At 41.6% G+C, this 121,896-nt stretch overlaps 1 protein-coding gene across 5 annotated transcripts; it reads left to right on the forward strand.

The window, feature by feature from the left end:
* Nucleotides 1-12,905: 12,905 nt before the first annotated feature.
* TRAF3 (TNF receptor associated factor 3) lies at nucleotides 12,906-104,539 on the forward strand. 5 transcript variants are annotated; one of them, XM_090034066.1, is made up of 13 exons: nucleotides 12,906-13,094; nucleotides 13,433-13,487; nucleotides 30,781-30,928; nucleotides 63,330-63,589; nucleotides 66,480-66,531; nucleotides 69,124-69,228; nucleotides 70,240-70,407; nucleotides 77,573-77,653; nucleotides 80,934-81,008; nucleotides 82,908-83,000; nucleotides 87,498-87,638; nucleotides 94,323-94,497; nucleotides 96,671-104,539. In XM_090034066.1, exons 4-13 carry the CDS (start codon nucleotides 63,348-63,350, stop codon nucleotides 97,240-97,242), a joined length of 1,704 nt encoding a protein of 567 aa, XP_089890192.1. In that variant the 5' UTR covers nucleotides 12,906-13,094; nucleotides 13,433-13,487; nucleotides 30,781-30,928; nucleotides 63,330-63,347; the 3' UTR covers nucleotides 97,243-104,539. The 5 variants fall into 5 exon arrangements, with proteins under 5 accessions (XP_089890192.1, XP_089890195.1, XP_089890197.1 ...); XM_090034069.1 differs by having other exon boundaries at nucleotides 30,784-30,928; XM_090034067.1 differs by lacking the exon at nucleotides 12,906-13,094 and having other exon boundaries at nucleotides 13,251-13,487.
* Nucleotides 104,540-121,896: the final 17,357 nt, after the last annotated feature.

Raw genomic sequence — 121,896 nt, forward strand, 5'->3', positions numbered from 1 at the left:
AGCTATCCCACAAAGGCTAAAGGTCTGATCTGCCCTGAGTTGGATGCCTGGGCTTCATATACAATTCCTGGGAACAGAAAGGCCTCTCTAAATGGGTTAACAAATGCCAATACAAGGAGTGAACAGCTACTAGTAGGAATGTTTGAGGGCAAAGGACTCGGGCACCCTGCTCTGGGTTACAAGGAGGAGCCTCCCTTCCCTTAGGCTTCACAGCCTGGAATGGTCTCCGGAGCTACTGACAGACATTCAAAAAGCCTGAGCCTAAATTGATTCAGTCTTTGCAGGTCAGTCTAGGCTGAACTGGTTTGAAATTGGACAGACATTCTCTCTGGACTGAGGAAATACAGGCACATGTCTGCAGTGGCTCAGGCTAGAAGCTGGGGGGTGCTAGTCTACAGTGCTGAGCTGAGGGGTGTGTGGCCAGGCCCTTGCAGGACTCTCTTATTTGGGATGTCTGCCTGCACTGTCCCAGGCTTTTCCATGCTGGCTACACAAGGGGTGGGAGTGTTGCCAGCCCCAGCCCCAGGCTTGTGCTCTGAGACAAGGGAATGTGTGCAGTGCATGCATCTGTTGATGATACGGAGCTTTTCAATCTCCCTCCCTGCTTCGTCATATTGTCTGTAGCAAACTGACAGGCAAGCAAGCCAGCTGGGAGCTGATAGTGATAACAGTCTTTATCACCAGATTAGCAAAACAATTGCCTTTCTCCACATTACTTCAAACTTTTTAAACAGCTTACCAGCTGACCTGTTGATAAGCTCCAAAAGCCCTAAGCGGTCACAGTTCTGTCTGCCTATCCCAGTGAAACTGGAGAGAGAGATGCACACAGACACCTCTTGGCATTAGCTAGCATACCACATGCTGGCTACAGTCCATGCTGTGGCAGAGAGGAAGAAGGGATCTCTGCTTAAGCAGTGAGTAGTGAGATGTGGGGAGAGGGGCACACGGGGAAGCCAGCAGACCCTGCTGTGCTTGCAAGTCTGTGCCGAGCTCTAGCCAGGGAGCAGTGGGGAGGGTCCAGCCATGCTCTGGAGCAGAGAGCCCTGCCCAGCTCAGAGAGCATGCTGGGATGCTGGGGGACTCTGATTTAACTTTAAACCAGCAAGTGGTTTGGGACAGACATTGCATAAATGGGTTTGGGCCAAATCAGTTAAGTCTGGAACTACATGCAACCAGGTTTATTTCAAACCGGTTTCAGCCATTTTCAAACTGGTTTATGTGCACTGAACATCTGTTCTGTTAGCAATTTAAACCAGTTTCTAATCACTTAAACCAGTTTATGTGTAATGTCTGTCCCTAGCCCAGGAGTCAAGTGCCCAAAGTTTTTTTTCTTTACCCCCCACCCCCCAAAAAAAACACCCAGGGGCATTTCAGTCTTCTTCCACCTCCTCTCACAGCTGCTGATGGCAATGGTTTAAGCACTTGCCCAGGAAGTGGGAGACCTGGGCTCATTCCCTCTTCTACCTGAGAATATTCAAATGTATGCCTCTCAACAACCCCAGGCTATATGTTATTCAAGAGTGAGGGCACTCTTAGTCCTACCAGTTGAACCTGCCACTTTCCATGGAATAATTGAAGCATGGAGCCACAGAGCAAATGTAAATGGAGCCTAGTAGTTAAAACACTTGTGGGAGGGAAGAATCCTGGATTCCAGTCCCTGCCGTATTTCCTAGTCTGAAGAGTTACGCTCATCTTTTGTCTTTCTTCGGCCCAGTGAATTTTTAAATATTCCATGAAAAGTGGAAGGATTTTAACACGTTTCTCTGAAATGGGGGAAAGTGACACAAGACCAAGACAAAAATCAGCTTTACTAAGCTTGTTCCAGGTTATTATTACTGGAAGACATCAATTGTGAAAGAGTTTGATACTAATATATTAAATACATTATTGCCATTTCTTTGAAAGGCATCAATGCACAGCATATTTATTCAGAATCATCCAAAGGCAGATGTGTACATCTTTAATGCTTCAGGGGGAAAAAAATCAGATCTGCTTTTCACTTGCTGAACTGCAAATGGATGAATTTTAGAACTCCATGCTGGCTGAGGACATTTTCCTCAACGTGATTGTGACCTCAGATATGTTTCAAGAGACACCATAAGTGATTTTTGCTTAATGTTTTAATGATGGAAGTAGAATTAACCTCCTGATAGCTGCATGCATAATTCAACTTTAACTACTCCATTTTCAACTTCCAGTGTTCTGATACATATCCTGAACAAGTCTTCCTTTCCTATTTATTTTAATTTAACTATGCAGTTATATAATCATGCTGTGTTTTGCTTGTCAAGGGACCGCAACCTTAAGAATACATGAAATGTGGAAGTTACCACTTAGTAAAGGCAGGAGAAAGGCTGTCAAACATGCTGAGCTCCTTCAGCTGTCTTCAGGAGAATTTGGGGAAAGGGGTAGCATTACAATGCTTATTTCTTGATTCTGCCTTAAGAAGGGTTTTTGGAGGAGCTCAGGATGGCCTCTAATGTCTATGCTTACTTATTTGTTCTAAATCATAAGGCTCCAGACTGCATGAAATTTGAATTGAATGACAGTCACACGTGCTAGCCCTTCTATCCAGGTATTTTTAATGGCGTTTCAGTACTTTACACTACATGTATCCTGGCACCAGAAGATGTCAAATATAGTTAATTAAATCCCACAATATTTTAATGAGGTATTAGAAGCCATATAGCAACCTGTCTTTCACATAACCTCATTTTGCCCCCTTTTCTTTTTGTCTCTGGTCACGCTGTGAATCAGTGACACACTATGGAATAGAAACCAAGAATCACATGCTTTGTCTCCTAGATACTGCACCAAATACCTGTACTTATCAATGTACCCATCAAGTTAAAATTTTGTTAATGGGATACTATGACTGAGATTTTAAATTAAAATGTTAATTAATTCAAAGTTATTGTTCCCTTAGCAACTGCCAGACGGCCAAGTTATACAAGTTTGTGAAGGCGTAAAATAAGGGTGAGACTAAGTGTTTGGGTTAACATTTTCCCTGCTGTCTGTCCCAGGTTGATTTTCCTTTTTTTTTCTGGAAAGTTTCAGCAAAATGGTTCAACCATTTCTGAGAACAAGGTCAGGGGAAAAAAAATCCCATTATGTTGTGATGTTCAAAATCATTTGGGTGACCCTTTCTTTGAGATGCTTTACTGATCTCATGCTGTAAAGGACAGATTTCATATCTGGGAGAGATGAGGCTTTATGTCAGGAATCTGTCATGTGCTGTCCTTGAGCAAGTCCACCCAAATTTGGCCCAGCTATAAGCCTTTGAAAAATCTCAGCTCACTCCTGTTGGGTAGCAACTCATTTGTGTTTACTAGCTAAAACCTCCAAACACTGGATAGACTCTATTCTCCACTTTGCTCACAACCTCTAGTGTTGGTTGGATTGTACATTTGCCATCCCAGCAGTGACTAAATATGTTCTGGGCTGCTCTGGGTGGATCTGGGCTCTGGAAATTAGAGCATAGAGCATATCTTTCCTGTGCTGTCCAGTAATCCCATACCGATACCCCACATAATAGTGGCTGTAGTCTGTGAGGTGAATCAGAAAATTCCTACCATGTTGATAAACCATGCGGATGGCAGTCTGGTGCCATATGATGAAATCTACATTTTGTTTCAGCTTCCCTTTTTAAAAAAGCATGGAAAATTTACACATGTGCTATTTTATACACCCCCCCAGTCATTCTTTCCCCAACATATGTGCACACACACTCCCCCCTTCCTCTCCTCCAAACTTAAAAGTAAATTAAGGTTGCAAAATGAAGCATTCACAAATGTGACAGTGTTGGGATTGAAGTGGTTGGTGCTTTATGGTACAGTCTTATCATGGAATCATAGGTCTGGAAGGGACTTTAATGGTCATTTATTCCAACTCCCTCTAACTACATGAGTACATGCAATTTTTTTCCAAGGGATCCTTGCCTCATTCAGTGCAGAGGATGGACAGAGCTCAAGTAATGAGCAGCTACTTATAATGTTATTCACATTATTCCATATGTGTTTCCATGCCTTATTTCTTGAACAGTATTGTTTATTGAAACCCTTTTATGAAGACATGTGATGAATTTTCCTAAATGAGAAATCGAACCATGGAGAGATTAAGGCTGAAAGTGTCCACTAATTTTGGGTACCTAATTGGAGAGGTGTAGACCTCCTTTTCCAGAGCATTTAGCTTTAGAAAAGCAGTTTGTGGTTAGGGACAGACATTCAAAAAGTCTGAGCCTGAATTGATTCAACCTTTGCAGGTTAGTCTAACATGCCTAGATTGAACCAATTTGCAACTGTACAGACATTCCCTCTGGATCGAGAAAATGCAGGCACATGCCTGTAGTGGCTCAAGCTAGAAGCTGGGGGGGTAAAGCAGTCCTTCCTTCCCTTCCATAGTGCTGAGCTGAAGTAGGACATGTCTAACAGGATGCTCCAACTAAGGCAGGTTTAAACCCCCACCCTGTCTGCACAGTCCCAGGCTTTTCCCCACTTGCTGTTCAAGGGGCGGGAATATTGCCAGACCTCAGCCCCTGGCTAGCACCCTGAGGCAAAGGTGGGGTGTGCAGTACATGCATCTGATGATGATACTTGGCTTTTCAATTTCTCTCTCCCTGCTTTTTCATATTGTCTGCAAACCTGACAGGTGAGGGAGCCAGCAGGGAGCTGATGACACATTTAGCAGCCCATCGAGAAAACAAAAGCCTCTCTCATTAGTTCAAGCTGTTCTTAAACTACTTTTTCCAAGGAAGAAATGGAGGGACATTACCACCTGACCTGTTGATTAGCTCCAAAAGGCCCTAAGCAGACACTGTCCTGTCTGCCTTTGTCCTGTCCCAGTTAAACTGGAGACACACACATACAGACACCTCTCAGCATTAGCTAGCATACCACATGCCTAGGGTCTGTGGAGCTGGGGTCCATGCTGTGGGAGATGATATGGAGGGAGGTGGGGGGATCCCTCGAGCAACGAGTGGCAAGGGAGAGTGGGGCAGGTGGAAGCCAGGCTGACCCTGCTGTACCTGCAGTCTCCGCTGGGACTCTGGCTAGGGAGTGGAAGGGCGGGGCCAGCTCTGTTCTCTGAAGCAGACAGCTCAGTCCAGGGTTGCAAAGCATCTGAGATGCTGAGGGATTCTGGTTTAACTTAAACCAGGAAGGGGTCTGGGGCAGACATTGCTTAAACTGTTTTGACCCACATCAGTTAAGTCTGATACTACATTCAACCAGCTTTATCTTAAGCCAGTTTCAGCCATTTTGAAACTGGTTTATGTGCACTGAATGTCTGTTCTGTTATAGGTTTAAACCAGCTTCTGATCATTTAAACTGGTTTATGTGTAATGTCTGTCCCCAGCCTGTATGTTCAAAGCACAGCTCTCCTTAATTTCAGTTTCATGGGCATATGCTTAGCTCAATGGCTCCAAATTCTCAATGTCTCATGTCAGGAACCCAGAAAATGAGGAACATGCAGTTAGTAACAAACCTTGGAAAACTGCGATGTAAATGACCAGGTTAGCAAGTATCTCAATACAGTACAGAACTGGACAATATAGACATAATATACTGTCTGTAGCAGGAGGGCAGTGATAGAATCTATCACTATACACATGACAGACCTCTGCTCTGACATGTGCTAATTAATCAAGTCTGCTAATTAGCACACTTGAGCAGCTTCTGCATCGTGTATTCAGCATCCCTGTGTTTCAAAATGGTGGCGGAGGTGCTTCAACTAAAGCTCGTCACATTCAGCCTGATGGACATGTATACATTCAGCTTTTCTAAATAGTCCTTAATCTCTTCGTTTACCACTGTTGGCTCCTCTCCTCCTCCCCAAACTGTGCTGCCAGGTGCAGTAGTCTGGGAGCAGACCTTGCCTGTGAAGACTGAGGTGAAAAAGTCATTGAATACTTCAGCCTTTTCCACATCATCTATAGGTTGCCTCCCCCATTCAGTAAGGGACCCACACTTTCCCTGGTTTTCCTTTTGTTGCTGACATACTTGTAGAAACCCTTCTCATTTTCCTTCATGTCCTTTGCTAGTTGCAACTCCAAATCTGCATTGGCCTTCCTGATTTCATCCCGGCATGCCTGAGCAATACTCTTATACTCCTCCCTAGTCATTTCTCCAAGTTTCCATTTCAATAAAATAAATTAGATAAAATAATATACATGCCAAATCATTCATTTACTGGTATAAACCCATCCAGATTCATGTTTGTACAAATCTGGGGGTTTTGTTATTCAAAAATAGTTACTTGCCAACTTACCCTAACATGGTGCTTTCCAGATTAAATATAAAACACAGTCCTTGCTGCTACATTTTGTTACAGCATTATTTTTCTCAGATTCCATAGTTTGATTTGTATTTAAAAGATGCTAGATTGTGAAATGGAGGGACAAAGTTGCTCCATCAACTAGATAAATAGTTCTTTCCAGAGTATATCCACCACGGAAGTCAGCAGTCTATTGATCTGAGTGGTTTACTCTGGGTTTACTATTGTGTAGCAGAGAACAGAATGTGGCCCTGTGGAGACTAAAAAAGTTTTACATTACAGAAATAAATCCCACCTATTTCAAGCTTCATTAATTTCTTCTTTTTTTGTTGTCCTTCAGTTTTTATATTTGTCACACTGGGTCTTGGCAGGGATGAAAAGTATGATTTCCTAATAGTCTTGACTGCATTTTAGAAAGTCAGTTAACAGCAAATGATATTTTATATCAGCCAAGAGGGTACAGTAGATGTAGTTGTTTTTAGTGAGCTGACTTTTGGCTTTAATTTTTTACTGTGCTAAAGAGCCTCATCCAAGAGGAAAGATAATCTATACAGTGTTGTCAATCCAGAGCACTTAAAAATCATGAGTCAGGCCTCAAAACTTCATGAAATTGGCTTAAAATCAAAAGGTTTAGAACATAATATATGCTGATTTCTTTTTTCCTTGTCTTCTGATTCTGAGCCTTCAAGGCATGCTTGGGTCAGATTTGCAAGCATTTTTCTTCAACTATGATGGTGAGAGAGAGACTGATTTTTATTTTTCTTTCATTAAAAAGGGGAGCTTCTCACATAATCATATCAGTCTAGAAGGTGGGACTTCGAGGAAAAACATCAAATATTGCAAATCTCATAAGAAAATCGTGAGAATTGGCAACTTGCTCTATCTGTAGCTAAAGGTGTTCCAATCTTTAGATCTTTCCTTCTTGTTTCTTGAAAAAAATTCTTGAGGTATTAGAAAGGCGTTATTATTCCATTACAGTAACACTGGAAATTTTTTTATTCAGAAAAAACCTAAATGACTGTCATCTCTCTGCTATGATGAGAAGCCCAGCTAAAGGGAACAGCTAAAGGATCTCAGTGGTGATGTTGATTTCTTATTACCACCATATAAATTGGGAGTAACTCCATGAAAGTCACTGAAGCCACTACAACTTTCTTCTACTAGGTAACTGGGATGAGAATCTCAGAAGCCTCAGGGAGAGACTAGGGACACTGTTGTTGCTCTAGTGCTGTTTGCTCTCTCTTACAGGCTCGTCTAGTTTCAGGGTTCTAATTCTGCTCTTGAGTAAACTGGTTTAAATCTGGAGTGACCTCACCAAAGTCAGTGGACATGGCTGATTTCAAAACTAACTCTGGATAAATACTGGGAGAAAAAGCAGATTTTGTTTTGTGTGATGATGTGCTGGGTTCTGGTTGTTCAGCCTTCACAACTATTTGCAGGGCAGACCTGGTATCAGTGAAGGTATAATAATGGTGGCAGTGTTGTTGTGCTAGTGTCACAGGTGGTGCAATCTGACCTGCAGAATGTTTGTTACTGGTGATGAGGCATGAAAAGGAAGGAAGCTGGCCCGGCTCAGCCCCAAGGTTCAATTCGAAAGCCTGACAGATTTAAAAAAAATGCATCTTGCTTCTTGCAATCCGAGTGCATTTGACATAGCATTGAAACTAAATAAGGAATAATTATTAACCTGTAGCCCTGCTTCTCTGAAGACATCATTTGGCTGGATTCCTATTCTTAGGCCTGAGCTCCCTAATAAGGAACAGGCAAAAACTTTAGCTCGCTATAGTCTTTAGCCCTTAGAAACAGGGCGGCCACCAGGTTTGTTCTGAAACCAACTGTTAGTGCTCTCGAGAATACTGTTTCAGTTTCTCACTGTGCAGGAAGCTCCACAGACTCTGTCACAAAACATCTATATGGTAGGACGAAACTGTCCAAAAATATCAGTCAATGTAAATATTAACCTCCTTTTCCTGCAGTTGCTAAGGAAAAATAGCTGGGTTAGAACTCAGATAAAAGGTGTCTTCAGAGAAACTGAGTTACACCTGAGAAACGTAAACCTCCGTTGAAACATCTATGTGGTTGGGTGACTAAAAAACTCAAGTAATGTCTCTGCAAGAGACATGGATTCAATTTATAAAGCTGTCCAAGGCTCTCTTGAGAAGAACTGTGGAGCTTTCTGAATTGCAACCCACAGCAGGAAGTTACTGGGCATGCACAAACCCTGAAAAAGTAGTGAGCAGTTGGAGACAGGTGCCCCATAGTCCCCAAAAAGACAAAATAAGATTTATATTAATAAGCAGAGGTACAGAAGGAAATTTATTCCTTTGTATTAGCACAGATGGAAGTTTAGAATGAGATGCTGCAAAATGGCCCAGTGTGTGATGACTAGACATAGTAAAAGTTGTTAGGGTAAAGCTAGTTTTAATAAAGAGGCCTGAGACTAGTTTCTCTGCAAAACTAACCTAAAACCAGAAGGTCAAACCACAGGATGATAACCTCTAGATCAAGTTCTGTGCAATTCACAGGGGCAGTGTAGGTTTCACTGTGAAAAACATTCTGTCACTCTCAGGTCATTACACTGAGAAGAAAAGAGGAGCAGACAACTTTCATCCTGGCTATCTAGGAAAAACTCTTCCATGGAGGAGCATTGATAACAATGCTCTCAGTGCTGCATGCATACCCAGGTAGAACCACTTGTCTTTTTGTCTTTCTTCAGGGAAGAGTTGATAAAGCCTTGTCATTCCTGATTGACAGAAAATCTAAGGATTTGTTTTGGAATGGTTATTATCCATACAGTGAAGAAATTAGAATTAAGAGGACTATTAGATTCAGTCCAGCTTTTATCTCTTGCCACCTATTTACTTTAATAGTCATTGCAGTTGTTAGTTACACACTAGCATAACTACAGACAACATGTTACAGCTAGGGAGAGCTTTTGGACCAGATCCTGGTTCTTAATGAGGTTGTTTTGTGCTGGTTCAGTGACACAAAGCTGTCTTAATATTACCTTTATCAGGTACATACAGATTCAACTGCCAGTGGGAAATCTCCAGATGGCAGAAATTTGGTGTGGCTGGTTCTACATGTCTCAACCCAGTTTAGGAGATTGCTGAGAGACGGGAGGTATGTGGGGCTGGAGCATTGCTGTGGAATCCCTTGGTAGGGAACTGCATCATAAGGTTGCTGCATCATTTAACTCAGACTTGAGCTTCTTCCTGGGCCTGATCCAAAATCCATTGGAATAAGCTGAAATATGTCCTTTCACTTCAAAGGGCCTTGGATCAGATACTAACTTATGCTGGTAGCTGACCCGAGCCTGTCCACCCAGCTGACTGGGAGAGCTGGGGAGCTGACCAATTCTCTGTCACATAAGTCTCTTTCTTACTCAATACTCAATATTATTGCTTTAAGCAATTCAGGGGCTGAAGATGGCTGAGGTAGTCTCAATGTGCATTGTTTGCATCTTTGCAGGCTGGCAACTGTTATTCACAAAGGAGAACTATAAGGTTAATTCTGGAGTTAAGAATTAACTTCAAATAAGAGAAATCCTTATGTAATATACCCCTCCAGCTACTTAAATAACTCACCTCCAGAAAACTATAGGAATGTTTCGTTTCCAATACTCTTGCCACCTAAAAAGCCATCACTTGCAAAGAATTCAAACCAGAATACACTGAAGTGTGGGAGATCTTTCTTTCACCTAGAAACCAGAGTATTATATAACAGGTAAATGAACCTGTATTTCCTATCTACAGAGAGAGGGGGTACACATAGGAAGCCCTTTATCATCCCTGGAATGCAATAAATGAATGCACGTACATTCCCAGTGCATAGGGAAGCAGTTCCTCCCAGGCTCTCTCTCATTAAGGAATATAAGCTGCAACTTTGTAAGAGCTCAAAGAATATGGTGTTTACAGTGGGAGTCGTTCCTCAGAAAAAATATCAGGGAGGTGAAATAGAAAGTTATGAGGCTCCTAAAGTTGACTGCCTCAGAAACAATACTGCACTTCTGCCACAACCTTAGAAAAGAAGGTTTGTAGACACCATCTTCAATCAAAAATTATCCAGCTGGAGGGAAATGTACAATCCCTTAGTGTCAATTAGCATGAGGGACCCTGAGAGCAAGACAAGCCTTAAGTCTTTGTAGTAAGAAAAATGCAGGAACTGGATTGTCAGTTCCCTATCCAGATACCCAATAGGTAATAGGAATATAAACTTACACATTTTATTTGAGAGTATGTGCGAGAAACTGTGGAACAAGCATACTGAGTTCACTGAAACTATAATGGTTCTAGTAGCCTTGTATATAGAAGCAGGGCAGGAGTTCACCCACTACAGCAGGAATAGCCTGAACCTAGTGCCTTGCTTGATGTTGCAACAGTGAGCTGAACTGCTGTAAAGTGCAACAATTCAATTTGTATGGGAGATGAGGTTTCCCTGCCTCTCTCTCACACGCTGCAGCCTACTGGGAACTTCTGAAAGCAGAATCATGTATTGTTGTTGCACTTGTACAGTGTTGTCTTGTGTTGATAAAGGGTAATTTCAGGCCTAGCAAGGGATGAGATACTAATGAAAGCCGTGCTTGCTGTTTTAACAGTAAAAGTTGGTTTTAGGTTTATTGCCAAGTTCTTGCTAGCTTCTTTCCATCGTAACAACCACCATTCATTTTTTCTAAAGCCTTTACAAATGACAGAGAAAAAGGAAAAACATTTAAAGCATGTGAAATACTATATTGTTTATGTGTATTGTATTGTTTGGCTTTCATTTCAACAGTATCTTTTTCCCCTTTTCCTTTGACAGGCTTTCAGGCAGCATTACATGGGGGATTAGCTGTCCTTCTGAGGGCAAAGAGAAAAAGTTAGTGGGCTAAAGTTGGTGCGACTGGAACCCAATCCTGTTTTCTTTAAGACAAAACAAAGTATCCTACATGCAAAAGGAAAGGGAGAAGAGCAGATGGGATATAAAAAAAAAAAAAAAAAAAAAAGGCAGGCTCTGCCTCTGGTGCTGGGTTACTTGCAACCTTGCTGCTGAAGAAACCCTGGCCCCAGCCATGTTTTACCAGTCATTCCCAAACTTGGCAATCTTGTGCTAGTGTTGGGGCTGTGTAAGGTGCTGCTTTCAGCTTGCTTTTCTTAACACAGGCTTGCAGCAGTATTGCAAATGTATAGTTGTCTTGGCAGCTAAGCCAGACTCCTTCCTATCAGGCAGAAGTAAAAGGAGAAAGAAAAGAGGAGGAATGACATGGAAGGCAAATAAAAAGGAAGCTACAACAGGAACCAAGCTTCACATGTCAGGTGGCTATTAGGATTTAGCAGAAGGCAGAGGAGGGGGTGATGCCATATATTTCCGTCTCTAGCTTTGCCTGTGGAGACAAGATGTCTCTCAGGATCTGGATGGTTAAGACCCAAGCCTGTTATGGTGGATTTCAAGGTCCCAGGAAATGGTTTAAGAGGCTGCCATGGTGGTAAAACTTGCATGTTCTGCCTACCTGCTCTGTTGTTTCCATCTAAGGATCCCAAAGGGTGTCCAAGAAGGGGACATACCTTATGTCAATGAAATTAAACAAGCCCTACATCTTTTAGGGATTCAAATATAAAAACTTTCTCCTAGTTGTACATTCTCTCAGCTCACTCTCATGCTGATCCTTACTTTTACCTCAAAGGCCTCATAGCCCCCAAACCATCCAGGTTGTGCCAGTTTGTTTCCCCACTTTCATTGATCTCTGTCAACACTTCTATGGAACTGGCTGAATGGGATTGCAGTTGCCTTGGACAAAGTACAAATTACAGTTCACGGCATAACAGCTGCCCCTCCAATTAGTGGAGATAGACAGCTGGCATTTTTACCTCTGGATCACCTAACCAAAGCTGAAGAGGCAGAACTGCCGGTGGCTGGTCTGCACCAGGATGCCCTTTGGAGCTGCTGCTAGCAAAGCAGCAAGGAAGCTCTCGCAGAGCCTGGGGTCACCTCAGGCCACACGCAACCTCCTTTCGCTTCTTCCCATACGTGATACGGCAGACTCGACCCAGGTAAAGAGGGAGTGCAAGAGCGATGTAGCTGGGATGCCTCGTTGAGGCGAGGACGTTTTGGGTGGTCTCTCCTATCAGACCGACTACGCAGTTGGGAGAAAAGTCAGACACGCGAGATGCTCTTCCTCGGGTGTCTGAACACGGGAAGCAGAGCAGGGGAACTGAAGCGCGGCGGAGGGGAGAGGCCGAGACGCTCTCGGCGGTAGCAGGCGGCTAGCTGTAAGATCCTGTCGCAAGGGGGGCTGCGGGAAACCTCAGGCAGCTGCCAAGAGAAAGGAGAAGGGGGCTTGAACACCATGCACGTATTTCTCCTCCGCGAGCAGTGACAGGTGCCTTGAATCCCGCCACGCTCTCGCTGCCATCTTCCCCCTGGCTCCCGCGTCCCCGCGCCCGAGGACAAAGCCCCCCACCCCCCCAGCCTTCCCCCGCCGCGCGGCTCCGCGTTGCTCCCTGTGGAGAGTCGGCCCCAGACATTTCCAAGGGGCTTCAAGGGGGCAGGGAGAGGGGGAGGGGCATGGCGGCGGCTCCCGCAGCCCGGCCGTGAGGGGGAGCCGCTGCCACAGAGACCCGGCGCGGGGCTGGGCCGGGCTCGGGGGCAGCCGCCCGCTGCGGCCTGCGCTGCCGGGCCGGGCCCGCCCCTGCGTGTGCGAGGAGGAGCCGCGGCCACGCCGGGGATTTCCAGGCTGGGCGGGCGGGAGAGGAAGTGCTGGGGGCCGGGCCGGGCCGGGCCGGGCCGGGCGCAGCGGCAGGGACTTTCCAGGCGGGCGGGAGGCGGCGGAGGCGCCGGGGCTGCAGGTAGGGCGGGGGGAGGCGAGGCGAGGCCCGGCCGGGTGGGCAGGGGCGATGCGATGGCGGCGCCGGTGGATGCGGACAGCTCGGTGCGGGCGGGGGGTGGGCGGGCCGCAGCCTTTAAAGGGGCCGCGCGGGGCGCCTCCGCGCTCCATCGCGCCTCCCCGCCGGGCCGAGCGCCGCGCAACGGGCAGCGGGCCGGGCGGGCGGAGCGGGCACCATGGCGCGGGGACGCGCCGGGCCGGGGGGCGGCGGCGGCGCATCCCTGGCCGCGGGGGGAGCGGGGCCCCGGCAGCCGCGCGCCGCCCGCGGTTAAAAGTTGATCCTGAGTCATTCCTCTGCAGATGAACCCGCCACTGACTCATCCGCTGCCAGCCGCGGGGCCCGGCCACAGGCAAGGTAAGGGGTCCCCCCGCCCGGCCCCGCTCCGGGGAGCCGGGGGTCGAGGGGCTGGATGTGCCCCGCGGCTCCCCTCGCTTCCGTCGCCATCCTCGCGCCGCCGTGCTCCGACCCGGGGGAGGCGGGGGAGCCCGTGCCTGCTCTCGCCTGTCAAGATTTATCCGCATCCTGCCTTGTTTTGAAGCCACTCGGGCTGAGCACAGACAGCGAGCGAAGCCGGGCACGGTTGTCGGGTTTATTGTTTTTGTGTGTGTGTGTTTCTGGTCCCTTCAGCCTGAGCAGGCGCCGCTCTTGATTCATTCACGGTGCCGCGGACCAGACAGAGGAGCCCGCATGTGTCCCTTGGTTTGTTGTCGCCCAGGCTGGGATTGCACATTCGCAGCCTCCAGCTACATCTAGGGTTGGCAGCAGGCTGTCCCGTGTGCCACTGGGGGCTTTTGCTGGCCCTTGGGCAGGTGGCTAAGGTTTTGGAGCGATGCGCGCAATCTTGTTTTGTTGAAACGAGCCATTTTAAGTCGACAGGAGGCTGAACATGTCCAAAAGTGGCCGTTCATGTACCATGCTGTTTACTGCCGGTAATGCAGAAAAACGACAGCGTCTGCAAGCTAGAGATCGGGAGCGCGTTGAGAGAAACGGGTTTCTAGCTAGAGACCAAATGTGCCAGGTTTCAGGTTGAATTGGGATTTTTACGATTGGGTTAGGAAACCCCTGATAATACAGGTCTGTTGTGGAAATGTTGATATAGCAGGAGCTCAGATGCTGCACCCAGACATAGCCTGATGTTACAATAGGTACCTTGCTCAGATATTAAAATACAGGGTTTGCTACTTGAAAACGGGTTGCTGCTTGATGGGGAGCTTCAGATGGAACTGGATCTAGAACGTAGAATAGCAGCCGTGTGTGCAACAGCAAAGCAAATGAATCCTTATCAAAAGTGAATGCTGAAGGACCCTGTTCTTATGCTTCTCTGAAGCCCTCCTGAAATTGCTATTTAAACCAGTCTGAGAGAGCAAGCCTTCCAGAGCATCTAGACAGTGGAATAGCTCAACAGTTTGAATTGTCTTCTGAACATCTTTGCTAATGATCTCTTGGAATAATATAAACCTATTGAGTTCTTTTCACTGATGCTAAATTCTTTTTGAAATCTCACTAGCCCATGCTAATTAAAATAATTTCTTTGACTTTCCAAATAGCTTTTAAATCCTGCTGCATTATCTTTTCTCTTATTGGTGACTGTAGTCAGAAAGTTTCAGTCAGGGAAGAGGGACATTTTAGACACTGAAGTCACCAGACAATACAAAAAAAAATGACCGTAGTTGATTGTGATTAAATTGCTGAAGCAGTGGAACATGCTGAAGCTGATCCTTTGTCCTTAACTGGTTCTGTTCTGAATAGCTATTGCAGGGTAGCAGGATGTTGTGATCTCTTACCTCTTGTGTGATGCAATAACTGAATTTCTCTGGTTTTGTTGATTTACTCAAGCTGTTCAGCTGTATGATATCTGAAGACTGCTCAGTACACATCAGTTTCAGATGCCAGCATTCCTCTGCACACTTCTTTTTAAGGATCGCATTTTTTTTTGATGCCTGTAGGTGGGTACTTCTTGAGCTTGGTACCCATACTTGTAACATTCCAGCAATTGTGGCCTGTGACCATGGTCCAAAAACTGGGGCAGATGGAAACTGGAAATATCAAGAGGTGAGAAGCAAGGAGATGGAAGTAAGAATATGTCTGCACAGAAGAATGATAGAGGGATTGTAGCATGGGAAAACTTATCCACTGTTAGGGTAAAGCTAGCACAGCTTTAATTGGTGTTGAAGTTGTGGTGGCATGGTCTAGCAACCACAGGATGTGCCCGTGGGTCTTTGTGAGCTTATACTTATGCCCTTGCCACACTGTGTTAGCTGCTATTGTTATCTGTGCTAGCTACTTCTGTGTTGCAATTCATCCTTTATTTTGCTATGTAGACAAAGCCCGAGAAAAAGCAAAGAAAGAAATGGGAATAGTGTGAACCGGAAAGGGAGCAACCATCAAAAATGAAGGTTGGGGGAGACTGTGAAATGTGAAGAGGGTCTTGTGCTGACCTGCAGGACAGAGGAAAAAAGAAAATTAATGAAAATCATGGGGAATGCATCTAGAAAAGAAAGAAGGGATAGAGAGTCCCCAAAGAGAGAGTGTAGGGCAGAGAATGATACTAAAGAAGGCTTTAGTCTTGAAAACTGATTTTTTCCCCTCCCTTAAATTTCCTACGTTCCTCCATATATTTTTCTATTCCCCTTTTCCTTTATACCTTTGAGGTTGAACACTGGTGGCAGAATATCTGTTGTGACTTGTGTTGAATTGCTGCTTACTAGTGGATTTGTAACTAGGTTAACGGGGCAAAAATCTTTTAAAATTATATACTGCAACTATAGGTCACTAATCCTCTCCACCCCCCAAAATGTTAAGCCTTTGATTTCCATGCTGTTGCTGTTCCCTGCTGCTCTTTTCTGTGTATGTGGAATAAAAGTATAATATGACTAGAATCCTATGCTCTGAAGCAGAAGGATGGAAGGGAATGCAGCAAGAGGCAGCAAAGGAATGGCAAAATGTTTAATACAGTGGTGGATCTGGAAATCCTGTATGGAAGGCAGATAGGTAATGTCCTCCTTCCACTTGCATTGTGATGCCCTAAGACATCTTGGGCTATGTTCTCAAGCTTTTGTGACTGGTTACTCTAGCATTTGAGGTGCAGTTGAAGGTCTTCAAGTTAAAATTTTAACTCCAGTGTTTTAAAAATTTCAGTATTAATATTAGATGATTGTTCAACAAACAGGTGTTTCTGCTGCATTAGGGTAGGAGATTCTCTAGGCTATGTGCAACAAGAACAAAACTTCGATTACAATTTTGTCACATGAACTCTGAATGGATGAGTCCATTGACGCAGAATCTGTATATCAAATGATCCAGACCAGACAGTTAAGAAAGAAACTCTGAAACCTCCATTTACATGCTATAGCATGGCCTGTGCTGATAATGCTGGCACAGCTGTACAAGTTCAGCATTCAAATACTGAACTGTGTCTTTTTAGAGTTTATTTTTTAATCTAAAAATCAGGGTGTAAATATTATAAGTAGAACATGCCTGACTGCTGTATAGGCATTCCAAGATTATCACTCGTGTCAATGGCATTTATGCATTTACTAAACTTATTTGCCTTTTTTGGTTCTGTCTAGATCAGAATTTGGAAGACATCGACACACAGCCTCTTCCATGTTGCCACCTCATGCCTGCAGCAGATTGTAAAATGAACACACGCAAAGTGCCTTGATATGCATCATGAGAGGAAAGATGGTCCGTTTATAGTCCTCTCTTAGGCTTAAAAACTGGGAGACGTAGATCCAGTTCCATGCTCTGTCAGACTTCCTATTTGATTTTGAACAAGCCACTTAGTCCCCTATCCTCAAAGGGACTTAGGTGCTATCGTTCAGTGCCAGGGTGCCTATCTTTTAGTCTCCTGAGTAGGATTCAGTCCTGAGTTAGGCAGCTAAGTGATACACAGGGAAGGTTAGGAACCTGGGAATGGGAGCCACAAAATCAGCATGCTGAGTGAGAAGCTGCATAAGGTATTTGACAGGGTTGTGTTTTAGATGCCATCTGTTTCTAGGTCTTGGGCACCTTACTCGGCAGGTGCCTCTGTACTCTGAATATTCAGAGTCCAGGATCTTTCCTATGTTCTCCACCCCCCCCTCCCCCCCCCCCCCCAAAAAAAAAAAAAAAAGGAGGGGGAAGTTCATTCTATCTTTTGAAACTTGGCCAAAGGAAGAGGTGTTGCTGGTTGGTGGCACTTTTTATCCAGAAGCACGGTGGTTAAAGTAGTGTCCCAGTGTGTGGACAATCAGTTTAGTATCTCATAACTCGTGTTTTCTGCTTATTGTTAGTCTCTTGTTGAGGGCACTTTTTGCATTGTCTAACCTAAGTTTAATTGGAATGAGGGAGCAAGAGTGAGTTGATTTCTTTAGTTAAGTGGTTAGCGTAGGCCCATGAAAGGGGGAACACTTGTGCTTCAGTCCCACACCTCCAGTGACTGTTTATGCATTGTGTGGTGGATCTTAAGAGGGACGATTGGCTTTGGCATTGAGAGAGACTGAGATACTCCTGGACATGTGGAATTTTGGTGACTGGAAAAACGTAATGTTAAAAACTTGGGTCCTTTAGGGTTGGTTACCAGTTTAGTGGGAGTTTTACGGATCATAGCTTTGGATTTGGTTGCATAAATCCTGCCTAAGTTCTTTTGTAGGTCTTGACCTTGGTCTTCCTGTATCCTATTTCCTGTGTTGTAGGCAAGCTGAAGACATAAAAAAACTGTGAGATGCTCCGATACTATGGGGGCTGTGTATATGCCTACCACAGAGGGAGCTTCTCTCTAATTCAGTTCATTCATAGAGACAGCCTGCCACTTTTTGTAATGGTACTATACCAGTCTGCCTCTGAATTGTAAACCCTTTGGGACAGGAAACCTGATCTGTGCTTCGCACCTCTTTCATTGTTCATGGCGTGCTATGGAATGTTTAACTGTTTGTGTAATACCATTTGCCAAAATGCTAGCTGTTTTGGTTCTTAAATTGCAGATCTTGACTCTTTGGGGGGAGAATGTTCTAGAGCCAGAACACATTTTCATTTCCTATTATGAAACATTCTGAAAATGCATAATAAAGTTTGGTCATTGTGCATGCGCATCCATTTGCATGAGGACTTGAGGTAGTTAAAATGCAATTATGTTATAATAGATTTTTTTAAACTTTAGCTTTTTAGATCATTTTCTGTCCCTTTGCCACTGAAGGAATTCCTGTAGGTTCTCTTGCATGATGGGACTTCTGAGCCTTCACCTCCTGTTCTGCAACCCTACGGTTAAGACTCGCTTTTAAGCCTATGTTTTAGTTAAAGGCTAATGAAATATTATTATTAGTTTTAATCCCTTTGAATGTAAAGGCATATCCCAGAATGTTGCCTAATTTCCAAACAAAGAAGATATGGCAGAAATTAAAGCATGCTGAGGACAACAAGATATGAGAACAAGATCAAAAGAAGACTGGATGCACACCTTTCTGGGGTTATTTGACCCCCCCCCAGTCTTTCCTGCCTAGAGCAGGGGGGCTGGACCTGATAGTCTCACAAGGTGCCTTCCAGCCTAAAACTTCTGTGGATCTGTGAACTATTCTAAATAACGTCTCTTGAGCTCTTCAGATACAGTAGTATTCTACAAGTAGCTCCCTTATCTCACTCTCCTCCCTTAAATTTTAATTTGGTCAAACAATATAAATGCTGTTAACTTCCATCTTGGTTCCTACAGCTGTTTAAACAGCTTTTGCTACTTTTCTCAGAATTGCCTATAATCAATCAACCTCTCTTTTGGTTTTAACTGCTGAATGTAGCAATCTTGGAATGCCCTTATTTCTGCTGTCTAAAAAAGCGACTTACTTTCTAGAAAATGACTTTTTTGCATTGTTGCCTTGCTGTGTTAACTGTTTATATATAGCACCAATTGCTTGCTGTCTGTTGTCATTTCTGTACGCTGTTTGTTTCTGTATGTTGGGTTATTTTTCTCCAGATACATATTTACTTTTTTTCTGCTGAGATCTCTAACCTTTAGGCCCTTTTTCCTCTGGTATTCTCTCTGTCTGTCTGTTGGGTGTCATTTTCAAAGTTAATTAATATGGTCCTAACTTCTTTAGATCATTAAAGATGTAAATACAGTCTGATCCAAATCAGGTCCTGCTCATCCATTGGTCCTCTCTCTCTAAACACACAATTCACTGTTTTTCCTATGCTTTCTTACCTGTCTTTTATCTTCCCTCCAAGCCCCCCCACTCTTTCTACATTTATTCCAAGGAGCAATATGTTTTTTGCTAATACTGGTGCTACATCTGCTTTGACTGAAACTAATTACAGTTACAAATCTTGGGAGTCTGTACACAAACTGGGAGCAGACTTGATTAATTGAGTCTGCTGAAGTGTGATAATTACTAGGGGTGTGTGAAGCGGGCTGTATTAGATTTGGATGCAGCCCGATTTGGGGGGACAGTGATTTGATTATTTGATTTGGATCACTGTTCGATTCGATGTGGCTGGTGCCGAATCTGAAGATTTGATGCTGATTCGGAGAATCATCATTTTGGACATAGCAAAAACATTTAAAGCTGTGTCTACGTACCTCAAGGTATCAGGTGTGGCTTGTGAGCGCTGAGATGATGGGGAGGATGGAGCGTTCCACAGGAATACTTCCGGGTCTACTGCTGAGCGTGTGGGAGCCTTCTCCCCCCCCCCCCCGGCTCGGCAATTGACTGTGGGGGACCCTGGGTGCCCACCCAACCCCAGGAGGCACAGTGTCAAGACACTTTTTGAAGGTTGGCAGGCTGGGTGACTGTACCGCTTTTGGGGAAAACTTTTCCAAGCCCTCAGTATTCAACTTGTAGAGTTTTTCCTTATGTCTAATCTGAAGTGATCTTCAGTTAGTTTGTGCCCATTGTTTCTTGTCTTCCCCTTGGGTGCCTTGGTGAACAGATGCTCCCTTGGGCCGTGAGGTATGCCCCTAATATACTTACAGGCTGCCACCGAGTCCTCTCTGAGTCTTCTCCAGGCTGAATAATCCCAAGTCTTTCAGCCTTTCCTCATATGACCTGCTCTCCAGACCTTTAATCTTGCATGTGGCCCTCGTTTGGACTCTCTCAGGCTTCTCCACATCCTTCCTGAAGTGTGGCACCCAGAACTGGACGCAGTACTCCAGCTACACTCTCACCAAGGCCAAGTAGAGAGAGTACGACATGCTTAGTCTTGCCCAAGATGCATCAGTAGATGCATCCCAATGTTTGATTCTCTCTGCCAGCTATGGCATCACGTTGGTGGCTCATGTTCATTTTGTGGTCTATCATGACACCTAGGTCTCTTTCAGTTGTACTGGCAAACATAGCATGTTTGCATTTGATTGATAGATTGGGGTGTGGAAAAGTAATCAGCTACCTAAGTAGCTGAAGGTGATAGCATCTTCCAGCTTGCATCTCTCAGTCTTGTAACTACATGTTGCAGCATCGGCATCCCACTAGTCTTGTATATGAGATGTGTTTTGTAGGGTTCCCTTAAGAAAAAAAATTCAGTTTGGTTTAAATAAAATGCCTTCCTCCAAAAAACCCCCAAACAAACCCAAAACCCCAAGGGTGTGATGCAGCTCCCATTGAAGTTACCAGCGGAAGAACTGTTGTTGACTTCAATGGGAGTTGGATCATGACTTTAGCTAGAGAATGTGAATATACTAAACTTCTGCTCAGCAAGAATTTGAATGGTAAAAATCCCCTGGTTCTTACTGCAGATGCAGATTTACCATAGAAATGCCAGTAGATCCTTTACCATAATTCTGCTGGTGGCAGTTGCTGCCATGCTGCCGTTACCATTTGGCAGTTGTTTCATCTGTGCTATAGCAACATTTTGAGATATTTTGACATTTTCTTTTGGAACATATGCAGAAAAGTGCCCTTGGCAATCTCTATGATAAACTTGCTTTATTTTCCTAATCAGCTTCTTTAGTTAATCACACATTGTAATTTATGTCAGCTGTTCTGTGATATCTGGGACTTAGACCCATAAATTCCCCCTGTCTGGTTGTTTCCTTTTTGCAGATGTCTGAAACCTTCACTTTCATTTTGAAAAGATCTGTTGGTATCTTTAACTTCCAGTATTTTTGTTGAGAATTCCTGAGGAAGTTTCTAGGACTCTTATTCATCCTAAGGTGGGGTTTTTTATGTTTTTGTTTGCATTTTTCCAAAAAGGCATGTTATGTTCTTGCCAGTTTCTTTGAAGGAACAGTAGTTTAGAGAGCTATGAACAGTGGTTCTCAACCTTTTCAGGGTCATGGCACCCCATCGCCCCCTTCTTTTTTTAAATGCGGCTGCACCCCGGCTGAGATGCACTGTTAATGCCATCTCAGCTTACCTGGGTGCGTCTTAGCTGGGCTCTGCTGCCAGGAAGGGCTGTGCAAATGCAATGATACTGCCCCCACTGCACAGCCAAAGGGCGATAATGCAGGAGTGCACTTACATGATAGAGCTCTGATCAGCCTAAAGGAGGCAAGAGATGTCTTGTGCTGTGCAGCCGTTGTTGGTTAGGCATCCCCAGTGCTTCTCCTGGAAATAGAAGTGGACGAGACAGTTTTACTTCACCTGTTTCCAGGAGGAACATAGGGAGATGGCTGGTCCAGGAGCAGCTGCACAGCATGAGACATCCTTGCTGCCTGCTGCAGGCTGATTAGAGAATTGTAATGCAGGGAGGGCACACAGGGCAGTTTTACCTGGCTGCTGCCACTGAGACATTTTGAGCGATACCTGTGGCATCCCAAGTGAGAACCACTGCCTAGGAACTAAATTCCTATGAGAATTCCTAAGTGTATTGGTGACTGTACTGAAACCAAATTGGCAAACTACAGTTTGAAAGTAGGCTGAATTTAGCAATAACAAATTCTGGAATGTGTCCATGAATAGAGTTGTTCTTGATTAACTGTGGATGGAAGAACCCTCAAGCCACAATATTAGATATAACAAACAGTAGGGTGGGGAAAAAAGGAGGTAGAATGAAGGGAAAATGCAGTGTTATTGACATTATAATAGGTCAGCTGTGTGCAGTTACATGGTTCAGGTCAGATTTGTTTTTAAAAAAAAAATAGCAAACAAATGAGAAGTATTGGAAGTCACAGTCAGCCATCTTATTAAAGGTTGCATTGCTGTTATTGATCTTGTGTGCTGCTGCTGGTCTTCTATTGTTTGTAATGTAGCTGGGGAGAGCAGTTCTAGGTTACAGCTATGAACCCTTTAAAAAAAAAAAAAGAGTGAAAATAAGGCTGCTGGTAAAGACCTCCGTTGCCATGGATAAGATCCAGGTTTGTTGCTGTCTAGATCTCCTGTTCTGATTGTTACTGCTTAAGAGAGAATTTATCCTTCCTGCATGCTTGTGGAAGGAAGGAAGTTTGCTGTATTTTTTAATTTAGGTTTTTCTACATTTTAGACATTGTAAAACAGCTCCAACCAGAACCATATTATTTACCTCTTAGCCAATTAAACTTCCTGTTGTATTTAATAAATCTGCACATGAATATAATGTTTATGAAATATAATCATCAGGTTGTATTTTACATTTCTCCATGGAGAAATGACCTGTCGGGTCTTGCAACTAATCTTTCTTTAATTCATGGTGCATTAAATAAGCTGTATTCAATTTTATCACTTGCTGACACCTCCAAAATATATTTGTCACATACAGAGGGAAAAAATGGTGAGCTCTCCATTAGATGGTGCTGCAGGGATTAAAATACTTGTACAGCATAATGGAAATGGGTCTCTGCTTGGGGTTTTTTTCATAGTGTGTGTTTTATTAAGGATTTTTATTTATTAAAATATTGTTAATAGGTAGACAGACTTGCAAACTATTTGTGTATTATGTTTTGAGAGAGCGTTTCAGTAAGTCAGATGTTGAAAAGATGGTCTGTCTAAAGGGAGGAAAAATATACCAGATGTTTCACACATGGATGATCTTGGGTCTTAGCAGCTGCCTTTCTACTTTGGATTTCATAAGTCAGGGGTGATCAAGGTACAGTCCATGAACCAAATTCAGTCTGTGTTCTGTCCCACAGAGCTCCCTCTGGGGCCAGAAATCAGGTAGTAGGAGATCAATGCTGCAGCTGCCAGATTCCAGTCTTCCTGTGTAGATAATGAGGTTCTGCACTCCACATCTGGCTTCAGCTATCAGCTAAAGTGACTGATGGCCAGTTAATGCTTTTAAAATCACTGTTGTCCTTGTTGGGGTAGAGTGGAGTTTGAAATGTGTTAGCTTGTTGGGAGACCTTTGAAAACATGCTAGGTTTTCAAAGGGTGCTTGTCAAGGAAAGGAGATGGAAATTTGTTGGGATTAGCTCACCCTGGTTGAACCACAGCCTTTCCCACAGTGCAGTTGCAGGTTTCATTCCTTTTCATGCCTTAATTTAGCTCATCAGTCCCCATGGCAAATTAACAGAAGTTTTTTAAAGGGGTAAGTAGAGCTGACACTATTTGTCTTGTAGCTTGGAAGTCTGTTTTAAGAGGTATCTTAAAATGAGCTGATAATACAGCAGTCAGCACAATGGATCTAGCAGCAGATAAAGGTTTCCAAGAAGATATCTAACCCGGAGTCTGCCTCAGTTGGGTAACCTGCTAAAAAGTCTGTGTGCATATCTAGAGTTTAACCAGTACACTTCAGCTGATGAAAAACTCCCTGTCTACCTGCAAATCTCAGCCCTGCTTAATCTAACTGAATTTATTAGCAATAGAGTGGAGCAGTTTCACTTCAACTAACTCCTCCTTTTGGATGGCAGTTGGGTAAAAGAACCAACATTTCTGGCAAACAGTTTCATTTTGAAGAAAGACAAGTACCAAAATCATCAGAGACTGAGAATTACTGTATAGATAGACTACCGTGATAGTAGCTTCCATTTTTGGGAGAGGATATTTGTTACGTAGAGTAAAAAAAGAGGGGTTTACTCAGATGAAAGCAATAAATCGAGAGTTTTTGTCAGTAACTCCAGGGAGGACTGCTGTCTACTTCTTAGAACTGCAGTTGTCCAGGTGGTATTCAGGAAATGATGCAGTCAACTTGTTGCATTACTACTCAGTCTGATTTTTCTGTTCTTGCGCAAACTCAGAAGCTAGATAAAGAAGTCAACAGAACTCTTGGTAGTAATTTCCTAGTTGAGTGGAATAAAGCCTAGGAAAAAAATCCTGGCACTAGTAGAGGGCTGCTTTCCAGCCACAGGCAGAGTTAGAATATTCACTTTTTGATCACAAGGTGCAGTTAATTCTTCATGGAATTCAATCAGGTTTATGAAGCAAGGCGCTAGGGCAGGAGGTGGTTTTCTGCCTGACAGATCTGGTCATCTTTAGTGAAGAAGAATGAACTTAATTTACAATAAGTGCAAAAAGGAGTTTCTAGGCAAATTGGGTTAATAGAGAGCCTGCAAAAAAGAGGAGACTAAAAGAGCTTGCTTGGTTTGTTTATCTCTTGATTTATTTAGCAACATGCTTGGTTTGTTTAGCAAAATGAAGGCTGAGAGGTGATCCTATTTCTGCCTAGATATATACTGTGGAGTAAACATTAGGGGACATGAAAAACAATAGTAACCCAAGAATGAATGACTTTCAACCCCCCTTCAGTAAATTTAGCCTGGAAGTTAGGAAAAGTTTGCTGACCCTCAGAGGAGTGACATTTTGGAACAACTTCCCAATAGGTGGAGTGGAGCAAGAAAACCAACCAGTTTTGAGATGAAGTTTAAATCTCTATAAAAGGGGTATGTGGTGTCATTGTGTCTGACAGCAGGGAATTAGATGTGATGACTCAGGATCCCTTAGAGTCCTCACACTAAACTAAATGATCTGAAAGTGTAGTTGCTGCTTAACTTTAGATGGTTCGTATGCTTCTTTTTCTTGATCATCTTCCCTATTCAGATCTGCATCTTACCCGTAAAATTGTTTAAATGTCAGCTATATGTTGATGTCATCCTATTGTACCTCTTCATACCATCCTTCATTTATCAGAATCAGAATTGAGTTTCAAGGATAAAGACAAGATGTTTGCAATTCTACCGGGCAGGAAGGAATATTAGAAGTAATCAGTATGTGAGCATCTTAGACCTTTTTCAGTTGTGGACCATTAAAAAATTTCAAATAGAGATGTGGACCCCTTTGAATTGTAAGTGTGGGTAGTTACATACTTTTGATTGATCATGGTCATCTTTCACAGACTGCTTGCATATAGTCTATGGACCCCCAGGGTCCATAGACTACAGGTTGAAAACCACTGTTTTGGACAAAGAGCGTGGATCCTAGCACTGTCATGGTGGGCAGGCTGAGGTGCAGGAGCAGCAGTGCTTCTGGATTTTCTACTGCCAGGTGCTTGAAGACAAAAAGTAGCAAAATGTGCTCATTTACTTCCCTCTAACTTTCATCTGGTTTAAGGCCTATTCCGATCTTGAGAGACTGAGACTTGGCCATAACACAAATGAACTTGTGATGTTCAGGATTTGTTATGGCATTGCACAGGACTTGAAGTTCCTTCAGTGTATTTCCAACTGGTACAACAGCTGATGGCATTCCTGTGCTCCACATGGAAACAGCATTTTTCCATTCAAGTGCTCCAGACTACTGGCTACTTGTCACATGCTGAATCCACTTCAAGCTCCCATTCTTGAACCTCTTGAACTTATTGGGCTTTTGAGTGTTGTAGAAGCAGTGTCACATTCCACAACCAAGAACAGAAAAAGACCAAGTACTAGTCCTGAGCGTCAGGGCCCAGTTGTGTTTGTGTCTCCTTTTTAGTCCGAGGGCACCTCTGAGGTATCAGACCTCATGCTCGTACCTGTGCTGGGGCAGCAGTCTGCCGTTCTCCCCTTCTCAGAGCAGGCTCATGGCTAAAATGCCCTGTGTATGAACAGAATTTATCTAGCAGGTTCAATTGGATTTGGCACATGCAGTGGTTCTCTTTGAAAGTCTGAGTCCCATAATGTATGCAACAGCAAGTAGCACAGGGGCGGGCAATTACTTCAGGCAGAAGGCCGCTTACTGAGTTTTGGCAAGCCATCGGGGGTCGCATGACAGGCAGCCAGGGGCAGATAATTTTTTACATTTTTTTAGGGGCCCCGCAGACTGGATGGAATGGCCTGGCAGGCTGCGTCTGGCTCACAGGCTGCCTTTTGCCCACCCCTGAAGTAGCATCAGTCAGTCCCCCATAAAAAGCTCTAAGGAGCTAACTCTCTTCTCCCTGGGTAGATTCGCTCTTTAAACTGCTGCTGTTCTTTTGATCTTCTGGTTCCTAGGCCTTTTCCTGAAATGGGATTTTCTTTTTACACAGACATGCTTGTCTTGGATTACTTTGTTTCCTACCTGATGATTTATCTTCACTGGGGCTACAAGGAAAGCAAATATGATCATATAATAAGCACCTTTATAAGCAGGTTATCTTACAGACCATCTCAATGTCCATTACACTGAGATGATCGGGAATATTTTGGTAGTTCATGTAAGGCTCCTCAGATCTGGAGACCAGACTTCTCAGTGGCTGGTTCATGGCTTTGGAACATGCTTCTACAAAAACCAAAAATGAACAAAAGTCTTGGTGCTTTCAGGATACTATGCAATATGTGTCCATGGTGGTGATACTAAACAGCAATAACAACAACAAACAAAACAAAAAAACACCAAGAGCTGTTCCCCCTTCTTTTGGGAATTAACAGTGGATATAATCTACATTAGACTTGTTTATGTAAATTTGTAAGGCACTGCAAGATACTGTATGATATTATCAGGTACTACAAGTGGCAAAGGTGGCATGAATACATAAGCTAATGCTTGGTGCACTGAGAAAGTAGCCCCAGGAATGTGATGCATCTTAAATTCCACAGCTGGGAATTGTAAGGTCAAGCTCTGCCATCAGATACATATACTGAAGTCCAAGTAGTTCTCCAAAGGATCTGGAAATGTTCACTTTAAATACGAATATTCCTACTGCTCATTTAAGTCTATCAGGTTTCAAGAATATTGCCTGCTCTATTATCCAGAAGTCTCAATGCAAGATTACATGCATACTCTCTGGGAATCCTGATGGACCACTGGATTATCTGCTCCTTCCTTCCTCAAGCACTAGTGTATCTGGATGCTGAAAGGGGTGGGGGAGCCTTCCTTCCCATTACAGGAGAACCAAACATTGTGACATTTTTGATTTCTTCCTTTCTCCACTCTCACTACATGGGCTAGATTGGGTGTTGAAATGTTGAGCGTGTTAACATCTTTGCTCTTCCCCATCTCTCAGCTTTCTGTTCCCAGATAGGGGGTTTGCTGTTCATCTTCCTTGCTTTTATTCATCCTGCCTTGCTTCCCTTTTCTGTCTTTGGCTTCTTGTTTCTCATAGTTTTCCAGAGCAGCTGAGGGATAAATCTGAACAGATCCTTGTGAGTTTAACTCCTGACTCAGGCTTCTGAGTAACAGCATTGAAAACTGATCAGATTGGATGGCACATTTTAACCATGCCTGCTGGTATTATAAAAGCACTAAGTTGCTTGGATTTATTTTGAATACAATTGTAAAGCAAAGAAGGCCAAACTGATGTCAATTTTTCATCCATTTTTACTCTTCACAAGTTCTTTATGTTTTATTAATAAGCTGCCTTCCTTTTCTAAAATTCCTTTCCCATTTTTGTTCTGTTAGCTGTTATTTCCTGTGTTTGTGATGTGCTTTTTCTACCCATGCTGTATTCTGGGGCAAGAACTACTGGCTTCACAAAACCAAAGATTTCCAGTTCCCACACTGACTTGGGCAGAACCAGGCTTGTATCTCGTAGCTGAAGGGCAGCTATTGCCTTCATGGGCACCCTTTGGTAACTAATAAACTACTGTTGTATTGACAACACATTTCTCAAAAGGCATAAGAGATGTATAGCCTGCTAGTTCACTGAAAAAAAAAATATCCTGGAAGCTCTGTAGATTGGTGCTGATATAGCAAGCAGAGACACAGTGAGGTATCTTAGAATTAAGAGGAAGTGTGCTTTATTGTGGGTAGTAAGTAATCTAGGTGGGGGCAGAGAGAGACGGTAATTGGTTATCCCCAGAGAAATGAGGAGAGCTACAGTCTATTTATACAACTGTTAGACAATTTGGGGTCTTACAGGAGAGGCAGTTTTGGTCCTGGTAGAGGAATGTTGAGTTCTAGTAATGCCTCCGTGATTTCCCAGCCAGGCCTGCTCTGTAGTTCTACCCCCAAATACCATCGCAAAGATAAAATGTTGCCTTCTTTATAGTGAGCAGGGAGGCATTCTTGGGTTTCTTCAGTTGAGAAAGCAGCTTAAGGTTTTCCTTCAGGTTACAGACCTACAAAATGGTGGGGGTCTCTGCTTTTTCAGAGTGGAGAAGACCCTGTGCGGAGGAACTCTTATCAGGTAGACCTGGGGTGACTCTTGGAGAAATTGAGTCTTTAGAGGTCCTTGTACAGGTTGCGCCAAAGTGGCCTTCAAGGTGAATCTAATTGTGATGCACATGAATGCAATTTTCATTACGAAATAGAAGTAAGTGGAGACAAGAAAATTCTCAGATTGGAAATTAACAGAGCAAATGGGGTAACTAAGCTCTTATAAAGGGTGAATGGTAGAAATGAGGGGTAAAGAGGAGGGGTAAGAAAGGAGGGGCAAACGAGGGGCACAACATGAAGTTCACTAGGTTCTACAGAACAGGTTTGCTACACCATATATGCAAATAGATGAAGACTAGGAGGACTTGATAAGGTTTAACATGGTTTTGAGGTTGGAACTTCTGAATCTGTTTGTCTAACACTTTCAGGAATCTCAGGAACCGCAGGTGCTATTGTAATAGTGGTGGGACTATTTTCTAATTACGCAAACTTTTGGGGGGGTGTTTATGAAAGTATGCACAATAGAATTAAGCTTCATGTGCAAACTTTAGTGTTCAAATTTAGATTTTTGAGACATAATTTTAGATGCATGTTTAGCTGAACTAGTACTGCTTCCTAGTATTTGATCTGCAAAATTATGTCAAACTGTTTTTGCATTTTCTAGCTATGGGTACTGCTATTTAAAAAAAAAAATGTTCACGCACAGGATTTACAAGATTGTATTTATTTTGGTGGCATTAATAAAATAGTGTTCTGAACCAGCAGAGTTCCAAAATGTATAATGTTTGTAGCAGAATAATTTGACATGGGAAGCATTTCTGCTTGTACAAAATTCCATAACGTGGGGTTATATATGAGAATTGAACTCCTAGGGTGCATCCGGATAAGTGCAGTCATGCAGTATGTGGTGCTGCAAACATGTTTGGAGCACCACATACCGCACAGTCCAGTGTTCTCCATGCTTCAAGGGTGTACTACCTGAGTGTGTGCTGTGCTATTTCCCCCCCGCCCCAGGTTTTTTGGACTCTAGATATCCAGGGGTCAAAACAATCTGCAGAAAAAAACAGTGCACGTTTGGGCAGCATGTGGTGCTGAAAAGTGGAGCTGGGAAGCTCAGAGCTGTGCTGTGGCTCCTGGCCAGGCTTTGCATGGCGGAATCACTGTGGCTGCAGCCCTGGGAGGTCCCCAGACCCTAGGTAAGGCTGCTGGGGCCAGCAGTCCTTGGCCCAGGCTCTCTTACCCCATCCAGGGCAACTTGCCACGTGCCAAAGTACGCGTGGCTTGGGCATTCCCCAGGGACAAGTAGCTGTGGTGCAAGGTGTGCCGCTGCTACGTGTCCCCAGGGAACCAAATGTCCACACACATCTGGAGGTGCCCTTAGATTTTATTTCGGTACATTTCCATCTTTTTCCCTCTCCCTCTTCCTTGCTAAGTTAGAAATGTAATTGTAAAGATATGGTTGACTTTAAGAAGTATTGAGTACAGATTCCATTTTTCAGGTGGACTTGTTTAGTTTGAGCTATTTTTTTCTCTTTATAGGTATATATTAGTTTAGGTTGTGGGTTTTTTTGTTTTTTGGGGCGGCTGGGGAATAGCCTTTTCAATGTTACCAACTCTTTGTAGCAATTTGTGGCTCTTTTTGACTGCTGTTTATTTCACAGTAAAGTGCAAAGGGAAGAATTAAGATGGTATCACTATGCTATTTGATTATATTGGAAAATCCATTCCACATGTTTCACTAATACTACTGTTTTACAAGAATAGAAGCGATCATTCACCTACTTCCATTTTCAGCATTTTATTCTGGAAATAGCTGCATCATGCTAGCCAGTATGAGCTGATAGTATTAAAATTACCTGTATTTTCAAAATTTGTATTTTAAGAGCAAATGGAGAAAACATGAATCTTTCCTACTCTGAGTAAGTTGAAGTACAGTTGCTGGTAAAATTAGATCTGCTGTGCTGTGAAATGGAGCATATATCTCAAATGGTTTCTTTTCTTGGTTTTGGTTCAGGTTAACAGAAGTATCTCTACATCTGCAGTTTCTGGAAACTTAACAAGAACATTTTGAACCTTTTGGCCAATACAAATTTTCCCATTATGTAAAACATCTTGCAGAGTAGTTTGACTCACTGAGCAGTGGCAAGCAGAAGTGCCTTCCTGCATGAAGTAGATTTTTACAATGAAGTTTCTAATGAATTGGTAAATTGCTGTATGGCCTGTTATTTTGGTATATTTGGGCATGACTTAATACTATTTATCTTTTCTGCCTTTAGGCTTGTTAGAATTGTTTCTGCATATTAAAGGAAGACGCTTAAAACTGACTTTACTTGTTTGTTTCCCAGCAGGAAGACCTGAGTGCTTGTGCTTTAGCTGAATCAAGACCGGCGCTCAGCAGTGGGAGATAATGTATTAATCCATTGGAAGCACAGAGTGAAGTCTCACATATTACTTTGTGGTTTGTGTTGTGAATTGGCTTTTTCATGTAAAAAGGTAGGTACTAACAGAATTCTTTTGGTGTGTGTGTGTGTGCTGTTTTCTTGTTGTGCATATTTAAGAATCTCATGACAGACAAAACATTTTTGGTAGCTATTGTATTTTGCTGTCTTATTGTTCCACGCACCTTTATGCAATAAAATTATGTTCAGCTTGTTCTGTTTCCTTTTGTATGCTAACTGAAAGGTTTTATCAAGAGTTAACTTAATGTTCATGTTCACACTTTGTTTACTAAGGACAGTGGTCTTAAAACTCAGCTTCATACTTCTTCCTATTGTTAAGTCATTTTGTAATCTGACCCTGTTTTATTCTCTACCCAAAAAGACCTGAGTATTTAGTAAGTGTATAATCTGCTTGCCTGCATTAACAATTTAACGGTTGTAGGCTATTCCTTTCTGCAAATGAATGGAGATATAGTAGCTTATAAATAATTTCTGAATAAACTGTCTCTGTGTTCTCTCTGCAGCAAGGTAAGTAGGCATCTCATTAAGTAACTGAGGGGGGAAAAATAGATTTTGCAGACACCATTCAGCAGTTTGGTTGTTGGCATCTATGTAATAGCTTCTGTTACTTAAGTAAACTAAGTGGTGGCCAGATTAGAGAACTATGTAATATCCTAGCAAGACTGGAGGAAGAGGAGGTACTTTGAATTTTTGAAGGCAGAACTGTTAGTGACGCTTAGCTCTTTCTGGTCCCAGTTTACTTCTTAGGCAGTTTGACCGGCCTTTCTTCTAGAGAATCACTGCTCCTATTTGTCTATTATGGCAGCTCTAAAATATGGTTTGACAATAGTAGTGAAACACATGTACCTCTCAACTTCAAATCAGCATCACAGGGAGATGCCTACACATGTTGTACATAGCTGAAAATTTTAGATTATTTGTATAGCCATATGGCACCAGCAGGTAGTGCCCTAGGATGGTGAAATAATTACCTTGCAGTTCCAAAGCATGAGACTTGAGAGCAGATAAGATGCTTAAAACTAGTGGAAGAGCAGAAACACCTTTGTGAAAGTTAAAATAAATACTTTTTCTAAAAAGCAAATCTGGCTTGCACTATTTTAAAGTTGCTCTAGCAAAAAAGTGAATTTTTGATGGGAGAACTTTTTTTTAAACATAGAAGCTATTTTTATCTTAATACGCTCAAGGTCCTCCCTCCTGCAGTTAGGAGAGTCCTTTCTATAGACTCATAGGCTGAATGTTATTTAGAGTCCTTGGAAGGTCATGATCTAGATGTGCCACTGGAGGAGGTGGCGTGTGGGAGGAGCCAGACAGAGTCTCTTCCTGTTAGAACGGTCAGTTCCTTTTTTGCACTTTGTTTTCTAGAGAGTGGGCAGAGGATCCTGGGTTCTTTGCTTAGCAGAATGGAAAGGTATTTGAGAGGGAGTTGGGAATGAAGGTGAGGCCTCCTACAGAATCCTCAAGGTTTTCTTCTCACAATGCTGCTGTGTGCAGTCGGTCGTACATAGATCACAGTTTGGAACCTGTTGGTCTCATGTTTTGCCTGGTTGTCTTCTCAATTGCCTATGAATGCCATTAATATAAATGGATTGAAGCATCTGAAGCACTCTCTTGTCTTACCAACTCCTCCTGATGCCAATTATTGGAAAGAATTTTGAACTTCTGTTCCTTCCCATTCATGCAGTTTACTTTTTTTGTTCTTGTTTACTCACCTTATACCATAGATATAGATCAGACGCTTGTAATTTTTTTGGCTGCTTCGCCAAACAGCCAGAAAGGTGTTTGGTTTCTAATTACTGCAGTAGTACCTAGAGCAGTGATTTTTCAACCAGGAGGCCATGCAATCACTGTTAGGTATGCAAACATAATTCACAAGATATACCTAGAGATCTCAAATAAGAATCCATAATGTTAAAAACTTTGTGACCTATTATGGTCTTTTTGAGTTTCTTATAACAGAAGAATTGCTGTATTCTATAGTGGTAAAAAAAAAGTGAAAACTAACAGCTGTAATTTTCTGAGGGGTCCCTTGAATCTAAAAAGGTTGAGAACCACTGATCCAGAGGACCTGACCAAGACTGGGTCTGCTTTGTGCTAGGATGTATATATGCATGTTGGTTGAGAGGCATGTCTGCACCTTGATGAGCTTGTAGCATAAAGAGACAAGATAAAAGGTTGGAGCAAGAAAGTGTTATCCTCCTTTCACAGATGGGGAGAACGAAGGCATAACGCAGTGCCCAAGGACGTGCGGGAAGTCTGTAGTAGTGCTCATGAGACTCCTGTTCCTTAATCACAGGCCTTTGCTTCTTTTCCGAACGGCTTTCTCCTCTTGCATAACAAGGTGTTGCGGTGTTTGGGCTGCAACCCCTATGGCAGAATATTTGCTTCCAAACAAAATGGTGCTCTTCAGCATTAGACAAAGTTTTCTTTTACACCCTCCTCCCCCTCATCCCCACCCCTGGCACCACAAACCCTCAACTCCCATTTGGGGCCTAAACTGCCTGTAGGCTAGTTTAAATTGTTCTTTGAAAGAGACTAAAACTTTAATATGAAAAAAAATTGCTACAGAAATGTTTAAAAAATGTTATTGTATTATTACTTGTTCAGATCTTAAAATAGTGTCTTGGTACTTGGGAATGCAGGCAGTACACAGGTAACATACAGTAGGGTTGTAAGTAGTCTTTTACTTTGGATTTTTTTTTCTTGTTTATATGGGTAAGAAAATGTTTAGTTACATTGGCCACCTTTTATCTGAATATGTGCCTACGCCAGTCCTGTTTCTTCTGTTAACCCCCCCCAAAACCTGCAGTGGTAGTGTAACGCACTGGCCAGGTGTCATATTTTCTTGCATGTGATTGACTAGAGGATAATAGTCTGCTGATTTTTTGCTAGCTAAAGGAGTTATTGCTTTAACTTGGTGCTACTCAGATGTGGCTCTCAAGCCACAAGTGGCTCTTCAACTTCTCACCTGCAGCTCTTTGCAGAAAATATGAGGAGTTGTTTTGTTTTGTTTGGTTGTTACTGCATGCATTAGGCTTGTATTTCCTGCAATCTCAAGTAATGTCAGACGTTAACTAAGATTGCTGTATTTTTTTTCTTTTCAACTGCCACGTTTGCCACAAGTCATCTAGGGGTGCAGGAATTGTTATGGCCCTTTGGTTAACGCTGACTGTTCTTGTGGTTTTTCAGCCAGTCAGGACTGCGTGTCTCTTAACTCAAACAGCAGATGTCTGTGCTATGGTGCTGGAAGTTTTCCTTGAAATCTAGTTGACAAATAAGCTTGGGGCTAGTGGGGAGGGAGCATGTATTTGAGTAGTAATGGTAAGATAGACAAGTTGCCAGCTGATCTTATTAACACTCACTTGCTACTGACTTGACCTTGAAAAATCTTTGTTTTAATAGTCTGAAAGCTTGGTAGTAATAAGGACGGACTGCCTTTTTTCCTTGATTGCAGGTGGCTTGCATTATGCATGCTTTTAAAATAACTATCTTGTATGAAAACTGGTGCAAACACATGCACACATTACTTTCCCCTTCAAATTTGATTGCTATTTTGCCACTACAGTCAGTCCTCTGAGAAGTGGGGGGCGAAGGGTAGAGCCTGGAAGGATGAGTAGGAGGATCATGGAGATCCTACTGAGCTGCATGCCTTATTCCTTCCACTCTGTCATTTCTGTTCAGATGTGACTTGAACAAAATTTTCTGTAACTTTTTGTGTTTCTTTCCTGAGTGATTTGTGCTCACTCTCTCTTCCACGTGTAGTCTTCAGAAGGACTGCATTGCAGTAATTAGAAAGGGTTGTTATTAGGATAGAAAACCAAGCTGTGGTAAAACTCCCCTCTTACAATTGTGACCTGAACTCTGGGTTGTGGAGTAGGAGATAATGAATTGATGCCTCCAGGTTCAAAGTTTTGAGGTTTGGCTGTTGACCAAAAAGAACCTGAATACGTCTCTGAAGCATTGCTAATGTGTGCATGCCATGCAGAATATTTATTCAAGATATTGGTGCAACAGGTTTCCATTGATATGAAACTTTTATACTTTATGTTTAACAACACTTTGTTTTTTAATTCTCTGTGCTCAGACAGTGGATAACAAGGTAAAGTACTTCTTGTGTACAATTTTTATAATGGCGATGGAAGCTTTATTATAGCTTTTTATTATAGAACACTATATTTTACTTTTAATTGGTTTGTATTAGCAACAGAATGGATTGTAGCCCATTAAAGGAAGAAAATGTAGGGAACTTATGACGGTGAACTTAATCTTTGACAGTTGTTGCTAGTTATCTTACATGTACCCTAAAATGTTTTATTTTAATCATTTTTATTTTCATTATCCAAGTGTATGTGGACTTCACAGTTGAATATAACATAATATTTTTGGTTATTTTACTAAGTACATGATAATGAAGAATTCTCATAAAGTCTGGAAACATTTTTGGGTTTTTTTTTTTTTTTTTAAATTTTCAAAGTCAGTGAGCGGGTCTAAATTTTTCTAGCTAGATGTTTTTTTTTGTTTATTTGCTTTTATGTTTAAGTATGTATAGCTATCTGTGGGCACGTTTACACATCACCGTATGGCAGCGTTGCTCCAGCACCATGCTTTTGGAAGTACTAAAGCTTGGCGCGGTACAGGTGTTTACTGTGCTGTGCATGTGGCGCACAGTTAAATTTTGCTGCTACATTGCCATAGCTGTGCACTATACCCAGAGAGAGTGTCACTCTGGCTGTGTAGCTGCTCTGGCTGCGTAGCTGGTGGTCACATGTAGACACATGTGATTGCTATATTGCCATAGCATGCTGTACGGTGAAGTGTAGACGCGCCCTATGTGTCTGACAGCACTACCACAGAATGCTGCTACATAGCTCATTGCTGATAATGGGAGTGTTCAAACTTGGAGGGTTCAGTCTTTACATGAATAAATTGGGGAAAGAAACAAAAACCCTGTGTTAAATCTCTAGTGATACTCTTGAGAATTTAAATGTACAATAGGCACAAAATACGTCTGTGACTCAGAACTTGTCCATGGGATTAAACTGCTCAGAACTGGGATTTCCAGTTGAGATACTGAATTTTGTGCAGGAAAATTCTACCCTGGGCCTGGAAACAAAACTCACATAAGTGCATGTCATCTTACATTTACAGAATGTTGTTTTAAATCTCACTAAATTGGTGTGCTCGGCTATTTTAAAGACATTTTGCTCCCACTGTGAAACTGGTAATGTGTTTCAGATTATTATGCCATGTCTAAGCTAATACATTTATCTGAGTTTGTAATCAGTTACTGACATGGCTGGCAGCAAACATAGTCCTGGTCCAAAGACAGGATCATTGATACTGTTTTAGTTGAGGTAACTGTGTATTTCAGTCTGCTGGGGTCCATGAGTGACTTATCCTGTATGACAAAGACCCAAGTTATGAAGGTCACTAATTATTCATATAAGACTCACAGAATGCTGTAGGATTCCTTCAGGCTAACTAATATTTCTTAAAACCTTAATTTCATACTCATTTTGATGAAAATGATTTTCAAATGCAGTGTGTGAAAGGATGCCACATTTCAGTGGGATGGAAAGGTGTTTGTGACTCGCATGAATGATGCCCTTGGGAATAGGAAGGCTTTGAGAAGTAGTGTGTGGCTGCTGATCATGCGCTGTCCTGACCAGCAGCCTTGGCTGCTACATGCCTGTCTTCTTGTAACACTATGTTAGGATGCTCTTTTCTGTGTGTGGCATCCCTTCATCAGTTCTGTGTAACTGCTGTGGTTGGTCCTTCTTCACAGCACTGTGCAGGATGACATCCTGGAATCCATTTCCTGGTAGGCTCTTGGTGCCAGCCTGTCTGTATGTCATCTGGGAACTTCGCTATGGTGGCACTCTGGGATAGCTGCTCAGATTTTCAGAATAGACTGACATGTTTAGGCCCTGTAGTAGTAGTGGTAGGTGAAGACAAACATTGTTGACATGTCTGTTGGGGAGGCAGAGGATGCTGAAAGGACATGGCTTAATCATGTATGCTATAATAGTTCACATAGGATGATTACGGCATGGCCACAAAATGCAGCTATCTTTAAAATGTACATAGGTTTTAGGAGACTTCTCTGCTGGGACATGATTGGTATGGCAACTGGTAGTAGGCCTAGCTTGACCAAAGAGCTGGAGAGGTGGGTATGAAAAACAAAAACTAAATGGGAGAGTTACGATGTCAGAAACTTTCCTGTGGGCTTCCTTAACCTTGCACTTAGTGGTTGCAATAATCAAGAGTGGAGGGTGACCACACAGATCTCCATTAAATGAGCTTCCACAAGTTTGGATACTTCATCTGTGTGCTTTGACACAGTTTTCTTGCAGGGAATTTTATAGGAAATAATCTGTAGACACAATTACTCTGGTTCCTGTAATCAAGAGCTGAGAATTCCAGATAGCTAGGGGCCAGTACAGGAAAAACATATTTCTTTGAAAATTTTATACCATCTGTATTGATAATAAACATTTTCACTTTTTTTAAATGGAAAGTAAGGGAAACATTCCTCATTTTTTACCTTGTGTGCATGACTGCTGTGTATATTCATCCTCTTTTTTTTCTTTTCTTCATCATTTTTGATTTTATTGAAAAGACATATTTAGCCATTAACAGGGAAACAGAAAACTAGTTTTTGAAGAGAATATGCAGTATCTGCTATTTAGAGTCTGCTTTATCTGATGCATGATGTTTGCTTTTGTTTTAGATTATCAGTTTAAAAAAAAATCTTGACTTCTATTATTTCTCCAGTTACGTTACCCTACCTTTCAAATATCCTGAAAAGCCTTGTCAGATCTATGTAAATGAAAGTGATATTAATATTTTTGATATTATTAATGTAAAATGAAAAAAATAAAGGAAAGCTCTAATTATTGGTAAACTAAAAGGGAATGTTTAGAAAGGCTTCAGTGAGCAGTTAAGATCAAATTAAATTTAAATTAAAAAAATGGAAATAAAAGCAATCGGGAAGATTTTTCAGATGGAGGGAGAGAAGGTACATGTCTTGAAGATCAATACCCCCATGCAAGTCTGTTTAAAAAATAACGTAAAAACTTTTAAATATAGAATGAATCATTGAATTCATTTTAAAATGGATTCTTTTTAAGGCTGAGTGGATTCTGCCCCAAGATCCGAGGTGGGTATGTGCTGATTTGAGGGAGGAATGAGATCATGAGGGACAGTGCTGAGGAGGAGACTCTCCCCAGGGAGTGGAGAAACTAGCAAGAATTAGAAAAGGATTGGCTGAGACCAATCCCATCAAAGATTGCAGCACTGAGGAGAGCACTGTAATAGTTTGACAGTTGCCATGATATTTCTACTAAGGATATTTAAGGTCAAATGGTTAAAAAGCCTTTTTTACAGTCTTGTTCTTAAGGGGACCCTATGCTGAAGAGAAGTCTTGCAGCTCTAAGCATATATGTAGACTCCCTGGAACTTTGTGTTCATATTACAGTAAAATATTCTGCTTTGAAAAAAAATAAAGGTAATGAGTTTGTGTGATTGGGTCTTGGCGATAACTCTTAGAACTAAGTGATCTTGAATACCGTGTGCAGTATTGGTCTCTACATCTCAAAAGGGGTTGTTAGACTTGGAAAAGGGACAAAGAAGGGCAACCAAAATGATCAGTGGTATGGAGCAGTCAACATACTAGGAGAGAGTATGATGGCCATGACTTGTCAGTTTCAAAAGGAGAAGGCTATGGGGGAGTATGATTGAGGTCTGCAAAATCATAGAACCCTAGAGAGCAGGACTGGAAGGAACTGCCAGAGGTCATTTAGTCCAACTTCCTGTCTGACAAAAGATCATCCCTATCTAAACCATCATATATAAATCAGTAATCTAAACTCTTAGTAAAACTACTGCCAGCTCTGACATGACATAAGACATAACACCCTAACGTGGCACAGACAAAGCAGGGGAACCACAGCGGCTGTTGCCCTGGTTGTTAATATACGCTCGAGAGATCCCAGGTAGAGGGCCATGTCCCCCACTGCAGAGGTATGCAAAAATCCCCACAGTCTGTACCAGTCTGTCCATGGGGTAAAATTTCTTCCTGACCCCAAATATGGCGATTTGGTCTGATCTTGAGCAGAGGAGCAAGACCCTCTAGCCAGGAACCTCCAGGTTTAAGTCCCAGTTGGAGAACTGGTATACCCCAGTCAAAATCTCCATCCTTGGCTGCAGCCAACACCCAGTGCCTTCTGAAGGAGGCTTAAAAACAACCTGTGACGCATATAGCAGAAAGTGGGGAGGGGACAACCAGCAAAGCCCAGAAGAATGGAAATACCCATAGTTAGGTTTGGCAGGATTTTTATTGGTAAACGTTGATAAATGTTGATTGTGCATCAAACTTGAAGACCAACAAAAGTATTGCTATTGTTAATGATCAAAATTTATTCAAAGGGGATGCAAAAAAAATGGCGATTGTTGGAGTGTGTGACGACAGGGAGAGCAGTCCTATAGAACTGTGCTGACTGTAGTTTGGACTGCAACTCCCCAAAGGAATAGGAAGTGACAAAGCGGATGAGAGAGCTACGGGTGAGCAGGGCTGGGACTGATGGTAGCTCTGCTGCTCAGCTGGTGGCAATCCTACAGTAGTTACGTTTGTTGTGGCAGATGGTTAAGCTTCACTGTAATTATAGTATACTGTCATTAATAAATTGTGTGGCCCCCACATCCCTAACTTCACACAATCCTGAAAATTTAAATTGATTAAAAAACCAAATAAATGCTTAAAAAAAATCTGTTGACACTTATATATTGAAAAAAGAAATTCTCCAAGCCTACCTGTAGTAGAACATAGGTATTACTATGCCTATATCATCCCCAAACAGGGGCTGTGCAACCTCTTCTTTGAACACCTGCAGTGATGAAGAGTCCAACTTCTCTAGGCAGTCTATTCCACTCTTTCACTTTCTAATGGTGAAGAAGTTTTTCCTGTTACCAAGTCTAAATCTACTATACTGCAACTTTTAGCCATTGGTCCGCATCCTAGTCTGCAGCAAGGTGACTTTCCTCTTCTTTACGGCAGACGTTCAAGTATTTGAAGACTGCTCTCATGTCCTGTCTTATGTCTTTTCTGCAAGCTGAACATGCCTGGCTCCGTTAGCCTCTCGTTGTATGACTTGCTTTCCCAGCCTGTCATCATCTTTGTTACCTGCCTCTGGACCCTCGCTAACTTCTCTACATCCTTTTCAAAATGTGGAGCCCAAAATTGCACACAGTTCTTTAGAGGCCTAACCACTGCCAAATAGAGGGACTGTCACTTCCTGCATCGTGCACCTAATGTTTCTATTGATGCATTCTACTCTTCCAAAAAATGACATTTGCCTTTTGTGCAGCTGCATCTTGCTGCAGGCTCACATTGAGACCATGGGCTACCAAGACTTCCAGATCCTTCTCCATAAGCCTGCCATCCAGCCAGGTATCACCCATTTTGTATTTGTCTTTCTTCTTATTCTTCCCAAGGTGTATCACCTTGCACTTGTCTACACTGAATTTCATTCTGTTATCTTCAGCCCAGTTTTCCCACCTGTACAAGATCCTTCTGAATTGTACTCCCATCCTCCAATGTATTCACAGTTCTTCCCAGTTTTAAGTCATCTACAAACTTGCTTTCTATGTCAGCATCCAAATAAATAATGAACTTGTTGAACAGCTCTGGGCCCAGGACAGACCCCTGGGGGCTCCACTCAAAACCTCCTGCCATTCTGACACGGACCTATTAATAATTATACTTTGCTTGAGGCTAGTGAGCCAATTGTCTGTCTGTCTTAGAGCAGTTTTGTCCAGCCCACATTTCTTCAACTTGTTTATGAGAAGGTCATGCGGGACCGTACCAATAGCCTTGTTGAAGTCCAGATACGCTATATTCACAGCATTCTCTTCAACCGCCCCTTATGAAGGGTGTGGACCAAGTCAACAGGGAACTGTTGTTCACCATGTTCCAGAATACTAGATCTAGGGGACGCCTGCTGAAATTAGTAGGAGACAAGCATAAAACTAACTAGAGAAAGTTCTTTTTTTATATAATGTTTAGTAAACTTGTTGAATTCTTTGCCACAGGAGGTGGTAGAGGCAGATAGCTTAGCCAAGTCCAAAAAGGGCCTAGACAGGTTCGTGGATGATAGATCTATTAACATCTCTCTAACAGAATTATTTGAGATGCTTTCTTTGACATTTTCTAAACCAGTAATTGTGGATGCCGGGTAAAGTAATACATAGTGTTTAGATCACTCTCTATCTAGTTCTGTGCTCTCCCTTTAGCATCCACTTTTTTGTTACTGTTGTAGACACTGGTCTGATCCATTATGGCATGGCTTATGTTTTTTTAACCTCTGTTTTGTGTTGCGATAGGATGGAGTTCTCTGTTGTTGCTTTACCCCTTCTTTATGACAGACTCAGGCGTGTCCTGGTGATGAATTTAGGCATGTATTTAGGGTGTGGTAGCACCTGGAGTTATGGCATGTCCTGTCAGTCCTTGGGGTGAATACTTGCCTTTCCGTTTATGTAAAGCTGTGTCCTGAAATGAACACTGCTTCCACCAGGGGAGTTTGGAGTTTGTCTGCTTTTTATGAGAATATATAGAATCAGTTGCTGGGAGTAGTGTGGACCTCTTGGGGTGGGCTTTTGATGGGATCGGATATGAAATAACCTGCAGGTTGTACTAGAGAAATCTTTTTACTGAACTTGAGTCAGTGGTTTGAACTTTTGGGGGACTTCTTCAAAGACCCAAATGTCAGTTAACTGCCTAGCACTAGTTAAAAGTTGCTTCCCTAAAAATGTTCCTGTTTTTTTTTCTTTAGCAGCTAGTTGAACACATTTTGCTGTCTTTGGGCAAATCTCCCCTTTTGCCATAGTTTTGCAGTGTCAGTTGTTTACTGGGAGGCTACCTCTTACCTAAAAGATTGTTGCATTACATTTGTGTCACATGTCTGCAGTTCTGTGAGGTGTTTTAGGAGAAGAACTCTGTATCCTGTTGGACAGTTTAATGGAAACATCTGGCCCAGGTGCAATGAGTTCAGATAAAGTAAACAAAATAGTTGGGGTTCATGAAGTTTAGAAGAGGAAATACTAATAAATAAAGAAATCATGTATATAAAGAGATGATGTCTAGTGTATAGCATGTGTAATACTGGAGCTTTGTTTTAAAGATGTAGTAGAAATGAAGGGAGTTCCAGAGATGAGTGATGGGAGTAACAAGAGGCAAGGGGAGGGAGTTTGGTATAAAGAGTTGAAAAGACCAGGGTTGCTTAGGTCAGGGTGGGGGTGAATAATTTTTGCCTACATTATGCATTTGCACTTATTACAGTACTTGTTGGTGTAACACCATGTGTAGCTGCTCTCTCTTTATGCTGAGAGAGCTTACCCCAAATTCAAACAGCAGGTGGGTGAGAGGCTGGCTCAGGTGCTACATGGGGATCTGGGAGAGACTGTTTGTTTCTATTCTCTGCCTGCCATCAGTATCCTCTGTGATTTTGAGCACTTCTCCCTCTGTCAAACCCAGGAAAGAAGCGAGTTTATCATGGGTTCCATCAGGTTATTTGTAATTTTCAATTTTCTTGGTACTGTTGGTGCAAAGGACACAAAGTAAAGACATTAACCAGGGTTTGTGTGGCAGAGCTATGTTGCTGGCGACAAGGTGAAACTGGTGTACTTCCATTGAATTGGTCACATTGTTTACAAGACAGGGGGGTATGGCTTGAAGAGAGAGATTGTAAAATCCTAAGGACAAGCTGTTTTATATGATGCATGATTGCAGTATGGTAGGTTCCATATCTATTCCAAGATAGCATGGAGGGCAGTAGGATTTACAACAATTAGGCCCCTATGCAAATAGTAGAGCTGTTTAGATGATGCCAAACATGTTTCATGAGCATTTTTGTAAGTCTTCCCGCCTTCCCCCCAGTTTTTCATGCATTTCTTTTTGATACAACTTTCAAGGGGCTCTAATCCTTGCAAAGATTCAGTGTTTTATTAAACTGAATAAAACCATATGCGTGATGGTATTCTCTTGTGCTTTGGGCCATAAGGCCATCATTTAACTTGGAGGACAGCAGTCAGAAAGAAATGATGACGTCTTCTGAAGCATTTGGTGCCAGTTACTGTTGCACATGAAATTGGTCTTCTCCAGTATGGTAGTTATTATCAGACACTCTAAACACATCACATCAGCACCATTTTGTGGAGGGAATGAGGGGCATCCTTCCAGAGCAGTCAAGGGTCATGGTGGAAAGATGCTTTTTCACAGGTATCCAGATTTGTCTGGTTAATGCTTCAGTATCACTCCAGTAACATTGAATGCTAGTGTGCATAGACTGTGGTCTCTACTATTTAAAGTGAAACAAGTAAAACATTGTATATTATCTTGTGAATAAAAATTAGCAACCTGACCTATGAAGAACTGAGCTGGCCCTTCTAGGATTTTATTTTCAGGAACAAGGTCAGCGTGTGAGATATGGCAGTTTCTAGTACTTGTCATTACAAAGGCCTGTGCTTTCTCTGGGGTGGGCTTGCTCAGGGCTATAGGTGTTCCCAGTACTTAGTAATTTCTATGAAGTGGAATCCCAAACAGCTTGCAAAAAAATGGTTTTGGTTAAACGTTCTTCATTTGGGAGTTATATCATGGATTTTTGCTTTTAAACGATACTAAAAGAGATTCTAAACCAGGGAAACCAGCTGGGACCAAGGAGTTAAAAAATATTTGTATGTGCATTCCCTTAAGTTTAAGACTTCCATTTTCATATCGTTCTCTTTCTCCCTCCCTACCATGAGAGGGAGGGAGAGGGAGAGAGATTTGTTTCTGATCTACCAGACCAGATTCATCCCATTGAAATACTGGCAAAAGCTGTGGTGCTGCCACACTTGTATTGCTTCAGGATGCAGCCTTGTGTTCAGAAATAGTATGATGGAAGATTACTTATTTTCCTGAGAGGAGAAGGGCGGTGGGGGGTGGGAATCCTTATTATCCAAGTTTCAGTTCAAGAAGAATGTGGCTTTAGCTTGGAATTCCCAGATGAAGTCTCATGAGGAGAACAGGACAAAAATAATTTATAGCACTATGCGAGTGCAAATTCCATTTCAGATAAGAATATTATAAGAGGAGCATTATTGTTCCTGTTTTGCACATAGGGGCAAAATGAAGTACGGAAGACTGAAGGTCACATGATCAGTCAGTAAAATTGGTAATACTCCTGTGACACTGGACAGTGCTTCCGTCTAGGTTATAATGTAGATTATCTGGAGAAAATTGGGAGTCGTGGTTAGCTGTAGAATAAATGTGGCTGCATTCACATCTGCTAAATTCTCTGTTTTGGTAGATTCTAAAGTCTTGTTTTAAAGACCTAAAAGGTAAGAAATGGTGGGAGTCCTCTAAAGACCTTCTGATCTGGCCTTTGCTTGGTTGGAAACTAATCTCTATACATACCTGCAGCATGTTTCAATGGATCTTTGCCATGCAAGCACACAATCCATGTCAGCATAAATCCCCAAGGAATCTCAAGATTATTCAAACTTAATTGCTAGTGCAGCATAGATATTTCATAGACATTAGGGCTAGAAGGGACCCCACAGGATCATCGAGGCCAGCCCCCTGCCCCAGGGGCAGGAACTCAGCAGGGATCATAGAATCCCGGCAAGTTAAACATCCAAATGTCTCCTGAAGGTGTTCAGAGTAGGCGCTTGAACCACTGCCGGCAGCAGTCTATTCCAAACCTTGGGGGCTCAGACAGTACAGAAGTTCTTCCTTATGTCCCCCCTAAAATGGTCAGGGAGGAGTTTGTGAGCATTCAACCTTGTCATCCCTTGGTGTGCTCTGGTGAACAGATGTTCCTCTAGATCCTGGTGAGCACCCCGATAAACTTGTAGGTGGCCACCAGATCGCCCCTGAGCCTGCGCTTTTCCAGGCTGAAGAGTCCCATGGCTCTCAGCCTGTCATCTTCCTGACCCTTGATCATGCGTCTGGCTGTCCTCTGCACTCTCTCAAGCTTCTCCACATCCTTTAGCACTTGTAGACTTTCAGGTTTCAGATTTTTAAAAATAATATGCATTATTAAATGTAAATTTGTCTTAATATATTTTAATGGCAATTTTATTCCATTCCATATGTATTTGGCAATGAATACCACTATCTCCTCAGTGTTAGCTAGATGAGCTGTCTGATTTTTAGGTGTGGACTAGGAATCCCGCAAATAAAATTATTGGCTTTACTTTCTAAAGTGCATTATGCTAGTTAGAACCATAGCAAAATAAGACTGGAAAGGATGTATTCTCTGAACTCTCCACTAGGTCTGTATCTTTGTTAGTATGTCTTAGTATGCTATTAACTTCTTTTGCAAAATGCTACACTGTTGAGATTATTATATTTAGTTTGTGATCCACCATAACCCCAAGTTATTTGAGTTCAATTGGCTGGTCTGTGATTCCCTAAATCATCCTTGTTCCTTTTTTTTTATGAAGGGCACTACATTTGGCCTTTTTCCAGTCTTCTGGCAAATCGTCTGACCAATATTACATTGGTCAAATTAAATCCTATAATAGTCACTGGCTCTATGGTTATTTCAGCCAAAAGCTCTACTGTTACGAGAAAATTTTGTTTATCTAGGTAATCCTTAACTTCTTGTTTTCTCCTACTTTTGGCTGTCTCCTGTCTGTGATGAAAATTGTTCCAGTTGTCTGAGAGTTGACCTTTTTTTTTGAAGGCTGAAGCAAGGATTAAACTCATCAGCTGTCCCACCTCATTCATTATTATCTTCCCCTCTCAATTCAGTTAAGGGCCTATGCTTACCTTGCTCCTCTTCTTACTTCTAATTTATTTATAGAATGCTGCTTTAACATCCTTTATTATTTGTATCTTGATTTGTGCTTTTGACTTTCTCCTTTTTATTCCTACGGTATAAGAGTACCTATTCTGTACTCTTTTACACTCATATTACGGTTTAGTAATCTGGCCAAGTTTCCATTTTTTCCTTTTAAGTTTCAAGTCACTGAAGGGCCCTTGGTTAGCCTGCAAGTCTCTTGCCATACTTCTTATTCTTCCTTCACATCAAGATAGCATGCTCTTGTGGCCTTAATTGTGTCTCTGTAAGGAACAGCCAGCTTTCCTGCACTCCTTATTTTGCTTAGACTTGCCTTTGAGGGATCTTGCCTCTTGGCTATTTAAGTTCCATAAAGTCAAGTTATTATAATATCTGATGTTTTTAGCTTGCTCTTTGTTGTGAATACTGTCATTTCATTTCAGCTTTTGCCCAAGTTGTCTACCATCAGATGCTTAGCTTATTCCTCCCTATTAGTAAGAAACAAATCAAGAGGTTCCTCTCTCTAGCTGGCTGCTACTTTCCTTCCTGCTTTTCAAGGTAATTAAAATTTCCCCTATTGTTGCCAAATTCTGTGATTTCCTCAACTAGAACATAGTCGCATCAGAATGATTATTCTCTTATGCAAGCAGCCATCCACCAAAAGGACACTTGGCATTTATGTATGGAGGTGTACATTCCCACAATTCAAGATCAGTGTACATGTCTTGGGTCTCTCTCTCTTTTTAAACAACCATTCTTTTCCTTTTGGACTACGCAGCTATATAAAACTTAGTCTTAATGGTGATAGCAGCAGCTCTGGGAGGATATTTATGTAACCTTTTATGTGAACAACTAGCTCATAAGATCTAGAACCCGTGAGGAAACAACAAACCAATCTTAAGAGACAGAGTGATACTTCACTCAGTTCTTGGTAACTGGAAGAAGAAAAACTTCTCCGTAACATCCAGGGAGGTCTCCTATCTAATATGTTGGTAGACTTCCCGAAACGTCTTGTGAATCTGTCAGCATGTAGAATTTCAAGTGTAGTAAGACTGGTCTTGTGGTTAAATCTGAAGACAGGGATTCAACAGTCCTTTCCACGACTGTGTCAGCCTACACTAGTCACTTACCTGTTCTGTGCATTAGTTCCTCTCTACTGGAGCTATATGTCTGGTTGGGAATATTGTGAGGTTTAAGTCATTTAAATTTGTAAAACACTTTGATGTTCAGATGTTAAGCCTTTAAGTACAGCCACTCCTTAGGGCTTAAAAGGCTAAGGAATATTATTTTGCAGATAACGCCCCAAATAGAATGAGACAGAGAACTTCAAAGATACCAGTTCTTGTGTCCCTAAAAATAATCTTTCAAAACTGGTAATATGAATGCAGCTGAATGTTGGAAATCCAGCAGTATCAGCTGGCCTTAAAATAATAGGTTGACAGTAGAGATGACCTGCCATTTTCATACCACACCTAGAAAATGCCATTTTGTGGATATGGCAGGAATGTCACTACAGCTTTGCCTCTTTCAAGGCTGAGAGCGTGCAGAAATAACACGGGCCTCAGACTAGGGAAACCACACAATAAAATGGTCAGTATCTGAGAAGGTAGGAAAACATGCATGCATAATCCAGGTAGAAGGCTCTTTTGACTGAAGCTTTACTTCCAGAAATGTGAATAAGATTAGCTTTCTTCTTTTTCTTGAAGAGTTTATCTCCACTAGTAATAAAAGTGTGTTTTCAAGTGAGTAAACCAAAAAATAATGCTTCTCTTTTTTGCTTCTAGTCAAAGCCATATTTTCTAAATTTAAACCTTACAGAAAAAATGGTCACTGAAAAATTTGACACGGGCAGCATGGAGTCTTCTGAAAGTTCTATTTATAATTCGGTGTTTAGAAAGATAAGGCATTGTTTGCTGTTGAAAATTTGAAATTCAATAACAGAATACTGTTACTACATCAAAGCAGTAGAAAAAGGTTTTCATTATTGATCTTTTTCAGACAGTTAAACTGAAAGTCATCTTGCTCATTCTTTTTCTGATCAAGACTAGGAGTCATGGCAGGCACCTTCAGAGCACTCTAGCAATTATTGTGGGTAAAGTTGAAAGTCCCCTTTATAATCTGTGGAACATAACATAGAACACCTGAAAGATCCTGCAAGTGGTACAAGAATTTCCTCAAACCAAGTTAATATGAAGAACATATTTCGGTAATTGTTTTTTTCCCTGCATTTGCTAGTTTGTGTGTGTGTGTGTAAGTAGTAAAATAAATAGTAAATAGTGTGATTATATTATATAATATTTGCATTAAAAATGACAGTTTTAACTTGTATATTTGTTTCTGCTGAACCTCTTATGGTATTCAATAGTCAGCCATTTCTGTGAAAAGACCAGAGCCAAGTAAGAAAATCTTTCATGGGGGCAGTTATTCTCCCTTGCAGAACTTCATTGCCTTGCTTTTCTGATCACTGAATGTAGGTATAGAAAGCTTCTACTTATAACTGCTTATATTCTGCTTATAACTTTTGATGGTAATTAGTTGTGCAGGTCAGATGTCACTTCAGGTTTTTATGTGGGTGTTTCTAGCACATAGTACTTTATCTAACCTTTTGAATTTTTAAACAAGCAAAAATATGTAGTGAAAATGATATTTATTTTACTTCGACTTCCCCTGTATGGTATATTTCAGTTCTCCTAGAAGGACAAGTCTGTTAAACATCACCTGCTTTTTTAATAGAATTTATTAATTACTTGACAGGAAGAGTGTTTTCTTATAATTATTTAGAGAGTTGCATGGATGTCTGCAGTATGTTTTTATGCAGTGTTAATATATGACTTCACTCTTTCAAGTACTTTGTCTGTTATTTGCATTTCTAAAATCTCCATAAGTACAAAGGTAAAGAGTTCAAAGATGTGCTGGACTAGGCTCTTAAGCTGGATTTTTCTGCTCTGCTGTCAGCGCTGATGCCTCCTTTTACAAACTGATGATGCAAAGAGAGCTGCCTGGGTTTACCATTAGGCCATACAGAAAGCAGGGCCTGATCAAGAAATCTCAGTTACCATTCAACTGTACAGATTTAATCAATTGTCTTCATTCTTAAAGACTGAGAACTTAAAAGCCAATTTGCTGAGTTAGAAAATCACTGCTTATGAGGAGTAAGATATACTCAGACTTATAACATCAGAACTGAGCAGGAATTTGTAACTACCCTGTCATGTGAAGATTTCATGGCAATGCAAGGATGTAGCTCCATGGACTTTGATGCCATTGGTTAATCTGGTTTAATGAGTGAGTTTCCTATAAATCCAGCACAAAATCTCTTTCTGGGGAGAATCTCCACCAGTGTAAGAGTTATTTTCCTCTTAACACTTGGATGAGAACTTCCCTGTTTGTTCTCCATTAAAGCCCATTAAGGGACAGATGCTTGGTTTTCTGGATCTCTAGCAAAGAAATTTTAAACCCCCCCCCATCCATGTTTTTCTACAATTAAAGTGAAACACCACATTATTTGTGTGTGTGTGTGTGTGTGTGTGTGTGTGTGTGTGTGTGTGTATATATATATATATATAATGCTTCTGAATTGCTTTAGAACTTATAAATATATTTAACAAAACATTTTTGTATATGTATGTGTGTGTATTTTATTGATATATTTATAACTTTAAAGCAATTCAGAATCCTACCAGTGCCTCAATCATTATAATAAAATAAATTCTAAACACCTATATATTTTGGCATTTGATTTTGGCATTTTCTTTATCAGAAAATCGGAGCTCCCACTGCCCTCTTTGCTCACTAGGATGCAGGTCCAGCTGTGATTTGCCCTGTGCCCCCCACCTTCTCCCCTCCCAGTTCCTCCCCTCCCCTGCTGCTTTGTGATGCTAAGCAGCCCTGACATGCTGGTGCCCTGCCCATGCCAGTGCCCGTCACTTCCAAGCCACAGCCCCCTGGTGTCACTCACTCCTGACCCACAGCCCTTTCCCACTCTCCATTGGGTCCCTCCCAGAAGCATTCCGCCCCCACCCCCAGCACCAGGATACAGGTCCAACTGCGGCTCCCCCCCCCCCCCCCCGTTTTGTGTCTCTGAGCAGTGCCAGCCCCTGCTGTTCTGCTCCCTGTGCCTGTGCCCAGGCCCCAGCAATCCCCATGGCCTTCCTGGGAAGCCCTTGACTGGGGCTCAGGGGCTGGGCTGAGCTTACTTCTGGCTGAGCAAACCCTTTCTCCTCCAGGCCAGCCTCCCCCTGCACAGGCTGTTCCAAGGGGGTAGGGGGGCTCCAGGTCTGGCTTTTGTGACACGCCCCCCCCGGCCCCCATCCCTGGACCATCACACACACACACCCTGAATCACCCCTGCTAACACCTCCAGTCTCCTTGCCCCACCCCCAGACCATCTCACCTTCTCTGAGTGGTTCCTAGGACCAGCATCCCCCTGCCACATGTCCTGGTGTGGGCTTGGGGCCAGGCTGCAGTGGAGCAGCTGTCCATGCTGCTGTGGTCCCCACTGGCAGGTCCTGTCCCATCCAGTGGCTGGGCACACAGGAGCCATGCTTCTTTGGGGCTGGCGAGACTAGTGGGGTCCTGGACTGGGAAGAGCAGCATGTGGGCTGGCTGCATCGCACTGGTCCTCTTCTCCCCTCTCTGCTGCGCAGCCTGCTGTGCACCTTCAGTGATACCCCTGGCAGCTGCTGGTTGGCGGGATGTGGAGCGACAGCATGGTGAGCAGTGGGGCAGCAGCTATGGGGACAGAGAGGATGGGTAATGCTCACCCCCCTGTGCCCTGGCCCTGGCCCTGGCCCCCAGGCACTGCCCCTAAACCTACCCTGAGGGCACACAGCCTGGCGGATAGGAGTTCAGCGCACATTCCTTCTCTTCTTCATTGAGCCACTGCCAGCACTACTTCTGCCCTGGCTGTGCAGTGCTCCCAGCCCCAACCCGGGGTGAGCCATAGCAGGAAGAGGCAGCATGGCCAGGGACGAGGCAACCTGCACCTGCCCTGGCCTGCAGTGTAGGACAGGGTGATCGCTATCCACGCACCCCTGCCCTGCCCCCACTGCTGGCTCGTTTACACAGGCCCTGGCCCCCTGGTAGTCTGGCTCTCGCATGACCTAAAGGGCCTCCTCAGCGGCTCCTTATCACCAGGCGCCAGAAGCCACATTTACCCCAAAGGCTGAAGAAGGGAGTGTGAGTCTGAGCCATCCCTGGCTGACTTGCCTTCTCAGGCCCTGCCTCTGCTCCTTCTGGACAGGGCTTAGGATTTTCTGCTCTTTTGCAAGTAGCTCTAGCAGGCTGGAAGTCTTGCAGCTTGCAGAGAGCTGTTTGCAAATGGGCAAACCCATGGTTTCCCTCTTCAAAGGGAAACATCCATGTTTTTCTCCTTTAAAAGGGAAAATCTGCAGTTTTCTGTGGGAAATGGAAAACCCGGATCCCTGCTGGTCATCTTATTTCATCAATAGTCCAAATGTAAATACTGTCTCAGGCACAGTAGGCCAACTCCCTCCTCCCCCATGCAACTGCCACACAAACAATTTGTCAATCGGCTTTCTGTATTGTGTGTCATTTGAATCTGCCCTTCTCTGACACAGCATCTAATAACTTGTATTTTGTACAATAAAAATAGTGAAAACAAACTTGCTGTCTGATTAGGTTTGAAAGGATCTGGCAGAAAATTGATGGAGACTAAATTGCAGTAAGTTGTTTCCAGCGGAACTCAAGGACTATTTGTACTTTCCAGCAGTCACTAGATTTTTCTTCTTTTTGAAATGTTGCATTAATACTTCTGTAAAAGAGAACTTTTCAGCTTGAAAGAGTCGTTGGATGTGATTACCATGTTTTTAAGGAAATCCAGAACACTGTTTCAAGTGAAGACAGAGCACGTGCGCTAGGCAGGTAGGTTGGCGGGCACTGCTGCTTCTGTGTGGGAGCAAGGCAGGCAGACTGGAGCAGTGTCCAGCCCTGCCTGCTTCCCACCTCCAGCCACTGCTCAGGAGGAGTCGGGCTGGGTACATGTTGGTGGGGTGGTACCTACTCCAGTCCACCTGCCTTGTTCCTGCATCACAGTGGTGGTGCCTGCCCACCTGCCTGCCTGGTCCATCATGCTGCTCCACCTCCATGCCTGACTGCTGCCTCTGCTTGCAGCAGTGCCACTGACTTGGGGGCACCAACATACAAGTTTGCCAAGGGTGCCATTTTCCCTAAGGCCGGCTCTGCTGTCATACACTCATATGCACCAGAGTCAGTAGAGAAAGAAGGGATCATGTTAGGTGCTTGATTCTGGAACTTTTGTTTCAATTTTCACCAACCAGCTGGGCACAGGGCTGGCCTACCAAATCTAGGACTGTCCCAGCCAAACCAGGATGTATGGTTACTAGGCCTGTGTGAAGCAGCAAGTATTCAGTTTGGCTTCAGATTTGGCCGATTCGGAGGGATAGCGATTAGATTTGGTGATTTTTGAATCGCTGCCCTAATCCGATTTGGCTGATTTCGGATTCAGAGATTTCGCTGCCGAATCGGGACGAATCTCGTCTAAATCAGACAGACGGGGCAGCAGTGTCAGTGGCGGGGGCACGGTGAGCAAGGCCCGACCCCCTGCCTGCTCCCCCAGCCTCCCCCCATGGTTGGCCCCAGCATCCCAGCACTTTAAAGCAAAAAAGAAGCCCTGCACTCTCACCAGCTGATGCAGCAGTGTTTGGGGCATCTGGGGGCTCATGGCAGAGCTCCCACGGGGGGCAGTGGGATCGGCCCCCCCACCTGGCACCTGCGCAGCAGCTGTTGTATCATGTGGGTGCAGTGCAGCTTGGCAGAGCACCGTGGGGCTCAGCACACTGTCCGGGAGCTGGGGCTGCTTGGGCTGAGCGCTGCCAGGCTCTGGGTGACTGCTGAAGCCGCCCCAGTTCCGGGACAGCGTGTGGTGCCCTGTTAAGCCACACTGCACCTGTGCAATATGACAGTTGCCATGTGGGTGCCGGGGGGGCAGGAATCCCTGCTGCCCTGCGTTGTGGGGTGGGGCTCTGACACGAGCCCCTGGAGGCCCTGAATCAGCTACTGAAGCTTCGCACAGCCCTAACGGTCACTAGGGCCGTGCAAAGCTTCGGTCGCTGATTCAGTTCGGTGGAGTTTCGGTCCAATTCAATGGCTGAATCTCCGAATTGAATTGGAGACCCTTTAATCTCTCTGAATCGAATTGGAACCCTCCGAATAGATTCGGAGACATTCGATAGATACAGGTTTAAATGTTTTTTCTACATGCCTCAAGGTACCAGACAGCTCGTGAATACTGAGATGGTGGGGCGGATGGAGCATCCCATGTGAGTGGGGGGTGGGGAGGGGTCACCAGTGCGATCAACGATGGACCTGGAAATAGACCAGAAGCACTTCTGGGTCTGCCACAGAGTGCGTGGGGGAACCTGCCCCCCCCCCCCCCCCCCCCCCCCCCCCCCCCAGCTTGGCAACTGGTGTCTCCTGGGCCTGGGGAGGCACCCAGGGTCCCCCTGTGGCTGATTACTGAGCTGGGCCGGTGTGGGGACCGGAAATACTTCTGGTCCACTTCTGTGTCCGCTGCCAGGCATGCGGGGAACCCCCCACACTCCTGTGGGACACTTCATGCATCTTGGCATTCATGAGCTGTGCCTGGTACCTCGAGGTATGTAGAAAAAACATTTAAACCTGTGTCTATGGCCGAATCACTGATTCTCTGAACTGGCATTGAATCTTCAGATTTGGATTTGGCTGTATGAAATCAGGATAGTGATCTGAATCAACAAATTGCATCACTGTCCTCCGTATAGGGCTGAATCCGAATCTGAATCTAATACGGCCTGCTTCGCACACCCCTAATAGTCATCCTACCATTGGACTGTTCTGGTGTTCAAATATTTCAGGACTATCTTCATTTAAAAAAGAAAAAAAAAAAGATTAATCTTCCTCTTACAGTGATGAAATATTTCTCTTCGAGTGAAAGGCAAGAAGATTAGAAAACTAGATGCATTTGTCCTTTCCTCAGCGTGATACTGACAGACATGACTCAATCATAGATTTTCCCCCCAGGCAGCAGGGCAGAGATTAAAGTGCCCCGGTCCTGTTATCACCTGAACATCTTTTAATCTCTCCTCTCCTCTCCTGTTCTTTAGGCAAATGTTTCAGGTTAATGTCTTCCATAAGTATTCGGACAGATCTGGCTTAATTTTGTAGGTTGAATTGAAGTAACCTCACACATTGCCTCCTTTACTAATGAAAGTGTGGACCTGAAATACATAATAGTGGGCAAAACACTAGCTGCCAGCTATTTTTGCAAGAACAGGCTATTTTTTATCTGTTAGCATTTCTACTCTGACCAGGCTTTCAAAGCTTACATGATACAATTTTTAAAGTATGCTTTTATTTCTTGCATTTTATGTCGCATTTTATAGTGTGTTTTGGTAGCTCTTTGAGAGTGTGTATTTACAATGTAATTAATAAAATCTGTTGGTGGCAGGGATAACTTGAAATACAAACATTTTCTTTTTACTGTTGCCTCAGGCTGAATCTTTAAAAACTATTGTGGCATTGAGTATGCAACAGTATAAAAGAAATGGAGACAGCTTTTTAAAAGCTGACAATATTTTAAAGTGATCCATCGTAAATCGTATTGAATTGCCTGTCCATCTACCATTGTTTACTTCACCCTTAAACTTCACCCTTAGAAAAGAGATAAGAAATTCTTTCAATTTGACATTGTTTCATTTACATTTTTAAGAACCATTTGCTCTGATGTTGAGTTTAGCTCTCGTTCAGTGGATGATCCAGATCGAATGAATAGTACAGTGAATACAATGTATAGTATTCACTGTACTATACTATAAATGTATAGTACAAAATAGAAATATGATTTGTATTCTTCCTAATGCAACTATGTAATAATGGCTGAGTAGCCTGGTGCTATGTTTTTCTTTCCTGAGCAGTATGAAAATGATCAATTAACATGTTAGCTATAAATGCGTTTGGAAATGAGTTTCCATGATCAATGCACAATCCAGTTTAGTAAGCTTGCCCAACTTAGCTCCTCACAGTATGGTGCTGTTTTACTTAATACTACTTAAGCAGCTTAAGATCCTTTGCATACAGATTTATTGTGCAAAAACGAACCTCTTGTTAGCCAACAAAATTAAGCAAATGTATACCCAAAACAGTTCTCTGCCAAAGCTTAGCTCAACAAACTTTACTAGTCAGATTTCTGCATTACGGTAATCCTTTCATTTGCAGTATAGGAATGCTGTAATGTTTCAGCGTCTGGCATTTTTAACTTGGTTGGCATTTCCTTGCAAAAGCATTGAGCTGTCCGGAATTGCTTAGTTACAATTGTGGTTTTCAAGTCATCCAAAAAAATGAGGAAGAGCTTGTACCCTTCAAGCCAATAGAAATTTAGTAACTACTCAAGCTCAGGAGAAACCTTAAATATTGTAGTGAAGCAATCTGGTCACTTGAGAACATATAGGGCAATCACCAGTCTCAACAGTAACTGGTGCCAGTAAACCAGGGCCGTCAAACATGGCTTGTGGAGCCACTCTGTGGGAAGCCACTACTAGTGGGTCACCAAAAATGTTGTCCTGTTGGCCGTGGCTCTCTCTGGCAAGCTAGGCTTGCTGCTGCTGGACCCCTTCTGCTGCTGTAGGATTCCTGTTGCCACACACCTCACTGCTTTTGGACCCGCCACCACTGTGGTGGCCATGGTGGCTGCCCCCTCATCCTGAGCTGGATACAGTCTGTGAGGACTCCTCCAGTCCCAGGTTGAGTTTGCCACCCCTGCAGGAGGCCGCTGAGCAACCAGCAGGCAGTTATGTAATAACCTGCCCATAGAGGAAATATTTTTCTTACAAAAGACAGCTAATTCTCTATATCATAAGTTATCCTTCATGTTTGGTAATAGCAAAATATTATAGTTTAATATTGATTGGTTACTTTTCAGAAATTGTCAGACCTATTTCATAACCCTCTGATATTTGAGCTCTGTAAGGTATCAGTGGGATTTGGAAATCCATAGAAGTTTATAGGCTCTCCATAAAATAACACGTTAAATTGTTTGTTGTGCAAGAACGCTCCCAAAACAGGGAATCCAATGATAAATGTTAGCATTCTTTTAATCTTTGTATAGGATTTTGAGTTAATGGTTTATGCACAGGAAGATAGAAATAGCCCAGCCTGTGTTTCAGTGTAAAATGAATTAATATCCAGTATTGATGGCTGGAAACCAGAGGCAAAATATGATTACTTCATGGAGGACTTGCTGCAGATGTATCAGTTTTGATTGCTTGCTTCCATAGATTTGATATAGCGAATGTGCTTCTGCAAGGCAAATAGGTTTTGAAGAATTCTCCCTTGGGAAGTTTTCCTTCCTTAGCTTAATCTTCTATCCTTTTCTTTAGAGTGGAAGTTATGGAAAACTGTCAGTGTTTCTGGTTTTAAAACTGATCTCCTGTTTGCTTGGGGTTTTTTTTCCCTGGTTTTCTCCCACCCCTTCACTAATATTGTGAAGGAGTGCTAACACTCTGAATATGAGCACTCTGAAGTCTGAGGCGTCAAAAATAGCTGAGGCTTTTTTCCAAAAGGATATTCTTAAGTTTATTTGTTTGAAGATGTTTTTACTGCACAGTAGACTTGCACTGACTTCTGTGACTCTTGGAAGAGTAATGAGGCATGTCTCTAAACTAAACAAAATTAAAAGGCTAAAAAGAGCTATCCCAACTCCCTCTGCTTATCTGATCCTCTGAAAACATCTTATCAATTTAAAAAACAAACAAACAAAATGCGCTGTAAACACCTCTTTTTGGACAAGGAGTTATGCTGGTGTGCATTTGGCTTCTTTCCTGGATAAAGAGATCAACAACCTTCATTGTTTGGAGAGGAATGGTTGAAACTGCTCCACTGCTCATTTTTCTATTGCAATCTTTTACTCCCTGTTCAAACTTAGATTTTGTTTTTGTTCTGACATATAGGTTTGCTACACAGCTCTGATAGAGAAGCGTGCATTGTGTTTCAAGCCCATATCTTAAGATTTTGATCAGATAACTTTCCTTTGCCTTAATCAATAAATACATAAAATGTGATGTCATCTTCAGATGAACACTCGGCTTTGGTTGCTTAAGATGATAATATATTGTGGCAGCTACTTGATTTTTTAAAAAATGCATTTGTTTATCTTAAACTAGATTTTGAACAGAAACCTGCCCTCTTCAGTAGTTGAAATATGTTCTTTCTGCGGTCCTCATGTAGAACGCATCTTCAGATCATGCAGTTGTTATGTAGTGATTTGGATGTTAGCTCACGAAGAGGTTACAGCATTTGCCTGCTGACTTGTAGCTTTGTTCCAAGATCAAAGTTCAGTTTTCTTATTTTAAGAACAGTTTTCATTGTGGAAATTTTGTTTTGTTTCTTTTAGTGGATGTTGATGATAACCACCCTCTCCCCTTGCAAATCACAAAAAAACCAAGTGAATTTATATTTATAAAACCTCGTCTCGTCAGCTTTAAGGTGAAAACTATTTTCCTTGTTTACATCATTGTTCCTCATCTGGGAATCCCCTGTGCTTTCCAGTTTTTGGAACCAACTTGTCAGCAGATTTGCTTTTGCTTCCAGTTTCTAACCCCGCGTGCTGATCTACTATTTGAATTACATTCCAAAACTTGCAATAGCAGGACACTGACAGGCCCCCATCCTCCATTTATTTGTGGCAAGTAAAAGGGTATTTTTAATGTTTTGGGTATTGTATATGGCAGTTGTGTGGGAGAGTTGTTCTCAGAGTTTTAAAAAATAGGTTAGACAAACACTTGCATGGAATGGTTTTTGTTACGGATGATCCTAGGTTGAGCACGGGGCTGCAGTAAATGACCTACTGAGGGTCCTTCCAGCCCTACGTTTCTACAATTCTATGATTTAAATGTACTCAGGAGGATAATTTATTTCACATTGGAATTAAAAAAAAAAAAAAAAAAAAAAAAGAGAGAGAATATGATGGACAGAAGAATCTGCAGCGCAGCTCCTTGCTTAGAACAAGCAGTAAAATCTATACTATGTTCTTATTGAGCTAGATTCAAATTAGGGGTTGTGGTACCAGTCTTGTGAAGCAGAGTTTTGAGAAATATAATTATTTCAATTGGCAATTATCTTAGGAATAGAAACTTGCAAATTAGAGCATTAAATGATTAAAAGTTCTTATCTGAAAACTGCTGCTATTTCTCTTTTTTGGAAAGCTCCATAATTATGAATTTGCACATAGAAATCAAAGTGCTTTAGGGAATGTGTGGTTAATTCTTGCCCCCTTTCCCCCCTCAGAGTCTCTGCTATTTGTCAGCTCTTATCTACTCCTTAAAACTTGTTTTTTAAACCATGAAAACCAGTCTAAATTTAATCAGGAGGGTTCAACTTTTCACTACACTGAAGATGCTGTAGCTCAGGGGTGGCCAGCCTGCAGTGCTGCAAGTGGTATGGGTATCCTCTCTGTGACACATGGCAGATTGGGGAAGGGACAGGGAGTACCATCGCAGATGGGGATGGAAACATAAAGCAAAACAGTAAATCAGTCAGGGAGCCCGGAGAAGGGAGCAGAAAGCTGAGCAGTAAATTGGGGATGGGATCGGGGTTGCACTTGGTTGGGGGTGCAAGTTTGTGGCACACCAGCCAAAATGTTTGTCCTATACTGTGGTAGCTGATGTTTTATAATCTTTCCCAGTAGGTTCATCTCTGTTTCATAGATTTCATAGACATTAGGGCTGGAAGGGACCCCAGATGATCAAGTCCAGTCCCCCGCCCAAAGGGCAGGAAGTCAGCTGGGGTCATAGGACCCCAGCAAGATAAGCATCCAGTTTACTCTTGAAGGTGTTCAATGTAGGTGCTTGAACCACCTCCGATGGCAGACTGTTCCAGACCTTGGGGGCTCGGACAGTAAAGAAATTCTTCCTTATGTCCAGCCTGAAACGGTCTTGCAGTAGTTTATGACCGTTCGACTTCATCATCTCTTGGGGCTGTCTGGTGAACAATCGTTTCCCCAGAAACTGGTGGTCACCCCCGATAAACTTATAGGTGGCCATCAGATCGCCCCTGAGCCTGTGCTTTTCCAGGCTAAAGAGCCCCATGGCTCTCAGCCTGTCATCGTAAGGCCTGTTTTCCTGACCTCTGATCATGTGCGTGGCTCTTCTCTGGACTCTCTCAATCTTCTCCACATCCTTTTTGAATTGTGGAGCCCAGAACTGGATGCAGTAAGCAAGTTCTTCCTGTTGAGCAAGAGACAGGATGCAAACTAGTGTCTAGCACCCGTAGGAATCGTTAAGCCAAAAGATCATTCTCTTCTGTTCTATGGCAGGAACAAATGGATAGCTATTTCCTTTGCCAGATTTTGCGGAGGTGCAAACTGATTTTGCTCTTCTTTTTATAATTGATACTATAAAAGGTGATTGAACAATGAAACCTAAGATAACAGAGACAGTAGATGTATCTGGTTCTGGAGACTGCTCCTCTTTCCAAACTTTGCCCTGACTTGATTGATTCACGTTAAAAGGAAAGCCTGTTTCTCTATGACTTTTCATTCTGATGACTGTTTCCCAGAAAAGTGAAGTCAGACTAGCAGATCTTAATGATGTATGTGTCAAGAGATGTTTTCTTGAATAGGGAACATAGTCCTTCATTTGTTGGCATCTTGTCCTCTTTTTCAGCAGATCCACTGATTTGTACCAGAACTCAGGCATGCAGTTACTCTAATTGAAGAGCAATAACTTTAATTGAACGTGTAAGATGGCAAATGTAAATGAAAACTGAAATAACATTTAGTACGTGGCTGTTCTTGACTTGAGGAAGTGTGTGTTTCTTGCACTGTTTATTGTAACACTATAGTGGAGTAATAACTTACATGTTTGACTGTGCCTTAAAATCACATCTCTTTGGCAGTTTCAAATTCACTTATGGGGGTGAAACCCAGCTTCTGCTTTTGAAGTTGGCTGCAATGAAAAAAGGGTGCTGCAGACAACAATCTGTGGTGAAATGTAAGCAAAAACTTAATGCTTGGACCTTCAATAGAGTGGAAACTGAGCTCTCTTATACTGCCCAGATTTGTGTTCCTGCTTAGTAGTACACATAGACATCTCACACATACGTATGGAAATGGACTCCTCATGCATGCATTTGGTTGGCTTGTGCATGCAGTCTGAAGTATACTTATGCATGGAGTTCTGTGCCTTTTTTGAAATATGGCCTTTAAGCTATAAGAAAATACTTTGCCAGTGTTGTGTTTTTTCATTTTACTGTGTTGCTTTGTGAATGGTATCAAATGTTTGGTTTGTAAGAACAGCCTAGTTCAGGGTGTTTATAAAAGAGAATTCCTCACCCAATTGGCTACAGGATGCTGGTCTTGAGCTTTTCTTATATGACAAACTTTCTTTAAAACAAAACACCATAATCTTGCTGTGAGGAATGTTACGTAGTTGGCTATTATTTACCAGTATGTTTCTGGCTGTTTTCTGTGAGTAGATGTCCAATATATGTCATTTCAAAAAGTGGAGTCCTGTGGAGCCTTGTGTAGCTACATCAGTATGAAATTTCATTTGCCAGCTGACAATCCAGCCCCCTAGCAGTTTCATATCTCTATGAAACTCTCACCTGCTGCTCATTCTGTATTCAGTACTTGTTCTCAGTTGAATCTTGAGTATTATCTTTTCTTCCAATTGTGACTAATTGTTTAGCTCTTGGAGAAAGAAAAAGTACTGTTAAGAGGTTTTGAAGCATTTTCAGGAAGTTTAATGTCTTTCCATTCCTGTGGGGCGACATTTTGTCCATTAAAATCTGGTCACTTTTTTATTTTATTTTTTTTGCAGTAAGATTCTTCTTTTAATATTTATGTCCAGTTAACGGAACTCTGATCTCCTGATTTCTAGTTGCTTTTTAGTATCTCCTTTTGTGGCTACTCTTTCCAAGCTCTTTCATTTTCTTTTATGGATGCTTTTCATGATCTCCAAGATAGAGCTGCTTTTACTCTATTCCTTTCTTGTCACTCCTTTGTACTTCTCTTCTACGTTTGTAATCAAAGTGTCATCCCAACTTCCTTCTTATTCTTCCCTCTTCAAAATAACCAAGATCACTAGGTCCTGGTACTCTTCCTCTTCTACTTTGCCATGACCTGTAAGCTCCTTTGTTAGGTGCAGTGCTGAGATTTTTAGGCCAGGCCTTGTTGATCTATTTGTTTATCACAGAGCTGGTGTATATCTCCTCACTTTCTCCTCTCTCCTGTTTGCTGTCTCTTCAGATTATGGTCTTCAAAGGTGTAGTAGACCCTCTGATTGCTGAAGAACACTTCAGTAGAGCGCACTTTGAGGGCGGGGGGGGGTGCATAAACACAAATCTGTCTGCTTCATTTTTTTTCCTTTCTGATTTTATGTAGAAACTTGTATTCGAATAGAAGTATGCTCTCATGGGCTAGGAACAGAAGTTGCATGCAAACCGGCTAAAGTAATCAGAAACTGGTTTAAACCTGTAGTGGAACAGAAGCTCAGTGCACATAAATCAGTTTTAAAATGGCTGAAACAGGTTTAAGATAAACCTGGTTGAAAGTAGTATCAGACTTGCATGATTTGGGTCAAACTGGTTTATGGAACTTCTGTCCCAGACCCCTTCCTAGTTCAAATTAAGTCAAAGTTCCCCAGCATCCCAGTATGCTTTCCACCGCTGGGCTGGGCTGTTTGCTCCAGCAGAGAAGGGCTGGGGGGTGAGTGGGGAAAGGCAGAAACTGTCCCCCCCACAAGCAAATCCTGTTAAGGGCCAGGGAGGGGGGTTAAACCCACTTTCCCCTGAGTAGAGCTGCCCTGTTGCTAAACTTACTGAAAGTTACTGCTGACTGTGACTGGACTACAAATCCCAGGGGCACCTGGAAGCAGGAAGAAGAAATGATGAGCAGCCCTGAAGAATCCTGTTGTTGTGACTCTGGACTGCAAATCCCAGAGATGTCTTGGGCAGCAGGAAGAGGAAGTGAACACACAGCCCATGCTGGCTTCATGCTAGAGTGGCATGCTGTAGCACCCCCTGGCATCTGGCCTGAGCCACTGCAGGCATGTGGCTGGCTGCATTTCCTGAATCAAAAGTAAATGCATATCCAGTTCTTTCTCAATTTAATTTCTGCAGCTTAGACTAACCTGCAAAGACTAAATTGATTCAGCCTCAGGCTCTTTGACTGCCCATACCTAGCCATGATGCACAATCTCCTGCTGAATTCTACAGTGAAGAATGTATTGGTGGCTGCTGCTCCATAGTATTGCAATATAAATTGTGAGGTTGCAACTGTAAATACAAAAAAGGGCTTTGAGGAACCTTTTTGCTGTTTGGAGCAAAGAAGATTGGATTCGCAAGAAGACGCTAATCCAGTGCAAGAAGCATACGCAACACAAAAGTAGATCATGGTTGCATTTATGTTTAGCGTGCTGCATCTGGGCTGGTGTGTATGCGACTCCTACTGTAGTCAGTGGACAAGTTGGTGTGTGAGATGTGACTGCTAAAAGCAGGGGTTACCTGGTACATGTGTACCTCAAACTGCACTACTTCAAACACCAGTTATATTGAAGAAAGCTGCTGTGTGATACCTCTAGAGATTATTTTTGTAAATAAGTGGGTGTTTCCCTTTTGTGTATCTATTTGATTCTGTCCTCCAGCTATATAGGCTCCCGGATTCACATACATGCTCCATTATGAACTCTTGTTTTTTCACGCAGTAGGGAAATTTATTTACAGCCTTTTTATTAATTGAACTTTGGGTATCCTTTCTTCTGTGACTCTGCCATATCTTTGTCCATTGACCTGAAAGTAGTGTCAAGTCACCCATAATAGGGACTACAGTTCGATCTTCAACTACATTAATTCTTTCCTAACCACCTGTCAGTTGTGCTAGATCCTGCTGAATTAACCTTGAGTCATGTTATGTGGATTTACCTTCCCCAGGGACTAGAGTTGATGCAACCTGATCTTTGAAACTTGGAAGGTGTTTAATAGATGGAAAAAGGTCACAATGATGGCAAAAAAGGCAGGCAGTGGAGAAGTTGTATGGCTTTCACACAAGCTGTACCACCTACAGTAGAGTTCTGCAGTCGTTATGTTCAACTTGCTATGGAGGGGATGGAGTGTTTAATAGGCTTAGGGGTATGACCATGGTTCTGCACATACTGTGACTCTTCTGTACCTAAGCTGCTGCATAACGGGTAGCAGCAAGCTGTATCCATTGCTTCTGGCCTAAACTAAGAGTAGTACCTGAGGGCCAGTTGTGCCAGTACCAGTACGCTTCATTGTAGATTGAGGAGGAATATGCATCTTTTATCACTTCCTTCCTCCAACTTTATTGTGGTCTCCACATTTAATTAAGGTTTTACTTACTGGATCAGAATGTTTACAGCTCCCTTGCAAAAAGAAAAGGAGTTTTACAGATTTATCCCATTTTAACATATTATGCAAATATATTAACACTGCATACATATTATGGTGGTGTGAATTTTTTATTTATGTTTGTAAATGCATCAAGGGAAACTAATTTAATATGTTTATAGAAAGAGCAAGATGTGTGTGAGTGTACACAGAGTAATTTTTAGAGCAGTTTCTCATGCTTTTTTCTTTTTCCTTTCACAGATTTTTCTCTCTTAGAGCATGGACACCAGTAAAAAACCTGAACCCCCTATATCAGTAGAGATGGTCCAACAAAGGGCAAATCCCGATCGTAGCCCTGCAGCATCGATTTACGTTCCAGAACAAGGTGGTTACAAAGAGAAATTTGTAAATGTAGTGGAGGAGAAGTACAAATGTGAAAAGTGTCGCCTCATTTTGTGCAATCCCAAACAGACTGAATGTGGACACAGATACTGTGAAACCTGCATGAATGCCTTGTTAAGGTGCGTGCTGCTTTTTACATTAATATGCTTGAAAGTTACTGAAATGGAAAGTAGTACGAGTGAGTGCCTGTATTGCCATCTTGTGAGGCATGGAAAAGAATTTTTAAGATGGAGAGTATAGTGTGAGGGAGTGAGGTAACAGTGAATGCTGTTGATTTTATTTTTATTTGAACGTTATGAGAGATGCAACTGAGAGATGCTCCTGGTACTACCAACAACAATAGAAAGCCAAAAAAATTCCAGCTTTTTAAGAAATATCTGAGGAATGGTTTAAAGATACTTACTTGCCTCCCAGAGCTGATTGTATTTGGTATTAACGTCTAACTTTATCTGATGCAAAGAATATGAGTTATCCTACTCAGAGTACTGTATAAATTTTGATCCTGACCAAAGTCTTGTGAGAGAAAGTAAGCAGTGATACCTATCTTTTATTGATGGGAATGCTTTACAGAAGGAAAAGGGCTTGCTGAGGGCAATCTACTATAGCAGTAAGGGAGCTGAGATTTGATTTTTGGGAGTCCTGAACCTTCTGTTTGTTTCCAGTGATGATTCTGACTGTTTCATTTTGGGAATACAGCATTAGTTTAGACATTGTAAATCACATGCTGCTGCATTTAATTGCATATAAATGATCATTTTCCCCCCTCTCCCTCTGATTTTAGTGCATCAGATTTAAAATAAATAAGAAACAGGGTTTTTCATTGTCTGTATATTTTTTGATAAGTGCAGCATGTGCTGTAAAATCTAGTATTTCTTTCCAAACGCGCATTCATCTGCTGTGGTTAATAACTTAGCATAGAAAGAATAGAAAGGCAAATATGCAGTATGCTTGGATGTGTACAGATGGAAGAAGCAAACCCTAAGCAATTGAAGCAGTAATGATTCTGGCATGGCAGAGATCTAGCTGGGCAAATTTCCTTTCCCGCTGTGAAATGTGCACATATGTGCCTATTACAATGCAGTTATAATATATATGCAATTTTATCTTTCCAATCAAATTTGTAAAAACCTCTTTTTTGGGATGGATAAACCAAACATTGGCTTTTTTTATGCATTAATTTTCTATTTAGAAAATTATTCTGTTGTTCTATTATTTATTCTCAGTGTGCCTTTTCCTGAAGGTGGTTGTTTAAGTGGTCATTGGAGACTTTATTAAAATTCAGGTTTACATCCTCTTTTGAAATATATGAATGAAATACGTGTCATGAAATGGGTATTAAAATGTAATTTAAAATGTTGATAGGCATTTCTCATCCAGTGCTCGTGTATTGCTAAGTACACATTGATTATGTGCTAGCAGCTTCTGCACTGTCAGGTTCATCTGAGGACAAGGCACTGCGAGTCGTTGTAGATAACTCAATGAAGATGTCTGCTCAGTATGCAGCAGCAGTTAAAAGAGCAAGTCGAATGTCTGAGAGCATTCGGTAAAAGCTAGAGAATGATGACATTGTATTAAACGGTATATGCCGTCCAGTAGAATACAGTATCCACAGTTGCTTGCCTCTTCTTAAGAAAAATATCAAAGAGGTTGGAAGTTGCGAGACAGTGAAGATGTTCAGCAGTATGTTGAGATTTACATACAATAAAGAATTTCAATGAGTAGCATTGGTCAGGAAGGGGATTTGATTGAAGTAAAAGGCTGTGAATGGCAGTGTGACAGTTGGGCCTTTGCGCTGACCCACACCGGTAGTAATGAGTCATTTTACAAAAATAATTGATGGCTCTTATCCAGTACTCTGCCTCCATGCAGCTCAGAGCACTTGACAGGGGCTGCTGGTGTCATTGGCCCCATCTTATAGACTAAGAAACTGCAGCACAGAAGGAGAAGAATTTGCTCATGGACAGCCAGGGGAAAGCACTGCCCTAGAACCAGGGACTTTTGTGTTCAGTTCTTTATTTACTGGGCTACTACGCCTCCCCATTTACCCAAGAGATTACAATTCAAAGAGCAGACCTATATAGCACAACAGTTCATCTAAGGGAAGGAATAGAGATTGATCCACCAGAAAAGTTTTATGTGGAGAAGTGAGGGGCAAAGGATAATGAGGTGAATTTAGATTTCTTTAAAATAAATATTTAATGCTGTTAATAATGTTGTAGAATTCACTGTCTTAGGAGATTTAGTGAAATTACATCTGGGTTAGAAAAAGTGTTGGATAATTTAATAGATGCCAATAATAATTTTGCATGCTGAGAAGTAACCAGAATGCTATAGATCAGGCACCTGATGCAGAAATTAGGCATTTCTCCATATAAAGCATTGCAGAGTTGGCTAGAGACATTTTGACATGGGTTTTTTTTCCCCCCTTCCCTTTCCTCTGCAACACCAGTTAAAGGGGATGAATGGTTTTAGCAAACATAGCTGTTCATATTTCTTCGTGTCTTCTGGTAGATGAAGATATCTAAAAGTTTCAGCTAATTTTATGAAGAAAAAAGAGTCTTAAATATTTTGCATTCAAGACTATCACAACTGAATATGTGAACACATAATATTCATGCATAATACTTTTTTTGAAAGATTAGAACCCATGACAAAGGGAGAGTCTGTTCAGTTTCATGCAGCTGAAAGTTAATTGATTGTTAACAGGTAAAAATTAAACTTCCACAGTACGTTAAACTTGAATTAAACTGTTTCCTCAATTCTGAAATTCTCTTGAAAAAATGGTTATTTTCTGAATGTTAGCCCATTTTGTTCCATTTCATTCTATACTAAGTTCACTGTAGTGAACTGTGTGTATATATACTTAATCAAAACTTTTTTTTAAGTATTTGAATCATTTTATTTGAGAAGAGGGCCTTTCATTTTTGCAAAGGACTCGAATCCTGCTATAATCTGGGAATTCAAAATAGGATAAATATAACCCATTCATTCATTTATTTATTTTTACAGTTCTTCTACTCCAAAATGTGCAGCGTGTCAAGAAAACATAGCTAAAGACAAGGTATTATTATTTAAAATTTGATGTGTGTCATATTCAGTATTTCGGAATAATTCATTTTAATTGAACTTTTTTCCCCCTTAAGCTTAGTCATTTTTATTGTTTGATTTATTGAAAGGTTTTTTTTGGGAAGACAATTTTATTGTACAACTGTTCATCATACAGCATTGGGTGCCAGCCTTTTTAGCAGGCAAGCCACAACTTAAGCTCCACACTTTTCCTGGGTGCCACTCCGATGCCCTTCCCCTACCTCAGGCATATGCAGTTATTTTGGCTGGAGGGCTGCTTAACAAGCTTTGGTGAGCTGTCAAGCTACAGCTGCCCGGAGCCTGTGCCTAGCTCCCCTGAGTCTGTACTGCCATCACCGCTGCCTCTGGGCTGCCCTACGGGGTAGCACTGAAAGTGCAGAGGAGCCGCAGGGCAGCCCTATGTGGGCTCCGGGCAGCTGCAGCAGGAAGAGCCTGGCAGCAGCGAGGGGAAGGGCTTGCTTTCCCCTAGTGCTGAGCAAGAACTCAGCACTGGACAGGCCAGTCTGGAGTAGGTACAGGGCAGGCCAGGTTGGGGCTATGCGTGTAGGTCGCCACTGGTATCACAGGGCTGGGGTCAGCAGTGGCAGCAGCTGGAAGATGCTGCTGCTGCCTGGACTGTCTAGAAAGGCAATCTAGCTACTCCAGCCCCACTATGTGCTGAGGGGTGGCAGGATGTGCCATGGGCAGACGGTGCATGGGCCAGGCAGGATTAAGGGACCTGCTGCAGGCTGGACAAAGCCCCTCCCAGCCAGATGGCCCAGGGTTCTGTTTTGCCAACCCCTAGCCCTACCTGATGCACTGCTCTGCTTTCAGTTTCCTGCCCTGTGCTCCTTGTCCCATATGCCAGTCTGCTTTTTGCCCTGTCTGCCACCATGCCCCCTGCACTCTCCATGACCTGCCACATACCACACAAAAACAGCTTTAAGTGGTGGGTGTAGCTTCCCTTTTAGGATTTCCTTGTCTGTCTGTCCTTTTCCACTTAACACAAACTCTTTTGTTGTGTCATGGTTGCCTTCTACAGCTGCTTCCCTCTCTGCAGGACCTGGAGATCCATTTTCCTTAGTTCCCAAGACAACTTCTATTATAAAAATCACAGCTTCTGCCTCTGAATTAAACAGTTCATTTTGGTACCTCATCCTTCCAGTGATGCACGTCTTATGGAAAGGGTTTGGAGGACCCCAAAATAAGTTATTTGGTCAAAAAGATCTTGAAATGATCTGTCTAACACTGAGGTCAATGTTTACCTTGTTTCTTGCCAGAATTAGTTTTACAAATTTTGGTTGGCTTCCCTGAAAGCTCTTTTCTTATTTGCAATCCTTCACTTCTGCAGTGACAATTTCTGTGGATTGTACCTGTTTTAGGTAGTCATGTAGGAAGAAATGAATCTCACCAGGAACAATTTCATACGGGATTTTGAAGTACAGGGCAGAGACTATGAGGCAAACTCTAGTCATTGGTATGACAGTGCAGGAAGAAAAGCACCAAAGTAATATACTCACAGAGAAAGCTCCATTTATGAGAGGATTTTACATGTACCGCAGAATCTATTTAAAGGAAACAAATGAAAATGCAGGGCTTTATACCTTGGTAAGAACTGCACTCAAGATCTGGAGCTGCATGGATCTTTCTGACTAATTTTGAATCTAATAGAGAGGTGGAAACTTGTAGTCAGGTGTAGCTTGCCAAAGTGACTGTCTGGTTACTCATTATACCTGCAAACTCCAAAGGACTTTGCATCATACCCCTCTGACTGCTTCACTGTAAAGCAACATCTACAGTGCTGTGGGACTTTAAAAGAAACTTGTGATTTTTCTTGCTGAAAAGGTTTTCTGTTGTTTTGTGGTTTGTTTGTTTTTTTTTAAAAACTAAGCAATTAAAAATCTAGTTATCTCTAATTTTATATGAAGACTAGCTTAAGATGTGTGAGGCATTTACTTTGAGCTTTTACTTGAAGATCTGGTGAATACATAAGTCTTTCATTCAGTCTCTTTCCACAGAATGTGAGTTAATCGTTGAAGTTTAGATAGGATGTTAAATGGTCAAAGGATCACCAGAATTGTGCACCTAATGACAGAAATATCGTCCCCTTCTGAATAGCTGACATTCTGCTCTTTTGTGTTTTATGGTGTCATTTCTGATGAGCTAGTTCTCTGTTTGTCATAGGCATTCCAGTTTGGTACAGGATCTCAGTTATCACTGGGACCAACAAGCAGAAAAGTCCTGTAAAATCCAAAGGGAGAGTGAAGGTGGTTTTCAGGTTTTTTTTTTTTTTGTTTTTTTTTAATATTCCAGAAAGACTTGAGAGAGGGACAAACCCAAGTGTTTCTCTTTCAGTGGGTTGCTTTAAATATGTTTCATGGCAGAAGTGTCTCCTTGCTGTGCATAATCAAGAAAGAAAGTTTGTTTTTCTGACTTACACATTCAGTTGACTATTTTGCTTAAAGTCAGAATTTACCAGCATTAGTATTGTGGGGTTGTATGTCTTCCGCTTTTATATTTTTCTATGTTCTTAACAGTTTTAAATGTCTCTCTGGGGGAAAAAAAAAAAGTGTTTTTCAATTTGCAGGTATTTAAGGATAATTGCTGTAGGAGGGAGCTTCTTGCCCTTCAGATATATTGCAGAAATGAAAACAAGGGCTGCAAAGAACAATTAACCCTGGGCCAGTTACTGGTAAGTAACGTGACATAATACTTTCAAGGTAGAGAACGGAAGAAAAATCAGAATTGAATCTAGGATTCAATTGCAATCTATTTACTTCCTGATTAAGTCATTGTTGTGAGGAAATTTGATTGGTTATAGGTATTACAGTGGAGTAGAATTTGTGATATTCTGCTTTTAATTGACATGTAAAGAATCAGTTTATGGTATCTACCCACTCAATAAAAGTTTCAGGCACTCCGGTCTATGTGAACATCAGACAACTTATCTAGGTGCCTAAAAGTTTTTGAACAGTTGTTCATAACGTTCAAACCTTGTAAGAGAGAATCTGAGCTGCCCATTTGAAGAATCTTTAATATGCCTTAATTTCCCAAATATCTCTAGGTAGTAAACATTTGTTTTGTGTTTTTTTAATTTACCATCCTGTTATCAGACACTTAAAATGCTTTTAAAAATTGCTTTTAAGAAGTTATTTTGGTATTTCATTATTGTAGGGTTTGAACTTCTGATACAAAAGTTCTTGAAAGTTTATTGTAAATTGTCACGCTTCTGAAATCTCCCGATACCTAAGAAAACCTTTTAATCTTTGCTCTCTCAGGCATGAAGTACCAGAAATCTGAGAGTCAGAAGATATGTCTATGTGGCTGTCTGCTATATATTGTTAGATATAGCCAGGTTCATTTAGTATTGGCTGCACCTATGCAGATCTTCATGCTGACTAGTTTACGACAGTGAGGAGATAAATTAGCCCGTGGGGAAGTTTTAATCTGCTGCAGCTAGATTCCTGGTGTGTAGACTAGCTTGGGTACCTCTGCACTACCTTGCAGTTTGTTTTATAGACTTACCCTAATGTGAGAACATGCATCTCAGTAAATCTACTTCTGCGTAGTTATGCGTAGGTCTGAGGTATACTGGGATGTACATCCAAGGTTAATCTGGCTCTGAATTTGTTTAATGAGATGCAATAAGATATGATGAGAAGAAGCATAACATTTAACTCACTCAATTATTTTTATCTTACAGATGCATTTGAAAAATGACTGCCAGTTCGAAGAACTTTCGTGTCCTCGTGCTGATTGTAAAGAAAAAATACTGAGAAAAGACTTGCCAGACCATGTAGAAAAGACCTGTAAATATCGAGAGACAACATGTAAATACTGTAAAAGCCAAGTTGCAATGATTACATTACAGGTGCAGTGCTTTTTTTTTTCTATTCCTGAAACCAGTTATTGCATGTGATGTAGAATAACGACTAACTTTTTGCAGGCTTCTATTTTTGCAGGTATCAGAAATATCAGAGTAGTGGGCTTTCAATATTAATTAGACCAAATTTGCTTCTGCCTTTTTATTCAAGAGGGAAATTTACTGCTCGCTGTCAAAATAGACTTGCTGAGTAAGCTTTTACCTCTCATGGATTGAGTGGGAAATGTATTAATGTCAGAAATGCAAAGAATTATTGTTTTAAAAATATAGAATTTTCAGATCTTCCAGTGAAAAATCTGAATGCTGAACTTAAATATAAATGGAAAAAATGAATGCCAACATTTAAATTGGCACATTGCATAAAGTTACCATCTTACCAAAACATCCTTATGCTGGACTCGGTGTTTCTGAGGAAAAGTGTATTATCATTCATTTGTCTTTGGGATGGTCATAGCATTCCGAAACAGCTGTGTACCCTTCCGCATTCATGACAGAGAATTGTATACGCTGGTATGGGGGAAAAAGGGGAAAAATTAACATAGCATCAAAACCAACACTACCTATTATCTTTGCACATCATAGGTGACCCATTGGTTTTAGGTACTGACAGAGCATTATTATTTTTCACCTAATGATAAGATAACTGGTAAGCAGCATATTGTAAGTTGGATAAAACTATGGATTAGAAATGGGGGATTCAATTCTAGTTCCATATGGAAAGAAACATGGAATCTGTTTAGCTGTGGTTTATCTGAATCATCCCACATTGCATCACATGGTTTTGAAACCAGTCTCATATAATTTCTTGTTGTGTGTGGGGGTTTTTTTTGTTTTTTTTAATCATACTTGTACAGTGTTTCTTTTTCTCTGACTTCCCAGATTTCTTGGAGTCTCTTGATCCGTATGTATGTGTGTGTGTGTGTGTGTGTGTGTGTGTGTGTGTGTGTGTGTGTGTGTGTGTGTGTATGTAGACAGAGATTCTCACATTTGTAAGACTAAGATTACATCCCAGTCCAAAGAGATTCTATATGTGCCTTTGTAGAGATACTAGAATCTGATATGCTGAGAGAGAGAATCCAGCACATTGGATCAGAATCGATTAATTGAGTCTGCTGGAGCACAGAAATGGATGTGCTCCAGCAGCCTTCTGTGTCACTTGTATCAGCGTCCCCGTACTGAAAAAATGGCAATGGGGTGCTTTGAAATAAAACGTGTTCAATGAGCTTTAGTTCAAAGCACCCTGTCACCATTTTTTCAGTGCAAGGCACTTTTAATTAGCATGGGTTGCTAATTAAAGCACCAAGCTCCGTGTCCCAGAGCACATGTGAAAATGCCCGTTGTGCTCAAACTGTGGGGGGAACACAATCTTCATCTCAGGATTCTGAAAGTTGCATGCAAGGTGACAGAGCAAGAATGTTTACATGGGTGATAGCAGAATAGCAAATGTGGTGCCTGCATTCGAAAGAAGGGAATAAGTCATCAGGGTGACTGTGGGCCTGTTAGTTTGGCAGTAGCCTTGATGACAAGCAGTGCCAGATTATAACATGCTGAGGCCCTAAACCATGCCCAGTTTAAGAGACCCCATATGATAAAAATAATCCATGAAAAATGTCCAGTTTTTTTCTTATTTAGAGACGCCTCATATTGTAAGGCCCTAAGCTGTAGCTTAAGTTAAATCTGGCACAGATGACAAGATTTTGGAACAGAATTTTGAAGGAAGGTATAGGCAAGCTTTGGAAGGTAAAAGAAAAATTAGATAAAATTTGGTATGAGTTTACCAAAGATAATTTGTGCTGGATCAAAACAGCCTCTTCCTTTAACAAGATAATCAACATTCAAGACAAAGAAAATGCAGTAGATCTAATCTATCGAAACTTCAGTACAGCACTATATGTGGAGCCATGTGTATTAGACAAGCTGGAGAAAATTGACTTTGCAGAAGAGTTGTTAGGGAAAGACCTGGTTAATGGGTAGAGGCTTTTTGCTGAAAGAGAAAATATCAGGCTGGACAGGGGTTACAACAGGAGCTTCTCAGAGGTTTCCTTGGGGCCAATATGTTTCCTTAATGACCTTGGAGCACAGAATAGGTATGAACTAATTTGTTATGGACACAAACTTGCTATTGATACAAAATTAGGAGGGGTCATCAGTACAGAGGAGGCAGAATATCCAGAGAGAGCTGGATGATCTTGAAAACTACAGGAACAGAAGTGGGATGAAGTTCAACTGTACAGCGTACAAAGTCATGCACTTAGACACTAATAGCAAGAATTTCTGCTATGAAACAATTGGAATTTCTGTTGGAAACAACTGGAAAAGAAAGACATGGTTTACTAATCAAACACAGGAAGACTCTGAGCCATAGGCGTGATGTGGCTCTGAAGAAAAGCAAATATGCATCAGGTGCAGTATTTCCACTAGACATGAGGCAGTGTCAGTGTCATCAGATAAGGCACTAGTGAGACTTTGTCTGGAATAGTGGGTACAATTCAGTTTGTTCCTGTTCAAGAAAAAGGAACTGAACTTACAGTGGAAGAAATGCAAAGAAGGGCTACTAAAATGATCAGGAAAATTGAGTGCCTGTTTTAGGAGAGTTTGATTTGCTTGACCAAGCAAAATAAACATATTAAAGGTTGAGCACCAGGGAAGAAAAATCATTGTTTAAGCAAAAAGGATAATACTGGCAGAAGAACAAATGAATAGACATTGGCCTTCAGTAAGGTCAATCTAAAAATTAGCAGAAAGTTACTAATATCAAGCAGTGAGGTTGCAAAGCAGCTTTTGAATTGGAAAACACTGGGTGGGGCTTAACTCAGTATTTAAAAACTTAAACGCTGATGGAGCTTGGTAAGCTATGAATTGCATTAAATGACCTGGTCACCTGTGATAACAAGGGAACGGGACTGGAAGCTTCTTCCCATTCTGTGTTCTTTATTCTACAGAATGAAAGGCTGTATAAGGGCTAAAGAGCAGCTGTAAGAGGTTCAGATGTAGCACGTGAGGTTATAGTCTCTAAGCAAATGTACTCAGTTTAGTAGGAGGGAAAGCAAAAAGTTTGAGTTCCGTCAGAAAGGGTTTTGTAATGAGTCACTTCAGCAAAAAATAAAGGAGAGAGCAACAGCCTGTGAAGACTTGCAGTAATGCCTGCTAATAGAAGTTAAGTAAATCAGAAACATTAGGTTTTCCTGCATTCAGAATATCAGTGAAAGAAGTTGTTCAGTCAGGATAGCTTCCTTCCAGTCGTGGTGATTTTGGATGTATCTAGGATCCTACAGTATTTGTTGTTAGAAGAGCTGAGAACAGTTGCTGATCAAATAGCTAATGCTTTTGTATCTACATTTTTTTAAAAGCTGGAATGACTGTAATGGCTGAAATTACACAAATGCTGATGAAGATACCTGATTGTATGCTATCAGTGGGAATTAAAGAGTCTGTAACTGGGCCACAAAACCAGATGAAAAGAGAGATTGTCTCTTTTGATTTGTACAATCCAGTTGCTTACATAGAGCTCAGATTCCTTTTTTGGCCTTTTGTAGTCATCAGTTTTTTCAGTGTGTGAATAAGCTGGGAAAGCTTTTCAGAGGCATGAACAGAAGATGGAGAGGGATGTGCAGATGTGTTACTAAATTGTACCAAGAAATAAGCCAAGGATATGCAAATAGAAATAAAAATAGTTGTATGGGTTCATGTCTTCATAGAGTGTTGCCTTACAAAGTAGGGAATCCCCTTTGCAGCAGACAGACTATTCAGTAATGTGGACTTGCATTTAAAGTTTTAAAAGAACGTGGGTATTTTTAGCTTAGGCTATCCGACTAAGTAGGTTGTGGCCAATGAAAGCTTATGCCTCTCTGAAACAGTTACTCTAAGGTGCCACCATGACCAACCTTTTGCCTCACTTCAAGCCAGCCTGGCTATCCACCTCTTTGTCTACATTTGTGCAAAAAATTTACTTGAATTATGACAATTAAAGAATCAATTACACTATTATACCAAAAAATTGTAGATTATTCTGCAGAAGTGAGAGCAACCTCCTTGAAGAGTAGGTGGTCAGGGCCAAGGAGTGAGCCTTGCTGGTCAGTGTGCTAGATAGAAGCGTTCTGCTACTGGAATAGGGTCTAATCCAGTGTACAATGTCATTGGAAAAGCTCCTATTGATTTAATTGCAGATGAAGTAGACTTTGAACAAATAGCAGATCGCTCACCTTCTGAAGCAAGGGGGAGAATCGGAAAGAGAATTATATCATTACTGTGAGCGAACTCTCAGCCCATCCCATCATCTTTCAGCCCTGTCTGGGCACTTTTTAAACTTAACAAGGTTTTGGACAGCATTTAAGTCTGGCACAGCCCCAGGCTATGACAACATCTCCCCTGAAGGATCTTGGCCCACGTGCTCATTCTTGGTCAATTCTTTACAAGGGTCAAATGCGAGGGAAAGCTGTCAAAGATCTGGCTCACGTCAAGAGTCATTGGCCTCCCAAACCAGGAAAAGTTCTAAGCCAGGTGTCAAGCTACAGCCCAATATCACTGCTGTCAGTCTGCTTTAAAGTTCTGGACTGCCTGATTTTTACAGTGCATACTCCCAGAGGGAGAGGACATCCTGGGTATCAATCAAGCGGGCTTCCAACAAGGTTGAAGTATGTGTGACCAAGTACTTGCTCTAACAACATTTACTGAAAACACTTTTCAAAGGGCCCTCAAGACGGGCACTGTTTTCCTTGACTCTGCAGCAGGATACGATACCGGCACACTGGTCTGCTCAAAAAAATAGTAAGAATCCTATCTGTCCTACCTGCACGGTTGACTGACATTGTTGAACTGCTCTTTTACAATAGATGGTTCAGGGTGGACATGGGTGAGAAGACATGCACTTGGAGAAGACAGACTAAGAGACTGCCTCAGGGATTTGGGCTTGCTCCAACCTTGTACAACATCTGCACCAGTAACCTGCCACAAACCCGGTCACAGAAATTCATCTATATTCATGGCATCTGCTGTGAATTCCAGGCTCAGACTTTCTCTGAGCTAGAACACAGTCTGAAAAGTGAAGTTGCAAAGCTGGCTGACTATGACAAGATTTGGTGCTTCCAGCCAAGCATCAGTAAGACAGTTTCCAGCCTTTTCCACCTACATAGTGCCAGTGCTGCCTCAGAGCTGAGCATCTACTTGAATGGTCAGAGGCTGTTGCATTTTAACTCTCATTGCTGTCTTTTTTCAAGCGTTTATGGTACCTCAATGTTCAGTCTAGCATCATGCCTAGGATAGATGGGTTATGCTTTGTGCCTCAATCTCCTTAAACTGGCTGAGTCACCTTGGGGTGCACCTAAGGATGTCAGCTCTTGCAATCTTGTACTCTGCTGCAGAGTACCGCGTACCAGTCTGGGACAAATCATCACACACCAAACTTGTTGACGTGCAGCTACATTTGATGATGTGTATCATCCTGAACCCTTCAACTGACCCCTCTAACATGGCTCGCAGTCCTGAGCAACATTGTTCCACCTCATATCTGATGGGAAGTTGCAGCTAGCAAACTACTGGAGAAGATCTGTGCTAATCTAAGTCTGCTTCTGCACAACAATCTTTTAAATCCACCCGCTGCACGTCTACCATCATGACACCCAGCATGGTCTAAACTGCCGCACCAGGACTGCATAGCAGACCCTCTGGTGTGAGGGATGGAGGTCAATATTATCAGCAAACATTCCTTATCACAGATCCTACAGTCTGTCCACCTGCCTTCATCTGCCACTCCATCAGCGGGCCTTGCTGAATAAGTTCTGGACAGAGCAAGGTCTGTGTGTGGCCAGCCCCCGCCACTGGGGTCTTCACAACAATCCAGACCATAGCTGTGGAAAAACGCACACCATGTCTCATGGTTATTGACTGTCTGCTTACTAAGTTCAGTGGAGGTCTCCAGGAACTGTACATAGCTGTTGAGGATGCTATCACATGGCTCAGCAATTATGCACACACTGACCAACTGGGGAATGGCTGGACCCCAGTGCATCACCTTCCAAATGAGTCCCCTAGCTACCAGGCTAGACAGTCCTCTCTCCCTTGCTCTCTCGGTGAATCCTACTGTTTTATACAGAGTGAAACTGTCACCTGGAGGACCTGAGAGAGTGCCACCACAGAACACCTGTAGTGTGGTGTCTGGAAAGCTCACAGGAGAGGTCTCGGTGATATATGTACTCACTTATTCAGAGAAGGGATTTTAACCAAGGTCTCTCATATTCTGGGTAAGTGGCCTGACAATTGAGTTTTGTGTTTAAGGGAGACACTATTTCCCTATCCTTCTCTGGCAGTTTTATGAATAAATGTAGTCCTTTATTTCCTTCACTTTCTGTAAGTGCTCAAAATTGAACATTTTGCTTTGAGTTGAATGGTGTATTTGACATGCAATGAAAAGTTTCAGGTTTTTGTTGTGGTGGGAAGAATGGAAAAGAAAAAATTTAAAATTTAAACTCAGTTCAGTTTGAACAGAAGTGTTTCCCATTTATTTTTCTCGTGAATGCTTAGCTGAAAAATCAGTTGTTAGCTCAAATAATGTAAAAATGCATGGCAGTTTGATACAATTAAAGCTCCTCTTGCAGTAGCGTGATATAGAGTGCAAAAATTCAGTACCCAAAGTCTGAGGAGAATTAAAAGAGAGAATGCATGTACTGTATGTGGGAACGCAGGTTTCTTTGATTATCAGCAGCATAAATGCCTGTATAGCTTTCCTGTATACCCTGTACTGATAATGGAAAAAATGCTGTCTTGGATCGTTCTACTCACTCTTAATGATGTGCATCCTCTTGAATGATTCATGGGGATAAGTCTTTTATTTTATGATGATGTTTTCTTGTTATAAGTAAGAACATGATACAACTTGAGGCAAACTGATTTTCCTGCACAGGAAAGCACAATAGATTCCTTATTTTCTGAAACACAAACAATTGAGAAATACTTATCCAGTGAAAGCATGACTTTTATGTTCAACTCTTTCCAAATACTGCAGAAACAAAGTTTCATTATTTACTGTTTGTTATATATGTAATTTATTTTTTAATTGTAGCATGGCTGGATACCTTTTTTAGGCAGGTAAGTCTTCTCATCAAAGAATGGCTTATTTCACATGTGGATAGCTAATTGCAGTTTTTTGTCTCTTTAGAAACATGAAGATACAGACTGCCCATGTGTCATGGTTTCATGTCCTCATAAATGTAGTGTTAAGACACTCATGAGGAGCGAGGTAAGAAGTCATGCCTAGAACCTCACTAAAAAATTCAGTAGCAGTCTATTTAATAGTGTTCAGTGTTGAGCTTTGTTATTAATAAGATCTTGCAAGAATTTTGCCAGAAGCCATTTCCTTATTAATATGTGAGATCTAAAGAAAAGCTTTTTCTCCCACACAGTTGTGTGATTACTCCTTCAGTAGTTTTAATGATTTCTTGGAAAATTATCTTGCAGAAATTAATTTCCTAATTTTCTATGTTTATTACACATGGCTTGTGAATGATTATCTTATCTTCCCTGCTTTCACTCTTCATAAAAATGGAGTTCTGTGCATTTTTTGAGGACAGTAGAGCAGTCTGTTGGGATAATGTTAGGTCATGAGTATTTTTGTCAGTATTCAATGAAGAAGTGTCAGTATAAATGAAGAAATCTCAAACAGTAGTAGCATATATTAACACTGGAGCTGACAAAGGGAGTAGAGAATTTGTTAAAAGAATAGTTGTCATGTAGACCCAGACCATGAAAAATATTTAAAATAAGGCTGCTAAACTTGGAAAGAAGGGAGAGATGCTGTCCGATATTCAGATACCACGCAAGTGTTGGACCTTTTGGCAGTATTTTACATAAACAATAACTAAGCCAATACACAATGGTGAATAGTATGTAGAAGGCTGTTCAAATTATAATGAACTTGATAGGCCTTTATTATAAATTGCAAAAAGAAAATATGTATGCAGTAGATAATTAACTTATGAAATGTACTGCCACAGGATAAATACTAAGTATATAACTTAAATGTTGGATCCTTTTTATAAATAGTATTATCTTGTGTATTTCATATTACTGGGATAAAATTTCAAAAGCTATCAATCTCCATGTTTCAGTTGATGGTAACTGTTTACCCCAAAACAAAGAAGAAACTTGCTCCTAGTATTGCTTGTGGTATAGAAAGTTGTAACCTTTCCTTGAAACCTCCAGAGTTGATTGCTTTCAGAGAACGAATGGCTGGGCCATTGGTCTTTTCCAGTGTGGCATCACCCTGTGATCAGGTGTGATGAGGTACTAAAATGGATTTAACTTGTGTAAAAGCTTCAGTTAGTACTTTGAGCAGATAGATTTCTTTTGTACCATGCGGTCTCTGTGTGAATATTCCTGTGTTTTATATGAACCTGAACAACAGCTGCACATGTGCATATTCTTCCTTAACAAAAAAACAGTTAGTCTTATGTCCTCTGAGATGGAGGAGAGCATATTTGTCCCCAGCACTTGTTTCTGCTTTTAGATTCATTACTTTGAAGCATCTGAGTGAACTTTCCTTTTTCATAGGTAGTCCATTAGATTTTCTGGGTTAGACTCTCTTCTTCATGTATGCACAAATCCTTTTAATATTATGGTATGATTTATAATTGATACTGCCCAAAGTGTGCTAGGCACCTTCCAACCATAGAAGGTCATCTCTACCCTAAGGAACATGTAGTCTAAAAAGTACAAGAAGCATTGCACATAATAATATACATTGTCCTTCTGTAATTGAAACATGGGTACTGTCGATAATGACATACAGAAAAGCCAGCCTTGGGGGCCCATCCTGCCAACACTGACTACTGAGATTAGCCCCTGATCCCTGTAAGAGCAGTACTTCTTCATGTTCCCAAGTCCTGACTTCAGTGCCACTCTGAGTAGGGATGGACCATAAGTACATCCTTTACTTCGCCCTTACTTTTTGGTTGTTCTCTCCATTAAAGACAATAGCTCAACTTACATTAGTAAGCATTGAACTTAATAGTAAGTGTTGGCAGAATTGAGTTCTGAAATTGTTGGTAGAGTTGGTACTTAACCAACCACCATCTTGCCCTGCATCATCATCTTGTTATTTGTTTGTTTAATTTTGCTTCTAATGTTGTGGAAATTATAATTGAAGCATAATTGCATGATTAGGGACAGCCATTATAATATGACATAGGAAAATGCCTGCCTAACAGTTTGAGGAAAATTCTATAGTATAGAAATGAAGAAAATGCAATATCTTATTGTAGGAGAACAACAGCTCTTAATATGTGGAAATTGTGACTGTTTAGCATTGAGAAGGTGGAAGGATTAGTGCCCTAGTGAAGCCCTCCTATGATACATGTGCTGTTCCTGACTTGCTGCTGTTTGTATTTTTTTCAAATGACATGTTCCTGCTGAGATAAAACAAAGTAGGTATATATCAGAAGTAGATGATTTTAATCACCTCAACATTAAACTTAGAAAATCCTGTGTTTCGTTAGAGCCTTCGATTCCATTGTTGCCCGTTTTGTAGAGATGGATGAATTGAGTACCTTGGGGCTTCTTTTGCTTGGGGGAGTGTCTTTTAAATGACACATTAAATATTTTTAACTTGATATGAGTATGTATTTGTCAGCTGAAGGTCGGCCCCTAGGTCCTGCCTGCTCTGTGTGAAAATAGACTAAGGTACTTTTCAGAAGAAATGAGGCTTGTCGTCATGTCCTTTCCAAGAACGTCCCTTCACTCCAGTTCTTAAGCAGTTTGCATCTTGCTCCTACTCTTTATACCAAAGATGGCTGAATGTCAGTAGGGCTGTGTGTATATACTTCTGTGGCTTTTTTTTTTAGAGAGACACTCCTGTGGTCATCATAATCCAGAATATTGGAGAAAACATACATCTCAATCTGTACAAAATGCAGGCATTTTACTACTTAAACATTTAATTGTGCACTGCATAATAAATGTGACTCAACTGCACCCTATTATAAACTATTTGTCTGTTTCACTCACTATTTGTGTATAGTCTTGGTTGTGTAGTTTAATTTTAAATTTTGGCATTGAGAATTGCATGCTATGTTTTGAACAATCTGTTCCCAACGAAATGAGAGTCAGAAAAGATGTATGTTACTACAGTGAAACTGGTCTTGAGTGACCACCCAGGGGACCAGCGAAAATAATTGCCCACGGAAAAAATAACTTTAATTAAAGTCAGCTGAAAACGTACAGTGACACTTAAGTTTCTTCTAAGTGTTTTGTCCCCAGTTAGACTGCTTATTGAAATGGTCTTTATTGGAAGTTTCACTGTATATTAAATGTGTCATTCTGTATATTGTACTGGCATGTGTGTGTGGTTACATGTGTGTATATACAGTATATGGACTCTGGGTCAGATTGTAGAAAATATACACACATATTGTATGTTCTACAAATTGCACAGATAATAGAAATTCGATAATATGTGCTCTTTATGTTTTGAGCATTATCATGCAAACGTTTTTGCCAAAACTCATATTTTTTTCCTATTGCAGTTGAATGCACATTTGTCAGAATGTATTAATGCCCCAAGTACCTGTAGTTTTAAGCGTTATGGCTGCACTTTTCAGGTCAGTATATAACAATTATGGTTCCCAGTTGATGAAAGTCTGCAATAAATAAAACTTAAATAAACTTTGACTTGAAAGTTTTTGACTTTTCTAGTCTTGGTTAAGAAACATTCATCTAGTTGCATGAGTGATTATGCAGCAGGTGTTCATTTTTGCATTTATTAAATATAATATTAAAAAAACACCCCCTAGCAGTGTTTGGGGATGTCAGTTGGCCAGATACATCTCTGTGAAATCTGAATATATTATGTCAAGAACTTTAACTTGTTCTTAGAAATAAAAGAAAATGTCACTTTTTGCTCTCCAAAATGGTAGACTAGTAATGTCAGTAGTGTCTATGAAAGTATTCATTTATGTTCCTGAATGAAACTTGTTTATACTTTCTCATGTCTGTGTATCTATCATATGATTTAAAAATAGGCTGGCCCATTTTAAATGTGTATTTTATGTGCATTCGGATACATGTGTGTGCAGAGAGGTGTAGAGTCAAACTACAGTGCCACATTCAATAGAAGAATAGCTATTTAAATCTGAAAGGTCACCCCAGCACTAAAAAAAATCCCTTGAGGATAGTTTTAATGGTATTATTGCTGTATTTTGCACTATTATACTTTTCTTACTGAGACTGTCAATGTATTTTTGACAGCTTTCCAGTAAAGGGGTATCTTGGAGAATTAAAAAAACTGCTGACAGGAAAAAAGGGAGTTACATCAAATAAAACATCATAGATCCGTAAATCCATGATGACCTAAGAGATCAGGTTTATAAGAAACAACACTTTTAAATAAACTTTTCCCCCCTGGAGTTTTGGGGCCTGATCTTCTTAACCCAGAAATCAGAAGTCTTTCCGGTTGTCCCTAAGTGACCTAGACAAGGCCCTTAATGTTCTGCCCATAAAAATAAGGAAAGCATTCAACAGTTTAAACCAAAAAAACAATTTTGCTCTTACGTGTAAAGTAATCAATGATCTAGCACTGCCCATTGTTATGTCTTATGTATGCCATTCATTCTTTTTTGTATGTATATGTGTGCATATATGTACATATATTCACATATATATTTTGAATATTTTATATAGAGTGCATACATTGAAGATCATTGAAACTTTTTCAGTTGCTTTGCAGCATGTCTAACATTAAAACTAATGTAATCTGCATTGCAAAACATTTACAAAAATAACTCTTGCAGTATATTATGAATGATGAATGAGGTAATTATGGTCTGCATCTTATGTACTCTATATAATATCTATGTGTGTTTGTAAATTTATCTAGTGGTTATTTGTAACAACATTTGCAGATTGTGCAGGGGCAGCTAATCTGAACATCATAAAGCAGATATGGAAGTATCTTGCTAATTTCTTATAATGGCAAATTAGCCTCTGCAAACCCCTTTGACAGATATAACAAAGCTGGCAGTTTTTCGTTATGAGAACTTAACCATTTCCCTTACTATTCTCACTATATTCTCACCAAGGGGAATTTCATAATAATCCATAAAATGCAACATATGTTTAAATTACTCTTTGGGGAATTGGACGTTAGTGATTGTACAATTTGAGTGTGTTATTTTGCTTTCCTTAGCCTAAAGGCTATACAGATAATTCTAAAATACAATTCATTTGTGTAAATTACTTCCGCTTTATTTCCTCTGATATATCAAGTTGCACTGGTTGATCAATATGGAAATGTACAGCAGTTGCATAGAACACTTGCTGTTAAATTAATTTCTGACTTTTATAGGTTCCCAGCTAGATTTCCCTCTCTCCACATTCTTGCAACATGCATCCATGTACCAACATGCATAGTGCTGGTTTTATGTTCTTGTTGTATTCTTTCTTTATAGGTTTTTTTTTTAAAGCAAAAGTGGCTAAAATGTATAAATTCTTTGTTGTCACAGGGAACAAATCAGCAAATTAAAGCACATGAAGCCAGCTCGGCAGTGCAGCATGTTAACTTATTGAAAGAGTGGAGTAATGCTCTAGAAAATAAGGTATATCTTCTACTCGCTTTAATTTCATTCATTTCTTTAAATTCTGAGATTTTTTTTTTCCCCATAGCTGTTTGGAAATACAGCTAAAATACCCAAGGCTCAAAAATTAATCAAATCGGTGTGCTCTCCTCTTCATTGTAGTAGAACGCCATAAGAAACTTGGCTTCACAATTAAATATATAATTTTTTTTCATTGGTTGTTGTGAGAGGGTATGTTAATATTTAAGCTGTCAAGCAGACAAACAATAAGTTTTTCAAGTCCCTCTTTTTAGGCAAGAGATTTAGGCAAGTCCTGCAATGTTGGAAGCTGCACCAACCTCTGTTTTTCTGGAAATAAGATCCTGCAAAACTCCACGTAATGACCCAGCTTTATTTTTTAAAATTTTAATTATCCAAAGCTCTCCAATCTTTTTTGATTTGAAGAGAGTGTAACTAAATGAACATACTGTTACTCTGAAGCCCTCTACTTTCTGCCTTGGTGCTGGATCTAACTGAAGTTGGCTCTGCAATGCTCCCCTGGGACTCCTGTGTTTTGCAGAATGTATTTTTGGAATTTGGGAGAATTTACTGAGAACCTAGGTACTGAAGATGACCTTAATAAAGTCCTTTGTTTAATTTAAATTAAAGCCCTTTGTTTTTATTTAGAGAGTAGATCCTTTAGAAGCTTTGGCTTTACGATATTGCATCCAGTCATTTTTTTTTAAAAGATTCAACATATTTTAAACCATTTTATGAGAGTCTGTATGCATTTTAATGTGAATACAATTTTAGATGGCTTAATTAAATACTTTGTTTCTCAACAAATTGCCCTAAATCTAAAAGCAGAGAAGTCAGGAGCCCTTTTAAGTTGTATTGTAGTATGTTCAAGCAGGGGTGTAATATTAGTGTAGCAGCAAAATAAAACAATGTAGATGGTAGCCTACTGACAAACAGAGAAGTAACTTTGTGGTTTCAGTCTTTGTACAGAAGTTTATTTGTTGGAGCTTAGAGCACAGTCTGGAAAGTAAGTTCCCCATTATGCCAGTGTTTTAGCTCAGGACCCAATAAGAAAATATTTTTTTAATATGTGGGAGAATTCTTCCAGCAAAATTCGCTTACAAATCTATTAATTATATCTTATAGTTTCGCTGTAGACAAACAGTGCTGCTCTTTATGCTCACATGCCAAGCTAGCAAAAATTGTCATAAAATAGTGACCGTGTAGGTAGATGAAATATTTCAGCTTTAAAGAATCCAACTTCATATTCTTGATTCCTTTTTCAATAGTCTATTGATGCAAATTACAGCATATTGTTTGAACTAAGGAACACCTGTCATCTTCTTTTCCAGTTTTCTTTAGTGTGCTTAAGAGCAGAGTTAAAATCATCCTGAGAGGTGCTCAGCAGTTCTGAAATTCTCTCTTAATGCTAAAAGAATAAACCCCTTAGTACAGTTTTCCTTGTTTTAGAGCTTATCATTGTCTCTCTTTTCAACTTTTTTGCTTTGTAGACTTCTTCCAATTCATAATAGAGTTGAATTACCGGAAATCCCAGGAAAGTGCCAAGTTACCAGAATAATTAACCAGACATCATATGTCAGTAATTATATTCTAGAGAGATGTGATAAAATTATATGCAACTTAGTAGGTATCCTTTTCTAGGCATTAAAGTGAAATATGCCCTATGAATTAGATTATTGCAGAGACGTTGCTTCTACTTAAATATGTAGGAGAAATCCTGATATCATTGAGGGCAATAAGTGTCATCTTAACGCACCCTGTATATTCAAGTTGATTTGTATAGAAGGGAAAAAGAGAAGTTAATTCTCCCCCCATCACTTTGGGTCTATAATACAGCACTCAAAGGTTGTGAAAACTAAGTCTTCAGATTAGGTCTGTATTAATTTATTACATTACAGAAAACAGACTGAAGAGTCCCAGTCTTAATATTTAAGCTGAAGGTTATTTTGAGGTTGGAGAGTTAATTTTTTTTTTTTTTTAAATCATGATTTTGAGAGCATCTTCCTGCTGGGCCAGACTAAGCACCTGAATCTGAACATTTGGAATTTGGGGTTTTGGCAACTGTGACTCAATCCAAACTTTCATGGCTTGGTCTTATCTCCTGAAACCTACCATGTATGTTTCAAAACAAAAGTAATTGACATGAGTTAAACAGGTAAATGTCTGTTCTGTCTGGGATGAAAGGGCATTTTTACACATGGGTGACTGGTACCTCCCGAGTCTTGGGGGGGGGCACCTGCAGAAGCTGGCAGTGGCGTTGGTGGCGGGGACAGGGCTGGCGAGCACCTGCAGAAGCTGCCAGCAGTGGCGGCAGCAGCAGGGATGGCCCTGTCAGAGGAGGCACATGTCCCCCTGTGCCCCCCCCTTACCAGTCACCTATGCTTTTTACATGTGCTTTGGGAGGGGTGGAGGGAAGGTGGGGAGAATGGGACTGTGCTTTAATTAGAGCCACTCCAAAAGCAACATTAATTAAAGTGCTGCAGCATCTTGTGTATCAGCATCCTGGAGCCTCTGTGCTCATGTACAAGCACCCAAATAATTTTTCACTCTTAATTTGGTTTGTGATAATTTTCAAATGGTAAAATAACAATTACAATTAGTACTATTGGAAAACAGCTAAAAAGATTGCACTTGAATATTTGAAATATGACTTAACGTGCTTTTTTTCATGGACTCTTGAATTGAGGTACATTATGCAAAATACAGGTAGTCTTTTGTCCTAATTGGAAAACTAGTTTAGTTAAATTTAAAATGAGTACACCAAATAAAATTATAATCTTGTATATTTATTTTATTAGGGTCCTTGCCTTGTGCCTGTTGTTTTCAGATTGAGTGGTGTGTTATCAATGAGAGTTTTGTCTGATCGGGGATTACAGCATGTAGCCCTCTTTTGTATTTTGTAAACTTGGTGGAAAATCTCAGCACAAGACAGGCCCCACTGACTGCAATGTCCACAAACACAGGACACTAACATCAACAACTCAGAGCAAGGTTGGCTTGTGATCAGGTCCTGATCAGGAAATAGCAAGAGGGGAAAAAAGGAAAGAAGGAATGTAAACGTCACAATTAAGTAAAAAACTCCAATTCGTTAAAGAAAAGATTGATACACATGTTAAGAGTAGCTACTTGGCAGAACTGATATATGTGGGAGGCAAGAGTAGAACTAGGAGACTGTCAGGCTAACTCTGTACTTCAAAATTATCTCCAGTACATCAGGCATGCATTGTTTCAGTGACAGGCACAGCTCTCTCTATAATGCAAGGGGCGGGGGGGAAAAGAACATTGTGTTATTTCCACCAGCTCGTTTTTAAGGCCCTTGTCTATACAGTTATATAGGTGTTGTTTCAATATCTATGTCTTTCTGTTGGGCTCTTGCCCCATTGAGCATCGTCAACCTGTTTGGGTCTTCAGCAACTATTGTTTCATTTTGGGGGAGACGGAAAACAAGCTTTATCTTGGCATGTAAAGGTTGCTTTGGGTGCCTTTTTATTGTTTGAATGTGATGTAGAATAATTAGCGCAAATTATCAATTATCACTTTTAATTGGTCAAAAGTAGGGTCTTGTCCATGTAAGAGGTGAGAGACTTAGATCAGTTGGGCTCTTTCTAGAGTCTTGCCAAATATCACATAGTTAATGCATAAGTTTTGCTAGGAAGAAATTGTGTAAAATGTGATATGTATAAAGATTGCTTGCACTGTTATATACAGTGATGGGAATGCTGAGTCTATCTTCATGGCTCCAAATAGAGGTTGCATGTAATACTGTAATAGCATGATTGGTATTTTTAAATTAAAAACAGTCACTGATGTGTAATGATAAAAAGATGGGTCCAGAGAGGGAGAAAATAGTGATTGATGTTCAGTGCATCACACATTGGGGGGCTGGTAGTCTTTTAGATTTTCTAGAATGCACAGACTTCATCTGCAGTTATATCAACTGAGCTGCTTTGACAACCTTTCTTAGTATGAGGCCATTTCAATCCCATGCAATTGCCTTGTTAAATTCTTTTTAATTAGAGCATACATGGAGGAGCAGTTTTCACTAATTTCTGTCTTTCCTACCTAGGCCTTTCAATGCTCCCTTTCTCTGGCATTCCTCTTTGCAGTTCTATCCCTCCTGTCAGCACTTGGAAACTAAATAGGCTGCTCTTGAACTATATGCCACACTTAAGTTAGTGAGTTGAATCTTGGAAGCTAACCGGCTAAACAGCAACCAAGTAAAAAAGCCACTGTGTTTAGAATTAAGGTTAATTGCTGCTCTTGTATACCATTTTCTCAATTACCTAGGCTAAGTACAACACATGGGAATGGGAATGGAAAAATGGGTATTAGAACTTTCACATTTTCTTGCAATGTGATAGATATGTTACAGGTATGGAGAGGGATGTTGCTAGGATCTCACTTCTGGGCTCGTGGGACTTCTCTAAGGTAGTTTAAGAAAATGAAGTTTCAGATATTTTTCATAAACTCTGGCGGGAGTAATTGTAACATTTTTTCCAGGTGGCCATGCTCCAGAATGAAAGTTTGGAAAAGAACAAGAGTATACAAACTTTACATAATCAGATTTGTAGCTTTGAAATAGAAATTGAAAGACAGAAGGAAATGCTGCGGAATAATGAATCTAAAATACTTCATTTACAGGTAAGAAATTTACTCCCCCCATTAAAACAAAGATGACAATCACTTCTGTACCTTTACACTTGCCAAATAAGATTTTTTTTTTTTGTTATTAATGTCAGTTTCATTCAAATGGAGGCATTCACAACATTATAAAATTTTGAAGTAAAGCATTTTGTTTTGCTTAGTATCTGGTTTTTCATATGGAAATGTCTTGGATGGTTATTAACTAATTTTCATTAAAATATTAAAATGGACTAACCCACCATAAGACCATGATGCCTGCAATTCTGCATTTTAAAGAAGAAAGTTCAAAGCTAAAATACACCTTTAATCCTAAGCCTATAATTATTTTTTGCTGCTCCAGAAAACAAAAAATCTGCTTGACCAACCACTGCTACACTGGAGGAAAAATCTATTGCCAAAACTCATTAAATTGTTCTGTACTCATTCTGTGTTTCCTTATTGGTATTTGGGAAGGTTTTCAACATGGGTAAAATTCAGCAGGTCAGCATGGGTTCTCTGCAGTACATTTGAATATTTTTTTTTCTCCAACATATTCAGCATTCTTGTCCCTGAACCTTTCAGAGAAAATCTCTCTGAAGCACCTTTCATCCCCAATAATATCTTTCCAAACTGTTACAATACCATTCTTTTAAGCATTGTTCTGACGCATCCACCTGTAGGAGAGCTGTTTCAACAGTACAGAACAATTGTTTATATTCATTTTAAGAAGGCTGCATGTAGAAACACCATATTGAATCAACATTGCCAAATAAATGTAGGTGTTTTAGGCAGAATGTAAACATACAGACTAGAATGCAACTGGCATTAGGTTTGTTTTCCCTGGCGGGGGGGGGGGTCATGACTAGCAGCACTGTCCTCCCACACTCCCCTGCTAGAACCCTTGCTGACTTGAGAAGAATACTTACTTGGAACAGCAGCACCATATCCTTCAGAACTGTTTCCTGGCACCTCCTTTCCAAGTGACCCAGCCTTCCCTTGCGTAGCTTTTAGAATTTGGTACAATTGTGTTCTAAACTTTGGCTGCAACACCTGCAATGTTGAATTTCACCGTTGCAGAAGCAATTCAGGGTAAAGGCATTGCTCCCTAAATCTAGCATAAGGTAAGTTAACTTGGAAGAGTAACTTCTTGCATGTGGTTCTCTCTCCAATATGTAATGATAGGAAAGGAAATACAGAAAAGGTATGGCAGTGTTTCATGAAGTTTTGATAAATTACTGTAAGTTTTCAAACTTCCCTAAACTGTGGCAGTGGTTCCAGAGTGTATTTAAAAGTGGTTTGTATTTTTAAATCCATGTTAACAGAATCAAATGAATTATTCTTTGGAATTAGAAAGGTATTGGACATTGTTTCCTTCCTTCCTTGTCCATACCTATGCCACATGTGTCCATTCCACTGTTTTGCTGTGTTTTTTCCCAATTGCTAATGCCCCTTTCTCAATCACAATTGGTAAGAACATTCAGTAAATGTATCCTTTGAACTTGGTCTCCTACTTTGGTCTCCTTTGAGTTGGCCAGTCTGTGGTTCAGTAGGAGCTGAAGAAGTTAATTCCCGGTTGTGAGCTATTCTTTTTGCCCAAGTGTTGAGCAGCCATTGTACCAAAGCCATAAATACTTCCAGCATAGTCCTAGATCGTTTGTGTCTGGCTGGGCATTAAATGCTTGGGCCTCCAAGCCCTATAAATGCTGATTTAATTTCTGATACAGTTCCATTATCAGCTGCCATACAACCTTCCTTAGCCTGGGAACAGCTGTGTCATTGATCATAATGGATGTTGTCTGCACTGGAAGGCACATTAGCAATATCAATCTCAACCCTAATTCTGAGCATGAAATCATCAAAGGCATTTAAGCAGTAACAAGAACCTTGGCTTCCAGGACCTCTTGGTTCAAACTAATTTTCTGAACAATTACCTGGCCTCCCAGGTAATTTTTAGTGCTTCCTCAAGTTCAGTTTCATCAGCTAGCTGAGGTGGGCATAAAATAATTTGTCAGCTACTTCTTCCTAGAAAGAAGGCTGTACATATGGTGTCAAGTCTCCATTATCAGTACATGGTAGTGACCTAAAGCCTCTCCAGAGCTTTAGGCCTAGTTGGGTAACAAAATACTACTTTTCTTGAAGTTTTTCCTACACTGAGTTATTTACCTACCTAATACAGTAGCTTTCTTTTGCCTAGAGAAATTCTTCTCCCTTAGAGTGGAGAGCAAATTTGTGTACCATATGGCTGTGTTAAAATAGCTAGAGAACAAGAAAAATCTTCATTGGGATACTGATCAATGTTATTTGCCTCCTGTAATACTTTTTAGGAAACACTAAATCCCACTTGTGTGGTATATAGTCACTTGTCTGTTGACTTACCCTTTCCTTCCTGTGTTGGGGAATTCTTTATATATCTTTCAATCCAACAGTACCATATTTAGAAGAGGAAAAAAATTAGTCATAACGGCAAAGTGAGTTATTGCTTCTTGATGTCATAAATTGAAAACATATGTCTTTCCATCCTTATGAAATATTAAGAACCCTTTGGAATCCTGCTTTCAAAGTTTTGGAGAATGTTTTAGTTTTAGAGCTAGGAATGGGGCTGGCCCAAAAATAATATATAATTGTTTGGTTTTTTTTAATATAACAGAAAGCATAGCAAATGAGTATCAACAACACAATAACCACCAGACAAAAATCAGTATCTGGAAGCAACATGTATGGTTTACTGCACACACATAGCTGTGTGGGTTAATAACCTAGAGAGGTCAGTTGCTGGAATAGAAAGTCCCTTAAAGAAAATTGATACCTACTTGAAAATTTATGAGTACAATGTGAGACATCTGCGTGCTTTTAATAGCGTAATTAGAGAGAATAAAATTCTCCACTGCTGCATTAAATTCAGATTTAGTATGTCAGTATTTCCCAGTGTGAGATGCCTCTGCCTCCCTGTAAATGAAAAATATATAGATCCCAGTGCCTTTTTTAGTGGAATATAGACTGATTGCTGATGACTCCTTGTGTCTGGTATTCTCAGGAACAATTTTGGGAGATAAAATATAATCCACTGTCTGACAACAAACAAAGCTGTAGTTCTTTTTTTAAACCTGAGCATATTTTGGGCAAGAATAGGGTATTAAAAATAGCTTAGTAAGGGGAAAAAAGTTGCTTCTAAAGAGCAATATTAAAAAGTTCTTCCATTTTGTCCCCTTTCTTCTAGGAAAAAACCCTTGCTTGTAGCTTTTTGGTATTTTTGCTCTTTTGGCACTTAATTCATCTGACAGTTGCTCTTTGTTTTGCCTGTTGGTTGATATAACGTTTACTGCCAACTGGCGTCGGTCAGAGATTGAGGCTGCCTGCCACAGGTCACTGTACAAACACTAACAAAAAGATAGGTCCTGCAAATGATAGTGTGTGCAAGTATAAAAAGGGGACGCTTCTATGGCCCCCTCTACATCTTACAGGTATTGTGCAATTAACTGGTTAATTGTGCAGTTACCTGGAGACCAGCTATTTGTGCAAAGTAGTCATCACACATTAAAAAGCTCCAGCTAGCTGTAATGTTAGACCTCAACAAGTGTACTAACTTTATAACTGGTTTCTATAGACCTTTAGTTTGCATGTGTAGGTGGGTCTCCCCTGTGGCTAGGAGCCCCATCAACTGACCAGGCTTCCAGCAGCAGGAGTGCACCATGTCCAGTATGGAACCCCTGAGCCCTAGGAATCGTGGCAGCTGCAATCCCTAGGGTCTAGGGGTTTTCTGTGCCCCCAAGCCCTAAAGATCATGGCAGCCATGGTCCCCCGGGTCTGGGGGTTTCACCTCCTCCCCCAGCCCTAAGAATCCTCTGGCCCTGGTGGTTCCCCGCACCACTGGGCTAAGGGATCATTGCTGAAATGATCCTCTGGGCCCTGGGGGTTTCATGCACTCCTGGGTCAAGGAAAATGTCCAGCCCTGGGTATGTTAGAGGTACCCCCACAGCTGGAAGCCCCTCCATCAGGGTGCATGTGTTTCCCAGCTGTGGGAGCTTGGTTTTTGCTGGTGCAGGGAGAGCTTGGGATCAGGCTCCCCCTGCACTGGCAATAAGGCTTAATGGGATCCCACAATCGTACCTCCTGCCATGAACGTGCAGCATGTCAGGAGGTGTGATTGTGTGAATTGTGCCTTAGATCCCATGGTGCTTTTACCTGCATGTGTGCAGGGGACCTAGGTACCCTTTACATCTCTCAGTCTGCAAACTCCTGGCCACAGCCTATTGGTTGTTCTTATAAAATGAATGCAAGCTATCTGGCTTGTGCTCCTTTTTACACTCATTGCTGATGACTGGTCCCTACTTTACTCCCGTACTACCTTCATCCTAGAACAGAGGATGAAATAAAGCTGGGTATTTGTGGTTTGTGATTAGCATCCCCAGGCACCCTAATATCAGTCTGTTTGATGCGATCACAGTGCATGCATTCTTGATTTAGGACATAGCTTTGCTTCACAGAATCATAATTTCAAGGTTGATGCATGCCTGTTTTGAAGCATTGGTTTAAAAAAAAAAAAAAAAAAAGGTTATTCTAGAAAACTTGGAGCAGGAAAAAAACCCACACTTATAAAATGTGATAGTTCTGTTAGCAGGCTGTCGAACTTAGAAACTTTGCTTAATCTTTACAGATTTGCAGTCTGTAACAAAAGTGAATAATTAAAAACAAATCCTAAAGGAGGAGTGAAGGCAATCTGAGGTGGAAGGGTTTTTCCTATAAAGAATATTGAATTAATGATGGAGTTATCTAGAAAGCAAACAAAAATTAAATTGAGCCAACTTGGTCATTTTTTTTTTTTGTCATCTTCCTAAATGAAATTTTTTTTTAGAAGTGAAAAAATATATTTTTAAATTTGCTGGAGCTGATAAACTGGAAAGTCACTATGGAAATTTGAACTGTAGCTGGTAGCAAGAGTAGTTTCTTGTCTCAGATACTTTTGCTGTCAATTAAACTTGCTGATTAAATATGGGGTTCTGGCTAAAATTCCTGGTGCTTTAAATTTAGCTTGCCCAGTATAAACTATTTTGCTATTCTTGCACTGGATTTAAATCCATGTAGTAGAGATTTTATAGACATTAGGGCTGGAAGGGACCTCGGGAGATCATTGAGTCCAGCCCCCCGCCCACAGGGCAGGAAGTCAGCTGGGGTCATAAGATCCCAGCAAGATAAGCATCCCATTTACTCTGGAAGGTGTTCAATGTAGGTGCTTGAACCACCTCCGATGGCAGGCTGTTCCAGACCTTGGGGGCTTGAACAGTAAAGAAATTCTTCCTTATGTCCAGCCTGAAATGGTCTTGCAGTAGTTTATAACCATTCAACCTAGTCATCCCTTGGGGTGCTCTGGTGAACAAACGTTCCCCCAGATACTGGTGGTCACCCCTGATAAACTTATAGGTGGCCATCAGCTCACCCCTGAGCCTGCGCTTTTCCAGGCTGACGAGCCCCATGGCTCTCAGCCTGTTGTCGTAAGGTCTGTTTTCCTGACCTCTGATCATGCGTGTGTCTCTTCTCTGGACTCTCTTAAGCTTCTCCACATCCTTTTTGAATTGTGTAGTGCAAAACTGGATGCAGTACTCCAGCTGCGGCCTCACCAAGGCTGAGTGTAAGGGGAGAATGATGTCCTGGGATTTGCTCGAGAAGCATCTATGGATGCAAGCCAGCATTCACTAAGTTTATTTCTTTCCCAGTTTTTTCCATTAACCTATTTACCAAGGTATTAAGAATCAGATGAAGTACCTACCGAGGCATAGAATACTTTTTTGCATTTCTTAAGCATAACTTAAGAAAAAAGTCGTTGAACCAGTGGGCACCTTCAGGATGCCTGGACTCTTTACATTTAGGAAGAAAGGGTGGGATTTTCAAAGAGCCTAAGGGAGTAGGAGCATGAGTTCTGACATAACAGGCCTTGGGCACCTAAGCTTAAAGCACTTGTGAAGCTCTCGCCCAAATCAAACTTGACAGACTTTCTTTGTGAGGCCTCTAATATCCTTGCATATTACACTTAAGTTAAAATGAGCGTCTGTAGCCAGGGGCCAAAATAAAGAAATTTGCTTTTTTCTTAAAATGATTTTTTCTTTGGAGATCCTTACAGTGCTCTCATAAGAATTCTTAGCACTTCCATCATGTGTTTGGTTTCTAAAGCAGTGTACAAACATTGAGGCTTACTTCTTGTGAAGTTGTTATCTCCATTTCACAAGTTGTGAAAACCTGAGAGGTTAAGTGACTTACCAAATCTGTACAGCTGCTCAGTATGGCAGAACCAATAGTAAAAGTTGAGTTCTTATTTTAATCCTGTTCTTCTAGATTATAGACCAAGGTTTATTTTGGTTTATTTTATAATGCTTGACCCACAAGTGAGTGTGAGTGCAAGTAAGTCACGGTTCTCTGGATAGATGCAAGATCTTTTATTAGACCAACTAAATAGTTGGAAAAATGTTATTTGCAAGCTTTTACCCAACAGCTTGCAAAGAACTTTTTTCCAACTATTTAGTTGGTCTAATAAAAGATCTTGCATCTACCCAAAGAACCTTGCTTGCCTATGTCCTTAGACCAACATGGCTACAACCTGTGTAAGTGACTTTTGTCGTCCATACATAACCTCGTATAACTTTCATTCTTTTGAGCTTTTCATGGTAGTTGTCTTTTCTTTTGATTCTAATTTACTGTTTCTTCATAAAGCGAGTGATTGACAGTCAAGCAGAGAAATTGAAAGAACTGGACAAAGAAATCCGTCCCTTCCGACAGAACTGGGAAGAGGCTGACAGCATGAAGAGCAGCGTGGAGTCCCTTCAGAACAGAGTGACAGAGCTGGAGAGTGTTGATAAAACCACAGGGCAAGGAGCACGAAATACTAGTAAGTATAAGGATGATGGAGTGAAGGATGACCCAGCAGCTTTTACTTTTGCCTAAAAGAAAGGCAAATGAGCAATTTTTGTTGCTCTTGTGATTTCTCTGTTGAAAATATCAATAATGTTGACCCTTCAGTATCTTGAAAGGGCATTATGTGCCTAATTTTTTTTGTTAATGGCACGACCCTACTTTACAGGCTGTTTCTTAGACTTGACTCCCATCTTACTTTCTTGTGACTATCACCTTGATTACAGTTGGAACTTAATTGCAAGTATTTTCTCAGCTGATTTTAAAGTATTGACAAGTCTTTTTTTGGTTAATGTTCTGCCCGTAATAGATCATTACTATATTTATTCACTTGAAAATGTGTTTCTAGGGATAGGCTGACACACTTTTATGTCCCAAGAAAGGTGAATGTTTGATTCAAGAAGCTGAATGAGATCTGTTTGAGTAATAAGGTCAATTGCTACTTTTTGAACAGGGTGGTGAAAACCAGAAGTTAGCAGTAGAGTGTGGATGGCTCTTAAGAGTTCAAACTATATTGTTTGGGTCAAAGGGAAATTATTTTCTAAAGATAATTTTAATAAAAAGTCTGCCACTTGTGAGTACATTTACTTCTGTATACTCCCTGCTTTCGTTAACTTTGACAGAGTAGGAAAATACAAAGGAAAAAAGTGACAAATACTATTTTCCATGAGAAGAGAACAAAAGTGCCATTAAAAAGAACCTGCAAATAAAAAAGCACTCAGCCACAGTTGCAGAAGAATATTTATTCACAATAGAGCAAGATGTGGGGCGAGGTGGACATGCTGTGTGGGGGGACAGAATCCAGCTAGATTTAGACTGGTTACAGAGGTGGGTGGATGAAAATAGGATGGAGTTAAACACAGACAAGTGCAGGATGCTGCATCTAGGGAGAAGAAACCAGCAACACATCTATAGGCTGGAGAACACTCTTCTCAACAACACAGTGGTAGAAAAGGACCTTGGAGTCATTGTTGACTCCAGGATGAACATGAGCTGCCAATGCAAGGAAGCGGTCAGTAAGGCTTAACCGCACCTTGTCCTGCATCTATGGATGCATCACAAGCAGGTCCAGGGAGGTGATTCTCCCCCTCTATGCGGCACTTGTCAGGTCGCAGTTGGAGTACTGTATCCAGTTCTGGGTGCCACCCTTCAAGAGGGATGTGGCTAACTTTGAGAGGATCCAGAGGACAGCCACTTGCATGGTCCAGGGGCAGCAGGTCAAGCCCTACGAAGAGAGGCTAAATGGCCTGAATCTATTCAGCCTCCACAAGAGAAGGCTGAGAGGGGACCTGGTGGCTGTTTACAAACTCACCAGGGGGACCAGCGGAAATTAGTTAAAGCTCTGTTCCCCCAGGTACCACTGGGGTTACTAAGAATAACGACCACAAATTGTTAAAGAGAAGGTTCAGGCTGGACATCAGGAGGCATTACTTTGTGGTTAGGGCTGCCAGGCTCTGGAATGGGCTCCCAAGGAAGGTAGTGCTCTCTCCTACCTCTGGGGTCTTCAAGAGGAGGCTGGATAGATATTTGGCTGGGGTGTTATGACCTCAGCACTTGTTCCTGCCCAGGCAGGGGGTCAGACCTGATGATCTGTTTAGGTCCCTTCTGACCCTAAGCATTATGAAACTGAGCATAGCCTGAATTTTCACTTTTAGTTTGTAATATAACATTGTCTGATCTTTCATCCAGGATTAATAGCAACAACAAAAAAAAGTAAAGAAAAGAAAAAAAAGATTCTGTGCAATTCAGGATGTTCCTACATTAAGATGGGATCACATGTTTAATAGTCATTTCTGAAGGCTTCTGTAGGAGCAATCTTTGCTAGTAAACATTGATAAAAACTGATTAGGCAGCAATATCTATGACTATAGCACAGTGCTTTGAACAGTGTTTGTACTGGATTATTTGAATTCTTGAAATTTTTACTGGGTGTGTGACCTCAATTTCCTCTGTTAACGTTAAAGACCCAAATAATACCATTACTTTATGGCAGAATTATCAGTGGAAATTGTCACAAAGGTGACTAACCATGATTTGGTTCTTAAAACAAGATTTTACTATATGCAATAAGAGCGCTGATGATACTGATTTATAAATCTATGTATTTTTCTTTTTTCCCCTCTTTACGCACATTTCCCATGTTCTGTTAGGTCTGCTGGAGACGCAGCTAACTCGACACGATCAAATGCTGAGTGTTCATGATATTCGGCTGGCTGACATGGACCTTCGATTCCAAGTTTTAGAAACTGCCAGTTACAATGGAGTATTAATTTGGAAAATTCGAGATTATAAACGTCGAAAGCAAGAAGCCGTGATGGGAAAGACACTGTCCTTGTACAGCCAGCCCTTTTATACTGGATACTTTGGCTATAAAATGTGTGCCAGAGTTTACCTTAATGGTGATGGCATGGGAAAAGGGACGCACTTGTCATTGTTTTTTGTCATAATGCGTGGAGAATATGATGCATTGCTTCCTTGGCCATTCAAACAAAAAGTGACTCTCATGCTAATGGATCAAGGAGCATCTCGCCGTCACTTAGGAGATGCTTTCAAGCCAGACCCAAACAGCAGTAGTTTCAAGAAGCCTACTGGAGAAATGAACATTGCATCTGGTTGCCCAGTCTTTGTGGCTCAAACTGTTCTAGAAAATGGAACGTATATTAAAGATGATACTATTTTTATTAAAGTCATAGTGGATACATCGGATCTACCAGACCCCTGACATATAGCCAGGGAGACAGATTAAAGAGAAGACAACTCCATTTGGGGGTTTTATATCAGTTTGTCTTCAATCAACCGTCCTAAAGCTCAGAGAACCACTTTGTGGAACAGAAGGAAGAGTTTGAAGGCATAACTGCTTAGGGTCCAATGGCGAAAGTAGCAACACATTAAGAAATCATACCATGGTATATTTTTTAATAGAACTAGCAACACTTAAACTCTGAAGAATCGTTTATTCCTCGTGAGGATAATGATTGCGGTCAGAGAGGCTTTTTTTTTTAAATTATTAATGATCTAGTCATTTGGAAGTGAAAAGACACATACAATATATGCTGAATAAATTACTTGACTTTTCTTCCTTTAAGCTAGAATACAAAAAAAGTTCACATGTGGGCTAGAGGGGAACTGTCAGCATGTTAAGTAAAAGAAGAAATGATGAAGTAATGTTTCAATTATGATATTATCACTTTGAAAAACTAAGTGCAATCTTGTCTGAAATATAGTATATTGTCTTTTTAAGGCCTCACCTGGTCTCTGTTTTAATAATTACTTTGTCAGAAGACCTTGACAAATATCCATGTCTTCTTAAAATATCTAAATCAGAATCATATTTTTATTTAAAGTTCTATTGTTACAGAAAACATTTTATTTTACAACTGTTGATAGACTGATATTTCTTGGAAGAAAAATAGAAGATATCAAAACACTGGTTATCACTTGTGATAGGAAACGAAACTATTCAACTATTGCTGTTATTTCTCTTTAGAAATGTAAACCTACAATATATGTCGTAGTTAATGACACTATTTCAAAATTAAGGAAAAATCACTCATGGATGCTGTGCATCATTATCAGATTTATAATTGTTTTCACCCTAAACTAGGGCATTTGTTGAACTTTGGAGTTCTAAACGGAATCCTGTACATTTTTTAAAGTTCTGCCCCATGCTTTCCAATCAAGCTATATATATTGCTGACAGCATAAATGTGCAACACATAGTATTTGCAGTATTGGGGAGGAGGTGTAATGTTTAAAAAAGAAAAAAAAAGCCACTCATGATCCTGTATGTTCATTTTGTACTAGGAGTCATTGCTTCTTACTGAGGATGTAATTAGCAATGTCTTAATGGAGAGATGGTGGCTTGCATGCATACATGTGCCTTAGGTGTGATGTGCTGCTTATAAACCATAGCTTTTTATTCAGATTAATTCTAATATCTGAAATGGTAGCTTAACTGGACTTCAGACATAATGTGTACCCTTGTCTTCAGAGCCCTTACAATTTGCAACATGTAAAATAGAAGCCAAAGTCCATTTTTGGCTACCGGAGCTTCTATGGCTTGACCATGGTGGAATCCATCTTACTCAGGTGCCAAAACTTTACGCACAATGCTCCTATGGAGCTTGGACTTTGAGAACACCCCTCCAGGCTAACGTGAAGGAAGGAGTCATGCTTCCTCCCATGCCTATGTATGAAAGGTGGCTGTACTTTGAAATGGCCTGTCTGAGAATGCTAAGAGGCTGTTATTGAAAACAGATGGTAGTGCTGACAAGTGTCTTAGCACAGGTTCCTTCATCATAACTGCCTGAGCTTTAGTGGAAAGCATTTCCCAGCCCTGAATCATGCTGGCTGATTCTTCCTTTTTTAATAGTCTGAGACAAGTTAACCTAGTGGCATAACCTGACTATATATCAGCCATTTGGTGCTTCTTAATATCCGAGGTATGCCTCAGTGGAGAGAACTGGTACAAATATGTTCTCTTTTCCCTTTTGTGAACCTTTGAAAGGGAATTGCACGCCTCATTCTTGGCTGTTGGGTTGTGTCCATTCAGTTTTCCACTTCTGGGGGCATAGCCACAATTTTCATTGAGGGCTCAGTTGAATTCATGCCTTTGTAGTTCAGCTTTGTCTTTGTTGCCATTGTCTTTTATGGCTGTGCCTTCACACGCAGTGCCTGCAAGAAGTTCTTACAAATATACAGTGCATGCTGAATGGTCTTCATGGGTTTTCCAGGCACCTGCCACAATACTGCCTGCTTCTTGGCAGCCAAAACATTCAGTAGCAACTCGTCTTCCTTTTCTTGCCTTCCATTGTCCAGGTACTGTATTCCCTTTATGGTACAAAGGTGTCAATAGGTGCAACCTAATATATGGAGGCATGTGCTAGTATTTAATTTCTGGCACAGAAGGAGGACTTCTGCAGAAAAAAAAAACATATATGGCACTTGCAGTTTCACGCAGGCTGCATATGTAAACCCATCACTTATGCTTTAGGGTAAGGATTTACTTGACTTGTGTATCATTCAGTAGCGGCGAATGTAGGCAGCCGAGCTTTTGTGTATGTGCATCACAGAATTTTACTGAAAACAGGATTCCCAAGTGGAAATGTCCAAAGGACTCTTCTCCCATTGCGAATGCATGTACTGCAAAATTTAAATGAGATCGTATGGCCATGTGAAGACAGTTTATATCCTGTTTTGAATCTGGGACTGGAGAGATGGGTATTATAATCTGGGCCCAGTGTGTTCTGCATATCTGTGGTTGCAGACTCCCACTTTTTGCAATAGAATTGTGCTCCTGAATCCAGGCTTGTATTTTTAATGGCTTCTAACCCTTGTGGTGGATAAGAGAATTTGAAAATATGAGCAAAGTGCAAAATAATAATGTAGTCTTCCTGAGTCTGCAGAAAGCCTAAAACAGTAGCTCTAAAAGGTCTGAATAGCATATCGTAGTGGGATATTCACTTGGAATCTTCTGATGAAGATTAAATGTCAACATGGTTAATATTTGACTGCTGATCACTGCAGTCGAAACATCAGCCAGCATTGGTAAACTGCAGATCTCAAACTGCTTTTCATGCCTCCCCAAGTGCCAAAAGCCCCACCTGCCAAAACAGCTAGGTTCACTTGCACAGCTTCTATAATGCTGTAACCTGCTTTCAGTACAAATGTATTTTGGCATGTGCATTGTTTGATATCAAAATAAATAAAATGGAGGCCTACTAGGGTTTATTAGTAATTTAAAAAACTCTGTGAAGCTGGCAGAAGATCTTCAGGCCTCCTGCATACTGCAGAACCCAGGAATCTTAGTTCAATTTTCCATGTAGCCTCTTGTGGAATATGCAAGGCCTTGACTAAAATCTTTCATTGCAAAACCCACTGAATATCCCTAAGCTGCGAGACTTATATTGCATATGCAGAAATGCATTCCCTCAGCTTTCCAGTAATGAGTATGTAGCATTTAGTGAAAATAAGACCATTCTCTATAGTTTAAATAGAGGTGAAAAGATGCATTGTGCTTCACTCCTGGGGACTGGGTAAAATTATTCAATGTTTTTTCCCCAAATATACCTTTTAAAAATATATTTCTGTCCCAAGTATTTAGAAATCTTTTGGGGACCTTGTATAATCTGTCCTCAGGTACACTCATGAAACCCCATTAACTTCTGGAGTTGCATGAGTGCTCTAGAGGGGTGTCATAGCATTCGTGTGGCAGTGTTTATAATAACCACAGAGAAGGATTCTTCAGTAGCATCCTGTCATTATCCACAGTTTAGTTCTCCTTAGCAATGCACAGCCAAGTGCAGTTGCTGTTTTTTGTTTTTTTTATTCTAGTGACTCTCCAACTTGATGTATAAGCATCTCCCACGGCTGTCTTTACATCTAGTGAAAGGGTCTTATATACCATAAGTTGGAGGTTGCCTTTGTGGCTCTGTATTACCAATAATACACATACATTATTTACAGTCTCAAACTTTAAACAGGATGAAACTATTTCAATGTTTAAGGACTAATCTGAGATCCTTGTGCATGACCATGCCTGCATTGCTTCTTTAATCTTAGTAAAGGAATCTTGTTTCAGCTGTTGTTGACATGGTACACCTTCACAACTTTTAAGTCAAAGCTGACTTAAATATGCAATGTTGATTTCAGCCTTGTACTGTAACTTTGTTGTTCTTCTCAAAGAGAATGTGCAATAGGAAAACAGAAAAGAATGGCATAAATTTAACAATAGTGACATTTAATGGGTGACATGCTAGTTATCTTATACATATGAGATGCAGTTTAATTCCTTTTCCAAATTGATTTTTCTGTTTGGAAAAGGAAAGATGAAGATAGGAAATGTGCCTGTTTCTGTGCCTGGTGAATCTCTCAAATAAAGGATAATGGAGATTTCTGTCAGTTGTAGCAGGTACTGAACCCCATGCATGTTAGGTTATGATTGTAGTGCTCCAGGTGCTCAACCTGCCCTGATTATGGCATGTTGGGACGGAGTTTAAAACCCACCTATTTGTATCTATATCCCATCATGTGGAATAGGCGTTTCACAAACAATGCAGTTTCTAGGAGTATTGGTTCTGTCCAATGCTAGACAGAAGTTTGCAGGGAATTATCAGAAAAGTAGCAGTCTGTACCTCGTGATAGTATAAAACGTTACTGCAATCTTGATGCCTTGATCTGTGTTAACTATGCAAATATATAAATAGGTGGAAAGAAAAAGATATTCATTATAAACCTAATCTCTTAGTTTTCACTGTTTTAAAAATGTTTATATATATATAAATATATATTCCAGGTTTGTCCATCAGGCAAAGAATCATTTCTTTATGTAGAAATTATTAAAATAACTCCAGCCCTCCAATTATTCCTGGTCTAGCGGTGCCAAATATATTTTGCTGCTGTTACGGGAGAATTGTGGATAATTGCAAACCTTGGATTCTCTTTCCAAGTTTGTAGACCCAGCTAGCCCACTGCCCATCACAGCTGCCTCGTCTCACCAAGGGAGCTTATTGAGTCCTCCTGAAAACCTTATTGGAAAGTTCTGTGGAGTGACAACTAAGTCACATGTCTTTCACTTGGTTCATTCTCCTTTAAAGAAAAATTGGTGGTGGACACCTTGTTGGAAAGGATTTGTTTTATGATTTGAAAGCCTAAAACAGTGGTAAAGCAGCTGGACCTGTTCCTGGCTTTCTTATAGCTACTTCAGCCAATACCTCTTGACTCTGATTGATTTAAATTCCTGGTTACTTTGGTAAAAGTCAGCCTCAATTTTTGATTCTTAGTGCTTTGTCCAGTACAGTGAGCACTGTTCATCTACAAGGCCCTTTACAACAGTAACTAATCCTTACTTATATTCTGCAGATGGATAATTGAGGATGAGAGAGTTTAAATCACTTGTTCAGAGCCATAAACTGGGTTTCTGTTGGAGCCAGGATGACATCAGAGGTTCCAGTTTCCTAGTGCTGTGCTCAAACCACTGGACTGCATGTAATCTCTAAATGGAGCTGAGAGAAGTGAAGTGACACATCTTGAAAACCCATAGTCAAGACTGAAAGGGCTAGACTTAAACACACAATCCGTCATGACTTGGGGGCATACGTATGGAACAGCCCACTTGTCCACACCGTACCAATTCTCTGCTTCACAGGACTAACAACTGGTGGACTGAAGGGATAGTACAGCACTCGTGTACGTAATAGCAGACAAACTCAACTTCCGGTTTCTGTTTGTGGGATAACCCAGTAGAGTAAGTCGAGTCTTTCTTTTGATGTTGCTCACATCTGGGCAACTTTGTAAAGTGAATTAATTTTGGTTCTCTTGGCCTATACTGTGACCCTTTCTAAATCTGTTTTGTTCAGCCAAAAAAACAGAGGGCTTAACTATTCTTATTTCCTGCCTTCTAATCCAAGTTTCAACTGAGAAGAGCCAGATGGAGGAGGGTTAGGGAGAATTTTTGGATGCAAGTTTAGGAGCATCCTATAAGATTTAGAAGAGTTGAGAGATACAGCACACAAGGGGTCTGTTTATTCCTATTTTTCTTTTAATTTATCGGCAAGAATGCAGCTTTTGTCTTCCATTTCATGATCTTAGTGTTGATACTAGGCTGTGTTTTTTCCAAGTTAGGATTAGTTCCTTAGGGTTCAGATAAGATCTAAATTTTCATGGAGATGCACCTAACTCGAAATCCCAGATCAAAACATTTCAAAACGTTTGTGAAGTTTAGGTCTGGATTCCAACTCTGTGGCTTACTTATCCACCCTTTCAGGGAAGGGTTTACTGTTCTTGTTGTTTGCTGTTCATGTTTTGGTCCTTTGGAACTAAACTTTTAATTTGGTTGCCAGTTCTGCAAGGACTTTTTAACTTCTTTAACAATGCCAGTGTCTACACGCACCGTTGCTGGCAATGTGATGCGTAGTGATAAAATTTGACTCTGTCTAAGGGTTACTGAGATTAAACCAGCATATTACCATCAGTAAAGGTCATCCTCCTGCATAGTGTTCTGAGCTTTGAATTCAGGTATAGCTCTTGTATGAAGGGACACATTTTCCAACTATGACCTGCGTCACTGGCAGAGAGTTGTATAGTCTGTACTTGTGGAATGGGGAAAAAAAAATCCAGCTTTTATCATTGCTGATGTACCATATGATCCACGTTTTCCTTGTAGGCATTGTGTTTATATTACATAACTTTTGGGTTTTATAGAGTAAAAAGGGAAAGTTCAGGATTTCTTATAGATGATATAAAAACTCCAATGACTTAGTGTTAACTAGAGAATGTGAAGAACATCCCATTTGGAGATGATGGGCTACAGGATAAGTCCATTTATCTTAGACAAGTAGGATAACCTTAAGATGCACAAAATAGCATACTAATTGGAAAATTAAAAGCTGATATTGTTTCCAAGAAATTATTTTTAAAAAACCTATAGGAAATACATCAGAAGTCAAGAATAATGTATAAATTAATGTTTTAAAAACTTGTGTAACTACTTTTCGTCTCATACTCTTCAGTGAATGGTACACCTCTTGTGTTCAGTTTTATGATCCAAAAACAAAGACCAAAGAAGGCCAACTTCATTTGATTGTGTATATTCTGCCTGTCTTAATTATCAATAGCTGTACGGATACAGTGCAAGTGATCTGGTAACCAGTGGTTCTCATACTTTTTTTTTTTAGGGGAAAAAAAGACCTTTAAAATGTAATTTATTGCTCAGCAATAACCATGTTGCTAATGAGAAAAAAAAATTAGCGACGTCTTAATTTTCCAATAGCATTATTATATGTTGTATTTCAGTTTATTGTATATTGTGTTTTGGTATTTATTTGTGTTTGGAGGTCTTGCTATGTCTCTTTTGTGTTTTAAATGCTAATAAACAAGGACAGCATTTAAGAGTGTAGAATGCAAAACTTTGAAATGCTAAACTGTGTTATTAAAGGAAAATAAATCAAAGTAGGAAATCATATTTTTTAAAAAGTGCGTTGGAATTTGAATGTCTTCAGTTTACTTATAAACAGAGTAAACATCTACTATTTCACCTTTGTGTGTTCATTTGTATAACAACACTTTAGTGTTCTGTTCATACTTGCAGCTGATGGACATGTATCACATTCCTCTCTCACAAGTAGCTTGCTTTGGATTTTAATGGAATCCCAATTTCCACATGATGAATCACATTTAGAATAAATGGCATGAGTAAATGGCATAGTCCCTAGGCCGGTAGAGTCAAAGTAACTAAGATGTTTTTTCATGCATTTGTGCGATACTGCTTTGCAGAATATAAACGGGGGAGAGCGTGGCTTGAATTTCCAAAAAACATAGCTTTCTTTTTTCTCCAACAGGTAAATTGAATCTCAGAACAAAAGCAAAAATAACCATGGGTAATTTGTGAATGCTGAAACCAATTTGCATAGTCTGTGCAAAGTCACTCATCCTCTTGAAACCACTTTAAATTATGTTGTTGCTCAGCCACATTTCATTTTCGGTGTAACGGTCAAGTGAAATACCATGATTATCAACAGTGGGGTATAAAGCATGTGAGTTTTTTTTTCTTTTTTGTCAAGCAGGACAAAGGTACTGGCTCTCATCTGTCTCCCAGTTTCCAGTTCTGTCCACCACCCTCTCCCTTCTCTCTCTCAAATGCTTTTATTTTTGCCCCCTTCCTTGTTCTTCTGTCTTTAATACACTCTTCATTATGGACCTCAGGAACATGTTTTCTGTACTTACAAATACATTGATAGAACCACCCCAGACCACACTAGCTGTTTGCCTCTTTAGCTATGTCTTGTAAGCAAAATTTCTATGTTTAGTCCTTCAGTGATAGGAGGATTTCTACTTGGAGCACACGTTATATATAGAGGTACAGGTCTTGAGAGCTTCTTCCTTGGACCTGGTTTCTTCAATCAAGAGTACAAAAGCAGATCTAGCTTGGTAGTCAAGGAAGCAACACCTGAAGCAAAGGGTGGTCCAGCCATTCAAGGGACTTAACAGGTCAGCAAGATGCATAACATGGCATTTAAAGGCATTGGGCTTTACCAGAAATGTGAGCAGGGGCTATCTGTGGGTGTGGGTAAGGTTAAATGCTAGCTACATCCCTCTGCACTGTGGGGTGAGCTCTTTTTAATGAAAAAAGCATGGTTGAAAAGGCAGGATGTTTGGAGGGGGAGATAGAAACATAATACTTGTTTTTCTCCAACACACTTAACCTAGATATTTCCTCCTTTGTTAGACATATAGAGTGATTTGTTAGTTGCAAATGCAGCTCTGGGCACTCTCATGTGCCCAATCCCACATGTCACCTTTTCTCTTTGTATTTCTGTGTCTGGCAGTTAGTACAAATGCTGCATGGGATCAAGCCCCAAGTGTGTTGGTTTACAGGACAGAAAATGGGAAGGAAAGTTAATGCTTTTGTTTCTTGTTCTTCAGTGGAACAAACTACCTTGGAGCTGAGTCTTCATTGTCTAAGGGTAGTCTTCTAGCCTCTGGACCCCCTCTAGACCTGGCCTCTTCTGGGTGTTTTGTATTTAGCACTGCTCAAAGAATTAACTTTCTACCACTTCCATATATTGGAATGGGTGGAGAAAAGACTCTTAAATGTGAAAATTAACATGGATTTTTCCCCTAACAGCAGGTCACACTTGGAATGATGCATTATTTTGGTCCAGGTGAGAAGTGAGTTTTTATACCAGAAAGTACTTCTGCAAGACCAGTCAGAGAAGGTAATTTAGTTTTATATAGTCTCTTCCCCCAGAAGGTTTATAGGTAATTTCACCTGGCAGAAGTAGAATGCTCTCTAATAGAGAACATAGCAGCAGCTTAGAATGGGGAGTGAAGAAAACTTTGCTTCAGTGTGCGGGGTATTTGTTGACTACAAGAATTTATCTCAGGTTAGAATTGGGCCAGGACACTGGGCCCCCTTGCAAGAGTTACAGGATCATGTTTGGAGCCTGCCAGCAGACGGGACCCTCAGCTTTGTCCTGACTGGAAGATGCAAGGCAAGATTTTCAAAAACTAATGCATCTTGTTGACTTTTAGTGAAGATACAGGCTTCTGAGACACTTGAGTATTTTTTTTTTAAATATTATGTAAGAATATGTTGCCCCTGCATCTCTAAAATCACAGCAGTGAGAAATCAGAGGTAATTTCTGCTGGTCAAACACGAGGAACGACATCCTGGTTCGTCTGGAGTAGTTGATTCACTTTTGCACTTCCCTTCTACCCCACTGGGTGGTGCTCTCATGGTTGTCATTGAATACAGTTGTGTTGTTTCATTTTGTACATACCTGACACCTTTGACTGTTCAGCTAAACAAATGAGGTTTTGCCTTCCCCAGGTAGCCAACTTTCCCCTGTCTTACCAGTCTTCGAAAAGCTTACTTTTGACTTAAAACTCAGTCTTTTTTTTAGAGACTAACTTGTGACAGTTGGCTAGTTTTAATTCTACCCTAACAACTGCCTTTTGAAAAACACTCCATGGTGCAAGGGGGAAAGAGAGCAAGGTAGCATTTTAAATTCAGTAGACCATATTCATTATAAGAGCAATTATGCTCATTCCCTGGAGGTTGGTTCTGCTGAAGAAATGTGAGGCATTCACATGCTTCATGTAAAAGGTACATTATCAGAGAATTACCACAAGTGGATAGCCAACATCTGCTATATCAATTGCTCCTGTGTCTGTTTCTAGTGCCTGTTGTTGAGATATTGGTGAAACAACTAAAAGCCAGCCAGGATAAAAGATGGGGCTGGATGGTGTGAATGCTCAGTTGATGCCTTGGAGATTGCAGATGCTATGTGTTCAGACATAGCCTTCAAGATGGAAGAAGGGGCCTGACCTGACTAGTTTTGTTCTGTCAGAGAAGTCACCAGTGCCTTGGTTAATCTCTTAAATCAGGCCACTTAGGCACCTACTTTTGGATTTAGGAGCTTAACATTGATCCAGTTCTGTTACTACTGCTTTTGCTGTGTCTGTGTTCAGCCCCTCAGGAAACTGCTTGTTCTACTATTTAATCTTTTCCCAGTTTTTTTACTAGTTTTTCCTTTTTTACCATTTACCACTTTTTTTCTAGTAAATACATTAAGTTCAACCTTTACTAAATCTAAGCTAAATTGTTTTGTGGGTCCTTCCTTCTAAAACATTCCTCCAGAGGGCTGCCTTGAAGTCACCCAAATTAAAGTTTTACCTCTCCAATAGTGAGACCATCAGTTAATATTGAGCACCGTCTTCACTGCTTGCAAGTCTTCTGTGTGCTGGGAGAATGCTGTTTGATCAAGGATCCAGAACAACCTGGATAAATTGGAGACATGGTCCAAAATCAATCAGGTGAAATTTAGCAAGGGCAAGTGAAAAGTCCTGCTCTTGGGATGGAATAATTGCATGCACAAATATAGACTTTATCTCAAATAGATTTACTTAGTCTACAGAACTGGAGAGAAGGACCTGGGGGATACAGTGGACCATAAGCTCAATATAAGAAGCAGTGTGCTCTTGTTGCAAAAAAAAAGCCAACAATATACATATTAACAGGAGTGTCACTTGCCGATCCAGGGAAGTGATTCTTCCACTCTACTTGGCATTGGTAAGGCCTCATTTGGAGTAGTGTGCCAGTTTTTGGTCTCAGACTTCAAGAAAGATTTGGACAGATCAGAAAGAGTCCAGCAGAGTGACAAAAATGATTAGAAGTGTGGAAAGTATGACTTACGAGGAAAGGCTGAAAGAACTAGGGTTATTTTGTCTGGAAAAGAGAATACTAATGGGGGATTTAAGAGTCTTCGAATACCTGAAGGTTGATTTACAAAGAGGATCAAAAGATACTTTTATCCATGGCTGTAGAGGACAGGACTAGGAGCAATGGCCTCAATTTGCAGCGGAGGAAATAAAGTTTAGAGATTAGGAAGAATTTAATGACTATGAGGGGGATGAAGCATTAGAACAAGCTGCCTAGAGAAACTGTGGACTCTTCTGAAAACTCCTGGAAATTTTCAAAAGCATGTTGGATAGACCCTTGGCTGGGATGGCTTAATCAGAGATGATCCTGCCTTGAGCAGGGGGCTGGACTTTATGGCCTCATGAAGTCCTTTCCAACTAAACAGCCATACAGACTCGCCTCCTTGTAAAATCCAATGGGCCAGCCTCAGGCATAGGATTCCCTGAGGGAATAAAAGTGCAAGCACAGGTTCCTTCTGCAAATTTCTGTATCTGCTCAGACCAGAGTGGGCAAAGAAGTTTTTGTTTGCCTGGATGAGGTATTGGATGGCGGGGGGAAGTCTGAAGGGCAGATGCTCATAGAATCATAGGGCTGGAAGGGACCCCAAAGGATCATTGGGTCCAGTGCCCTGCATGAGCAGGAAAGACATCTGGGGTCAGACCACCCCAGCCAGGTGACTGTCCAGTCTTCTCTTGAAGACCTCTAGAGTAGATGATTGCACCACCTCTGGGGGGAACTTGTTCCATAGTCTGGATACCCCAGTTGTAAAGAAGTTTTTCCTAATGTTCTGCCTGAAACTATCTTCCAGGAGTTTGTGGCCGTTGTTTCTAGTTTTCCCCCAAGGCGCCCTGGTGAACAGTTGTTCACCGAGCCCCGATGTACGCCTCTGATATAGCAGTAAGCCATAATCAGATCCCCTCTCAGCCTTCTTTTCTTTAGGCTGAAGGGTCCGAGATCCCTCAGCCTCTCCTCCATATGGCTTGCCTGATCATACAGGTGGCCCCTCTCTGGACCCTCTCAAGCTTTAGCACGTCCTTGTTGAAGTGCGGTAGCCAGAACTGGATGCAGTACTCCAGATGCAGCCGCACCAATGTTGAGTGAAGTGGGAGAATCGCTTCTTTGGATTTACTGGAGATGCATCGACTGATGCATGCCAGAGTTTTATTGGCCCTAGTGGCTACAGCATCTTATTGCCAGCTCATATTCATGCTGGGGTGTATTATTACCCCCAGATCCCTTTCATTTGGAGTGCTGGTCAGGTTAACAATGCCCAGCCTGTAGATGTGCTGGGGGTTCTTCCTTCCCAGATACTCCACAAGTAGCTCCTCTAAACAAGACCCATCCTGCATTATTCTTCCTCTGACACTACCATTTGGAGTGGTTCCCAACACAGCTTGAAAATAACAATAGCTTTTCACCAGTGTTGTGCTGCTGAAAGCACCCTCTATCATCCTGGGGCTTGTTTCCATGGCACTAACCACTTTGGAAGGCCCCTTATCATTTCCTGTAGTACTGACTCTTAAGCTGGCACAGGCTCATTGCAAGACTGTGGCATCTCTCTTGTATGCACAGCTCTGGCAGGCCTACCTTATCTTGTGGAAACTTGATTGACCATGGTTCTGGTTTCATCAATAGTCTTTCTCTTAACACTGAAACCAACTGTAGCTCCTGCTTTTCCCCCCCACTCAGGGCCTTGCGTTCTCCCTCTTGTCCCTTTCTTTAGCAAAATTGGGCAAAAGCCAGCTTTGGGAGCACTTGCTTGAATACTCTTTGGGCTTCTCTATACTGCATCAGATGCAAGTCTGTGGGAAAATGGGGCTAGACCACACCAGTCAGAGTCCCATGATGTGCTTTAGAGCCAGAATTTTGCCCCTGAAGTAGTTCTGGAGTATTTGCAAACCCTATAATGCTGGCTCTTCCTTGTTTCCAGCTGCTAAATTTCATTAAAGGAAACTAAAAGCATATCAATACCTTCCTAATTACCTTCTGTGTATGAAATTGCTTTAATTTCAACAGTGATATTATCCAAGTATGCATGGGGTAGAAGATATTTATAAGACCATCTCTAGTCTGCGAGTGGTTTCTAGTAGCCTGAGTAGTTGCAGCTGAGGCTAGCTGTTTGTGCAGTTGCTGAATGTTTCTTGATCAATCTACCTCTTGGATGTTGCCTAATTGCTACACAGCAAATTTCCATGCATATTTTTTGGATGGGATGAAATATTTCCCACGTTGTAAGTGTTCCTCTTCAGAGATGTCATTAGCTCCTGCAGACATAATTTGGCAATGGCCAGAAAGGAAGAACTGCTCCAGTTGAATTCCCAGGGAAATTCTCCCCTTGTATCCCAATGGGTTTGGATTTTAATCACACATAGCATAACTAGAGCCAAGAATTTCTCTGTCTCCATTTTGCTTAACTGTGAAAGGAGTTGGGAGCTGTGGAAACCTCCCGGAACATACGTTGTCTATTGGGAAAAGCGGAATCTTTAATTACTGAAGATCCAGGCCTGACAGTCTTTACTTCAAAGAATAATATAGAGCTTTTAGACCACAGCTTCGAGGCAAACCTAAAAACAGTAGTTTCAGCTACTCAGTAAGTAATTCACCAGGCAAAGAATTCCTAGTGAATAGTTTTACTCAATGAGTTTAGCCTTTTGTTTAGGGTTATGAAATGCCTGCAAGCAGAGGGGCTGAGTTCCTTGAGCTGGTTTTTTTTTGTATTCGGTGAATCCCATGGATTAGTTATGAATGTGAAAAATGCATGCTCTTTTGCTCTTCTGATTGGCCAAAAGCATTGCATTGGATTGATCGATGGGATGAGTGTGCAATGACTTTTGACCCAATGGCTTGAATATGTAACTATAAAATAGTATTTGCAACTTCAAAATTCACTTATACACAAATATTTTGTACTGGATTAGAGCAGAGGACTATTTAGTCTAGGATCCAGTCACTGTTGGTGGCTAGCTGCTTCAGAGGAAGATGCAACAAACTCTGTATTAAGTAGCTGTAGGGGTTACTGATGCTGCTATGCAGGAGCAAGGCAGGTGGACTGGAGCAGGGTGGTGGCTGCTCCAGTCTGCCCACCTTGCTCCTACACATGAGCAGTGGTGCCTACCTAGCTGCTGGTCTGGTGCACTGTGCTGCTTCACCTCCCTGCCAGAGTCTGCTCTGGGACTTTCGACCAACTGGCTGGGAGCAGAATATGGAAGCTGGGTCTGTCCTGGTTTGCCTGGGACATATTGTCACCCTATCTATTAAGTAAACTGTTCCCAGTCTTTTTATCAGATAAGTATTTTTTCCACGCTTTTATGTCCTTTCTGGATGTATTGTAGGATTCAGTTGCTTGAATATTCCCAGAGGGAGTGCAAAAGAGTGTTATTGTGTCTGAAATGGGTTACAAATGCTTGCCAAGAATCATGGACTTGTGTCCATTGCTGCCCCAGACCTGCTTGTAGTGCTGTGTACCACCAGCCAGGAGACATGTCTTCAGCCCTCAAGGCCTACAGGGCAGGTAATTCCTTTGTGTTGCTGAACAGTGACCCTTGTTAATGGGTCCATTAAAGGGAGCTCTGCTAAGTTTTTGTAGCTGGAATGATCATTGTGATCCTGTAAGATCTCAAGGAGGTGAAGCAGAAAAACGTTCTTGATTTATTTTATTTATTTTAAAGATAATTTCTAACGCACCTCATCTCCAAATGAATTGATGCAGTTACATAAACAGTTGACCACTGCTGCACCAGCCTCTGGTGGCATCAACTCAGATCTCTCCATTGTGCTTTGGTTTTAAGAATGTGCTGTGGCCACCAACCAATGCTACACTGCAATTGCAATGTAGTGATTTTTGCATGCGATTGTTTTAAACAGAAGGGAAATACACTTGCATCAACAGAAGAGTGGCAGTTTTAGCCAACAGTGTTCAGCTGTCACTGATCCTTGAGGTGATGTTGGACAAGTTGCAACCCCTGTGTTTAATTCCTAGGCTATAAAGCAGGGATAAACTCATCTTAAATAATCACCAGTCCACACATTCATGCAATTAATGGTGCAATAAAACAAGGATTAACAACTTTGTGGCTGGTTCCCATCGTGCCTTAAATTGAATACGTGGCCTTGAAGGGTTCTGATGGGCTCCTGAGTCTTGGATCGCCAATCAGCTGCCTAGCACTTCAACCCACAGTAGTACTGGGCACCTAGCTTGCTACTTGCCGGTGCGGCGGAGAGTCCAAGGTGATGATCTGGGGCTTTCCCTCCACCAGCACTAGGATACCACTGAGATATGATCCCCAATCCCACAATCACATGTCTTACCATGTAGGTGTGGGATCATGGATCAGATCCCATTGTGCCTTTAACTGAATGTCCGTCAGTGGTCTGTCTGGATCCTAACTTCTGTCTCAATCAGATGCCTCAAAGTTCTCAGGTATGCATCAAAGGGACACCTAGGAGATGTGTAGCAGGTCAGTAGGGGGTGCTCCTGTGCTAAGCCACCCACCACACTGCGCCCAACCACCTACCAAACTCCGAGTGCCTTCCTCAGGGTGCCTTGTGTTTGGCCAACCCCCTTCCTGGAGCACATCCACAAACCTGGGGGTAACACTGCCACCATTCATGAGTCTCGGTCTGTTAGTGGCTCTGCGCCTCATGAAGTGCACAGGCTTTATAGACCTGAAGGGTACTTGACCCATTGTAAGAATTTGGGGTGCTTTTTCCTTCAGTCTGAAGCACAAATCAAGGTCTCTTTTAGTCAACTGGACCAAGGGGACCCCAAGGCATAATCTAGACCCCCTCCCAATAAGTCTCCCATGCTGGGTACAAAGGAGAACATTATTGATTACAAGGAGTAGGTTTGGAAGAGGGTACAAGGTACAGCGATATTGGAGAAATACCTTGGAGCAAACAGTGGTATGGTAGCCTTTGATCACACATTTCAGTTACTACAGGCTATATATCTAGTTAGATTTCAAGTAGCTTACTCACAGGTATCATCCAGAGGCTGATCGAGCTTTCCACTGGAGGCAGGCAGTTCGTAGTGTATCCATGTGTTTCTAGAGAGATGACCTGCTTTCTTTGTCTAAATCATGGCTGCTACTCCTGGACATTTTTTAACTTGTATAGACCTTATGACCTCATTTACCTGATCCAATGAAGACCAGCAGTTGTTGGCTGCCAGCCAACCAATTCAAAATGCATCACTGGTTGCCGGGTAGATTGGCAGAGTCTCTAGCCCCTCACCCAGGTGTGGGGCCAGTAATATAGGCAAAGGGAGCAGGTTCCCCCCTCCCTCTGGAATATATCTAGCTCAGGTTACAGCTCAGGGTTATCTGCAGCAGATGGGGGCAGGGGTGCCTGCCCTCTGCAGTGACCATGGTAATCGCATTTAATAAACCTGATAGCAGAGTTTGGGGAGAGACGGATGGCATTCTGCCACAATATGTATGTCAGTAAGAGCTTCTGTCCTTCTGCCAGAGGACCTGTATCTCCAACAGTCTTTGAATTTATGCTGCATTCCCACAAAAAGAACTGCTGTCTTGATCATCCACCCGTGACATGCAGTGAGAAAGGGGTGGTCTCTGAAACACCTAGGGCCCAGACTTGTGAGGTGTTAGAGCTGAGAGCTCACCTATAGAATAAGGCTGGGTTGTTTCTTCTGTGCGAAGGGTTCGATTGCAGCATTCCCAAGCGGTTCTTTGGCAAAGGCAGTGGAATAATACAGCATGGGCTTGATTTAACACATTACATTTGAAAGTGAAATCCCGACCCATTGGAATCTATGGGAGAACTTGAGTGGGGACCCAATTTCACCATCTTGTCTCTGGACAGTGACTCCTGCCGGGGGTGACCAAACCTACCAGCCCAGTGACTGGATTAAAGGTAGGGGCAGGGGAGGAACCCCTATGTTGGCCATCTCTCTCAGGTGATGGCTGAGGCCACTTCTCTGAACTGTGAACATGGGAGGGGGTGCACAGACCTGTGGGGTATATGTCTCTGGTTCCATCATTCTCTCCTCTTCTGTGTTAACATTTGAGCCCGGAGCTCCTCCTTCTTCCCTGTGTTCCAGCGACCATCATTGCTTTTGAATAGGCTGCTGTCTGTGTGAGCAGCTGGGCAGAAGCTTATCCTGGCTTATAGGTGATGTGTCTATATGCTGCTGTCTGTGCTCCCCCAAGCATGCACAGAGCTGGCCTGTATTGATGGGTTGGATAGTTGAGTTGCTTGGGCAGAATGTTTAGGAAACTGCCTTGTGCAGCGGCTTGGATCTCATCTGCTGAAACCCAGGATATGCTTGTACCCCTGCGTGACCATGGCATTTTGCCTTTGTGCAAAGCCATCCTTCTTTCCTGAAGCTTTTATGGCTGAATGCTCCTGTTATCCCAGCCTGCCCATTTCTGTGCTCAGTAAAAGAGAAATGGTTTTCAGTCAGGGCAACATTAATCAAAAGATTCCACTCGGTAGGGTGTGTGATGGGCAGTGAGAGAAGGGGGCCTTTCACCTCTAGGACATTTTTTTTTTTTTTTTCATGCAGCCCTTGGCACAGAAAACACTGTTATGACCTTTGCCAGCATCCAGCCAGAAAGCGATAGTTTTGCAAGATTTTTTACCAGGCAAGTTGGCAAGTGTTGTTCTTTGCTGTCCCTAACTCAGAAGAGATGGGAACATGGGGCTTATCTTTTTCCTTTTGTCTCTAGAAGAAGAGGAGTAGGGATATCCCTGCGGTGCAGAGATCCTCACTTTTTTTTTTTCAATCCATGTCCTTAGATACAAGTGTTTAAAAATGCTGATAAGGCCAACCACGCGGGCTGGAGGCAGGGAGATGGTCTCTGAGAAGTGACTGCAGTGGAGTTGCCCATGACTGCCACCAGCTTTAGAAAGTCCCTTTGTGGTGTTCTCTCACCAAGGCTTTGCCTCCCTCTCTGTCTCTGTGCAGCTGTCTCTTTAAACAGCATCAGTCCCTTACATGGTTTCTGCAGAATGTGTCATATCTGTCTCTGCCCCAGGTCTTCCCAGTGTCCCTCGGGCTCTGTGGGAAATGAGCTGATGGTCACAGCCCAGGTGCTGGTGGGTGGGTGCCCACAGCACACAGTCTGCCTCGGCAGGAACCCAACGGCTTGTGGACTTACGTGGTCTCTATTTCCTGACGAGGCAATGGTGCCTCCAGTTCCGGTCTGAGATATAAGGGCCTTGTAGGGAGGCTTGTGCTGCTGCTTTCTGTGCAGTGCTTATCCTATGGATTAAGATGGATTCCAGAGCAGCCAAACTCCATTTCTCACCATCCCTGACTGACAGAAAAGCATTACCTGGTGCAGCGCTGTTTGTTACCCACTGGTGAATGTATGTTGTGTGTCCCCACCCCTGTGACAATCCAAAGAGAATGGGAATTTTTATAGCCTTGGCTCTGGCTGTAACATCTTTTTAAACTAAAGAGGCTCCTGCTTCAGTCCCTGATGTTACAGCAAAGGCTGAACAGCTTGCTTATTACAGCCTGAGACCCCAGAGGAGCCTGCTCCTGAGACCCTAGAGGAGCCTGCAAAGACTCCTGAGGGGGAAGAGGTGATGACCGTGTCATCTGGGCCTCTGCCAACACACCTGACATAACTGTCATGCTCAGGCACTTATGTGAAAGCTGCATGTGAGTCCTTGGAAATAAATGGCAACTGCTGCTGGTTGGCTTTGTGCCAGCCCTTCAGAAACCAAAATGTGGATTTAGAAGTCTAGCTCTGGGTACCTGTTAGAAAATGTTGGCCATGGGGCACAGAGGCCTTTTCTCAGGGTGCCTTCTGCCTGGATTTCTCCTGTATCCCAGACAGAGCGAGCAGATGCGTGGAGCACCACCTGCCCATCCATCCCACTGGGTAGTTGACCAGAGCTGGTGTGGGATCCCTTCCTTGAGTGGCCGATCCTCACAAGTTCTGGCCTCATGGAGAGGACTTTAACAGCCAGCTGTTGTTTCAACCTCCATATGGAGAGATGTTTTGATATATTTTACATTATTCCCAGTTTCTGTCACCATTTTGGGCAGCCCCTTGCAACGGGGAAGTCATGTCTCCTGAACACTGCTTGGTTGATGTTGGGGACTCTGTGAATCCTTTCTGTAGTGAGAGGGTGGCCTGGGGACAAAATGCTATTCCTTACCATTTTATAGTGTTGTGAGCTGTCATCTGCTCTGGAGCTGGGAAGGGAGGGTGCCCAGGAACAGACTGTGGGATGCAGAGTTGATCTGCCCTAGCTTGCAGCAAAGGTGATTGAGAAACAACATGAGTAGCTATGCCTAAAGTGCTCTGGAAAGAGCAACAGCTGGAAGCCCAGGAGCCCCCTCTCTCCGAGATCACTGGGGAATAAGATGAGCTGTGCAATCCAGATTTGGCAGCTGTTAAAGATGACCAAGCTCAGGAGCAAAAGCATGAAGCAGAGCTCCACAATTGACTTAAAGATGATTAAAAGAACGGAGATAAGTTTTATGGGGGAAATACAGAAAGGGGCATTCTGGCTGTCCAGTAAGAGGGTGTGATGTGTGGAGTTATGCTGGTTGTCCCCAGGTTGCAAAGCTGAATGGAGTGTGTTTGGTTTTCTCAAGCTTCTGGGCTTTGCTGCATGGGCCCAGGAAGGATTTCCCCCTCCTCCTGTTGCTAGATGTGTGAGGGGATTTGTTTTGCCTTCCTTAGAGGTGTTGGGTATTGGTTTCAGCCAAAGCTGGTCTGTACCAGTGCTTCTGCTGGGATTAAGGTCTAGAGATTCCTGGCTAGGGGGTCTTGCCCTTCCTTGTGTCGGCAGACTGATTTGACACACTAGGATCAGGAAGTTTTACATTGTGGTCAGGTTGGTATGGACTGTGGGGGGAATTTGCCTTTCTTTGTAGTGAGGGGCATGGCCCACTTCTCTGGATCTCTCAAGTGCATTTTAAGAACACATGCAGCAGCAGGACACCGACTGCTGTTGTCTCCTTGCTTTACCTATGGCAGGTTAGGGTGCTTTTGGTGTCTTTAGGCAATATGCCTCATAGTTGTAGGACAAGGTTAATTGTGTACTTTTATTAGTAAAAGTAGATAAGAATTTGTATGGGATGGTTTGGACGGGGATGATTCTGCCTCAGGCAGTGGGTTGGATGACCTCCAGAGATCCTTCCCAGCCCTACTTTTCTATGATTCTAAACCACCTCTGTCTTTAGACACTGGCCCATCAACTCCCTGTTCTTTAGCTTGTCTGCATCTTAGGGGGCATTCCCTTAGTTTCCTACCCAGTGCCAGAGGCAGTTTCTTCTGCAAAGCAGTGGGCCAATTTGCTTGGCTGCTTATTCACTGAGTGGTCCCAAGAGGGTCCTACAGCCATGGACGGGCTCTGCCTGTGGTGCTAGGACCATTGAGAAGCCAGCACTGCCCATACGTTTCAGAGAGAAGTTGCAAAGCACCAGTACTTGAACTGCACCCTGCAATGCCAGAGAATTACTCATGTATATAAGACTCCCTATAGATGTAGTCATGCAGTGCTTCTGTGGGGCTATGGTGGGTGGTTTGTGTGAGGTTTTCCCCTTGATGAATACTGATACAAAAACATTTGTGATCAACTTTAGCTGTCCCTTTCTATGCTTCTCCACACTTTATTAAATCAGCCCTGTTCCCTCCAGTTCTTAGTGCCCCAGACTTGAGGGGGGTGGGGAATAATCATCTCGCTCTTTCAATATTTTAGAAGGTCTTTCCACAGTGACCTCCTGATGGTGGTATGAAAGGAGTCAATACTTGCCAATAGCCCCTGGATGCTCAGATGCCATGTGCTGCAGGAGTCCTTCTCCCCACCAAATAGGAAGCTTTTCCTCTTAAATCCAAAATCTGCCTCCATTCAGGCACCCAGAAGCACTGAGTTACCCTTGATAGGTGGCTTTTTTTTTTTCTTTTTTTTTTTTCAGTCATCACTTGCTTGGTTTAGTCTCAACAATTTTCAAAATTCTTCCAAAAAAAAAGAAGAAGAATGGGCAGGGCCCTGGATGTGTGGTGAGAGGCTGAGAGAATATTCACGTTGTGCCAGTAAGCTGGATGTGCATTGTTAGAGGCAGAGTGGGTGGCACAGGGACCGATCTGCATGCGTCTCTGAGCAGGGGATGTCCTGGGACACAGGGGCCATGGTCACATGGATTCCTGCCACTAGAGCAAAGCTAGTCATGAAACAGTTGAAAGGGAAGTTTCAGCAGCAGCTGATGGCAAGATATTTTAAATAAGCAAATGTGGGAAGTCCCAGGGAAAACCTGTGCTGCTGACCGGTTAGCACCCCTTTCATCACAGGCAGCAGTGGAGACAGCTGGGGAACATGACAGTGTCCCACAGCAAAGTCCTGTCTTTAGGCAGAAGGGGAACAGGCCTGCTCACCCATGAGGGCAGGGAGAATGGAGTATGTTTCCCTGGAGTTGCAGGACGGCAGAGAGTCCCTCTGGACTGTGAGGTCGGCAGGAAAATAATATATTGGGAAGGGTTTTGGCTGTAACGAGAAGAGAGGGGTTCAGTGGAGGAGTGTTAAAACCTTTAGCTATCTTTGGCAGTTGGGCACCACCTGGCTTGAGATGAGAGGGTGGCTGTGTGGTCCCACACACTGTCTATAGTGGCTTATGGAAGAGGAGGTGTTTTCCAAGGATGCAAAGAAATTCTGGGTGGTCTTGAATGATGAAGGCCTTTCAAATGAGGGGTTAAAAACCCAGAGCCACTAACCACCATTTCCTGAGGAAGGACGCAATTGGTGGGTGCAGGGAACTCTATTGTTATGGATCCTTATTTCTTCCTTCAGAGTGATTGTTGCATGTAACTAGTGGGTTGCTGCCTCAGGTCCTCTTTAACCTCCACAAGAAGCTCTTGGGAAGCCCCAGTAATAAACAGTCTTTTAAACTGGCTGACCTTTGCTCCCTGGGTATTTCTCAACATACCCCAGTCACATACAGACTTTTAACAAATAAAGCAAGTAAACAAAAAATCCTTGTCCTGAGCCTACAAGGAGCCCCTGCGCCTCCTTCCTCCCAGTACTGGCTTGCCCTCTTAAGAGCCCAGCAGTCTCCTCTCCCTGGTGCTTCTCCTCCACACCTCCCTCTGGTTCTGCTTCCTGGGCCTTATCACAGCTGCACCCCTCCACCCGGCTGGCTGCCTCCTCTTAAGGGTACAGGCCACCTTGTTACAGTAATATACCAAGCTGTGTTTTGGCCTTGGATATCATAGGTGACATCAGCTCTGCAGAAGTGGAAGTTAGAGGTGTCCTCTGCTCCTTGGGATAACAAATCCTGCTCCTGACTATCATAGAGAAGAAGCCCCATTGATAGCCCCACTCTTGCTCTGAATTTCATCTGCTCTACCAAAAACTCAGGATGGCTTGGCCTTTGGAGAGACAAGACTATAGCCTGTATGTTCAGAACCTCCCTTCAAGCTTGGACGCAGAATTAAGGTACAGTTGCAATTCCCTTGATTATTCCCACCCAATCAGAAAAGAGGCAAGGGGCAAATAGCCTGATTTTATTTATTTATTTATTTTTTTAAATTTTTTTTACGCCACAGCCCCAAACCACAAGGACAAAAAATTATTCCAGTACCTATAGCTACTAACAACAGCATAATACAGATTCTAACCTATACCTGTTGGGGAGACTTAGGAGGGAGGTAGTATTCAGACTAGCAGTCTATACCCTAAGGTTATAAATGGCTTGGCCTAATATTCTAAGTTTTATTCATATTTCTTTATTTCACTGAAACTTTGGGAACTTAACTGAATCAGTTCGCTTATGGACTTGGATGGTCTCAATTAGTAGGGACTTAGGTTCCTGTGAAAGTTAGTTTTGGAAAGGAGGATTTCTTATGTTTTTTCCTCACCATCATGGAGTTTTGCTTACCACCATCCTGTTTTCTTTTAATCTTACTTTATGGTCATCACTGACAAGGCTAATACTTATAATAGTATAATAATATACTAATAATTATTAATATTATACTAATATTACTATTATACTTACCTAATAATCTTAACACACATATATCTATTATAGCAAAACTATATCCAATACATTTGGTTACCTCAATCGTTGCTACTAACATGTTTAAGTTAAAGCTATGACACACTTTTATCTGGATAATCCAATTTAAGACCTTTTGTAACTTTTTCAGGCCTTTTGCTCTGTTTTATTTGATCTGATTTAGCTGGATGCGTCATTTGTTTTCTTTCCTTTCCTGACCAGGCTACTTGTCACTTAGAAACAGGTTTTTGGGGTCTCATCTGTAACACAACAGAAGTTCAGTGCACATAAACCACTTTCAAAATGGCTGAAACTGGCTTAAGATAAAGTTGGATGGAGGTAGTATCAGACTTAACTGATTTAGCTTAAATCACTGTATTGACTTTCTGTCCCAGATCGCCTCCAGATTCAAGTTACCCCACCGTCCCCGATCATCCTGGGATGTTTTGTACCTCCCCTCACAGGATGGGCAGTCTAGCCTTGGCCCAAGGTGTCTGCTCCAGACAAGTAGGGATGCATGCTGTAGTGCCCCTGGCCATGTGGCTGCATTTCCGGAATCAAAAGTGAGCATCTGCTCACTTGCTTATTAGCTCAATCTACACAATTTAGACTAACCTGTGAAGATTTAATCGAGTCAGCCTCAGGCTTTTTGATTGTTTTACTTAGCCAAGAAGCCCAATTCCCTCAGCTTCTCCTTATAAGTCATGTGCTTTAGCTCCCTTACCATATTTGTTGCCTTTCACTGGACTCTCTCCAATTTGGCCACATCCTTTCTGTAGTGGGGGCCCCCAAAACTTGGAACAGTATTCCAGATGTGGCCTCACCAGTGTCGAATAGAGGGGAATAATTCCTTCCGTTGATCTGCTGCCAACACTCTGATGCTGTTAGCCTTCTCCTTAACAAGGGTGCACTCTTGTCTCATATTCAATTTATTGCCCACTGTAACCCCCAGGTCCTTTTCTGCAGAGCTGCTACCCAGCTAGTTAGTCCTCAGCCAGTTGTGGTGCATGGGATTGTTCCATCCTAAGTGCAGGACTTTGCACTTGTCCTTGTTGAACCTCATGAGATTTCTTTTGGTCCAGTCCTCCAATTTGTCAAGGTCTCTCTGAATCCTAGCCCTACCTTTCTACTTATCTACTACTCCCCCCGCAGCTTGATGTCATCTGCAGACTTTCTGAGGGTGTGCTGCATCCCATATTTCAGGTCACTGATGAAGATATTGAACAAAGCCTGCCTCAGGATGGACCCCTGGAGCACTCCACTTGAGATTAGCTGCCAACAAGGGAGAGAGCCATTGACTACTACCCTCTGATGATCCAGACAGTTTTCTATCCACCTTACAGACTATTCATCCAACCTGCATTTCCTTAGCTTACTTGCAAGAATGTTATGGGAAACTGTATCAAAAGCCTTGCTAAAGTCATGGTGTATCACGTCCACTGGTTTCTTGCATCCATAGATCCAGTTATCTCATCATACAAGGCAATCAGGTTGGTCATCCATGACCTGCCCTTGGTGAATGCATGCTGACTGTTCTTAATCACCTTCTTCTCCAACAGCTTAGAAATGGATTCCTTGAAGATCTGCTCCATGATTTTTCCAGGGAATGAGGTGAGGCTGGCTGGTTTGTAGTTCCCTGGATCCTCCTTTATTTATTTTTTTTAAAGATGGGCACTATGTTTGCCCTTTTCCAATCATCTGGG

Source organism: Crocodylus siamensis, chromosome 2 (genome assembly GCF_052110815.1).
Source record: "Crocodylus siamensis isolate JL-2025a chromosome 2, ASM5211081v1, whole genome shotgun sequence".
In the NCBI taxonomy this organism is placed as follows: domain Eukaryota; kingdom Metazoa; phylum Chordata; order Crocodylia; family Crocodylidae; genus Crocodylus; species Crocodylus siamensis.

What these genes read in the sequence shown, in the direction of transcription:
- TRAF3 (XM_090034066.1), top strand. Translation starts at nt 63,348, where the DNA reads ATGGACACCAGTAAAAAACCTGAACCCCCTATATCAGTAGAGATGGTC. An exon ending in TAACCCTGGGCCAGTTACTG is followed by an intron (nt 69,229 to 70,239) that starts GTAAGTAACGTG and finishes TTTATCTTACAG; the next exon opens with ATGCATTTGAAAAATGACTG. An exon ending in AGACACTCATGAGGAGCGAG is followed by an intron (nt 77,654 to 80,933) that starts GTAAGAAGTCAT and finishes TTCCTATTGCAG; the next exon opens with TTGAATGCACATTTGTCAGA.